General features: G+C 44.9%; 1 protein-coding gene across 2 annotated transcripts; it reads left to right on the top strand.

Moving 5' to 3' along the window:
• The first annotated feature begins 63,811 nt into the window (after window positions 1–63,811).
• On the top strand, window positions 63,812–130,468 carry tent4b (terminal nucleotidyltransferase 4B). Of its 2 annotated transcripts, XM_085991469.1 has the most exons (12): window positions 63,836–64,595; window positions 91,084–91,207; window positions 91,735–91,781; window positions 105,235–105,355; window positions 107,820–107,927; window positions 111,430–111,558; window positions 114,579–114,792; window positions 118,773–118,899; window positions 118,991–119,094; window positions 120,943–121,133; window positions 123,301–123,468; window positions 126,377–130,468. In XM_085991469.1, exons 1-12 carry the CDS (start codon window positions 64,150–64,152, stop codon window positions 126,557–126,559), a joined length of 1,962 nt encoding a protein of 653 aa, XP_085847595.1. In that variant the 5' UTR covers window positions 63,836–64,149; the 3' UTR covers window positions 126,560–130,468. The 2 variants fall into 2 exon arrangements, with proteins under 2 accessions (XP_085847596.1, XP_085847595.1); XM_085991470.1 differs by lacking the exon at window positions 123,301–123,468 and having other exon boundaries at window positions 63,812–64,595.
• Window positions 130,469–144,179: the final 13,711 nt, after the last annotated feature.

Here is a 144,179-nt window from a genome sequence, read left to right as displayed (position 1 = left end):
AAATACAGAACCAATGGACCAAAGGAGACACTCCATGAGCAGGAGGAAACACAAGGGACTGAGGACAGTATAGTAGACCCTGACACACATACCACTGTGACACAGGCAATACCCACTGACACTAACATGTCAGACATACCCTTTACAGCCAGACCTCAAAGGGTTAAAAGAAAACCCCAAAGACTGTCTGATTATGTCACAACATAAACTGTGCAAGAACTGCATGGGTGATGTTAAATGTTTAAACCTGGGAATTGTTTAGTTGTGTGGTAAGACACAAGTTTGTAAAAAGTTTATAAACCAAATAAGTTATGCAATGTTATTGTAAGCAACTGTTTGTAAACTGCAAGTTTGTTTCCAAGGAAAAGGGGGATGTCGTGTATTGATTACGAGTTTGACACCAGTCAATACGGTAATGTAATGTGCCAGTTTAACACCAGTTAATATGGTAATGTAACGTGCATTGCATTATGGGAATTACCTGGGAAAGCTGCAGTCAGCCATTTTACCAATAAAGTAAAGATCACAGTTAGAATCCTGTCTGCCTGACTCTGATTTAATTCGACGTATCTACATGCTTGATTGAACACATTAAAGCATAGATACAACACCTACCTCTTTTGGTCATCTGCCCTAATTTCTCCTTATGCGGCTCAATGTCAAATTTTTTGCCTTATAATACTCCTGTGAAATGCCTTAGGACGTTTTACTATGTTAAAGGCGCTATATAAATACAAATTGCTGTTGTTGTTGTTCTTTAACAGACAAATAAAAGTGTCATTGTTTTCTCATTGGCTCAAATAGACAATTTCACCAGACTGATTTACTGAAATATAGATCAGCAAAGATCTCACAGAAAAGCAGAAAGGCTGCAATTTCACCCAATCGCGTCATTACATTTATGTTTTCAAAGTTGTTCCAGTGAAATATAAGCCATATAAACATTTATAACACAACAGTGAAGTAACAGTGAAATAAAAACAGCAAATTCTGTAAATACTCAGCAGGCCAGGCAGCATCTGTGGAGAGAGAAAAGAGTTAACATTTCAGGTCGATGAGCTTTCGTCACAACTGACTTGGTTCACTCAATTGACTCTCAAATAACTGCACTGCATGTCCCATCAATACTTTTATCATACTTTTCAAGAATAATGTCTGCAGTATGAGCATCTAAGAAGAAGGCCATGGAGCTCATGAGGAGGCACTCTGCTCTTGCTGTGGGAGATGACGAGGTTGGCAGCATATTACTGATACCAGACTGAACACCTACACTGTTGCCCTGGTGTTTTTGTGAAGCACCACACAAACACAATCTCCCACCCCCTTCTCCGTCTCCTTAATCCCAAGTGGAATAATGTTCACCCAGTCTTAGCTTCTATTTTGGTTTCCTGTAGATCCACCACAGCAAAGGAAGGCAGAGGATGATGAAGGGGAGTAAGATGATAATGAGGAGGAGGAGCAGTAGGGAATAAATTTCTTCTGCGTTACTCATAACGATGACAGTGAGGTCGAGGATGTTGAAAAACAGACCATACAGGAGTCCTTGGAGCATGATCCTGCCCCATGTTTCTCCGCCATTCAATAAGATCATGGCTAATCTTCGACCTCAACTCCACTTTCCCGCCTGATCTCCTTATCCCTTGATTCCCCATGAGTCCAAAAATCTATCTATCTCAGCCTTGAATATACTCAATGATTCAGCATCCACAAACCTCTGGGGGTCGAGAATTCCAAAAGTTCACAACCCTCTGAGTGAAGAAATTCCTCAGTCTTAAGTGGCGACCCCTTATCCTGAGACTACTGAGGTTGCCACTTAAGAAGTGGCCAGGGGCCAGTCGGTGCTTCCACCTCCATGGAAGAATAGACTGCAGCTCTGGTGGCAATAGGGGAGAGAATAGAAAGCAGCTTGCATAGCGCCTTCCAGATCATGGTGACCTCCATGCCTCGGCTGTCTCTCAAGACCTTCAGGATCTGATAGCAGCCATTAGACCAGCCATCCCACTAATCAGAGGGGTCACAGATCCAGGGCCCAGGACAGCAGCACATGCTGAACCTCTAGCCTTCCCCCTCAGAGCACCACACCAGTGGAACATGGGAAGCGATTCCAGGTTGCCCAGGAGCAAGCGACAGAGATGCAGCAGGCAGCAGCTCATGCCAGGAGCCAGCTGCCATGATAGAAGGCCATTTTGGTTACATGAGCCTCTTATAGAGTATGAGCAGCAGAAGATTTCCTGCAATCTTAGCCCTTAGGTTGCACCTAGAAGAAGCACTAAAATAGGTGAAAGAAAGGCATGTGTGGGCACTAAAGGGTAGCACAGTGTTAAGAAAGTTAGGCTGCTCTTTTTGGTGCAATCAAGAAACAACAAAACAGTAACTAAACAAAAATACATCAAATGAAACTTAACAAATTAAATTAAAATTTGGTTTCTGGGGATGATGAAGCACTCCAGTCCCTGCGGAGAAAGTTAGGCTGGCTTGTGTCACTTTGCAATTATTGTATTAAAATAGAATGTTGACTGACATGGTGCTTTGTTATACATGGAGGTTAGTGTCATAAGGAAAGGGTGAAGTTATTTGTTGCTGATGTTCACTTGGGTGATGATTATTGGCATGCTCATATAGGGGCAAAGAGAGCTGATCTGTTGTCCTGTTGTAGAATGGGAGTGGATTGAGGGCATATCCCTTTATTGGAAGCTGGGGGAGAAAGAGTTAATGCTGTGGTGTCAATGGTAGACGACTGCCCAGAAGAGAAGACTTTAGTGATGTGATGTGCTCCGATGCTTCTTGCAGCTGTCACTAAGGAATACTTTTAGTGCAGGTCATTGTGATGCATTCCTCCATGTAATTATGGCTCCAATGGAGCCACAGCCTCCTCGACAGCAATGCTCTTTGTGAATGGCAAAGTTAAGAACTACAGTGACACATGACCTGATGGTATACTGCCGATCCCCTCCCAACCGGTTCAGGCAGCAGAAGTGTGCCTTTAAGATCCCAATGGTCTTCTTGATGACCAATCTTGTAGAGCTCATTTGCTAATGTTAAAGTTACTCTTAGTGAGGCCATTATCCATAGAAGCAGTGGGTAGGGTTTGTCACCTAGAAGCTATCTGTTGATGTAATTTTCTTCCCTGAATTGGTAAAGGAGGGCCGAATTTTGAAGGACAAAGGCTTCTTGACAACTTCCAGCATTTCAGAGGTTGGCACGTAGGATACTCTACATGTTGTCATATATATATTCTGTATATTTGAGGGAGTGAAAGCTCTTCCAGTTGAGGTAGTTAAGGGGGTTTTCTGTGGGAATCTGCAAAGTAAAGTGGGTGCCATCGATTGCATTCTGGACCTTGGGGAGTCAACTGTCTCGCTGCTACCTTACTATGATGCCAAAGGTGATGAATTCATCAGCTCTCAGGCATTAGTGACTTGATGAATTTATGTCTGTACTGCAAACTAGATGATATTGCAGAGATTGCCCATGGCTGCCTGAAATGAGCCATGCCATAAACATTGTGCACAATGGTCACCTTTTTCGCCAGAGAGAGAGAGCAGTGCAGGCAGATAAGTGTGGCTGTAGGTAACAGAGCTGCCCTATTGCACCTTTGGTGAAGTGCACTCTTCTTATGTACAACTTCTCAGCAATGTCCTCATATGGTCTGTGCCGCCTGGTGGGGAGAGTAATATCTGGTGGGGTGCATCATCCATAATTGCTGCCTGAGCCTCCTTTGTTCCATCCTGCACTGCTCCTCCTCCGTGATAATAGCATACAAGGGTATGCCTATAAAGAATGCAATACGTGCACTCAGGAGAAGCCCTCGGGTGAAAATCTGACGGTGTTCTGTTTCTGTCAGACTTGACAGTTCAGATATCTGTAGGCAGAATGGTAAAAAACAAACCTTTGCAAAAAGCGTTTCCCAGCTATAGAAATTGCTTTTCAAACTCTCCTGACTTTTAAGGTTCAAAAAATCCTCACCTGACTCAGGCAGCTGATGTGCCTTATAAATCTTAGTCTAAGTTACCCAGAGTGAAAATCGAGTGTAATGCAGGAAACTCAGAGCTGCAGTGCCACCGGCCGTCATTGTAATATGTATTAATGAGGTCAATCAGGGCTCGGTGGGGCAAGTGTGAGGGAACTCGGGTAAAATGTTTTACTGATGGAAATCGGCTTCTACCCGATATTCCTACCAGAAGAAATTACTTGCGCCATTTATACGTTGCTAATGGGCCGAAAACATTGAGGAAATTCACATCCGTTGTGTATCACATGCAAATTCAGAAACACTCATATAGAGACAAGTCCAGACTACCTGTGAGCAACATCAAGGGAGCTCTACTGGTGTATTACATGCTAGAACAGTCTTGTTAGAAAACAGGACTGCCCTTGAGTAATGTCATGGGGGATCAACTAGCCTGAATATAAAGTTGCCATAATGCTTCTAATGTAAATCAGGTTACCCCTCCCTCCCTCTCTCTCTCTCTGTTTTTAGCTCCTACAGCTGCAATAATTCCACAGATATAAGTAGATGTTATTTGTTAAGTCTGTGAGTTGTTCAAGTAATTAATACTCAGACTTAATCAGTAACAATAAAACAGGTCTTTACTGGTTGGAGGTAGGGACTATACATAGGTCTTTACTTCATGCCCACAGGCGGGAACTGAGGGGGATCAGTACCCACAGTACTATTTATACCCCTATGGCCAGGAGTGGTACTGCGTATCACTACGCCCAACAAGTAGTGCAGTCCTGTCCATAGGTTCAAAGTAGCACACATATTACATACACAACATTCCTCCCTTCCTAGCTTTAGTCATCTCCCCATTTAACATAACGTAATAACATATATACATATATAACTTCAGGTTTACATAACAGAATAACATAGATACATAGATAACTTCATGTCAAAACAGATCACAGATTCAGTCTCTGCGGTGGAGTCGGTTCACGTTGCTGGAGTGACTCATTCAATAGTCCTTCCATGGATTTAACAGTTTGAACTTCCGAACTGAATTGGCTCCGTTCGGAGGGACCACGTGTGTGATCTGGTAGAGGTAATAATGGTTCAGATGGGTCATCTTCTGTTTCGACTTTTCCTTTTCTGCTTCTTGGAGACTCTCTGGGCTCCACTGTCAGCTGCCAGCTGCATGCGCAGTTCCTCCTTCTCTCCCTCCTTTTTCCGTAGTAGAGCCACCTTCTCCCGATGTTCCGTAGACTTTCGGTGCTCCTCCATGATTTCTGTATGGTGGGAGTCGAAGTTACAAGTTGGGCAGGACAGGACATAGTAATATTCGGTGTCGTCCTGATCTAGGCCAGCGAGAGGGTCTTCTATTTCCTCCATACCCAGCTGGGCGTTAGCCAGCTTTTGTTCCAAGTCCAGACATCTTTCCTGAAGAGACTTCTTCATGCGTACCTCTTCATCCAGCTTTTTCTGGGCTTTCAGCAAGTCGTTTACTAATGACCTCATTTGAGATTTTACTACTTCAACTTCTTTTGGAGATTGATTGATCGGACTATTCAATCCCTCTACCGGAGTAGCTGTTTCAGCGGTCTGTTGTTCTACGTTGACGTGAGTCAGCGTACTTTTGGCATCCAAGGGCTGCTCTGTTGCAGTCATCTCAGTCTGTGTTGCCACCTCAGCTTTTCCAATAACCTTTGAGAGCTCCGAACCCCTTTCGTTTGAATATTGAAGTTCGTGTTCAAGTTTTTCCCATTTCAGAGTCCTGTCCTTCAGCATATGCAGGAGTTGGCTGACCGTTAACTCCTCTGACATCAGACGTTTTGTGTGCTCCTGCTCCATTTTCTCCATCAGCTGCTTCTGTTGTCTTTCCAGATTCTCCAACTCTATATCAAAGAACTCTTTCGTTGCATTCAACTCTTGCTCACAACGGCGAAGCATTTGTTCTAATTGCTGTTGTAGTTTGAAATGGAGTTGAGTTCGAGCCTGGTGTCCCTCAGAAATGGGCACATCAGTAGACTTGCCAGACTCAGAATCCACAGTTAAACTATGTTGTTGTTGCTCAGTGGAATTCTGTGCTGAAACTTTGTCTTTTGAGTTGGGCTTACCATCATCCGTTCCAGAGTCTGGGCCGACTATCTTCACCGAGTTCTCACTCGTTATTGTTTGTAGGAAATGCCAGTCCATATTCATTTTCCTAATCCACTCCCGTCCTAGTAGTGGAGAACCTCCTTCAGATATCACATATAAGTCCATTATTTGACTGTCTTCGCCCTTGTGGACCACTGCAACCTCTATTTTCCCGATGGGGTACACTCTTTGCCCCGTGTATGTTTTCAATATAATCCCCGTATCCTGTAGGGGAATATGTTGGAATAACTTTCCGTAATCTTTCTTATTTATGACCGTCAATGCCGATCCAGTGTCCAATTCCAGTTTTACTTGGACTCCTTCTATCTGAAGAGTGACCCAAATTGTCTGGAGGTCTGCAACCTTACCAGCGTTGAGTACTCTTAAGCTAGCCAGTTCATTACTGCTAGCGTCTGAATCGGACTCCTGTTCGGTCACCTTGTGTACCTTTGCGTATTTTCCTTGCGGTGACTTCTTGTTGCTGGTCTTCTTCCCTGACCTGCATACTCTAGCTATATGTCCAAGCCTACCACAAGTTCTACATTCTTGGTTTTTAAACCAACACTGGTTCTGATCATGCGTTGTCTTTCCACAATGATAACATTTGCCAGAACTCACACCCAATTTGTGTGCACTGAGCTCCGGTGACCGTAGCTGCATTACTGCCGTGCCTCTCGCTGCGGCTTCGTGTGCTGCTGCCATAGTGGCCGCCTTCTCAAGCGTCAGCTCATTCTCCTCGAGCAGTCGCTTTTGTGTATCCTGTTTAAATAAACCACACACAAATTTGTCTCGAAGTGCCTCTGTCAGTCCCGTTCCAAACTGGCAATATTTCGCTAATTTACGCAATTCCAGCAAATATTCAGCATTGCTTTCATGCTGTAGCTGCCTTCTGTCATAAAATTTAAATCGTTCCGCTAGCATCAGCGGCGTGGGGTTTAGATGATCTTTCAGGACAGTAACAATCTCATCGAACGTCTTATCCGCCGGTTCATCTGGTGATAACAGGTGTTTCAATTGCCCGTATGTCTTCACACCCATTAAATTTAATAATGTTAGAGCTTTATCTTGGTCACGAATTTTATTGGCCTTACAATAATTTTTTACTCTTTCAACATATATGGCCCAATCTTCGAGGTCACTATCAAAGGTGCTAATATTCCCGTGTTTAGGCATTGTAGATTTGCAATTTCTCAGATTTTATTTTCTTTACTTGTTATCAAAGATGGCGGCTTCCCGCTCTTGCCGTCATCCTCCGCCCACAAAATGGCGGTTTTCCCGCGCTTGGCGGTCTTCACCCATCCCCCGACGCCGTCTCCCTTCAGCCCTCGAGTGCGGCCCTTATCTTCGCCGCGATCGCCCGAGTGCTGCCCTTATCAGCGGATGCGATCGCTGGATCGCGAAGTGGCTCCCGACCGAAGCGGCTCTTGCTCGCTCCCTCCCGGGCTCTGGCTTACCCGCTCGCATGTTTCACCGCGGCTCTTATCAGGGATTGCGATCGCCCTTATCTTCTCCAATTTCCCCAGCCCTGTCTTTGCAGCCAACACTGCACGGCTTACCCCACCACCTAGGTTGAACAAGGAAACTGCAGAAAGACTTCTGTCAGTCGCTGGAAGCTGTCAGTCGCTGATGGAGGCTTCAGAGTCCTAAAGCCTGTCGCTTCTAGTGGGGTGGTGATGTTTGAAACCTCTCTTCAACTGCCGCAGGGTAAGAACCTGACTCGTCGCCAGTGTTAAGTCTGTGAGTTGTTCAAGTAATTAATACTCAGACTTAATCAGTAACAATAAAACAGGTCTTTACTGGTTGGAGGTAGGGACTATACATAGGTCTTTACTTCATGCCCACAGGCGGGAACTGAGGGGGATCAGTACCCACAGTACTATTTATACCCCTATGGCCAGGAGTGGTACTGCGTATCACTACGCCCAACAAGTAGTGCAGTCCTGTCCATAGGTTCAAAGTAGCACACATATTACATACACAACATTATTCTCTTTCTCTTTCTATTTGCACTGCACAAACAACTGGAAGATAAACACGAATCGTAATTCCATAATCATTCATTTAATGATTACTACAACAACAGCATTCCCCATGCCTAATGTCATCAGAATGTAACAATGTCCAGATGTTGAAAGAAATTACAGTCTCTTAGTTAAATATAGTTTCAGTCAGATAGCTGGCAAGGAATGCAAACTAAAAATAACTTGGGCGTGGATCACATATAGATATACGTACATTAATCTTAAATATTATTACAATACTCACATGATTTGACTGACTTACATGTTTGTTAGACTATGACTGCACCTTGATGGAAGATTCCTTATAACAGTGCTGGAAACAGGACACTCTGTTGAGTTGGGTTGGGCTTTCTGGTGTGCCAGCTACCTGTTTTGTCCATGGAGAACCATCTTTTATTAACTGATTAAGCTACAGACTATGGGGGTGATTTTGCCAATGGGGGCGCATTGGAGGCGGGACTGCTGCTTGTCGGGTTTTTGTCCCGCCTCCATCGACTTGTGGCCAACCCACGCTATTTTCCCTTGATTGACATTGTTAAGCCTGCCCAGTGGGCTTAGCAGGCCGATTAAGGGGAAGCTGGTGACAGAGAACGTCAGCGTATGACGTTTCATTTTCGATGTGTCAGTCTCAGGATATGGGGTAGGACATTTAGGACTGAGATGAGGAGAAATTTCTTCACTCAGAGGGTGGTGAACCTATGGAATTCTCTACCACAGGAGGCTGTGGAGGCCAAGTCACTGAATATATTTAAGAAGGAGATAGATTTCTAGACACAAAAGGCATCAAGGGGTATGGGGAGAGAGTGGGAATATGGTATTGAGATAGAGGATCAGCTATAATCATATTGAATGGTGGAGCAGGTTCAAAGGGCCGAATGGCCTACTCCTGCTCCTACTTTTTTATGTTTCTATGTTTCATCTGTCAATGAATTGTCATAGAAACATAGAAGATAGGAGCAGGAGTAGGCCATTCGGCCCCTCGAGCCTGCTCCGCCATTCAATGCGGTCATGGCTGATCATCCAAACTCAGTACCCGGTCCCTGCTTTCTCCCCATACCCCTTGATCCCTTTAGCCTTAAGAAATATATCCAACTCCTTCTTGAATATATTTAATGTATTGGCCTCTACTGCCTTCTGTGGTAGAGAATTCCACAGGTTCACCACTCTCTGGGTGAAGAAATTCCTCCTCATTTCTGTCCTAAATGGCCTACCACTTATCCTTAGACTGTGACCCCTGGTTCTGGACTCCCCGACCATTGGGAACATCCTTCCTGCATCTAGTCTGTCCAGTCCTGTCAGAATTTTATAAGTTTCAATGAGATCCCCTCTCATTCTTCTAAACTTCAGCGAGTACAAGCCCAATCGACCCAATCTCTCCTCATACATCATTCCTGCCATCCCAGGTAACAGCCTGGTGAATCTTCGCTTTTGAAAAGCTGTCAAACACTGACATTCTCTGTTGTTTAGTGAGTTCTTGTACTCAAGACTCACCAAACCTATTTTCTGAGCAGAAAGCAGATGGCTGTTGCATCGGAGAATGCAGCAGCCATTCTGTCATCTCTGCCATTGAGATGTCGGAGCCTCCGGATCCCCAACGATTGAAGCCTGCAGGAAGAAACAAATGTAAGTAAACTTTTTCTAACACTTTTCACTCACCTCACATACTTACCTCTCCAAGCTTGCACCCATCACTCACCTCCACAGCGCACTTTTGGACTCCTCCGACCCCCGCAGACCCACTGCTCGCCTCGCTGACCCTGGCGGGGATTCCCGACGTTGGGAAGCCCGCACCTCTGATGGAAAAATGGGGATAATCCTCCCCAGGGCTGGCAAAATCGCCCCCTATGGTTCCAATTTTGCTCCTCCTCTTGCTTGGGAAAGAGAATCCATCAGAAGTGTGCGTCACCTGTCCAAGCCACCATGCACCTCAATGTGGTAGACTGTGCCAGCAGCAGAGCCTGTTCACACATCCCGTGCAGGCCCACTGGAAGGGCCTTTGTTAAGTCTGTGTGTTCCAGCTTTATTTAAGGTCAATTACTGACACAGACTACAAGAATAACTTTTCAATAGGTCTTTACTATTCGGAGGTTAGGGCTGTACTACCCAGCAAATTACTACCCAGCACTTATATACCAGTGTGGTCACCACCGGTATTACCGTATACAGCAGCCAGAGAAAGTAGTACATCTCTTAAGGTGGAACAGGTTTAAGTTCTCTTAAGGTGGAACAAGTTACATACACCACAATCCTCCCTTTTTAGCTTAACAGTTATATTCCCATTTAACATAACATAATAACATATATACATATACAACTTCATGTAGAAACAGTTCAAAGGTTCAGTCTCTCAGGAGGCCTCCTGATTCGAGTTGGATAACGCCTTTCAGGGGTCTCTGATTCTTGTTGCAGAGGTGACTCCTCTAGTTGGTCTCTTATGTCTTGGACATCATCATCAGGTACATTCACTGCCAAGGTAGATGCTTCAGGTTCACTAACTTCTTCCACGGTTGTCTCTGTCGTAACCATGGGTTCGCCCCTTGTTCTCGATTCTACCAGTTGGTCAGCATGACGCCGTATTACATTTTTACCAACATCTACCGTGTACATCAGGGGTCCTTGTCTGGCCCGAATTGTTCCGGATTGCCATTTTTCGTTTCCATAGTCCCTGGCCAACACTGGTTGTCCTACCTCGAAACTCCGAGTGGTCTTGTTATTTATATGCTGGAACTGTTTGTTTTCAACTTCCCTCCGCACATTTGGTTTTAACAAGTCCAACCTGGACCGCAACCTCCTGTTATAAAACATCATGGCAGGACTTTGGTTTGTCACTGCATGAGCGGCGTTTCGATATGCCAGTAGAAACTTGTCCACCTTATGTTGTAGTGGAATCTGATCTTCGCTCATGGCCTTTATTGCCTTTTTGAATGTTTGTACAAATCTCTCGGCCAACCCATTTGTAGCCGGATGATATGGGGCAGAGGTATAATGTTTCACCCCATTCTTCTTTAAGAATTTTTGGAATTCTTCTGACACGAACTGTGGTCCGTTGTCGGAACATATTTGTTCTGGCAATCCGTTCCTTGCGAATATCATTCTTAACACCGCAATTGTCTCTTCTGAAGTAGTGGTAGTCATCTTGATCACTTCTGGCCATTTAGAATGTGCGTCCACCGCAATTAGAAACATGGAGTCCATGAATGGACCAGCAAAGTCAATATGTACGCGTTGCCATGGGGCTGAAGGCCATTCCCATGGATGCAGCGGTGCAATCGGAGGTGCATTTTGCACTTTTTGGCACCCTGAGCAGCTTTTCGTCAGCTCCTCTATCTGTTGGTCGATACCCGGCCACCACACATAAGCCCTAGCAAGGCTTTTCATCTTGACTCCCCCCAGATGACCTTCATGCAGTTCCTTTAGAACTCTTTCCCTTAACTTAGGAGGAATAATCACTCTCGTTCCATACATCAATGTTCCTTGACAGACGGACAGCTGGTCTCGTCTTGCCGAGAATGCCGGTAACAGAGAATCACCATGTGCTGGCCATCCCTTCACAGTCACCTCGTAGACTCGGGACAGTGTCGGGTCGTTCCTGGTTTCTCTTTCAATACTTGCATTGGTGACTGGTAAACACTCGATGATGGTCGAGTGAAATAACTCAACAGGGTCAACCTTCGTTGTCTCCTCTTCTTCAGGTAGTGGCAGGCGCGACAGCCCATCAGCATTACCATGCTGCTTTGTACCTTTGAATTCTATCTGATATTGATGTGCCCCTAGGAAAAGGGACCATCTCTGGAGTCTCTGTGCTGTCATCACCGACACACCTGTCTTCGGGTTAAAAATGGATACCAACGGCTGATGGTCTGTCAGAAGCGTAAACTTTTGGCCCTGCAGGTAATGATTAAACTTCTTTACTCCCCACACAAGGCTGAGAGCCTCCCTATCTATCTGAGCATAGTTGCGCTCAGCGGAGGTCAATGATCTGGATGCGAACGCGACTGGCCTCTCCATGCCATTTGGCAACTTGTGTGAGAGCACTGCCCCAATACCATATGGAGAAGCATCACAAGCCAAACGAATAGGCAGTGTTGGGTTGAAGTGAGCCAACACTTCCTCTGAGGTTATCAATTCCTTGCTTTTGCGAAAGGCCTTCTTACAGTCCTCGCTCCACTCCCATGGTACTCCCTTCTGCAAAAGAGCGTTCAGCGGGTGCAGTACCGTGGATAAATTTGGCAGAAACTTATGGTAGTAGTTAATCAATCCTAGGAACGACTTCAACTGAGATACATTAACCGGAGCGGGAGCCTTCACAACCGCTTCACTCTTGTCAGTAGACTTATGAAGTCCCTCCTGGTCGATGACATGGCCACAGTACGCGATCCGCTTCTGAAAGAACTCACATTTCTGCCGATTAACTCGAAGTCCATATTCTTTCAATCTGATGAGCACCAGTTCCAAATTTGCGAGGTGTTCCTCGTCACCATCTCCTGTAATCAGAATATCGTCCAGGGAACATTGTGTGCCTGGAATTCCCTGTAATACCTGCTCCACGGCCCTCTGCCAAATTGCTGGAGCCGATGCCACTCCAAAAACCAGTCTATTATACCGGTACAAGCCTCTATGCGTGTTGATCGTGAGGTACTGGCGTGACTCTTCCTCAACTTCCATCTGTAAGTACGCCTGCGCCAGGTCTATCTTGGTGAAGTGTTTCCCGCCCGACAATGAAGCGAAGATATCCTCAATCCGCGGAAGCGGATACTGCACCGTGTGAAGCACCGGATTAACAGTGATCTTGAAATCTCCACAGATGCGAACCTTCCCTGGTTCTCCCGGCTTGTTGCTCGAAGGACGTTTCATCACGGGAACAATGGGCGTAGCCCACTCACTCCAGTCTACCTTAGACAGTACTCCTGAACGTTCTAGCGCTTCCAGCTCCGCTTCCACAGCAGGTCGTATCGCATAAGGTACCGGTCTGGCTTTGAAAAATTTTGGTTGTGCATGTTCTTCAATCTTGATGTTTGCCGTAATTCCTCTCAGTGTTCCCAGTCCCTGCTGGAACACCTCTTTAGCATCGTCCAATATTCTGGACAATCGTTTAGGTTTGACATCTGTTTCCCTGGCATCTACCGTTAGTGCTTTTAAGGAATGCCAGTCCATATTCATTTTTCTAATCCACTCCCGTCCCAGTAGTGGTGGACCTCCTTCAGGTAGCACATATAAGTCCATTCCTCGGCTTTCTTTGCCCTTGTGGACCACCTTTACCTCTATCTTTCCGATGGGGTATACTCTTTGCCCCGTGTATGTTTTCAATACAATCTCCGTATCCCGTAGGGGAATATGTTGGAATAACCTTTTGTAATCTTTCTTATTCATGACCGTCAATGCCGATCCAGTGTCCAATTCCATCTTCACTTGGACTCCTGCTATCTGAAGTGTGACCCAAATTGTCTGGAGGTCTGCTTCCTTACCAACGTTGTGTACTCTTAAGCTACCCAGTTCATTACTGCTGGCGTCTGAATCTGACTTCTGTTCTTTCGAACTGTTCTCTGTCACCTTGTGTACCTTTCTGTACTTTCCCTGCGGTGACTTTTTGTTGCTGGTCTTCTCTCCTGACCGGCATACTTTAGCTATGTGACCAAGCCTGCCACATTTTCTGCATTCCTTATTTTTGAACCAGCACTGGTTCTGATCGTGCGTTGTCTTTCCACAACGATAACATTTTACTGTACCCAAGACCATTTGATTTGTGCTGAGTTCCGGTGACCGTAGCTGCATTACCGCCGTGCCTTTCGCTGCAGCTTCGTGCGATGCTGCCATAGCGACAGCTTTATCAAGCGTCAGCTTATTCTCCTCAAGCAGTCACTTTTGTGTCTCTTCTTTTAACAATCCACACACAAATTTATCTCTTAGCGCATCTGTTAGTCCTGTTCTAAACTGACAGTACTTTGCTAGCTTACGCAATTCAATTAAAAATTCAGCATTGCTTTCATCTTTCAGCTGCTTTCTGCTGTAAAATTTAAATCGTTCCGCTAGCATCAGTGGCGTGGGGCTTAAATGATTTTTCAGGACGGTAATAATATCCGCGAAAGTCTTATCCGCCGGTTTCTCTGGTGATAGAAGGTGTTTCAATTGCCCGTATGTCTTCGCACCCATTAAGTTTAATAAGGTTAGTGCTTTCTCCCCATCTGGTATCTTATTTGCTCTACAAAATGGCGGCTTCCCGCGCTTGGCGGTCTTTTCCGCGCTCGTCTTCTTCACCCGCTGGCTGCAATGGCAATTGCTGTGTTGCTGCCGGTCTCGCCTCCCCAGTGGTTAACAACTCCCCCGACGCTGTTTCTACTCCACCGCGGTTCCCGTGGGCATTCGCGCTTCCCTGCCGTCGCGCCTCGCAGCCCTTCTTGCAGCCCAGTTATGTGCACCCGCTGCGTTCGAATTCACCGTGGCTCTCGCGCCTTCAGCTGCCCCAGTCGCTGCGCCTTTCGGCCCGAATGCGGCCCGGCCCTTTTCACCGGCCGCGGTCGATTTCCCCGCCCTCTTTCCTCCGTCTTCCCTCCCCTTCGCTACAGCCAACGCGGCCGACTTTCGCTGATTGGCTTACCCACCACCGTGGTAGAAGGAAGATAGCTGTCTGCCGCTGATGGGGGCTTCGAGTTCAGAATTTCTCTTCTTCACTCCGGGTCCTCGATGCCTCCCGCGCGATGTGCTGTTCAGCAGGATGATGAGGGTGGATGCCTCTTCTCAAAGCCCGTTCTGAGGACGAAGCTGCCGTGGATGTAAACTGCCGCAGGGTAAGATCGGACTCGTCGCCACTGTTAAGTCTGTGTGTTCCAGTTATATTTAAGGTCAATTACTGACACAGACTACAAGAATAACTTTTCAATAGGTCTTTACTATTCAGAGGTTAGGGCTGTATTACCCAGCAAATTACTACACAGCACTTATATACCGGTGTGGTCACCACCGGTATTACCGTATACAGCAGCCAGAGAAAGTAGTACATCTCTTAAGGTGGAACAGGTTTAAGTTCTCTTAAGGTGGAACAAGTTACATACACCACAGCCTTGAACTGGGAACTGCGGATGAGGAGGGGTGGAATCAGGTAAGCAGCAAAATCCTGTACTGGTCTGTCAGCTCAGGACCTTCTAGATGCTGTTGTAGAAAAGCAGTCAGGAGGCCTGAAGATTTGGTGAGTCCTTCAAGAGAAAAGTTAAAAACTATTCACTTTGCACCTTGGCCCCAACGGACTCTCTAATCTGAGGAAGTCACAGGCACAAGACCCAATGTCAGCTTCATGTGATACCAGTGGAAGTAGGCATCCCTTATTCATACTGAGAAAAAATTGAGATGGGAGGACCAGGAATACCACCTTATTTACAACTGAATGCTGGGCCTGTAGCTTTTGCAGATGTAAATCATGCTGTTCCCTGTTGTGTCTGGGTATAATAAGATACAGACTGCAGCAGAAACGGTACAACAGGTGTTTACGCAACGTGGCTCACAGTTGAACTGACTGTATAGATTACTACTCAGTACTATATACAGGTGTGGTCACTGCCGGTATTACAGTATACATGAGCTGTAAAAAGTAGTTCCCCCCCTTAAAGATATATACATTACAATTCCTCCCCTTTTAGATTATCAGTACCATAACACTCATTTAACAAGTAAATATCAAACTAATTACAATGAACACTTTTAACATGCAACATTAGCTGAAAATAGTCTATTTATATATTCAGTCTTTGGGGAGGCCTCCTGATCCTTTCTGGATAGCGCCTTTCCCAAGTGTCTTGCTCTTGGTGCGGAGGTGATTCTGGCCCCCTGTCGTCGGTTGGTTCATCAGCTTCCGATGCTACTGTTTCTGGGGTAGATGCGACCTGTACGTCGGGTTCATCACCAGGTACGTATGGGCGAGGCATGGGGTTGACTTGTACCTGTGACTCTAGGATCTGGTCAGCATGGCGTCTCACGATGCTCTCCCCAATGTCCACTGTGTACATTAGTGGGCCCTGCCGTGTGCATATCGTTCCTGGCTGCCATTTTTCTGTTCGGTAGTCGCGGGCCAAGACTGGTTGCCCTACATTGAAGCTCCTTGTTGGCTTCTCATGGATGTGCTGGAATTGCTTACTCTCAATATCTCTTCGTACGTTTGGTCTGAGCAAATCCAGGCGAGATCTTAACCTTCGGTTAAAGAACATCATGGCTGGGGCCTGGTTGGTGACTGCATGTGTCGCATTCCGGTAGGCGAACAGGAAATTGTCCACCTTGTGCTGCAGCGGAATGTTGTCATTGTACATAGCCTTTATTGCCTTCTTAAAGGTTTGTACGAACCTCTCAGCCAATCCATTTGTGGCTGGATGATACGGGGCGGATGTGTAATGCCTTACCCCATTCTTTTTCAAGAATCTCCGGAACTCTTCGGACACAAACTGTGGTCCGTTGTCGGAGCAAATCTGCCCTGGCAAGCCATTCCTGGCAAAAATGGTCCGTAGGACTGCAATAGTTTTCTCCATGGTGGTGGAGGACATTTTGATGACCTCAGGCCATTTCGAGTGCACCTCCATGGCTATTAAAAACATTGAGTCCATGAATGGACGAGCAAAATCAATATGCACCCGTTGCCATGGAGATGAGGTCCACTCCCATGGGTGTAGAGGGGCCTGTGGTGGTGCATTTTGGACTTTCTGGCATCCTGAGCAGCTCTTGGTCAGGTCCTCGATTTGTTTATCGATTCCCAGCCACCACACATAAGCCCTGGCTAGGCTTTTCATTTTTACCCCTCCCAGATGACCCTCATGAAGCTCATTGAGCACTCTATCCCTTAACTTGGGTGGAATTACCACTCGGGATCCACACATCAAGGTCCCCCGGCACACTGACAGCTGTTCTCTCCTTGTCGAGAATGCTGGCAACAGTGAGTCGCCATGTGCTGACCATCCCTTCACCGTCAAATCATATACCCGAGACAGTGTCGGGTCTTTTCGGGTTTCCTTTTCGATACAAGCGTTAGTTACCGGTAGGTATTCAACTCTAGTCGAATGGAATATTTCGACAGGATCCACTGCTGGTGCTTCCTCCGCAGTAGGCAGTGGCAGGCGTCATAGCCCATCAGCATTTCCATGCTGTTTCGTGCCCTTATATTCAATCTCATAGTGGTGCGCCCCTAGAAAAAATGACCATCTTTGTAGTCGTTGCACAGTCATCACCGGAACGCCCTTCTTCGGATTAAAAATGGAGACAAGAGGCTGGTGATCAGTCAGCAAGGTGAATTTCTGCCCGTGCAGATAGTGATTGAACTTTTTCACTCCCCACACTAGGCTGAGGGCCTCCCTGTCAATCTGGGCGTAGTTACGCTCGACTGAGGTTAGTGATCGTGACGCAAAGGCTATTGGCCTCTCTGAGCCGTCCGAGAATTTGTGCGACAGCACCGCTCCAATGCCGTAGGGTGGCGCATCACATGCCAACCGAATTGGTAATGCTGGGTTGTAATGGGCCAATACCTCTTTCGATGTGATTAGTGTTTTGCTCTTCTGGAAAGCTCATCTACATTCGTCACTCCACTTCCATGGCACCCCAGTTTGCAGTAGGGTGTTCAGTGGGTGTAGTATTGTAGACAAATTTGGCAAGAACTTATGGTAGTAGTTTACCAGCCCGAGGAACGACCTCAGTTGTGAGACATTTCCCGGTGCTGGAGCCTTGACTACTGCCTCAATCTTCTCTGGGGACTTATGTAACCCCTCTTTATCGATAACGTGGCCACAATACGAGATCTGTTTTCTAAAAAACTCGCATTTGGGGTGGTTAGCTCGGAGCCCATATTCCTGCAATCTAGTGAGCACCCGCTCCAGGTTGGCAAGGTGATCACTGTCATTTTTGTCCGTGACCAGGATGTCGTCCAAATAACACTGGGTCCCTGGGATCCCTTGCAGGACTTGTTCCATTGCCCTCTGCCAAATAGCCGGAGCTGATGCTACCCCGAATACCAGCCGGTTGTATTGGTAGAGACCTTTATGGGTGTTGATTGTGAGGTATTTTTTTGATGCTTCTTCTACCTCCATTTGCAGATACGCCTGGGCCAGATCAATCTTAGTGAAGCGTTTCCCTCCAGATAGCGAGGTGAAAATATCTTCAATCCGCGGAAGTGGATATTGTACGGTGTGAAGGACCGGGTTCACTGTTCCCTTAAAGTCCCCACAGATGCGAACCTTCTTTGGTTCCCCAGGCATGCTGCTCAACGACTTTTTCATCACAGGGACGATGGGTGTAGCCCACTCGCTCCAGTCTACCTTGGACAGTACACCTGAACGTTCCAGACTCTCCAGCTCTGCTTCGACGGCTGGGCGGATCGCATAAGGTACCGGTCTGGCCTTAAAACATTTTGGCCTTGCGTTTTCTTCAATTTTAATCGTCGCTGTCATGCCTTTTAGTGTTCCGAGTCCTTGCTGGAACACCTCTTTCGCGTCAGTTAGGATCTTTGACAGTCGCCCAGGTGTGACGTCGTCATCCTTTTTGTCAGCCACAGTCAGTGCCTGTATGGAATGCCAATCCAGTTGTATTTTCCGGATCCATTCACATCCCAGTAATGGTGGTCCTCCATCTTGCAATACATACAGGTCTACTTTTGGTGTTTCCTTACTGTTATATATAACGGTCACCCTTATTTTTCCTTTGGGGTAGACTTTTTGTCCCGTGTACGTCTTCAAAATAATTTTTGTGTCTCTCAAGGGTATGTGTGAGAATAGCCGCTCGTAGTCCCGTCGGTTTATGACTGTTAGGGCTGATCCTGTGTCCAATTCCATCTTTACCTGGACTCCTGCTATCTTGAGAGTGACCCAAATGGTTCGGTGATCCTCCGTTGTGATCACATTATGTAGTTTCAGACAACTCAGTTCCCTGCTTTCGGAGTCGTTATCACTCTTTTGTTCGTCTCCTGCAGACTCGTGCTATGTGTCCTACTTTTCCACACTGTCTGCACACTTTGTCTTTGAACCAGCAATCATTCTGGTCGTGTGTTGTTCTGCCGCAGCAATAGCACTTCTCTGTTCCATATGACATTTCGTTTGTGCCATATTCTTGCGGTCTCTGTTGTATCTCTGCAGCGCCCCGTGCTGCTGCTTCATATGATACCGCAATGCTGAAAGCCTTTTCCAGCGTAAGGTCCTTTTCAGATAAAAGCCGTTTCTGGGTTCCTTCACTTTGAAGCCCACACACAAACTTGTCCCTTAAGGTATCTGCCAGACCCGCTCCAAACCGGCAGTGTTTCGATAGTTTGCGCAGTTCTGTTAAATAATCAGCATTGCTTTCATCCTTATGCTGGTTCCGTTTGTGAAACTTGAATCTTTCTGCTATCAGCAGTGGTGTGGGGTTTAAATGTTCCTGTAGTATCGTTACTATGTCTTCAAAACTCTTTTCCATTGGCTTCGTTGGGGTTACTAGATTTCGTAATAACTCATACGTCTTTGCACCCATTAAATTTAACAAGCCCCGCAATTCTCGAGTCTCTGCTGGATGACTGGGCGGTTGCCCGTGGTCGACGCCCGAGTCTCTGGCCTTGACCTCCAATCCACTGATCTCCAGGAACGAATCCCCGGGAGGTGATGCAGAGTTGCAGGTAGGTTCGAACTTGCCTCGTCGTCAATGTTGTGTCTGGGTATAATAAGATACAGACTGCAGCAGAAACGGTACAACAGATGTTTACTCAACGTGGCTCACAGTTGAACTGACTGTACAGATTACTACTCAGTGCTATATACAGGTGTGGTCACTGCCGGTACTACAGTATACATGAGCTGTAAAAAGTAGTTCCCCCTGTAGTGTCCGCGTATCAATAATACACGGACTGCAGGAGAACAATAATAACAGGTATTTACTGAACAGAGGGTAAGCTTAAACTGAATGTACAGAAGCCTGCTATGGCTTTATATACAGGTGTGGTCACTGCCGGTACTACAGTATAAAATCAGTTCTCTCTTAAAGGTACATACATAACAATTCCTCCCCTTTTAGATAAACAGTACATAACATTCATTTAACAATTAAATAATAACTAATTACAATTACAATTTTCTCTGTACTATATACATCAACTGAAATAATCATTTATAAGTTCAGTCTTTGAGGAGGCTTCCTGATCCTGACTGGATAGCGCCTTTCTCGAGTATCCTGTTCTTGTGGCGGAGTCGATTCTGGCTCATTGTCATTGGTTGGTTTGTCAGCTTCCAATACCACTGATTCTGAGGTAGACGCAATCTGTACTTCGGGTTCATTACCAGGTGCACATGCTCGTGGTATGGGTTTGGCTTGTTTCTGTGACTCTAGAATATGGTCAGCATGGCGTCTCACGATGCTCTCTCCAACGTCCACTGTGTACATTAGTGGTCCCTGTTGTGTGCATATCATTCCTTGCTGCCATTTTTCTGTTCAGTAGTCGCGGGCCAAGACTGGTTGCCCTATCTTGAAGCTCCTGGTTGGCTTCTCATTGATGTGCTGGAATTGCTTATCCTCAACATCTCGTCTTATGTTTGGTTTGAGCAAATCCAGGCGACATCTTAGCCTTCGGTTGAAGAACATTATGGCTGGAGCTTGGTTGGTGACTGCATGTGTCGCATTCCGGTAAGCAAGCAAGAAATTATCCACCTTGTGTTGTAGTGGTATGTCATTGTTATACATCACCTTTATTGCCTTTTTAAAGGTCTGAACAAACCTCTCAGCCAATCCATTTGTGGCTGGATGATATGGGGCAGAAGAGTAATGTTTCACCCCATTATTCCTCAGAAACCTCCGGAAATCCTCGGACACAAACTGTGGTCCATTACCGGAGCAAATCTGTTCTGGCAAGCCATTCCTGGCGAAGATAGTCCGTAGGACTGCAATAGTTTTCTCCGTGGTGGTGGAGGACATTTTGATGACCTCTGGCCATTTCGAATGGGCATCCATGGCGATTAAAAACATTGAGTCCATAAATGGACCAGCAAAATCAATGTGTACCCGTTGCCATGGAGATGAGGGCCACTCCCATGGGTGTAGCGGGGCCTGTGGTGGAGCGTTTTGGACCTTCTGGCATCCTGTGCATCTCTTGGTCATATCCTCGATTTCTTTATCGATTCCCGGCCACCACACAAACGCCCTGGCTAGGCTCTTCATTTTTACCCCTCCCAGATGACCCTCATGAAGCTCATTGAGTACTCTATCTCTCAACTTGGGTGGAATTACCACTCGGGATCCACACATCAAGGTCCCCCGGCACACTGACAGCTGTTCTCTCCTTGGCGAGAATGCTGGCAACAGTGAGTCGCCATGTGCTGGCCATCCCTTCACCGTCAAATCATAGACCCGAGAGAGTGTCGGGTCATTTCGGGTTTCCTTCTCTATACTTGAGTTTGTAACAGGTAGACAGTCGACTATGGTCGCATGGAATATCTCAACAGGGTCCACTGCAGGTTCTTCCTCCACCGTAGGCAGCGGCAGGCGCGACAGCCCATCAGCGTTTCCATGCTGTTTCGTACCCTTGTACTCGATGTTGTACTGATGTGCCCCTAGAAAAAGTGACCATCTTTGCAGCCGTTGCGCCGTCATCACCGGAACGCCCTTCTTTGGGTTAAAAATGGAGACCAGAGGCTGATGATCAGTCAGTAGGGTGAATTTCTGCCCGTGCAGATAGTGATTGAACTTCTTCACCCCCCACACCAGGCTGAGGGCCTCCCTGTCAATCTGGGCGTAGTTACGCTTGGCTGAGGTTAGTGAGTGCGACGCAAAGGCTATTGGCCTCTCTGAACCATCAAGGAATTTGTGTGACAGCATCGCTCCAATGCCGTAGGGAGACGCATCACATGCCAACCGAATCGGTAGTGTTGGATTGTAGTGGGCCAATACTTCTTTTGAAGTGGTTAGGCACTTACATTTCTGAAAGGCACGCTTACACTTATCACTCCATTTCCATGTTACTCCAGTTTGCAGCAGGGCGTTCAGTGGGTGCAGAATTGTAGATAAATTCGGCAAGAACTTATGGTAGTAGTTCACCAACCCGAGGAACGACCTCAGTTGCGACACATTTTCTGGTGCTGGAGCCTTGACTACTGCCTCAATCTTGTCTGGGGACTTATGCAACCCTTCCTCATCAATCATGTGGCCACAACACGAGATTTGTCTCCTGAAGAACTCGCATTTGGGGCAGTTGGCTCGTAGCCCATATTCTTGTAATCTAGTGAGCACCTGCTCCAGGTTGGCAAGGTGTTCACTGTCATTTTTGCCCGTAACCAGGATGTCGTCCAAATAACACTGGGTCCCCGGGATCCCTTGCAGGACTTGTTCCATCGCCCTCTGCCAAATAGCCGGGGCTGATGCTACCCCGAATACCAGTTGGTTGTACTGGTAAAGACCTTTGTGAGTGTTTATCGTGAGGTATTTCCTAGATGCTTCTTCCACCTCCATTTGTAGATACGCTTGGGCCAGATCAATCTTCGTAAAGCGTTTCCCTCCAGATAGTGAGGCGAAAATATCTTCTATCTGTGGAAGTGGATATTGTACTGTGTGCAGGACTGGGTTCACAGTTACCTTGAAGTCCCCACAGATGCGAACCTTCTTCGGCTCCCCAGGCGTGCTGCTCAATGATTTCTTCATTACAGGAACGATGGGTGTGGCCCACTCGCTACAGTCCACCTTGGACAGCACACCCGAATGCTCCAGACTCTCCAGCTCTGCTTCAATGGCTGGGCAGATCGCGTATGGTACCGGTCTGGCCTTAAAAAAATTTGGGTTTGCGTTATCTTCGATTTTTATCGTTGCCGTTACTCCTTTTAGAGTCCCAAGTCCTTGTTGGAACACCTCTTTCGCGTCAGTTAGAATTTTTGACAGTCGTCCAGGTGTGACGTCGTCATCCTTTTTGTCAGTCCCAGTTAGCGCCTGAATGGAATGCCAATCCAATTGTATTTTTCGGATCCATTCACGTCCCAATAATGGTGGTCCTCCATCTTGTAGTATATATAGATACAGTTTCTGTGTTTCCTTGCCGTTGTATTTAACTGGCACCCTTATTTTACCTCTGGGGTAACTTTTTGCCCTGTGTATGTCTTCAATACAATGGACGTGTCCTTCAAGGGTATGTGTGAGAATAGCCGCTCATAGTCTCGTCGATTCATGACAGTTAGGGCTGATCCTGTGTCCAATTCCATCTTTACTTGGGACCCTGCTATCATGAGGGTGACCCAAATGGTTCGGTGATCCTCCTTTGCGATCACGTTGTGTACCTTTAGACAACTTAGCCTCCTGCTCCCGGAGTCATTATCACTCTCCTGATCTTCTGAACTACTGTCTGTCATTTTTTTTACTTTCTTGTACTTTTCCTTAGTCGTTCTTTTAGTGTTGGTTTTCTTTCCCGACCTGCAGACTCTTGCTATGTGTCCCATTTTCCCACATTGCCTGCATACTTTGTCCTTAAACCAGCAGTCCTTCTGATCATGGGTTGTTCTGCCGCAGCGATAGCACTTTTCTGCTCCATATGCCATTTCGTTAGCACTGTATTCTTGTGGTTTCTGTTGTATTTCCGCAGCTCCCCGTGCTGCTGCTTCATAGGATACTGCCACGCTGAAAGCCTGTTCTAGCGTCAGGTCCTTTTCCGAAAGTAGTCGTTTCTGGGTTCCTTCACTCTGGAGCCCGCAGACAAACTTATCCCTTAAGGTGTCTGCCAGTCCTGCTCCGAACTGGCAGTGCTTCGATAACTTGCGTAGTTCCGTAAGATAGTCAGCACTGCTCTCATCTTTGTGCTGGTTTCTTTTATGGAACTTGAATCTTTCTGCTATCAGCAGCGGTGTAGGGTTTAGGTGTTCCTGTAAGATATTAACAATCTCTTCAAAACTTTTCTCCATTGGTTTAGCTGGGGTAATTAAATTCCGCAATAGGCCGTACGTTCTCGCGCCCATCAAATTTAATAATACCGACGCCTTCTTTCCATCGGCCACCTCATTTGCCTTGCAGTATACTTCAATTCTTTCCACATATGTGGTCCAGTCTTCTACCTCGTTGTCGAAAGCAGTGATACTGCTACTCTTCGGCATCTTGGGTGGTTTAAAATGGCGCCTCCCGCGCGTTTTCTTCTTCCCCAATGGATTAAAATGGCACCTCCCGCGCTTTTCCTTCTTCCCCAATGGAATAAAATGGCGCCTCCTGCGCTTTTCCTTCTTCCCCTTGCTGCCAACGCTGCTCCTAGCGTTCTACAGGGTAATAGCGGTGACCCGCGGCTTCGGCGCGTCTCACTTTTCCTTCCCCTCGTTTTATTTTCTCTACGCTGCCCGGTTCTTGAGCACCGACCGTGCCCTGTGCGCTCCGTCCTCTCTCTCTCTCTTTTCCTCCCGACGATGCTGCACGGCCCCTTTGCAGAGCCGCTCGATCGAGCTCGAGTCCGCCGCAGTCCGGAAGGGTCAGCGCACTACCTGCTACCAGCACGATTTGCTGGAACACTTTGACTGGGGAGCCAAGCCCAGTTCTCCACAGCCTCCCCTGCAATTCTCCGAACTCCGATGGATCACTGGGCGGTTGCCCTCGGTCGACGCCCGTTGCTCTGACTTCGACCTCCAAGAAGCTTCTTTTCAGGGAAAGATCCCCGTGAGGTGATGCAGTACTGCAGGTGAGTTCGAACCTGCTCGTCGCCAGTGTAGTGTCCGCGTATCAATAATACACGGACTGCAGGAGAACAATAATAACAGGTATTTACTGAACAGAGGGTAAGCTTAAACTGAAAGTACAGAAGCCTGCTATGGCTTTATATACAGGTGTGGTCACTGCCGGTACTACAGTATAAAATCAGTTCTCTCTTAAAGGTACATGCACAACACCCCCCCTTAAAGGTATATACATTACATTCCCATTTGGGAAGGCCCCAGAAATCCCAGGGCAACGTAAAGTGGGCAGAGACCTGACATAATGGGTCTCTGTCCCCTATCCTCTCCCTAGCACTGGGGAAATGAGTATTCGCAAACTGACTGACATTACTGCAAGCTCAATTTAAAGGGCCACTCAGGATCTGTGTGCCATTGTGAGTACTGCACTTCCAAGACAGTTCTGAGCTTCCAGTTTGCTTCTTTCTGATTTTTTCCCTTTACATGTCCTCACTAAGCCCTCAAACAAAAGCAAAATATTTCAGATGCTGGAAATAAAAACAGTAAATACTGGAAAACACTCAGCAGGTCAGGCAGCACCTGTGGCAAGAGAAAAAGGTTAACATTTCAGGTTGATGCAGCAGCCACCTGATGAACTAGGGCAGGAAGCCTGGTAGAAGAAAGCAGGTAATGAGGCTGCTTGCAGACGCGCTTATCCTTCTTCTTCTTAGGCAGTCCCTCGGATGACTTGCTTCCACATTAAAAATGAGTTCTCAGGTGACTGATGACTCCAATGCGAGAACTACAGTCTCTGTCACAGGTGGGGCAGACAGTGGTTGAAGGGGTGGGTGGGTTCTTGGGTTGACGTGCGCTCCTTGTGCTTGGCTTCCGCTTGCTCCCAGCGAAGAGACTCGAGGTGTTCGCTGACTTCTCGGATGCTTCTTCTCCACTTTGTGTGGTCTTGGGCCAGGGATTCCCAGCTGTCAGTGGGGATGTTTTTCAAGGAGGCTTTGAGGGGGTCCTTGAAGCGTTTCCTCTGCCCACCTGGGGCTCTCTTGCCGTGCCGGAGCTCCGAGTAGAGCACTTGTTTTGGGAGTCTCGTATCGGGTATGCAGACGATGTGACCTGTCCATCGGAGCTGATCGAGCACGGTCAAAGCTTCGATGCTGAGGATGTTGGCCTGAGCGAGAACACTGACATTGGTGCGCCTATCCTGCAAATGAATTTGCAGGATCTTGCGGAGGCAGCGTTGGTGGTACCTCTCCAGTGCTTTGAGGTGCCTGCTGTACATGCAGCCCACAGCCAAGAGTTATTTTCTTAAATATTGTAGAATTCGCAAAATTGAACATTGTCCTATAAGGGTCTATTGGCGAAGAAGGCCTTGTTTTAAAAGACTGTTTTAAAAGAAGCCCAGGAAAAGGGGCACACAAAATGGCCAGCAGACCCCGTGACCAGCTTTTGGGACACTTTAAAATGGTTCCTGCAGTCCCCAGACAGCTTTTGTGGATTCAGCCCACAGTAGGTTCTGGTAGGCAGTTTCAGGGAAAATGAAACCAGACAGAGCCCCATACATATAGATTGGATGCAGATCCGATCAGATCGGCCTGTAGATAAAGGCCATCTAAATGTTTACCCAGACAAAGGGGAACAGATTCAAGTTTGAAGAGGGACATTAAAGACAATACAAGGTCATTCCAGACCAGAGATGGCAGTTACCGGCTGATGTGCCTCAATAATTCCGAGACTCGAAGTTAGCAGAACAAAAACAAGGCTTTTATTAACGTGTTGTAAACGCACTTGTCCTCGTTGTAGGTGAGGTTGAGTTTTTGTGCGGTTTCCAGGAACCTCTCGAGGTTCGAGTCGTGATCCTGCTGATTGTGGCCGCAGATGGTGACGTTGTCGAGGTAGGGGAAGGTTGCCTGCAAGTGGTGGTCATCGACCATGCGGTCCATCTCCCTCTGGAAGACCGAGACCCCATTCGTCACCCCAAAGGGGACTCTGAGGAATTGGTAGAGGCGTCCGTTCGCCTCGAAGGCGGTGTACGGGCGGTCCTCTGGTCTGATAGGGAGCTGGTGGTACACTGACTTGAGGTCGATGGTGGAGAACACCCGGTATTGGGCGATTTGGTTCACCATTTCTGATATGCGGGGTAGCGGGTAGGCGTCTAGTAGGGTGTACCTGTTGATTGTTTGACTATAGTCGATCACCATCCGTTTCTTCTCGCTACCCCTTACCACTACCACTTGGGCGCGCCACGGGCTGTTGCTGCGTTCAATAATGCGCTCTTTCAGGAGCCTGTCTACCTCGGTCGCGATAAACCGCCTGTCCTCCCAGCTGTACCTCCTGCTTTTGGTCGCTATTGGCCGGCAGTTAGGGGTAAGGTTCGCGAATAGCGAAGGCGGCTTTACCTTCAGGGTAGCCAGACCGCACACTGTGAGGGGCGGCTGGGACCCACCGTACTTGAGCGTGATGCTTTGGTGGTTGCACTGGAAATCCAGGCCCAAGATCACGCTCGCACATAGGTTCTACATGATTAATACTTTAAAATTATCATATACAGTTCCGTTAACGCACAATTGTACCGTGCAGTAACCCAGAATGGTTGATGTCTGGGTTTTGTCAGCCATAGAGATGGTACCCTGAGTAGGGACCACCTTTAGGGAGAGTTGTTGTGCCAGTTCTGGGTGGATAAAGCTCTCCGTGCTTCCACTGTCAATTAAGCATTTAACCCGGCACCCGTTTACCTCGATGTCCACCATTGATCTGGATAGCGGGTGCGGCCTGGTCTGGTCCACTGTGACCGATGCCACTGTAGGGCCCTGGTCGATACAAGATGGCGTCCACGCTGTCTGCTCACAAGATGGCGGACCCCACGAGGTCGGGCAAGATGGTGTCCAAGATGGCCGCTCCCACGGCGCACACGCGGCGGTGGCGGGTTTTCCGGCGGTTGGTTTTCCGGCGGGGTTCCCTCTGCACACCTTCCCGAAGTGCCCCTTCTTACCGCACTTAAAGCAGGTGGTGCCTTTCGCCGGGTACAGGTTTCTGGTGTGCTTTGGCTGCCCGCAGAAGTAGCAGTTGGGTCCCTGACGCGTCGCGGCTGTCGTAGGGCTTCTGGGGGGAGAGCGGGGCCCAGCCGGTGTCGGGCTGTCGGGCGGGGAAGATGCCTTCCAAGATGGCAGTGCCCTCGGTGCACACGTGGCGGCGTGGACGGCGCGGGCTGAAGAGTAGGCGTCCGAGTTTCTCTGGGCCACATCCAGGGATCGCGCGGTGTCCGCAGCCTGTTTCAGGTCCAACCCTGTTTTTTCCAGCAGTCTTTGCCGGATGTAAGTGGGGCTGAGGCCTGTGATGAAGGCATCGCGAACAAGCTCATCAGTGTACACTGCGGCTTTTACATCTCGGCACTTGCAGTCTTTGCCAAGCATTTTCAGGGTGCTTAGGAACTCCTCCACCGATTCCCCAGGTCGCTGTGCGCGGGTAGCGAGCAGGTGCCTAGCATACACCTCATTCGTAGGCTGCTGGTAATGCGCCTTTAAGATGTCGCAGGCGGCCAGGTATGTCTCGGCGTCTTGGACGAGGGGGTAAACCCGGTGGCTTACCCAATTCCGCAGAATTCCGAGTCTCATCCTCGCAGCGTCCGTAGCGTCTTTGACGGCTGCGGAATTGTCCAGGAAGAATTCCATACACTCAAACCAGTGTCCAAAGCGTGCTGATGCGTCCGGAGCATGTTGATCCAAATCCAAACGTTCGGGTTTCAGGAGTTGATCCATAGTGTTGAAAAGTAAGTTAATAAAATTGATGTGCCTCAATAATTCCGAGACTCGAAGTTAGCAGAACAAAAACAAGGCTTTTATTAACTTGGAACGTAACACGGAAAAGAGAGTGATGTCTTCCTTCTGGAGGCTGAGGCCAGACTGAGCCAGCCTACAAACGAGGCCAGGTATGGGTGGAGCCCTACACACAGCACATTCTAGCACATTCCAGTATACAATACAGCACATTCCAGTACACAATACAATGAGGTCTGGGGGAAGGGAAATGACACTGAAACCGATCTCAGTCACAGGCAGTGATGATGATGAATATTTCATCACACCGGCCATCCCAAAGATACTTTAAAAACAAAGACTACCCTGCTGTGCTACAAGCCCGCCAAAAGTTAAACAAAGACTAACCTTGATTTGGCGGGAGAGAAGGGCCTCCATGGAAAAGTATAACTGGAGTCCCGGGGTAGCCATCAGGAGCTTTTTGCAGCTTTTAGCTTGGTAGATTTTGAAGAGCCAGTCATTTCGAGAGATTGCTCGGGGGTCCGAAGAAGGCTTTTTCGGACTCAGAAGAAGAAGACAAGACCTGGGGTAGTTATCGGGAGATCATCGACAAAAACCCCAGGCCGTTGACGAGACGAGAAGAAGAGGAGACAAAACGCCCTACAGAACGGGTGGCCAGCATTGAATGCAGGAGCACTAAGAAAAACGAACTGCGGGTGAAATGATGGTCAGCGCGTCTTGCTGAAGAGAAGGAGCCATCAGCTTGAGCAGCCCGCTGCTCCTACAGCCCAACGACCACGTGGAGACAGGACGCCTGAGAGGACCAAAAAGCAGACTTCAAAACCTCTATGTTTCTAACTGGGATTGGTGAGCATGTTTCTGGCCCCTCATAATCTAATCTAGCTAGGTTTAGGAGGTGGGCATTTAGGGGATAATTAACAATGAGTTGTTGTCCCTCGATGTTCCGTGTGTTTCCCTATTTCATGATGAACCTTGTAAAGTGTAATATGCCTGTAGATATGTTGGTTAGTACTGTATTATGATTTGTTTTTCCCTCCCATGTACCTTATTGGCTTACATTCAATTTTTCCTCTATGCAATAAAATTTCATTTTGTTTCATTAAACTTGGTCTATAGAGTATTCTCTGTATTGTAGTTCCTGCCTCAAAGTCCAGTGTATAGAACCTAAGGGGTGAGTGGGTCGAACCACTCGGTGAATTATTGTGCAAGAGAGAGAGGCCTCTAGAGCGAGAGAGAGAGAGACCTCGTCGATCAAAAACCCCTTACAGAAAATGGCGACCGCGGCAGGAAACTGGCAGCAGGATTGCAATGTATTAGACCCAGGTTTAAATGGACGAAATGTTATGGATGAGAGGATAGCGGATTATGTTTTTGGTAAAGTAAATCTCACTAAGCAGTGGATTTCCAATCTCTTACTGGATGGGCGTCCGGTAGACGCAGCCGTCAGGTGGACAGAGAGTAAAGAACATAAAAAGTCAGTAGAGAAGGCAGTGTGGCTGATGTGCTACAAAAGACAAGTCCAGATTTTGGAAAAAGTCGTTGCAGCGCAGGCAGCCAAGATCAAAACCCTGGCTTCAGAGATAGAGGAAAAGGCCATGGGTGGGGAAAAGCTGATCGCCGCACTTCACGCGCTGAATCAGGAACGCCAAACTGTAGCCAGCCAACATCAGGCTAAAGTAGAGTACCTGGAATGCCAGGTTACTGAGGCAAAGCTTCACGAAGCGAGAGTACGGGAGAAAAGCGCCCGCCTCGCACAACAGCTAAGAGCGCAGGAGGAGGGAGTAGTAGAGGTCAAGGCAGCTTACAAGCTGGCCATTGAGAATGGGTTCGAGGGCGCAGACCACGGCCCCTGCCAGAAGGCGTTAGAAGACCTAAGAATGGTCCTGGCGAAGGCAAAAGGCATGTTATGCCTCGTAAGCCCAAAAGCGAGTCAAATAGACTTCCTGAAGGAATCCAAAAGACCGATTCCACATGAAGTAGTTGTGGCACCAGCCACTGAACCCTCAGCACCGCCGAGCTATAGTGAGGTTTGGCCCGAAGGGGGGGTGGTAGAAGGGGAGGAAGCCGAGGTAGAACCGGAGGAAGAACAACCCCCGGTAGTGAAGCCGGAGCCGGCACCAATGTGTCCTACTCGGCACCAGAGGTACGGTCCCGTCGACGCAAATGGCGTTGACGGACCCCTCCTGAATCAGATCGTGTTGCCCCACGGTGCCCAACAACTTAGGGCAATGGTGAGCCACCTTCCAAAACTCTCCAAGAAGGGAGATCCCTCAGTCCATTTCAGGGAGATAGAGCAGACAGCCGCCATCAATGACTGTGATGGTCTGGAACAGGCTAAGATGTTGCTATTCTCCCTGGATAGTACAATCCTCCAGTGCCTCTCAGACGGGAGTAAGAGGGGGCAGAGAGGGTATGAGGAACTCCGGGACGAGGTCTTGGAGGTTATGGGAGTGGACGACGGCAACCCGTTCCTCCGTGTGGAAGGGACTACGCAGCTAACTGGAGAGCCCCCACGGGTTTTTACAGAAAGGTTGTGGCCAGTGTATCGGCGCAGCTGTCTGGGCATGCCTGAATGGGCCGCAATGAACAATGTCCAGCAGGTTCATTGGCTCCGCTGCCTGGTTGCCAACAGCTCACCGCAGATACGGGCCCAAGCAAAAGCTTGGTTTGACCCCTAAGGTCCCGGGATCACGGAGGAGACAGTGCTCCGACAGCTCACCATTGCATATAAGAATTGCAGGAGTCAGGAGACACCTACCTCTAAGGGAAAAGTGCATGAGGCAAAACCCGCAGCCCCAAGTAAGAAGGAGTGGCATCAGGAGGGGAATCGCCCTCCCCAAGCCAAGCTCAATTGCTACGGGTGTGGGAAGGATGGACATTGGCACAGGGACTGTAAAAATCCGTGGAAGGATAATAAGGGAAGATCTCCCGCAGCCCAAGCCCAAGCCCAGACTGTCGCCTCAGCATGAGTCCAAGTCCAAGCCGCAGCCCCGTCCCAGAAAAGGGAACCGGTGCAGCCATGGATCCCGCTGCGATAGAGTCAATTTTAGAGACAATGCGGTCTCTTATGATCTCGCAGGGGAGGGTAGCAGCCACCACCGGTCCTGTCGTTCTCGCAACCCCGACCGTTTCACCCCAATGACTAGAGCCAGTGCAGCCCGTTTACCTGTGTTCGCTGCGATATGATTTATGGAGATGACCCCTCGTAGAGATGGAAGTAGAGAAGGAAAAGGGGACCTACCTGTTGGATACGGGGGCATCGTGCACCGTGATTCATACAGCTAACCCTACCACCTCACCTCTGTCCACCGGGGTTCCATATATTCTGTCGGGCTTCACAGGCAAAGAACAGGCTGGCGCATTCTCCATCTCTCTCTCCATTCATCTAGGACCACTCCGCACCACGTGGAAGTGTATACTGATGAAGTGGGAGGTGGAGGGTGGAAAAGGGATCCTTGGGTCCAATTTCTTAGTGGAACACGGGATTCTCGTGGATCTTAGAAATCACTGTCTCTGGGGAGCGAGTACGGGTAAGAGAGGCGAGGTAGTCATCATTCCAGGGAAGGAAGGGAGAGGGACCCTATGTACCGTGAAGCCAAAAGAGGGCTACGACCTCGAGCTCATGGTAGCAAGTGTCCCACAGGATCTGCAGGCATTCGTGTCAGACCACCTGACTAAGTTTGCCACTCACAAACACGATTGTGGGAGGGTCACCGGGTTTGAGGTCAGAGTAGATGGGGACCCCATGGCCCGACCCCAAAAACAGTACAACTTCCCCAGGGAAGCGGAGCCCGACATGGAGACAGCAATGTCTTCTCTGGTGCAGCAGGGCATGTTGAGGCCGATAGCCACCCACGTGAACTCTCCTTTGTGGCCGGTGAAGAAGCCGGACAATTCCTGGAGAGCCACGGTGGACTACAGAGTCCTCAATAGTAACATCCCAGCCTGCGCGCCGACGGTAGCAGCAGTTGCCGACCTGATAGGGAGTATTCCAGCATCCGCGACCACGTTCACGGTGCTGGATATTTCCAATGGGTTTTGGTCCATCCCTTTAAGGAGGGAGGATCAGTACAAGTTTGCCTTTACTTTTAAAGGGCAACAGAACACCTGGAACTGCTTGCCACAGGGTTTCCATAACAGCCCCAGCATTTTCCATCAATGTACGGCAGGGAGCTTAAAAGAGTTCAGCCAGCCCAATCAGCTAGTGCAGTATGTGGACGACCTGCTCCTGTTCACAGATTCCAGAGAGGAGCACGGCCCACTATTGGCCGAGCTATTGGAGCTGTTAGGCAGAAAGGGTTTCAAGGTGAACCCAAAGAAGGCACAGATCGGCCAGCAGGAAGTAAAATTCCTGGGCCTGACCATCCGCGCTGGAGAGAGAGCCATAGACAAGGCTAGACAGGAATCGGTGCAAGATCTACCGATCCCCACCACCGTAACGGGTGTGAGGTCCTTTCTGGGACTGACCGGGTACTGCAGAGACTTCATTGAGGACTATGCAGCCACAGCAGCCCCACTGCTCCGACTCCTACACAAAGGAGTGGCATGGTCCTGGGATGAGGGTTGCCAGGCAGCATTTGAAAAACTCAAGGGGGACTTGCAGACCGCGCCAGCTCTGGGGGCGATAGATGGGGGAAAGGAGTTTTTCCTGGAGGTAGCGGCTAGCGGGGATAGCCTGAGCGCTGTACTGCTCCAAGAGCGACACAGCAGGCTAAGGCCGGTGGTTTACTCTTCCAGGGTGCTCACAGATGTGGAAAGCAGTTTTTCCAATTGCGAGCGGCATCTTTTGGCCACGCATTGGGTTGTGAAAAGGTCTTTGATCTTCACAGGCACCTCTCCCATCACTCTCCTCACCCATCACACACCCACTCGGATGCTTCTGGATGGAAGGATCAAGGATGGGACAGTAAGCAGTGCCCGCATTGTGCGCTGGACCCTCCTCCTTTCCCAGATGGATCTGAAGGTGAAGGGTCTCTGCGAGCCCTAGCTCATGGCCAACATGGTATATCCTGGAACAGCCCATCGGTGTTCCGTAGAAGGGGTATGGGAAGTGAACGTAGGTTTATGGGCCGGGATACATCCCACGGACCGCGAGATCTACGTAGACAGTTCCAGCACGGTATCCGCTGGCGAACGACTCACAGGGTGTGGAGTTTATGACCCCGCGGCAGACATTGCCCTGGCGATTAAGCTCCCCAGCACTATGAGCGCCCAGCAGGCTGAACTGTCCGTGGTAGTGTACATCGTTACACACCCCGAAATCTTCCCCACCCCATACACAATTTGCTCGGACAGCATGTTCACATGCAATTCGTGTACGGAATACCTGGCCATCTGGTCTCACCGCGGATATACCTCTGCAGACGGGCGACCCTTGACCGTGAAGCCCCTACTAGAAAAGATCCTGGCCACAGTGGGGGAGGAAGGGGAAGTCTTTATCCACAAGGTGAAGGCCCATTCCTCCACGGAACCCCGCAACCAGGGTAACCAGCAAGCGGATACGTTAGCCAGGGAGGGTGCCCGCACCGGCACTTTCTGGGATCCCTATGGGTCCAAACCCATGGCAGTAATCCGAGGCAGGGATGGGAATCAGGGGACCACAGGGGTAACACTGCCCCCAGACCTCAAGACCGTCCAAACCCTAGATCCCGCCCTAAAAACAGTCCTCAATGCCATCACTGAGGGCAAGGAAGTAGAAGGTCCGTACGGTACAGCAGCCCTTTCCATCAAGGAAGGCATGCTGTTCCGAGAGGAACAGTGGGTTGTGCTGCAGCAGCGCCGGAGGGAATTCCTTCAACTGGCCCATGAGGGTCCAGGAGCGGGACACCCCGGGCCTGAGGTCACCTGGCAACGGGTAGAACAGGCGGGATGGTGGCTGGGACTTCGGGACGATGTCCGCGAGTTCTGTGCTAATTGTCTTGTATGCGCTGCAAACAACCCAGACCCCCAGAAACGGAAGGTGCCCATGGGACACATCAGGAGAGTAGAGGGACCATGGCAGTCGATACAGGTCAACTACATCGGGCCCCTGCCCACCGCCCAAGGAGGCTATAAGTATTGCCTTGTTCTGGTGGATGTGTTCACCAAATGGGTAGAAGCCTTCCCATGCAAAACAGCCACGGCACTTAGTACTGCCAGGATCTTGGTCCGGGAAGTGTTCTCGCGGTGGGGACTACCACGATTTGTGGAGTCTGACCAAGGGAGTCATTTCACCGGCCAAGAGATGCAGAACACCCTCATGCTCTTAGGCATCGAAGGGAAGTGGCACGTGGCCCACAATCCTCAGTCATCCGGGATTGTGGAGCAAATGAACCGCACCCTCAAAGAAAAACTGAGGAAAGAGACGATGGACTCGCCCCAGAAATGGGCGGAGGTCCTGCCTCTAGTCCTCATGGGGATCCGGGCTAGCCAGTCTAAAAGTACGGGGTACTCCCCGCACGAATTAATGACTGGGAGAGTCATGCGGACCCCCACCCATGTACTAGCCCCGGTGCTCACTGAAGGTCAGCTCCGAGAGGTAAATCGGGACAAGTTTGCCCAGACCCTTTTTGAGCACCTGAAACAGATTTATGGGCAAGCGGCTGGGAACATGGGAAAGCAGCATCAGGGCAACCGGTTGCTGCTCGAACCCCGTAAGACACAGGAGTGGGAAGTAGGAGATCAGGTCATGGTGAGAAACTATGCCCGAGTGGGGAGTTTAGAACCACTGTACATGGGGCCCTACAGTATTGAGACAAAGCCAGCCCCATGGTTTACACAGTGAAGTTGCCCCGGTGCACTAAATGGTTTCACGTAAATCAGTGCAAACTATTTAAGCCGGGTGCAAAAGAGACAACAACCGAAGCCAGGTCTGAGGGTAAAAATCCTCAGCCTGAGGCGTGCAAAGAGTCAAAGACCACACAGGCTGGAACTGCAGCCTGCTTGAGGGGAGGAGCTATCCCACCCACCTGGGAGGTCTCCCCATTGGCCTGGGACTCGGACGGGGAAGAGCCCGAACAGCTAGGCCCCGCCCTTGACACGATTCTGGAGGAGGTGGAGTCGGAGAACGGAGGTCCCGCCCTCGACTCAAGCTTAGGGGAGGTAGAACTCGGGGGCGGAGATTCTCCACCTGTAGGGACAGGTAGGGAGGAGTCGTCTGCCACAGACCCAAATCCCCAAGGGGCGGAGCCTGAGGGAAGGGAGCCGAAGCCGGCAGTCGTGGTGGAGCCACGGGCTGTCAGGGCTAAAGTCCCAACCAAAGGTCCACTCACTAAGGGAGCCTCGCCCAAGGCACCCCCTCGCAGGTCGTCTCGAACGCCTCAGCCAGTAAAGCCCTGGCCCGATTCCCCCTACTTCAGCAGGCACCGACTTGGGAAATCCCTAGAAAGATGCAGTCCCCAATTGGCAGCAAAAGGCTGCAGGGGACTCAAGCTACAGGTCAGTGCGGCCCCGCCACAGGGAGCGGTGAGCTGCAGTCCGAACAGGGATTAGGTAGGCCGCCCGGCGACGGGCGGCGCTGTACATAAGTTTAGTTAAGTTTAAGTTTGGTTAAGTATAAGGTGTGTAATATTTTTAAGGTAATGGGTGTTATAAGGAATAGTTTTAGAATCTGCCCAGCATGTGTGTTTGTTTTGGATCGAGGTCGAAAGACCCGATCATGCCTTCACCTCGGCCAGAATCTTTCAGGAGCCTGGCTGTATCGTTTAATCTGTTGCAGGAACCAAAGGTACTATGGAAAGGATTCCCATCGCGTTCGCGGTGATCGGGTGTAGCTTGGCTTATCGGGGCTACAACAAGGACTCCATCGTATATGGATGCTCCGGGGACACAGTGTTGAAGTGCCTTACTTCTTAGCTCTGGGTAATGACTCAATACACTCTTGGATTCGTCAGACGGACAGGCCTTTTATTTCGCTTGCAAGGGGAATCAGTACCTCCATTCAAGGGGTGAGGCTACTATTCCAATGATACAGCGTAAGCGTTCCATATTTATACAGTGTAACAAACAAGTTTGATTGACATTCCTTTGTTCCTCTATCAGGATACATTTTAGATTAATCATCAGGTCTTATGACATATTGACAGAAGGATCCTGGACACATAAGTCAACCGTTAATCTATAACAGGGCATGAATCGTGTAACCGGAGGTCCTCTTTAATCTTAATCATGTATTGGGAGGGTAGGTTTGCTTACGGTCACAAGTTGTCAGGTCACTGGGTACTTCAAAGGAACCCATTGTTTCTCTTCTACATTCTCATTAGGTGGGCAGACATCTGTTCTTGGCTGTAATCCAAGTACGTGCAATAGCTCTAGTTACACATCGACTCTTGACCGGTGTCAAGTCTGAAAACTTTTACCCAGCAAGCACCTGAAATTAACCCCTTATAATATGTAGATTTCCTCATTCCCCCCTTTTGTCCTTTCCAAGGACAATCTATTTCGCTAAGTTTAAGAAATTCTACATCAAAGGTCTCACCCTTAATATCCTCATATTCAGACATCATTGGTACTGGAGGAGTTGATGTCAATAAGGAAAGAACTTTTGTACACAATAATTTTAAACAACCAATCAATAAACTAATTAGAATTATTATCATCACAATTGCAATTAAGACTTCCAAAATTTGCTTTCCTAGTGCTCCTCCCCACCCTGAAATCCAATCCCAGATGGACCACTGTTCAGGTTGACGTAGTTTCTTTACGGCCTCCTTTATGTGGTTTACCAGGTTGGTGATATTTTCTGAGCTATCTGGAATATAGGTGCAACATTCGGTTTTTATGATTGCACATGTGCCCCCTTCTTTTGCCAACAAATAGTCCAGAGCCATGCGGTTTTGTAAGGCAACAGTGCGCAAAGCCACCATTTCTGCGTTTACATCACTAAGAGCATCAGCAGTATCATTGGCTATTTGTTCCAACACTGCTGCCATGTTTATAGATTCTCTTGCTAACTTCCCTGTTCCATACCAGGGAAATGCTATAGCAAAGAACCTTTCAGTTTCTGTAATGGCTCGTTTTACTCGTGTCCCAGGGTAGCTATCCAAAGATGAAATATGATGTATATAGGGCACTACATATCCCAAATAACATGACCCAGTCCAATTTTGTGGTAACCAAGGGTATGCTCTATGCCCACAGATGAAATAGGTGTTATTATAGGCTTCAAATTTGTTCCATATCTGGTGCATCATTTCTATTCCTTGTTCTCCTTTCCAGATTTTTTTACTAGTCAAATTTTGTACTGTGGACAGGTTCCACCATCCCCAATAGGGCCATTCGACTGCACCCGGTGGTTTAGTAGTAGTTTTAGTCAAAGTGTAGTTACATTTGCACTCACTCCATCCAACCATCAATCCTTCTCCATTGTCGTTTACCAGACAGACTTCTCCTTTTGTTTTATTTACGGTTCCCATTGACGTCACTAATAGACTCTCTGGATTCCTTTGATTATCATATTGGGGATGAAACCACCCTTCAAATTTTATAAGGTTGTATCCTGCATCTTTCCATTCATTTTCCAATTGATCTGGGTTTAAACCATTTTGGGACACTGTACCAGGGGCATCCTCATTGTTCCAGGTCGTATTAGATTGTAATAACCACCCTACCATCTCCTCCATTCCAAAGGGAATGGGCCGTAGGGGTATTCCACCCTCTGCATGTATAGGGGTGTGACTGCATATCCAGCATTTAGTAAGGTTCTGTCTTTTGGCATACAAATAACTCATGTATAGCCATGCTTGTTTAACAGCCTTCTTCCTCTTCTTCCCTGTTTCTTATCTGTCCTATTAAGTTTTCTTTTCTGAGTGGCTAATGTTGAAATAAAGGGCTGTGTAACTGGATTGTTACAAAACATTGGCCTGGCCGTCAGGGCCAGTCCTCCCTTTGGATTACCACTACAGATAACTCCTTCATTCGCAATTCTTTCACTTGGTGACACAGTATCGGGGCATGTAACCCATAGCTTATCAAGCTTCTGTCCACTATCTTCTTCTACTATCTTATTCTGCCTAATCCTAAGACTCAGGGGTTGATACGGGGGTACCTGCATAGTGTGATCCTGAAGCTGAACCTTTATAGTCTCGTTATAGCATATAATATAAAAGAAATCACTGTTTAAAAGTACACATTCTTCTATGCATGGTTTGCCCTTCAGGGGGTCTGGGTAAATCAATATGGCAGTTTCAATTATTGTTAACAAAGGGAACAGTCTTATTAGAGTCCAAATCCAGTTCATCTTGGCAGTGTATCGTCTTCAACTGATGCCTTCTTACAATGGGACGCGTGTATCCATGTTGGTCGCTCTTTTACTTTTACAGCGGTGTTTGTGGTCAGGAGTACCTGGAAGGGTCCCTCAAATCTGGGTTGAAGGCTATTCTTTCGCTTAAAGATTTTTATGTAGACGTTATCTCCTGGTTCAAAAGTATGGCACTTTCCTTCAGCGGGGTCGACCTGGGCTTCTTTTACCTGTTGATGGAAACTAGAAATGCATTTGGTTAGTGCAATACAATAACTCAACATATCTTCCTCCATTTTATGAATGTCCATTTGTTTAGCTGTTAAAGGTGCCGAAAAGGGCAATCTTTGTGGTCTTCCCATGACGATCTCGTGAGGCGACAATCCTGTAGTTCTGTTGGTAGCAGACCGCATTGTCATTAAAGCTATGGGCAACAATTCAACCCATTTAAGTCCAGTTTCTTTACACAGTTTTGCAAGCTTATTTTTCAGCATCCCATTGTATCTTTCCACTAGTCCAGCCGACTGTGGATGATAACTGCAACGGAGGTGTTGATTAATCTGTAAGGCTTTGCATAGTTCCTTAATCACTGTTCCCGTAAAGTGGGACCCATTGTCACTTGACAGTTTTGCTGGTATCCCAAAGCGAGGTACAATGTCCTTCAATAAACATTTAGCAACAGTGGTGGCGTCACTCTTTCTACAAGGAAACGCTTCAATCCATCTTGAAAACATATCAACAATAACTAATACATATTTAAAGCTCATGCACACAGGTAGTTCAATAAAATCCATTTGCAAGTGTACAAAAGGGCCCATGGGGTTTGGGTGGGATGCGGGCTGTACCTTCTTTATTTTCCCTGCATTCATGGTCTGGCAAATAGTACAATTTTCGCATATTTGTTTTGCCAACTTTGAGATTCCTGGTGCATACCAGGTCTTGAGGATATAGTCCGCCATCCCCCCTTTGCTCGCATGGGTGAATTTATGAACACATCGGGCAATTGGTGATAATAATGATTTGGGTGCCACCATGCGGCCGTCATGATGAACCCATAAGCCGTCAGTGTTTTTAAAACAATGATTAACAACCCATTCCTTTACTTCATCAGAACTGGCCCTATCTTGATGGGTCAGCACATCATCTAAGGACGGGGGCTGCGGTATCTCTGGCTTTTCCCTAACAGGGAAGGCTGAAACTTGTCGTTCAGTACTTGATATAGCTACTGACTTAGCAGCGCTATCTGCAGCAGCGTTTCCAAGCGCAACCTCGTCCAAATGCCCCGTGTGCGCTTGGCACTTAATAATTGCAATCTGTTTACGTCTCTGAATAGCTAGTAAAAGATTTTGCACTTCTTGTGCATTTTTAATCTGGGTTCCCGAGGAAGTCAGGTAACCGCGAATTTTCCAAATTTGTCATGCTCATGTCCAATAGTGGTCTGGTTATTTCTGAATAGTTCAATATCCATTGTCTACAATAGCCAGTCATTCCTAGAAAATGCTTCATTTCTCTTTTAGTTTTTGGCAACGATGTGTTGCAAACGACCTTTATTCTATCCGGCGTTAACTCCCTGTTTTAACAATGATTCCATCACTGGCTCAATTCCTTTTTCTGCTTTCTCTGACAATGGATACTGTGACCTTTTGGGTAATGGTGCAGCTGGATTAATTGTAACTTTATAGGGCTGTGCAGTATTAGTATTCCAGCCAATCCAGCTATCGGGGTCTTTTTCCCATTAATAGGCATTCCTTCAGAATATCCTTTCCCTAACACCGAAAAGGTTGCTCCTGTATCTACTAAAATGACATAGGTCTCCCAGCTATTTGCATTTTAATTTCAGGTTCGCTGCGTGAATTTAAAGAAACAACGGACATTTGGTGGTCTGTGGCGCCTGGGGCTGCTGGTGTCAGTCAGTAATTCTGATCTCTATTTCTCCTAAATCCCTGTCTGTTTGTAGGGTAACCTCCTGACTGGTCCGAAAAAGGGTTATGGACAGTGAAATTAGGACCTTTATTCTCTAACGGAGGTCCATTATTGGAGGTTTGGTTCTGATGATTTTTCGCAGGGCATTGATTTGCCCAATGTCCGGGTTGTCCGCAATTGTAACAATTACCAGATCGTCCATACCCTCTTACTCTACCACGTCTTCCTCTATATTCCCCTCTATTCATCCTTCTATAGTTACCTTGTTATCCTACCATAATAGAGGAGAAAGGTGTTTCTTCGGGGTAATTAATTTTTTTCTTCTGACTCAACAAACATAGAGGCAGTCTTTTTATCTGGCTGTTCTCTATTTCTCTCTTGTCCGTTAAACATTCCTCGAGGCAAGTAATTCTTTCTATGTTAAATGAACCATCTGAGGGAAAGGGTCTAGTCTTATTTACAGTCCATTTGGACCAATTTGGTAGGTGATCAATGGATGATTGACCACAGTTCTTTAACATAAAGGCTGCTGGCGTGCCTTTCTCGGGTGGCTTACTGGTGCTAGCACCCATTTTAGCAGCTTAAATGGTTCACTTAAAACAATCTAAACTCCTGTGACAATCCGTGATCTGCGTTGTACGCCCCTACAGATCAAATTAATAAACTATACATATGTATCAAAATTACAGTCACATCCAATCTTCTTGGTCTTTACTTCAAATCAGTGTCACAAAGTCCTTGACCATTTGTCACTCCGAGTGCCTTTAGAGTTTCGGCGCCTACTTTATGGTCCCGGCCTTCACGTGGGGCATTTGCCCTCTTAATAACCGGCCTGAGGCTAGGCGACTGAAACTCAGCACTTCCTGACTGAATTTAGTCAACTGACTGCAACAAGGTTTTTAAAAAAACTATTTACAACACATTAAGACATATCCTTATGCTTTAAAACTCGAGGGTTCTCAACCCTCGTGGAAGGTATTTCTAACTGGGGAAAATACTGAATCCACAATAGCTTAGTGGATCATGTAAAAGACATCACTATTTTCTCAACAATACATTCCGCTGCGGGACTCACTTCCCCGGCTTGGGTCTTTTCCAACCCCTTCTGCAGTTTTTTTTTCAGCTTAAATATTTTAGTTAAAACATACAACAATTCCGTAACACTCTATGATCTGCGTGGGGCGCCTCTACAGATCAGACATGATTAAACATTAATACATATGACAATAAACAATAAACAATACACTTGTTAAACAACAACCAAAGTGTTACTAAATCCCCAACCTATGCAGCCTCACTGGACGAAGTTGATTGATAATAACAAGTAGTTAAATACTCACTCTCATAAACATTAAACATTGACACTGTGTTTCAGACAATCGCCCACTCTTCTTCCCTCTACCCTACTCCCTTTAGCCAAATCTTTAGCAAAAAGGGCCTTCAATTTGTCCCAACTAACTTCACCCACTCTCTCTCCTTCTACCCTACTCCCTGTGATGAAATATTCCATTCATCACTCATTGGTATTCTCTGCCTGTGACTGTGGTTGGTTTCAGTTTCATTTCCCTTACCTCAGTTCCGTTTCCTCACCATTGTATTGTACTGTGTGTAGGGCTCCGCCCATACCTGGCCCCTATGTAAGCTGGCCCAGCCTGCATCACATCCAGTACGGCAGACCTCTGGATGGAAGATACCTCTCCTCTGTGTGTTACCTTCTAAGTCAATAAAAGCCTTGTTTTGTTTCGCTAACATCGAGTCTCGGATTTATTGAGGCACATCACTCCCTTTAGCCAAATCTTTAGCAAAAAGGGCCTTCAATTTGTCCCAACTAACTTTAAGCTGGAACCTTGCTAGTTCAATTTCCAATAAATCGCTAGCTCCTTAGTTAAATCAAATTCCTGACTTAACCTTCTCTCTCAGCAAGCTGGAACCCTGCTAGTTCAATTTCCAGTAAATCGCTAGCTCCTTAGTTAATCAAATTCCTGACTTAACCTTCTCTCTCTGGTACCTTTATTTCAGCGCTTCCTACCGTCCTTTTCTGCACGATCCTGTTCGCGGGGCGTCAGCGCCTCATGGCTGATCCTCTGTTCCGTTTCTGAAAGGGAAGCAGTCACAACGGCAGTTTAACCTCCGAACCTTGTGAGTCAATTACCCGATGGCAGTACTGTCCAATGGAATAAACAGACTATGCGCAGCTATGCTTCTGGCAGGGAAAGTCCCAAAAATGTGGCAAAACACCACCTTCGGCCGATGGGATTTTTCCTAACCGAGCAACGTACTCGGCGTCTGTTAACTCACCAATTGGTACAGCAAGCCAGCTCGGTGGAACCTCCAAATTGTTGAAGTGCCTTACTTCTTAGCTCTGGGTAATGACTCAATACACTCTTGGATTCATCAGACGGACAGGCCTTTTATTTAACTTGCAAGGGGAATCAGTACCTCCACTCAAGGGGTGAGGCTACTATTCCAATGATACAGCGTAAGCGTTCCATATTTATACAGTGTAACAAACAAGTTTGATTGACATTCCTTTGTTCCTCTATCAGGATACATTTTAGATTAATCATCAGGTCTTATGACATATTGACAGAAGGATCCTGGACACATAAGTCAACTGTTAATCTATAACAGGGCATGAATCGTGTAACTGGAGGTCCTCTTTAATCTTAATCATGTATTGGGAGGGTAGGTTTGCTTACGGTCGCAAGTTGTCAGGTCACTGGGTACTTCAAAGGAACCCATTGTTTCTCTTCTACATTCTCATTAGGTGGGCAGACATCTGTTCTTGGCTGTAATCCAAGTACGTGCAATAGCTCTAGTTACACATCGACTCTTGACCGGTGTCAAGTCTGAAAACTTTTACCCAGCAAGCACCTGAAATTAACCCCTTATAATATGTAGAGTTCCTCAACAGCCCCCATCGTGACTGATGGGACAGGAGAACGGGACGTTGAGGAAACAGCTACCTACTTCCACGAAGGGAGGTGGCCAGGATGGCTGGGGTCAAACTCTACAGAATACTCCAGCCAGTCCGGGTTTGCATACAGAGAGACTTCTCTAATGTGTCCCAGGGTGAGGATCATCGCGCCCAGAGTCAGCGTCACCGTCGGAAAGAACATTCGTTTGCTATGTAATGGACATGTTCCTTTGGACAGATGGTGGTGGCTTCGGAAGCTGAGTAAGACCATGAAGTACTCCACGGTCGAGTGGGAGCGACTGGGTAACAATACCTGTTGAGTCTGTGTCTACAAGTGCAGCTATACTGAATAACAGGACACAGACTACGGCCTAGAAATTCAGTATAGCCACTTTTGGGGCAGTAAAGTCGGGCGGGCGCTAAAGTTTGCGCCCGCCGGAAAGTGGAGGCCACTTCGCCGATATTCAGTAGCTTTGGCCAAGGAGTTTGCTCGAGCGCTAAAACTGGCGTTGCACCCCTATCTTTAGGCGCTAAGCCGGCGGTGCAGACTGATACCGCCGAGGCCGGGCGCAGCGCAGGTGCGGTCATGTTTTGATTGACAGCAGACACCCTGGCGCCGGCCAGCTCTTAAAGGGGGAAGGGTCGACTTGGTCTGCTGCCACGCCCTGGATACTGCAGCCCTCCAGCTAGGCCTAAACACTGCTGCTGGAGAGAAATAGCGCCAGCAACGATGCAGAGGGCCCGTGAGCGAGCGCAGCGCTTCTCTGCCCATGATTTGAAGGTGCTGCTTAGGGGTTTGGAGAAGAGAAGAGATATCTTGTGCCCGGACAGTGGCAAGAAGGCTCCCAAGAGGCTGTACAGGAGAGCCTGGAGGGAAATCGCCCAGAGGGTCACAGCCAACAGCGATGTCCCCAGGACTGGTGACCAATGCCGGAAAAAGTTTAACGACCTCACTCGGTTGGTCAGGGTGAGTACCCTTTCCATTGTCCTCCTCATCCTTGCATGTGCACCTCACATTATGGGCAAAGGGACCTCAAAGGCCTAATGGCCAGCCCTCCTCCAGCAGCTATGGCACTGGCATGAACATCAATAGCACTTTCTGCACTTTACACACTGGCCAAGCTATTCGACCATGGGAGGCAGTGCACACAACAACAGGGCACCACACTGTACTTAGAGGCCGTCCTTTCTCTTGCAGGCCAAGCTGGCCCAGAATCTGAAGAGCCGGACTGTCACCGGGGGAGGCCGTGCCCAGTTCCAGGAGCTCAGTGACCTGGAGGAGCGTGTGGGTCGACTCATGGGTGCCCGGGTGATTGGCCCCGTTGCAATTGGAGATGCCGACCCTGTGCTGGGCCCCAATGGTAAGGACATGAGCGTTTGGACCTCTCTCGTTCCCCTTGCGCTTCAGATCTACATCCTTTGCCACTGTCCGACCAATGCGCATAATGCCACCACTCATGCCTCCCTCGCTGACGCCCTGTCCTCACTCTAAAGCTACTCTTGTGCCTTCCTGCTTTCAGCTGGTGAGGAGGAGGTCCCTGAGGCTGCGAGTGTCAGTCCCTCGGAAGAGGAGGACGACGAGGAGCAAGAGGAAGGCGGCACATCGAGGGAACCCTCATCCGCGCCAGGGGATGACAATGGAGGGGACACGTCTTGCCTGGAGGAGAGCCAGGGGGAAGTGTTGCAGGGGGGTGTAGCTCCTGTGCCCAGTGGCGGCCAGCCATGCGGGAAGGGTCGGGCAGCACGGCTGCCTTCTCCCCAGAGGGGGGAAGTGTTGCAGGGGAGTGCAGTTGCTGGGCCCAGTGGCGTCCAGCCACGCGGGAAGGGTCGGGCAGCTCGGCGGCCTTCTCCCCAGAGGGAGAGTCCGGCCTCCAGTCCAGAGACGGTCCTCGCCCAGGAGGTGCGCCTCCTTGATCAAATGTCCGCGGACTCGGATCGTCAGCACACCGAGTTCATGGGGGTTGTGGGACGGTTGCCTGAGGCCATTGAGTCCCTGGCTCATAGTGTGGCCGATTTCGGGGCCTCACAGGCCAGGGGTTTAGAAGAACTCGCGGCAGCACAGGCCAGGGGTCACGAACAATTCGGGGCAGCACAGGACGCGAGTCGAGCCGATTTCAGGGCAGCACAGACAGCGAGTGCAGAGTTGATGAGTGGTGCCGTGCAGTCACTGGCTGGTCTGATGCGGGCACAGACCAGGGCAGTACGGGCACTCACTGCTGCCACACTCGCTGTGTCACGCACGCATCGCCAGGGCACCCGCCGCGCTGCTGCAGCACAGCGGTCTGGGCTTCACCAGATTGCTGCGCTTGCTGCAGTGCCAGCCCGGCCGACTGCCAGTGTCTCTGGCGACCAGCGAGCGCCTGGCATCAGCCAGCTTGCCCCCATTGCTGCAGCCGCCACTGCCACTCCCCCAGCAAAGCTGCGGCGAGCTGCTGGAGAGACTGATGCTGCCCAGCCACAGCTGCAGCAGTCAGCAGCCGGCCCCTCCAGGGCCGGAGCTCGTCTAGGCCGACCCCCAAGGGCATCTGCCGTCACGCATTGTGCCCCTCAGGAGCCTTCCCCCAGCCTTGCAACACCCACAGGGCCCAGGTTGAGGCGGAGCAGCAGGTCGGCCAGGGGCCGGAAAAGCCTGGACAAGGACTCGCCCTCTCGGCACACAAAGTAGAGTGTGTTGCCAAATGTTTTTTTATATGGGGGTGTTTGTGTTCTATATGGGGGGGGTTTATTTTGGTAAGGCCGAAGATGAAGGCAAATGTTTTTTTATATGGGGGTGTTTGTGTTCTCTATGGGGGGGTTTGTCTTGGTAAGGCTGAGGATGAAGGCCATTTGGATGGACAAGTTTTGTTATTCCTCCCCAGGTTGTGGGAGTGAGATATGTTTTTCACTGTTTTTTGGGGGTCTTGTCTGTTTTTGGCTTTCATGTGGGAAGGGCCCTGAGTTTGTTCAGTAAAGCTTTTTATTTATTCAGCTTGTCCATGTGTGATGTTTCAAGTGGTTGTTGCGTTAACCGGCTGAGGGCTTGCGGAGCGGCTGCATTCAGGTGCGTTCATTGACAGAAGCCATTCCCTGACGGGGCCTAGAAGTGTCGTTCAATAAGCCACCGACGGACGGCCCTTGGACCTTGTGGCTCCCTCCTGGGCTGGTACTCCTCCTCCTCCTCCTCCTCCTCATGGTCCTCCTGCTCGTCCTCCTGAGGTGGTGGTCCAATGTGAGGTGGCAGTGCCTGAGTCCTGCGGATAGCCAGGTTGTGCAGCATGCAGCAAACGACGACGAACTGGGAGACTCTATCCGGCGAATACTGTAGAGATCCGCCGGAACGATCCAGGCAGCGGAACCGTTGCTTGAGGACGCCAATCGTTTGCTCTATGATGTTCCTTGTGGCTTGATGGCTTTCGTTGTATGCCTCCTCAGCAGGGGTCCTGGGCGCGCGGAGCAGGGTCATGAGCCATGTACACAAAGGATAGCCTTTGTCCCCGATAAGCCATCCTCTTGGGGGAGGCTGTGCCTGGAACATGTCAGCCACAGTAGTCTGGCGCAGGATAAATGCATCGTGGCTGCTTCCTGGAAAGCGGGCATTGACAGCTAGGATGCGCTGCCTGTGGTCACACACCAGCTGTACATTGAGGGAATGGTAGCCCTTCCCGTTGCGGTAATCCTCGGCATTGTCGATAGGTGCCCGCATAGCCACATGCGTGCAGTCAATGGCGCCCTGCACCATGGGGAAGTCGGCGATCCTCGCAAATCCGACTGCACGCTGCTCCTGCCTCTCTAGGGTCATGGGGAAGGAGAGGAATTGGTGTCTCCTTGCGAAAAGGGCATCGGTGACCTGCCGGATGCAGCGATGCACGGCGAACTGGGAGATGTTCGCTATGTCCCCAGCAGCGGCTTGGAAGGAGCCGCTTGCATAAAAGTTCAGAGCCACCGTGACCTTCGCTTCCACCGACAGAGACGTCCTGCACATCAGCTGTGGACGCAGATCTCTGTGAAGCAGCTGGCAGATCTCTGCAACCACCTCCCTTCTGAAGCGCAGCCTCTTAACACACTGCGCGGCAGTCATGGTGAGATAGGACACCTGCTGGCGGTATTCCCTGAGTGGGTAAGGCCTACTTTGCCGACGCCTGATGGCCCCTCTGCTTCTAGGCATGGCTGCCCCTCTCACACAGCGTCTGCGAGCCCTTCGCACATAATGCTGGAACTGAGGGTTGGAAACCCATGCAGCCCCCATAATATACTTGCAAACAGTGAAATCACAATGAGACAAATTTGCAAGCTCTGGCCAGAAGCCAAAAATACCTCTCCTATGTTGGCCCAATTCAGTAAGGTCTCTTCCTTGGTCTCTGTCCAGAAATCCGTAGCACTAAAGTCATTGCAGCAAAATGGCTGGCCTTTATAGTTCAGTCTAAGTGCCCTTTAATTAGCGCTCCCTGAGGCCCGCAGGGCCTCTGCTGCGTTCCACTTCACAGTTCTTAACAGCGCCACGCCCACATTGGGCGGGCGCCACTGAAGTTCCGGTTTGGGGCGCACAAACGGCGTTGCACGACGAAATGATGTCATAAGCTGCGCGCGCAGCTGAGCGCGCGCAAACACTTTGCGCCGGCGCTAAATGTCAACTGAAGATGGGCGTAGGTGCAGATCGGTCTGCGCCCGGGCGCTAAGTGCCTAGCGCTCGAAATCTACCCCTCTTATGGCGCTAACGGCTGGCGAACGCAACTGAATTTCTAGGCCCACAGAAGTAAGTAAACAGGTCTTTAGTGATTGAGGGTCAGGGCGGAACTGAGGTACACTTTGCTCCGCGGGGTTTATATACCGGTGTGGTCACCACCGGTACTACAATGTACAGGAGCCATTGAAAAGTAGTCCATCCCTTAAGGTATCCTCTTAAGGTAGTACAGGTTACATACACTACAATTCCTCCCCTTTTAGCTTAACAGTGAACACCCCCAATTAATACACTACATGGATAACATATATACAATTTACACACAATAACTGTTCAAAGATTCAGTCTCTGAGGAGACCTCCTGATCCGGCCCGGATAACGCCTTTCAGGGATCTCTGGTTCCCGTTGCTGGGGTGACTCATCCACTGGATCTCCTATGGATTCAACATCATCCAATACGTTCGAGTCTGAGGTAGATGCTACAGGCTCAATAAGTTCTTCAACTGGTGTCTCTGCCGTAGACACGGGTCGACCCTTGTTCTCGATTCCACAAGTTGGTCAACATGACGTCGTATTACATTCTCTCCAACGTCTACTGTGTACATCAAGGGTCCCTGTCATGCACGAATTGTCCCAGGTTGCCATTTGTCATCCCTATAGTCCCTGGCCAACACTGGTTGTCCTATTTCAAAACTACGAGTGGCCTTTTTATTTACATGCTGTAATTGCTTGTTTTCGACTTCCCGTCGCACATTGGGTTTTAACAAATCCAACCGGGACTGCAACCTTCTGTTATAGAACATTATGGCAGGGCTTTGATTTGTCACTGCATGCGTGGCGTTTCAATACGCCATTAGGAAATTGTCCACCTTGTGTTGTAGTGGAATATGATCTTCACTCATGGCCTTTATTGCCTTTTTGAACGTTTGTACAAATCTCTCGGCCAACCCATTTGTAGCCGGATGATATGGGGCAGATGTATAGTGTTTCACCCCATTCTTCATGAATTTCTGGAATTCTTCTGACACGAACTGTGGTCCGTTGTCTGAACATATTTGCTCCGGCAATCCATTCCTTGCAAATATGGTTCTTAGAACTGCAATCGTCTTCTCAGAGGTAGTGGTCGACATCTTAATCACTTCTGGCCATTTAGAATGTGTGTCTACTGCTATCAAAAACATGGAATCCATGAATGGACCTGCAAAGTCGATATGCACACGTTGCCATGGGGCTGAAGGCCATTCCCACGGATGCAGCGGTGCAATTGGAGGTACGTTCTGAACTTTTTGGCACCCTGAGCAGCTTTTAGTCAGATCCTCTATTTGTTTGTCGATACCTGGCCACCACACATAAGCCCTAGCAAGGCTTTTCATCTTGACTCCCCCCAGATGACCTTCGTGCAATTCTTTAAGAACTCTCTCCCTTAATTTAGGAGGAATAATCACCCTTGTTCCATACATCAATGTTCCTTGACATACGGACAGCTGTTCTCGTCTGGCTGAGAATGCTGGTAACAGTGGGTCGCCATGTGCTGGCCATCCCTTCACTGTCAAGTCGTAGACCCGAGACAGTGTCGGGTCATTTCGGGTCTCTCTCTCAATACCCGCATTGGTGACTGGTAAGCATTCGATGATGGTCAAGTGAAATATCTCGACAGGGTCAACTGCCGGTGCCTCTTCCGCTGTAGGTAGTGGTAGGCGCGACAGCCCATCAGCATTTCCATGTTGCTTTGTACCTTTGAATTCAATATCATATTGATGTGCCCCTAGGAAAAGGGACCATCTCTGAAGCCTCTGCGCCATCATTACCGGAACACCCTTCTTAGGGTTGAAAATGGAAACCAACGGCTGGTGATTTGTCAGCAGCGTAAACTTTTGGCCTTGCAGGTAATGGTTAAATTTCTTAACTCCCCACACTAGGCTGAGAGCCTCCCCATCTATCTGAGCATAGTTGCGCTCAGCGGAGGTCAATGATCTGGATGTGAAAGCGACTGGCCGTTCGAGCCATCTGGAAACTTATGTGAGAGCACTGCCCCGATACCATGTGGAGAAGCATCACAAGCTAAGCGAATAGGCAGCGTTGGGTTAAAGTGAGCCAACACTTCCTTAGAGGTGATCAGTGCCTTGCTCTTTCGAAAAGCCCGCTTACAATCATCGCTCCACTTCCATGGTATTCCCGTTTGCAAAAGAGTGTTTAGCGGGTGTAACACCGTGGACAAATTTGGAAGAAACTTGTGGTAATAGTTAACCAACCCGAGGAACGACCTCAACTGGGATACATTTTCCGGTGCTGGAGCTTTGACAACAGCTTCGATCTTGTCAGGTGACTTATGGAGCCCCTCCTGGTCAATGATGTGGCCGCAGTACGAGATTCGCTTTTGAAAGAACTCGCATTTCTGGCGATTAGCTCTTAGCCCATATCCTTTCAATCTGATGAGCACCTGCTCCAAATTCGCGAGGTGATCATTATCGTTATCTCCTGTAATCAGGATGTCATCCAGGTAGCATTGTGTGCCTGGGATTCCCTGCAATACCTGCTCCATGGCCCTTTGCCAAATCGCTGGAGCCGATGCCACTCCAAAAACCAGCCTATTATACCGATACAAGCCCTTATGTGTGTTGATCGTGAGATACTGTCATGACGCTTCATCAACTTCCATCTATAGGTACGCCTGCGCCTGGTCTATCTTGGTGAAGTGCTTCCCGCCCGACAGCGAAGCGAAGATATCTTCAATCCGCGGAAGCGGATATTGCACCGTGTGAAGAATTGGATTAACAGTGATCTTGAAATCGCCACAGATGCGAACCTTCCCAGGTTCCCCCGGCTTGTTGCTCAACGAACGCTTCATGACAGGAACAATGGGTGTAGCCCATTCGCTCCAGTCCACCTTGGACAGTACCCCTGAACGTTATAGCCCTTCCAGCTCTGCTTCCACAGCAGGTCGTATCGCATAGGGCACCGGTCTGGCTTTGAAAAATTTTGGGTTTGCATGTTCTTCAACCTTGATGGTTGCCGTAATTCCTTTCAGTGTTCCAAGTCCCTGTTGGAACACCTCCTTAGCATCATCTAAGATTTTGGACAGTCGTTTAGGTTTGACGTCGTCCTCCTTACAGGCATCCACAGTCAGTGCTTGTATGGAATGCCAGTCCAAATTTATTCTCCGGATCCATTCCCGTCCCAGTAGTGGCGGACCTCCATCAGGTAACACATACAAGTCCATTTTCTGACTTTCTTTACCATTGTAGACCACATTTACTTTTATCTTTCCTTTGGGGTATACTATTTGCCCCGTGTATGTTTTCAATACAATCTCCGTATCCCTCAGGGGAATGTGCGAGAATAACCTTTTGTAATCTTGCTTATTCATGACCGTTAATGCCGACCCTGTGTCCAATTCCATCTTCACTTGAACTCCTGCTATCCGGAGCATGACCCAAATAGTTTGGTGGTCTGCTGTGTTACCAACATTATGTATTTTCAGACAACCCAGTTCCTTACTGCTGGAGTCTGAATCCGTCTTCTGTTCATCCGAACTGTTCTCTGTCACCTTGTGTACTTTTTTGTACTTCTCCTGCGGTGACTTTTTGCTGCTGGTCTTCTTTCCTGACCGGCATACTCTCGCTATGTGACCAAGTTTGTCACATTGCCTGCATTCTTTGTCTTTGAACCAGCACTGGTTCTGGTCATGCGTTGTCCTTCCGCAACGATAGCACTTTACTGCGTCCAATGCCATTTCATTGGTGCTGAATTCCAGTGGCCTTTGCTGTATCTCTGCAGCACCCCGTGCTGCTGCCTTGTGGGATGCTGCGATGCTGAAAGCTTTGTCCAGCGTAAGATCCTTTTCCTCTAGCAGTCGCTTCTGGGTTCCTTCCCTTAGGAGCCCACACACAAACTTATCTCTCAGTGCGTCTGCTAGTCCTGTTCCGAACTGGCAGTACTTTGATAACTTGCACAGTTCTGTTCGGAATTCAGCGTTGCTTTCTTCTTTAAGTTGAATTCTTTTGTAGAATTTAAATCGTTCTGCTATCAGCAGCGGTGTGGGGTTTAAATGCTCTTGCAAGATAGTAACAATATCCGCGAAACTCTTCCCTACTGGTTTGTCTGGGGTTACCAGGTTCCTTAATAACCCGTATGTCTTTGCACCCATCGAGTTTAATAGGGTTAGTGCTTTCTTATCATCCGGTACATCATTCGTTGTACAGTAAACTTCGATGCGTTCCACATAAGTGGCCCAATCTTCCACATCATTATCAAAAGCAGTGATGTTACCCGCTTTTGGCATCCTTGCTGAGTTTCTCCTTTCCGTTCGGATATTATTTAATACGACGACTTAAAAAAAAAAAATTTAATTTTAAGATGGCGACTTTTCCCGCGCTTGGCGGCTTTTCCCGCGCTTGTCTTCTTCCCCCGCCGACTCAAGATGGCGATTCCCACGCTGTTGCCGTCCACGCCTCCCAGCGGTCGTTCCTGCCTTTATTTTCCTTGCGCTGCTGCGCGTCTCTGCCCCGATTGTAGTCCGGCCCCTGACACCGGCTGCGGTCGTGTTCTCCGCCCTTTTCTTCATTTTCCCTCCCCTTCTCCCACTGACACTCGGCAGACTTCCCCCCCGTGCCGCTCAATCAGGCTTACCCGCCGCTGTCGTAGAAGGGATGATCACTGCCTGTTGCCGATGTTGGACTTCGTGGCCAGAAAACCAACCCGGGTTCCCGGTGGCCTCCCGTGCGATGCAGTGCTCAGCAAGATGTTGAGGGTGGATGCCCTTTTTCGATGTCCGTTCCTGAGGACGAAGCTTCCTTGGATGCAAAACTGCCGTTAGGTACGATCAGACTCGTCGCCACTGTTGAGTCTGTGTCTACAAGTGCAGTTATACTGAATAACAGGACACAGACTACAGAAGTAAGTAAACAGGTCTTTAGTGATTGAGGGTCAGGGCGGAACTGAGGTACACTTTGCTCCACAGGGTTTATATACCGGTGTGGTCACCACCGGTACTACAATGTACAGGAGCCATTGAAAAGTAGTCCATCCCTTAAGGTATCCTCTTAAGGTAGTACAGGTTACATACACTACAATACCCATCGGACTATTACGGGGATTCATGGGGGATTGAGTATCTGTTGGGACAAATGGTGGGAACCAGATGAGGGGATTTACATCTGTATGTGGGGTTCAGAACGCGTCTGCCCCACAGGCGTCTCCATCTTTTTCCAAAGACAGTGGCAGGATGCTGGGAAAGGGATGAGGTGGGACGTCAGCACACGGGCGTGCGGAGTCCCATACTCTCAGATCCCGGTGAATGCCACTGAGCTCATCACCCGCCCCCGCAAGCCCCTTCCCACGATTCCGGTAGCCAAAGCCCGCAAGGAAGGGTGCCCCACCACTACCAAGGGACCCGGGAACGGACTGGTATTGGTACCCACAGGTCAGGTGCTGTACCAAGCGGTGCACTACGCGGTGGCCTCAGTGATTTTAAACCTCACCGAGGTGTGATTGCCAGAGTGGTGCCCCAAGGAAATGGAGCAATTGTACCAGGTCCTGTTAACAACTATGTTCAGACAATTTTATGAGTTCGGCTTTGCCGATGTCGACAGAGCCGGATTATACACCACACCACATGAGGTCTTGGACAGGGTAGGGAGACAAAGAAGGGGTACAGTCAATGATATTTTTACCGCCTTTAACACAGGGACTTCCGTCATCAACACTCTGGATGACGTGGAGCTGCAGACTCAGATCAATGGTTTAAAAGCACGGTTAAGAAAGATACTGACGGACGAGAATAAGGTAGTGGGTTCTGAGTTACATGAGGACCAGGCTATGACACTACACTTAAAAGAAATCATAGCCGAGCTGGAGAAACACGCTAAAACGGTAAATGCTCTCATCAGAGAGGATCGGAATGCGTCAGATCAGGCTGCGCAGAACGAAGCGTGCGTGCTGTATGGGGCGTGGTTACTGGGCGAGGGCTGCAGTAATCTGGAGGATTTAAAACAAGGTTTGGTCCCTTCCTGGATCGGCAATAAGCACCTCGCAGCCCTCCACCCTTTTGAGAATGCATTAAGTCCATGCCAGCTCAGACTAGCTTCAGAGGCCTACCCAGTCCCAGTGGACTGTGGGAGGTCTAATCACACCATTATGGGTATAGTGGTAAGAATGCCGGTTATGGGAAAGACAGCTAAACCCGCCCTGGTATACAGGGTGGAGAACATTGGAGTCATTCAAGGGGGTGCACACATTTGCTATACAGCGGTCCCACCGTACATCATTCGATGGGAGCATGCAATGACGGGTACCGACCTCTCGGGGTGCTGGAGCCGGGGAGCACACATCATCCTGTGTCCCCAGCACTTGAATGCCTATTCGAAACCAGTGTCGGTTCAGAACTGCTGGCGCGAAGCATATAAATTGCACCATGGAGGCAATGGCACAAGGTCATGTGCCCCCACAGGTGGCATATATAGGAGGTGGGACATACTGTGTCACCACTGCAGTGCGCCACTACCAACATGTGGTGTCCGATCAGTGACAGCAGTTTCTGCTTCAAACCCAAGGCAGAAGTTCAAGTGGCCCAAGAGCGAATTGTCCCTATTCCTGAACCTTCCACTGTTCACCTCACTGTCAAGGAAAATTTCACCGATCTGTAATGATTCATTGCACATTTTAGCTATATCATTCCCCCTCTCCCTGAACACCTCACCAAGATACTAAAAGCCGTTGCCGTTTCACAGAAACATTTTTACACGCTGGAGCAGAAGACATTAGAAATAGGGGCAGACATATTGGATATAGTGACCCCACAGTGGTGGGACATGTTCACTAATATAGAAGTCCCTTCTTGGATTAGGATAGCCTCCCACATCCTCGTAGTATGTCAGATTTTTATTGTGATTTATTTACTTTTTGTACATTGCAAGAGGGACAAACGATTCCAGAAGTATGAGAACAGAGGAGAGTGGAGGGAGCATTATGTGCAGGTAGACGAGGAGACACCCGTTTGAGTTTTTGCTGCTATGTATAGAGTTAAAATTTCCCTCCCTCCTCTATTTTTGATAGTATTCATGTGTGATTTTGTGTGTATTTTCTTTCTTTAATAACAACACACATGTGTGATTTTGTGTGTATTTTCTTTCTTTATTATTTTATTGAAGTTTATTTATTATGTGTGTTGTTATTAATAAAAATAATATGTATGAACCAGGTGGTGTAGGGGTATTAGGCCCCCCTCCATGCCTGGAAATGTGTGTATCAGATTTTAATTCGAATGTATTGCCATCTATAGATGCTTTATGTACACTGTGGGTTTTTTCTGAAATGGGAAATGCCTGTGTCGTGGGGTCATAGTAGGTAAATACAGGGGATGGTTTGATTATGGAGAGTCAGAAAATTTTGCTCACCTAGAATTATGATACTTCAAGCAAGTTATAGTATCATCAGGGGGACTGTAGAATTCGCAAACTTGAACATTGTCCTATAAGGGTCTATTGGCGAAGAAGGCCTTGTTTTAAAAGACTGTTTTAAAAGAAGCCCAGGAAAAGGGGCACACAAAATGGCCACCAGACCCTGTGATCAGCTTTTGGGACACTTTAAAATGGTTCCTGCAGTCCCCAGACAGCTTTTGTGGATTCAGCCCACAGTAGGTTCTGGAAGGCAGTTTCAGGGAAAACAAAACCAGACAGAGCCCCATACATATAGATTGGATGCAGATCCGATCAGATCGGCCTGTAGATAAAGGCCATCTAAATGTTTACCCAGACAAAGGGGAACAGATTCAAGTTCAAAGAGGGAAATTAAAGACAATACAAGGTCATTCCAGACCAGAGATGGCAGTTACCGGCCATCCCGAAGATACTTTAAAAACAAAGACTACCCCACTGTGCTACAAGCCCGCCAAAAGTTAAAGAAAGATTAACCTTGATTTGGCGGGAGATAAGGGCCTCCATAGAAAAGTATAACTGGAGTCCCGGGGTAGCCATCAGGAGCTTTTTGCAGCTTTTAGCTTGGTAGCTTTTGAAGAGCCAGTCGTTTCGAGAGATTGCTCGGGGGTCCGAAGAAGGCCTTTTCGGACTCAGAAGAAGTTGTTATCGGGAGATCATCGACAAAAACCCCGGGCCGTTGACGAGACGAGAAGAAGAGGAGACGAAACTCCCTACAGAACGGGTGGCCAGCATTGAATGCAGGAGCACTAAGAAAAACGAACTGCGGGCGAAATGATGGTCAGCGCGTCTTGCTGAAGAGAAGGAGCCATCAGCTTGAGCAGCCCGCTGCTCCTACAGCCCAACGACCACGTGGAGACAGGACGCCTGAGAGGACCAAAACGCAGACTTCAAAACCTCTATGTTTCTAACTGGGATTGGTGAGCATGTTTCTGGCCCCTCATAATCTAATCTAGCTAGGTTTAGGGGGTGGGCATTTAGGGGATAATTAACAATGAGTTGTTGTCCCTCGATGTTCCGTGTGTTTCCCTATTTCATGATGAACCTTGTAAAGCGTAATATGCCTGTAGATATGTTGGTTAGTACTGTATTATGATTTGTTTTTCCCTCCCATGTACCTTATTGGCTTACATTCAATTTTTCCTCTATGCAATAAAATTTCATTTTGTTTCATTAAATTTGGTCTATAGAGTATTCTCTGCATTGTAGTTCCTGCCTCAAAGTCCAGTGTATAGAACCTAAGGGGTGAGTGGGTCGAACCACTCGGTGAATTACTGTGCAAGAGAGAGAGGCCTCTAGAGCGAGAGAGACCTCGTCGATCGAAAACCCCTTACAATATTTCTGAGGAGCAGTGCACGAGGTGGCTGGGCTTTCCAGGCAGACTGTTGCTGACATATGCAGTCTGTTCTGGGATTTGCAGCAGTGACCAGCTTTCTTATGTCCAGGTCATAATAAACTGTACTCATGTAGCTATCAGGGTACCAGAAAAAAAGCCAACAATTATGCGAACTTTTGACTAATGTTAAAATGATGATAGGAGCTCTAACACATTCAAAAGGTGAAATACAGTATTAAAAAGTTGGAAAATTGTCAAAAGTTCACTTTACAAATCTCAGCTTCCCTATGTCCAGGTCATACTAAACTGTACCCATGTAGCTATCAGGGTACCAGAAAAAAAGCCATCAATTTTGAACTGGTGTGTGATCACCTCAGAAAGATAATGCAAGTCTGTGGCAGTTTCGCTGGCAGCTGCCATAACGCCTTAAATCTGTGACACTTTCTACTCCTCTAGGAATGCGAGAGGATGGCTGCTCAGGAACAAAGGATACCCCCTCCACACGTGGCTGATGACACCCTTCCACAATCCCACCACACCTGAGCAACACAGGTACCATGAGAGCCAAGGGATGACCAGGGACATAATGTGTTGCGTCCGTGTATAATAAGACACAGACTGCGGAGAACGGCACAACAGGTGTTTACTCAACGTGGCTCACACGGCAACTGATCTGTACAGATTACTACTCAGTGCTATATACAAGTGTGGTCACTGCCGGTACTGCAGTATACATGAGCTGTAAAACATAGTTCCCCACTTAAAGGTATATACACATTACAATTCCTCCCCTTTTAGATTAACAGTACCATAACACTCATTTAACAATTAACACTTTTAACATGCAACATTAGCTGAAAATAGTCTATTTATATATTCAGTCTTTGGGGAGGCTTCCTGATCCTTTCTGGATAGCGCCTTTCCCGAGTGTCTTGCTCTTGGTGCGGAGGCGATTCTGGCCCCCTGTCGTCAGTTAGTTCATCAGCTTCCGATGCTGCTGTTTCTGGGGTAGATGCGACCTGTACGTCGGGTTCATCACCAGGTACGTATGGGCGAGGCATGGGGTTGACTTGTTCCTGTGACTCTTGGATCTGGTCAGCATGGCGTCTCACGGTGCTCTCCCCAACGTCCACTGTGTACATTAGTGGGCCCTGCCGTGTGCATATCGTTCCTGGCTGCCATTTTTCTGTTCGGTAGTCGCGGGCCAAGACTGGTTGCCCTACATTGAAGCTCCTTGTTGGCTTCTCATGGATGTGCTGGAATTGCTTACTCTCAATATCTCTTCGTACGTTTGGTCTGAGCAAATCCAGGTGAGATCTTAAACCTTTAGTTAAAGAACATCATGGCTGGGGCCTGGTTGGTGACTGCATGTGTCGCATTCTGTTAGGCGAACAGGAAATTGTCCACCTTGTGCTGCAGCGGAATGTTGTCATTGTACATAGCCTTTATTGCCTTCTTAAAGGTTTGTACGAACCTCTCAGCCAATCCATTTGTGGCTGGATGATACGGGGCGGATGTGTAATGCCTTACCCCATTCTTTTTCAAGAACCTCCGGAACTCTTCTGACACAAACTGTGGTCCGTTGTCGGAGCAAATCTGTTCTGGCAAGCCATTCCTGGCAAAAATGGTCCGTAGGACTGCAATAGCTTTCTCCGTGGTGGTGGAGGACATTTTGATGACCTCAGGCCATTTTGAGTGCGCATCCATGGCTATTAAAAACATTGAATCCATGAATGGACCAGCAAAATCAATATGCATCCGTTGCCATGGAGATGAGGGCCACTCCCATGGGTGTAGAGGGGCCTGTGGTGGTGCATTTTGGACTTTCTGGCATCCTGAGCAGCTCTTGGTCAGGTCCTCGATTTGTTTATCGATTCCCGGCCACCACACATAAGCCCCGGCTAGGCTTTTCATTTTTACCCCCCAGATGACCCTCATGAAGCTCATTGAGCACTCTATCCCTTAACTTGGGTGGAATTACCACTCGGGATCCACACATCAAGGTCCCCCGGCACACTGACAGCTGTTCTCTCCTTGTCGAGAATGCTGGCAACAGTGAGTCGCCATGTGCTGGCCATCCCTTCACCGTCAAATCATATACTCGAGACATTGTCGGGTCATTTCGGGTTTCCTTTTCGATACAAGCGTTAGTTACCGGTAGGTATTCAACTATAGTCGAATGGAATATTTCGACAGGATCCACTGCTGGTGCTTCCTCCACAGTAGGCAGTGGCAGGCGTGATAGCCCATCAGCATTTCCATGCTGTTTCGTGCCCTTATATTCAATCTCATAGTGGTGCGCCCCTAGAAAAAGTGACCATCTTTGTAGTCGTTGCGCAGTCATCACCGGAACGCTTCTTCGGATTAAAAATGGAGACAAGAGGCTGGTGATCAGTCAGCAAGGTGAATTTCTGCCCGTGCAGATAGTGATTGAACTTTTTCACTCCCCACACTAGGCTGAGGGCCTCCCTGTCAATCTGGGCGTAGTTACGCTCGACTGAGGTTAGTGATCGTGACGCAAAGGCTATTGGCCTCTCCGAGCCATCCGAGAATTTGTGCAGCGCTCCAATGCCATAGGGTGACGCATCACATGCCAACCGAATTGGTAATGCCGGGTTGTAATGGGCCAATACCTCTTTCGATGTGATTAGCGTTTTGCTCTTCTGGAAAGCTCATCTACATTGGTCACTCCACTTCCATGGCACCCCAGTTTGCAGTAGGGTGTTCAGTCGGTGTAGTATTGTAGACAAATTTGGCAAGAACTTATGGTAGTAGTTTACCAGCCCGAGGAACGACCTCAGTTGTGAGACATTTCCCGGTGCTGGAGCCTTGACTACTGCCTCAATCTTCTCTGGGGACTTATGTAACCCCTCTTTATCGATAACGTGGCCACAATACGAGATCTGTTTCCTAAAAAACTCACATTTGGGGCGGTTAGCTCGGAGCCCATATTCCTGCAATCTAGTGAGCACCTGCTCCAGGTTGGCAAGGTGATCACTGTCATTTTCGTCCGTGACCAGGATGTCGTCCAAATAACACTGGGTCCCTGGGATCCCTTGCAGGACTTGTTCCATTGCCCTCTGCCAAATAGCCGGAGCTGATGCTACCCCGAATACCAGCCGGTTGTATTGGTAGAGACCTTTATGGGTGTTGATTGTGAGGTATTTTTTTGATGCTTCTTCTACCTCCATTTGCAGATATGCCTGGGCCAGATCAATCTTAGTGAAGCGTTTCCCTCCACATAGCGAGGCGAAAATATCTTCAATCCGCGGAAGTGGATATTGTACGGTGTGAAGGACGAGGTTCACTGTTACCTTAAAGTCCCCACAGATGCGAACCTTCTTTGGTTCCCCAGGCATGCTGCTCAACTACTTTTTCATCACAGGGATGATGGGTGTAGCCCACTCGCTCCAATCTACCTTGGACAGTACACCTGAACGTTCCAGACTCTCCAGCTCTGCTTCGGCGGCTGGGCGGATCGCATAAGGTACCGGTCTGGCCTTAAAAAATTTTGGGCTTGCGTTTTCTTCAATTTTAATCGTCGCTGTCATGCCTTTTAGTGTTCCGAGTCCTTGCTGGAACACTTCTTTCGCGTCAGTTAGGATCTTTGACAGTCGCCCAGGTGTGATGTCGTCATCCTTTTTGTCAGCCACAGTCAGTGCCTGTATGGAATGCCAATCCAGTTGTATTTTCCGGATCCATTCACATCCCAGTAATGGTGGTCCTCCATCTTGCAATACATGCAGGTCTACTTTTGGTGTTTCCTTACCGTTATATATAACGGTCACCCTTATTTTTCCTTTGGGGTAGACTTTTTGCCCCGTGTACGTCTTCAAAATAATTTTTGTGTCTCTCAAGGGTATGTGTGAGAATAGCCGCTCGTAGTCCCGTCGGTTTATGACTGTTAGGGCTGATCCTGTGTCCAATTCCATCTTTACCTGGACTCCTGCTAACTTGAGATTGACCCAAATGGTTCGGTGATCCTCCATTGTGATCACATTATGTAGTTTCAGACAACTCAGTTCCCTGCTTTCGGAGTCATTATCACTCTTTTGTTCGTCTGAACTATTCTCCGTCATCTTATGTACCTTCTTGTATTTTCCTTTGGTAGGTTTCTTATTGCTGGTTTTCTTTCCCGACCTGCAGACTCGTGCTATGTGTCCTACTTTTCCACACTGTCTGCACACTTTGTCTTTGAACCAGCAATCATTCTGGTTGTGTGTTGTTCTGCCACAGCGATAGCACTTCTCTGTTCCATATGACATTTCGTTTGTGCCATATTCTTGCGGTCTCACAGATCACAGAAATCACAGAAACCCCACAGTGCAGATAGAGGCCATTTCGGCCCATCGAGCCTGCACCGACACACATCCCACCCGAACCCCGTAACCCCTACATCAACACATATCCCACCCTATCCCCGTAACCCCACGTATTTAATCCCCCTAACACTCTGTTGTATCTCTGCAGTGCCCCGTGCTGCTGCTTCATATGATACCGCAATGCTGAAAGCCTTTTCCAGCGCAAGGTCCTTTTCAGATAAAAGCCGTTTCTGGGTTCCTTCACTTTGAAGCCCACACACAAACTTGTCCCTCAAGGTATCTGCCAGCCCTGCTCCAAACTGGCAGTGTTTCGATAGTTTGTGCAGTTCTGTTAAATAATCAGCATTGCTTTCATCCTTATGCTGGTTCCGTTTGTGAAACTTGAATCTTTCTGCTATCAGCAGCGGTGTGGGGTTTAAATGTTCCTTTAGTATCGTTACATCTTCAAAACTCTTTTCCATTGGCTTCGTTGTGGTTACTAGATTTTGTATAATCTGACACCTCATTTGCCTTGCAGTACACCTGTATTCGTTTGACATATGTAGTCCAATCTTCGACTTCATTGTCAAATGCGGTGATACTGCCACTCTTTGGCATTTTGGGTGTGGTTTAAAATGGCGTCTCCCGCGCTTTCCTTCCTCCCCCGCTGCTGCCAATGCCAGTCCCGGCTGTTCTCACAGCGCCCTGTAGGTTTCGCACGCTTCTCCTGCGCTGCTGCCAACGCCGCTCTCGGCGGCGCCTCGCGGGTTTCTGCGCGTCTCTCTCTCCCTCCGACGCTGCTCGGGCCCTGAACACCGGCTGCGCCCTGTGCGCTCTGCCCTCTCTCTCTCTCCCCCGTTGACGCTGCTCGGCCCTTTGCTGTGCCGCTCGGTCGGGCTCTTGCCCGCCGCTGTCCGGGAAGGGTCTGCGCACTACCTGTTGCCAGCCCGTTTCGCTGGACCACCTCAACTGGAAAGCCAAGCCTGGCTCTCGACAGCCTCCCCCACAATTCTCGAGTCTCTGCTGGATGACTGGGCGGTTGCCCGTGGTCGACGCCCGAGTCTCTGGCCTTGACCTCCAATCCACTGATCTCCAGGAACGAATCTCCGGGAGGTGATGCAGAGTTGCAGGTAGGTTCAAACCTGCCTCGTCGCCAATGTTGCGTCCGTGTATAATAAGACAGAGACTGCGGAGAACGTTACAACAGGTGTTTACTCAACGTGGCTCACACGGCAACTGATCTGTACAGATTACTACTCAGTGCTATATACAGGTGTGGTCACTGCCGGTACTGCAGTATACATGAGCTGTAAAACATAGTTTCCCCCCTTAAAGGTATATACATTACATAATGGAGCCGAGCATTGAAGCATACCTGTCGATCTCCTCAATCTCTTTACCTGAAAAGTCAGAAAAAGCCCCTCAGCAATTGGGTTTGTTACCCTTCAATACAGAATCTCTTGACTCTATATTGAAGAACACTGAAACCATTCAGCCAACCTCTGTCAATTACTTTCTGAAAATGTAGAAGAAGCAGCTATAATCACAGAAATCACAGAAACCCCACAGTGCAGAGAGAGGCCATTTCGGCCCATCAAGCCTGCACCGACACATATCCCACCCGATCCCCGTAACCCCATGTATTTAATCCCCCTAACACTAAGGGTCAATTTATCACAGCCAATCAACCTAACCCGCACATATTTGGACTAATGAGGTGTTAAATGTAGTAAAGGTGTTGATTTTAATTCCAAACACAATATTGTAGCAAATTCTTTTGTCACCCTAGTGATCAACCCATAGTGCTTTACTTAAAAAAAAGTTTACTAACTCTACTACTCCCACAAGGTGCTTATGCAATGTCTTCAGTAGAGCTAATGGAAGGATGCTGTTGCTGATGCGGGGAACCATGAGATGCTTGTGGCCGGCGATTTCTTGGAGCTCAAGCCTCTGACTGCAGCACGTTGGCGGGTCAGCCAGAGCCCTATTTAAAGCCGCAGTGCACTTCGAAAAACAAGGTTGCAAGTGGGCGGTGTTTTCTGACGGGTTGGGTGGGAAAAGATTCTAATGAAGCCCCAGGCCTGTTTTCTGGGGCAGCGAGTAAGATTCAAACTCACCCACCCGCCCAGTTTAAAAGACTGTTGCCTCCACCTCCTTCTCTGGTTAGCAAAACGATACAAATCCCGACCGTGCTTGCTTGTGCCAAGCTGCCAGCTAATATTAAAAGCGAGGACAGGAGCTCGCTCTAACACATTCAAAAGGGTGAAATAAAGTTTTAAAAAGTTGGAAAACTGTCAAACGTTCGCTTTACAAATCTCAGTTCCAGATACAGCACAACTTCTCACTTTGCTAAATTCGATTTGGCCAACCGCATACCAAGGATATAGCACACGGTGCGTTGATACGAGTGCCGTTCGCATCAGCTCAGTGTGTATGTGAGGCACTGGATTGAGCAACTCAAAGCGCCTCCTCCTGCCACTCTCAGGGTCACAGTTTCATTGCGCCAGGAAAACGTTACTGAGATCATTCGAATATAAACCGAAAAAGAAAGGCAGCCGCGAGCCCAGCGTCTTTATTGCGTAATATTCGCGCCGTGACGACGTGACAAGCGGCCAATTGTTGCGCGTGAAGTTTGCGGCTTCCACTCCGCCGGGCTCGCGGCACCCGGAGCACGCAGCGCGCTTGCGCAGTCGAGCGGCTGTCGCCATTGCTGTTGGGTCTCTTCTCGTTACGGCCCAGCGACAGGCCGACGGCTCCAGCAGGAGGTGGAAAGAAACCAGACGGTATATTAAAGAGAACGGCCGGCAGGAGAGAGATTTTAAAAAAAGAGGGAGGGAGAAAGAAAACGAACAGACGCTCGTTTTCAGTGTGGAAACCCGTCTCCATTTGATGGATCCGAGGTTAGCCTGGTTTCAGCCAGAACAGCTCGGACCTGCCAACATTTTGTGGATGCAAATTTGGGAAACTACGCAAGAGCTGAGGAATCTGTTCTTTAATAATAACTGTGCGGCGGCAACGGCAACGGCAGCAAGTGTGGGCAGCGATAGCATGTTGAGGGAGAGGGGCAGCCAAGGAGGAGGGGATTTAGGCGTACAGAGGGACTTCCTCCCGCTGGAGCCCAGCGCGAATAACAGCAACAACAGCAACTTCCAACCCGGCCCAGGGGAAGGTGGCTGGAGGAAGAGCTACCCCGACAACAGCAACAGCTCGGGAAATAAGAGGAAACGGGACAACAAGGCCAGCACTTTTGGGTTAAACTACAGCCTCCTGTCTGGAAGTGGCCATTACAACGGAACTCCCTGGAAAAGCCGGAACTACAGAGAGGGAGTCGTGGGGTAAGGCTGCAAATCTTTCACACTTTTTGCAGAGGCAGCCTCTCGCTTCAGAGCGTCTCTTTTGGATGCCCTGTTAAAGCTAATTTGGGTGTTCGTGCTGTTGCACAGGACTTCACAAATTCTGTTTAAGGGCAGCTCTGTCGATGCCCTTATTTATAATGCAGCCAATTTATGTGGATGTCAAGATTGCCCACGTGTTAAAGTGGCACTGTCTTAATGAAAATGCGACTGCCAAACTTTATTTTTATGGTGGGGAAGGGAGATGAGTCGGGCATCGTTTTTGTCACGTCGTGCCTGACACAAAATTATGTATTTGATGCAATTTGTTAGCATAGAAAAAAAAATTGGCCGATTTTCAAGACTATGCCCGTTTAATAATAAATAAAATATAACTATAACTATATTGATTAGGACATTTGTTAGTTGAGTAGCTACTTATCAAATTGAACTTTTGGACAGTTCCTTAAATTCAGCCTTGGTCTGCCTGAGTTGCTTGAGGATGAGGTAAAGATTGAATATTGATAAAGAAAATGTGGATAGTCAACTTGAAATATGATAACTGTTGTCTTTAAGCAATTTGCAAATTTAAATCAATTTTTAAAAATCTTTATCATGATAGAAAATTAGAGCAGCATTGTATAGGTTTTGTTAATGTAAAAGGACATGGTTTTGTGTGCGAGAGTTCTGAGGTAGACCTGCATGGATTAACTATTTAAATGTGATTGTAATAAAAATTTTGAGGTGGGGGAGAGATTATTAACTGCTATGCCCAGCAACTGCTATCATGTAATGTACAAGGAGTCCATTTTGTTTAACTACTAAAGTAACAGTTTGGTATGTGAAATATCTATATCAATCCCTTACCTATTTTAGCTGACAGTTGGAATGGGTGATACTTTAAAATGTATAAATTGCTTTCTAATTGTAGTAAATTGATTTTTACACTGGTGTGACCCAAGTTTCTTTTAGTCCTAATGACAGTCATAAAATTGTATAACATTTAAATCAAATTTTACAGTATTTCATTTAATATCTCCAAAAATAAGAGTGTATTTGTTTTACATTCAGTTGGCACCATTTTAGTCCAAATGACCCTCGTTATAGTTTTAAATTGTTGAGAAACTCTTGCCACTTTTGCTCCTGCTGTCTTTCAGGATGTTTACTTTCATGATTTTGAAGCAATGGGTACTGTAAGTGATGGTCTTAATTGGTGTTTTTTGAAATGAGGGAGGTGGGTGATAATTACTACACAGACTAAGAGAGTAAATTCAACAGGTCTTTTTACTGGTTGGAGGTAGGGACTATACTGAATACAATATTACTACACAGTGCTTATATACCGGTGTGGTCACCACCGGTATTACGTATACAGCAGCCAGAGAAAGTAGTACATCTCTTAAGGTGGAACAGGCTTAAGTTCTCTTAAGGTGGAACAGGTTACATACACCACAGGTAAGGCCTGGCGCTTATTTAAAAAAAAAAAAAGAATTTCCCCCTCCAGAGATTGAAAGTAGACATGCATTGTGAATTTCAGTCCACCCACGCCATGTGGTTACAGCAACTATCATTTTTTGAAGGTCAAAATGAGTAAACCTGGCATCTCCAAAAGTACACATATTTGAACATGCAGATTTTTGGAGTGAGTGGGGAAACGAGGGGCTTTGCAAGAACCTTCCACAGGTGGAGTGAGTTAGTATTTCAAAACTGCTGTAGCAGAACACTTATCTTCTGTCAGTTTGGCTATATGGCTGCCATGGTTAAATATGCTTATTTCTTTGTCATTGTCTGCCTTGTGATGAATTTACTCCGAGTTAATTTGCGTTAAATGTGAATCTGAAGAGTGCAGTTTTAAGAAATGAAAGACTTGTAATCACTGTGCCTTTACTGAAGCTGATTTATAAGTAAAACCATCGGTAAATCACTGGCTTTGAAAATAATGAGGAGGATATGACGCAAACTTTTTCTTGGCAGTTCAGTGGCTAAATATGCCACTTAATGTGTCATATAGATCAAAAAGGTCCCAAGCTTGATGTGCTGAGTGAGCTGATCTGAACCAGAGCAGCAGTAAGGATGTTGTAGTTGGGCTTACAATGTCAACTTGGCTTAGCTGGTCCTCTTTTTTTATTGAACCAAATTAACTGAAAATTAACAGAACTTCAAATAAAACTTATCAAATTAAATTATAATTACATTACCCGGGGTGACGATGCACTCCAGCCCCCACGGCGCTCACTGGTCTCGGAAGTTGGCTTAGTTGGTAACACTATAATCTTTGGTTTAAGGTTGTGAGCTCAAGCCTCATACCAAGAGTTGAATGTTGCTGTAATCTCGCGACTATACTCTTGGAGATGTCCATACTCTTGGAGATGTCCAATCATGCTGGTGTTTCACCCATAGCATTGAGGTCAGCATAACAAACTGCTGTGGCTGTGACTTGCTGTCCCTCCTTGATCTCTCCACCGCCATCATCACAGTTGACAAATCCATTCTACTTAAAACATTTCTGCTTTATGGTCCACATATATGGTACTGCCCTCTCATGGTTCCATTCTTATCTGCTGCAACATGGATACTACATCACATCCAATGGCTTCTTTGCTCCTGTGGGCTCCCTCACTGTTGCATTTTCCTGCTTTATTTGTATGTTTCCTCTTAGTAATGTCATTTAGATACATGTTTTCAGCTTCCACATTTACACTGACAACCTCTCTGCTTGCATAGTTGTTGGCACTCTCCGATTGCGTGTTCAACTTTAAGACCTGGATGAGCCATTTTCCTGCACCTAAATATTGGTAAAGTGGTAGGAATTCTCTTTGGCTGCTGCAAATATCAATGTGCCTCTGGTCTTGACTCCATCACCTTCCCTGATTTATACTGCCAGCTGAGCCCAGATGTGTGGAACTTTGGCATACTGTTCAGCCATGTGCTCAAATTCCTTTCTCTGGGCTTAAACCAGGCTGGGACCAGTGTCCTGGCAAACCGAATAACTAGGGCAGTAGACAGGGCTTTAAACTAATGAAGGGGGGGTGGGAGGATTCAGGAAAGAGTAAATTTAAAAATAGTGAGGGTCTAGAGCAGAGTAGAGTTTTGGGTAAAAATAAGCAGAGTGGGTCAAGAAGGGACAGAGTAACAAAGGTAATAAGGCATCAGGGAAAATAAAAATTAGTCAAAACTAAAGGCACTATATCCGAATGCACAAAGCATTCGCAACAAAATAGATGAATTAATAGCGCAGGTAGAAATTAACAGGTTTGATCTAATAGCCATAACGGAGACGTGGTTGCAAAGTGGCCAAGGTTGGGAACTAAATATTCCAGGATACTTTTTTTTTTAAGAAGAGATAGACAAAATGGAAAAGGAAGAGGGGTCGTCCTGATAAAGGATGGGATAAAGACAGCAGAGAGAAAGGATCTTGGCTCTGAAAATCAAGAAGTAGAATCCGTTTGGGTGGAGCTAAGAAACAACAAGGGACAGAAAACATTGATGGGAGTTGCTTATAGGCCCCCAACAGTAGCTGTAATGTAGGGCAGAGTATAAATTAGGAAATTAGAGGCGCATGTAACAAGGGTGATACAGTAATCATGGGGGACTTCAATCTACATACAGACTGGGCAAACCACATTTGCAGTAATAGTGTGGAGGATGAATTCATGGAATGTATGCAAAATAGTTTTCTAGATCAATATGCTGAGGAACCAACTGGGGAACAGGCTATTTTCGATCTAGTATTGTGCAATGAGAAAGGGTTAATTAATAACCTTGTAGTAAAGGGGCCTTTCGGGAAGAGTGACCATACTATGATAGAATTTTATATTGAGTTTGAAAGTGATTTAGTTAAATCCGAAACTAGAGTTTTAAATCTAAACAAAGCAAACTACGCAGGTATGAGGGGCGAGATTGGGAAACTACATTAAAAGGTATGACGGTAGAGAAGCAATGGCTAGCATTTGAAGAATTAATACATAATCTACGACAAATATACATTCCTTTAAGGCACAAAACCTCACGGGAAAAGTGGTCCAACCGTGGCTAATAAGAAAAGTTAAAGATAGTGGCCCAGAAATTAGGTTCGGGGGCTTGCCATGCGTGCAAGCCCCCGATGTGCACTTACCCGGCGCGCCGACAGCTGAAGCCTGGGCCTGCTTGGAATTCCTGTCACTGGCCCGGTTCAGCTGTCGGCGCGCTGTGCTTGCCTGATCCAGCGGCGTAGTTAGTTTGATGTGCTGGCTGGGATCAGGTGAGCACTGGGCAGCCAATCGGGGGAGGGAAAACTTCATTCATGAGTTTGATAGAACTGTCAAACTCATGAAAACTACGGGTGCCCAAAACACTACTTAAACTTTAAATAAAATTTTAAAAAACATCCCAATAATTAAATGAACTATAAATAACTTTAAAAAAAACTATTTTAAACAATTAATCAAATTTTTGAATTTTTTTTTTAAGAAATCGGGTCTAAAAATAAACTTACCTTACTGTAAAGTCCTTAAAAACAATAAAGCTGTGGAAAAAATGTTATAATTTTAAATAATAGACCACTTACCTTAAAGAATCAAGTCCTTACGTCTCCTTTTTACATTTCTAAAAAGTTGAGGCCCTTACACACGGGCAAACCTGTCAAAAAGAAGGAAGTTCAACGCGTGCGCGCAGAGTCCTGCACGCATGCGTTGGACCTCTGAACCCCTAGGAGGAAATGCCGGTTTCCCGCGCATGCGCTGTGCATGCTGAAATTCGGCACTTCCAACGGGCCCACGCGTGAGTACCCCGTCCGTACTCACGCGTTGGGACCGGAATTACTGGCCCAGTATTAGATCAAAGGAAGAGGCTTATAATGTTGCCAAAAAGAGTAGTAAGCCTGAGGATTTTAGAATTCAGCAAAGGAAGACCAAGAAATTGATAAAGAAAGGGAAAATTGAATATGAGAGTAAACTAGCGAGAGACATAAAAACAGACTGTAAATGTTTCTATAAGTATGTAAAAAGGAAAAGATTAGCAAAAGTAAATGTGGGTCCCTTACAGGCTGTGACAGGAGAAATTATAATGGGGAATAAGGAAATGGCAGAGAAATTAAACAAATACTTAAAAACTTCCTGGAAATAGTGAACCAAGGGTCTAGTGAGAATGAGGAACTGAAAGAAATTAGTATTTAAAAAAAAAAAAAAAAATAGTACTAGAGAAATTAATGGGACTGAAAGCCGATAAATCCCCTGGACCTGATGGCCTACATCCTAGGGTTTTGAAAGTGGTGGCTAAAGAGATAGTGGATGCATTGGTTGTTATTTTCCAAAATTCCATAGATTCTGGAACGGTTCTTGCGGATTGGAAGGTAGCAAATGTAACCCCACTATTTAAGAAAGGAGGGAGAGAGAAAACAGGAAACTACAGACCAGTTAGCCTGACATCAGTAGTAGGGAAAATGCTAGAATCTGTTATTAAGGATGTGGTAACAGGGCACTTAGAAAATAATAATAAGATTGGGCAGAGTCAACACAGATTTATGAAAGGGAAATTGTGTTTGACGAACCTGTTAGAATTTTTTGAGGTTGTAACCAGCAGAATAGATAAGGGGGAACCAGTGGATGTGGTGTATTTGGATTTTCAGAAGGCATTCAATAAGGTGCCACACAAGAGGTTATTAAACAAAATTAGGGATCATGGGATTGGGGGTCATATGCTAGCATGGATTGAAGATTGTTTTCTGCCCGTGAATCAGAGAGTAGGAATAAACGGGCCATTTTCGGGTTGGCAGGCTGTAACTAGTGGGGTAACCGCAAGGATCAGTGCTTGGACCTCCGCTTTTCACAATCTACATCAATGATTTAGATGAGGGGACCAAATGTTATATATCCAAGTTTGCTGCTGACAAAGCTGGGTGGGAATCTTAGTTGTGAGGAGGATGCAAGCAGGCTTCAAGGGGATATAGACAAGCTAAGTGAGTGGGCAAGAACATGGCAATGGAATATAATGTGGAGAAATGTGAAGTTATCCACTTTGGTAGGAAATATAGAAAAGGAGAGTATTTTTTAAATGATGAGAGATTGGGAAATGTTGGTGTTCAGAGGGACCTGGGTGTCCTTGTACACAAATCACTGAAAGTTAACATGCAGGTACAGCAAGCAATTAGGAAAGCAAATGGTATGTTGGCCTTTATTACAAGAGGATTTGAGTATAAGAGTAAAGACGTCTTACTGCAATTATATAGGTCCCTGGTGAGACCACACCTGGAGTATTGTGTACAGTTTTGGTCTCCTTACCTAAGGAAAGATATACTTGCCATAGAGGGAGTGCAACAAAGGTTCACCAGACTGGTTCCTGGGATGGGGGGATTGTCCTATGAGGAGAAATTGAGTAGACTAGGCCTATATTCTCTCGAGTTGAGAAAAATGAGAGGTGATCTCATTGAAACATACAAAATTCTTAGAGCTTGACAGGGTAGATGCAGGGAGGATGTTTCCCCTGGCTGTGGAGTCTAGAACCGGGGGTCACAGCCTCAGAATAAGGGGTCGGCCATTTAGGACTGAGATGAGGAGAAATTTCTTCACTGAGGGTGGTGAATCTTTGGAATTCTCTATCTCGGAGGGCTGTGGAGGCTCAGTTGTTCAGTATATTCACGACAGAGATCGATAGATTTTTGAATATTCAGGGAATCAAGGGATATGGGGATAGTGCAGGAAAGTGGAGATGAGGTAGAAGATCAGCCATGATCTTATTGAATGGCGGAGCAGGCTCGAAGTGCCAAATGGCCTGCTCCTGCTCCTATTTCTTATGTTCAATCCTTTACCAAGACTGCTGCCTTCCACTCCTAAACATCACCAGCTTTGAAAGAACCTTCCACATGATGATTTATTTTCCCTCCACCCCAAGCTACATTGGCTCCTTGTACCCCAGTGAATTGGAACAGATTCTTGGCCTTTCTTTTAAATTACTCCATTATCTTGCTTCATCTTACTTCAGTGATCTCCAGCTATTACTCCTTGACCCACCATACTGTTGCACTGCCTTTTCAGTCCAGAAGAGTTACAGCACCAGAATAACCCTCACCCCTCTTCAAACAGTGCCATGGGATTGTTTTCCCTCAACTGCACCACTGGAAAAGGCAGGCTGGAGCTCAGTTTAACAACTCATCTGAAAGGTGGCTTCTCAAGTAGTGCAGCACTACTTCAGTACTGCGCTGAAGTGCCAGCTGAAGTCGTGGTGTGGGATTTGAACCCACAATCTTCTGACTAAGGTGTGAGCATGCTACCAACTGAGCAGTGCCCATATTCCACTTGTTGGGCATGGCTCAACTAGTGGGGAATCATGGTTGTGGGGTGTGAGGTCATGCCCCTCTATTGTGTGTTGTGCTAGCACCTGAATTATTTTGTTTTTATTTTCTGTCCTTTTTTCGCATACCTGGACTGGCTAAAAACATGAAATTAGAGAGAGTTTTACAGGCTTCGCTGATGCTGTCTGCTTATGACTTAAAACCTCCCATCAGATAGAAGGTTTAGAAAGTCACAGTAGTCTGAGATGCCCACTGACAGAGCAGTATCAGCTAGCATTGTGAAGAAGCCTGCTTTCCTGTTCAGGGTATAACAAAAAAATAAAGTGCAAAAAGTCATTTAGTAACCCCTAAATCCAGTGGTATGTGGAAGATTGGAAGCATTTGAAATGTGTATGCATCACACATACTCCGTACATGGTGACCAGGCTGGTGCTCAGCTTGGGACAAAAGAGGTGCAAGGATCATAGTTTAGAAAAATGCTGAGAATCACAGGTCTGGCTAATATTTGAATTATTGGTTGGAAAACTGTAAAGCATGAGAGGAACACACAAGTACACATGGTTCAATAACATTAAGGATTGGTATGAATTTGAGAAGTCCCTCAACTGATTTAAGGTTTGAGACACGTTCTTTATTAAGGCTGTTAACCTACAGATTGGAGACAGCACCTGAAAAGAATCTTATTGCTTCAGTTATGAACTGTGCTCTACCTGACGATCTGTTGTGATTGCTATTTGCCATCTAGGAGTAGTTTGAGGATCATAAATATTTTAACTGAATTTGAGTGGTTGGATGGCTAATGATTATGGCACTCACTCTGACTGACTGTGATCAGTTTTTGCTGGTATCTTGAATGTAGCTGTTTACTAAATAAAAATTGCTTATCTTGGTGCAGGTCAATTTTTAACTTTTGAGCATTTGCTGTGGCCCAGTAACTGAGGATATATGTGCCTGACTGCTGGTGTATGTTCACAGGTTCCACCAAAGTGTCGGAGTTCATTCTAACTCAAACCCACTGTCACATTTTGAAAACTTTAAAACACTCTTTGATTTTTCCTCTGTGGTTCTTAGCTGTGTTGTTGGATGGAGTTCATATTGTGATGCAGTGCTCCATTTCAAGGGTAGGTAAAACTCTCATTCCTTTTACTCCTGTGGCCAAGTGTTCACCTTTTTGTATAATCTGAGTTAGCATTAACAGTAGTTATGGAAATGCCCATGTTCCAGACCATCTCGTCTTTCTGACTGGAATATATCTGAATGAGGGTGAAAACTCCTGCAGGGAAACAGTGTGAGATTAAAGATAAGCTTTTTGTTTATAAAGTAATACACTGTAGTTAAAGAAAACTTTGCCCTTTTCAGTAATCAGTGTACTGAAATAAGTTTACATAACAGTAACTGTACTCTGGTTTGTTCTCATGCAAGTTGTACCCTCCCTTCCCCAACAAATGTTAAAGCACTTAATGGAATTTAATTAATTAAAACAGTTTTTGATCAGAAAATTTGAAAATAATTTTAATGAATTAGTGCAGCAGAACACCATGGGAACAATTGAAATACATGTGATAGAAATTTGAGCTCTTTACAGGCAGTGCAAAACAAAGTTCAGTCCCTCTACAAAATACTCAATGATTGTGATTTGCTTCCTGGTGACAGCATGTTCATCCACAAAATAGTGCAGAGATAACTTCTATTAAGAGATCTGTCTTGGTTTTCAGATACTTCCTCAGTCATCACACAGAATTGGACACCATGGCCATGGTGGGGACTGGTTGCTCGACCTCTGTCTGTTTGCTGGACCCACTCGATTTGGGCCTCTTCCTTAACTTAATGCCAAATGCTTTCGCTCCATGATGAGTAGATCGCCAATATAAATGGCGCAGCAGTCACTTTTTGCAAACACTTCTTGTACTGTTCCATAGCATAAATGGCTAATCACAAAACCATGTTTGGCAGGAGTATTCGCTCTCCTGCAATAACACGCAGGCACTGCTTGTGAGTCTCATAGTTGTCAACTACCAATGTGACTTTTCTACCATGCAAAGCCAAGCTTTGATCAAAGTAATGCAGCCACTCCTCAATAAGGACACCAGTAATACGTGTCTATTTGCTATTTCTGTAGGTTACAGGCAGAGTAATAACACCATGAGAGCACTGGGGGTTATTGGAATTCTCAGTCACCAGCTTTCTATTTTCTTCAATCACACTAGTAAAATCCATGATGGGAATTTGCAGCTTAGATTTTTACCCAACTGAGCAATTTACATTGAAAGCTCTTGTTTTGCTTGAGTGAACAAAAAGGTCAGTTCTATCAGTATTAAAGATGTCTTTGGATTTGTAACAAGATAAACTTTCAGGAGTTTTATCATATACCCAGTTGTTGATGCTTTCTCTGGGAATCTTGCTTGCCTCCCCATGTGTGGACCTGGACTCGATTACAGGGTGGTTTTTGAAGCCATTGATCCATGATACAGAAACTTTCCTGAATTCATTCACTTTTCTAGCTAGATGAGGACAAATAGCCCAGGAAACTTAACTGCTCTTAGAGCTGATTTCAACATTGGAACAAGTTGGGCTGCACATCCTTTTCCTTTGGCTGGAAAATTTCTGTTCGTAAGCGGCAGTGATTCTCTCCTTGTGTTTTTTAGGGAGGTGGAGAGGCTGGTGGGAAGGGTATCAAATTTCTCTGCCACAAATGTCTTCACACCTTTGATCTTATGTTTTGTCTCAATGGTAAGGGTCTTGTCTTGTAATTGACGTGCGGTGAAGATCATGTCCATTGCGCCCCTTATTTGGCGGAATCCGCATTGTGACTCTGGGAGGAGCTCTTTGGCCACTGGGAGAAGGCGATTGAGGAGGATTCTTGCGATGGCTTTCCCTGTGACAGACAGCAGGGAAACTCCTCTGTAATTACCGCAATCGGACTTGTCACCTTTCATAGAGTCATAGAGTTTTACAGCACAGAAAGAGGCCCTTCGGCCCATCGTGTCTGCGCCGCCCATCCATCCCTGTCCAGTCTAATCCCATTTTCCAGCATTTGGTCCATAGCCTTGTATGCAATGGCATTTCAAGTGCTCATCCAAATGCTTCTTGAATGTTGTGAGGGTTCCTGCCTCTACCACCCTTTCAGGCATTGAGTTCCACATTCCAACCACCCTCTGGGTGAAAAAGTTCCTCCTCAAATCCCCTCTAAATCTCCTGCCCCTTACCCTGAATCTATGCCCCCTTGTTATTGACCCCCCTACTAAGGGGAAAAGTTCCTCTTTGTCTACCCTATCTATGCCCCTCATCATTTTGTACACCTCAATCAGGTCCCCCCTCAGCCTTCTTTGCTCCAAGGAAAACAACCCCAGCCTGTCCAGCCTCTCTTCATAGCTGAGGCGCTCCATCCCAGGTAACATCCTGGTGAATCTTCTCTGCACCCTCTCCAAAGCAATCACATCCTTCCTATAGTGAGGCGACCAGAACTGCACACAGTACTCCAGCTGTGGCCTCACCAGCGTTTTGTACAGTTCCATCATAACCTCCCTGCTCTTATATTCTATGCCTCGGCTAATGAAGGCAAGTATCCCATATGCCTTTTTAACCACCTTATCTACCTGTTCCGCTGCCTTCAGGGATCTATGCACATGTACACCAAGGTCCCTCTGTACTTCCTAGGGTCCTACCACTCATTGTGTATTCCCTTGCCTTATTTGTCCGTCCAAAATGCATCACCTCGCACTTTTCAGGGTTAAATTCCATTTGCCACTTTTCCGCCCATCTGACCAACCCGTTTATATCGTCCTGTAGCCTGAGGCTTTCCTCCTCACAATTTACCACCCCACCAATTTTCGTGTCATCTGCGAACTTACTGATCATACCTTTTACATTCTCATCCAAATCATTTATGTAGATCACAAACAACAAGGGACCCAGCACCGATCCCTGAGGTACCCCACTGGACACAGGCTTCCAGTCACAAAAGCAACCTTCGACCATCACCCTCTGCCTCCTGCCACTCAGCCAGTTTAGGATCCAACGCGCCAAGGCACCCTGGATCCCATGGGCTCTTACCTTCTTGACCAGTCTCCTATGCGGGACTTTGTCAAAAGCTTTACTGAAGTCCATGTAAACCACATCCATAGCATTTCCCTCATCCACCCCCCTAGTCACCCCCTCGAAAAATTCAATCAGATTTGTCAGACATGATTTACCCTTGACAAAGCCATGCTGACTATCCCCGATTAATCCTTGCCTCTCCAAGTGGAGACTAATTTTGTCCCTCAGAATTTTTTCCAATAATTTCCCTACCACAGATGTTAGGCTCACTGGCCTGTAATCCCTGCTACCCTTCTTGAATAATGGTACTACGTTAGCTGTTCTCCAGTCCTCTGGTACATCAACCTTTCTTGAAGATTGTCACAATTATGGCATCTCCGAGATCCCCTGGCATGCTCTCTTCCTTCTAGATAAGAGAAATTAGTTCATGAATTCGCGCCAGTAGTGCTTCTCCGCCATGCTTTAGTGCCTCGGCGGGGATTCCATTTGCTCCTGAGGCCTTGTTGTTCTTCAGTTGTCGGATGGCCTTCTCAACCTCATGCCGGGCTGGGGTTGTGCTGAGATGGTGGCGGGTAGCATGCTGTGGGATGGAGTTGAGGACACTTGCGTCGAAGACAGAGTCGCGGCTAAGGAGATCTTCGAAGTGCTCCTTCCAGCGGGCACTGACTGCCTCTCTGTCCTTGATGAGTACCTCTCCGTTCTTGGCCTGCAGTGGGGTAGGGCCTTGGGTGCTTGGGCCGTAGATGGTCTTGACTGCGCTAAAGAATCCACGCACGTCGTGGTCGTCGGCTAGCTGCTGGATCTCCTTCGCTTTCTCCACCCACCATCTGTTCTTTAGGTCACAAGTTTTTTGTTGGACCTCGGCCTTCAGGCTTCTGTAGAGCTGCTTTCTTGCTCTCGAGTTCTGTTGCTGTTTCCAGATCAGGAATCGTTTGTGGCTTGTTAGCTTCTGGATCACCTGGTCGTTCTCATCGAACCAGTCTTGGTGTTTCCTGGTCGAGTGACCGAGCGTCTCTTCACAGGTGCTGATTATGGCAGCCTTGAGTGCAGACCAGGCGCTGTGGGCACTCCGTGCCTCTGCATCACTTGGAGTCGTCCGGTTGTTTGTGAGGCGCAGGCTGAATAGGGCTTTCTTAGCAGGGTCTTTGAGTGCCCCAGCGTTAATTTTCCTGCAGTATTGTTTCTGTTGCCGCCGCTGTTTTGGGGCTACATTGATGGAGATGACCGAGCAGATTAGGCGCATGATCTTCACCACACGTCAATTACAAGAGAAATGCAGGGAACAGCACCAACCGCTGTACATGGCCGCCTTTGATCTCACAAAGGCCTTCGACACTCAACCATGAGGGATTATGGAGTGTCCTCCTCAAATTCGGCTGCCCTCAAAAGTTTGTCAACATCCTCCGCCTGCTTCACGACGACATGCAAGCCGTGATCCTGATCAACGGCTTCACCACAGACCCAATTCACGTACGAACCAGGTTCAAGCACCAACGCTCTTCTCGATCTTCCTTGCTGCAATGCTCCATCTCACCCTCAGTAAGCTCCCCACTGGAGTGGAGCTAATTTACAGAACAGACGGGAAACTGTTCAACTTCTGTCGCCTCCAGTCCAGATCCAAGGTCGTCCCATCCTCTGTTGTCGAATTACAGTATGCAGACGACGCTTGCGTCTGCGCTCACTTGGAGGTCGAACTCCAAACCATCGGCAACACCTTCACCGAAGCGTACGAGAGCATAGGCCTTACACTAAACATCCGTAAGACAAAGGTCCTCTACCAACCTGCCCCCGCCACACAGTACTGCCCCCCCGATTATCAAAATCCACGACAAGGCCTTGGACAACGTGGACCACTTTCCATACCTCGGGAGCTTACTGTCAACAAGGGCAGACGTCGATGACAAAGTCCAACACCGCCTTTAGTGTGCCAGTGCAGCCTTCGGTCACCTGAGGAAGAGAGTGTTTGAAGACCGGGACCTCAAACCCGGCTCTAAGCTCATGGTCTACAGAGCAGCAGTGATACCCGCCCTGCTGTATGCCTGAGAGACATGGACCATGTACAGCAGGCACCTCCAAAGCACTGGAGAGGTACCACCAACGCTGCCTCCGCAAGATCCTGCAAATCCATTGGCAGGATAGGCGCACCAACGTCCGTGTTCTTCCTCAGGCCAACATCCCCAACATCGAAGCTTTGACCACACTCGATCAGCTCCGATGGACGGGTCACATTGTCCGCATGCCCGATACGAGACTCCCAAAACAAGTGCTCTACTCGGAGCTCCGGCACGGCAAGAGAGCCCCAGGTGGGCAGAGGAAACGCTTCAAGGACATCCTCAAAGCCTCCTTGAAAAAGTGTAACAGCCCCACCGACACCTGGGAATCACTGGCACAAGACCGCACATAGTGGAGGAGAAGCATCCGGGAAGGCGCCTAACACCTCGAGTCACTTTGCCGGGAGCAAGCGGAAGCCAACGCAGGCAGCGCAAGGAGCGCACCCACCTGCCCCTTCAACCACCGTCTGCCCCACCTGTGACAGAGACTGTAGGTCCCGTATTGGACTCATCAGTCACATGCAAACTCATTTTTAATGTGGAAGCAAGTCATCCTCGGTTCCGAGGGACTGCCTAAGAGAAAGGTCTTGTGCTTCGGGCTAGCCATGCTCTCAATTCTTTCCGATACTGCTCTCTCTCTTCACTCAACGATGCAATACAATGCACTCTGAGAAGGATTGGCTCCCGATGGTGATCGCAGGGTTCAATTCCAATTAAGCAGTGCATTCCATTTATCAGTACTCATTTGCATTGGGAATTCAAATTTGAATTAACATAATTTTAATCGAGAGGTTTGAATTAAGCAATGCATTTGTAATGGAGTCATGTTTGTGATTTACTCTGAATTAAAAGCAGTAAACTATATAATGTGCCACAATACCACAGTTCACTATACTTCAAAGTTTGAAATTTACAGCATTTTAATTGGCTTGAAGAGTGTTACATAGAAACATAGAAGATAGGAGCAGGAGTAGGCCATTCGGCCCTTCGAGCCTGCTCCGCCATTCAATGAGATCATGGCTGATCATCCAAATTCAGTACCCTGTCCCTGCCTTCTCCCCATATCCCTTGATCCCTTTAGCCTTAAGAAATACATCCAACTCTTGTTTGAATATATTTAATGAACTGGCCTCCACCGCCCTCTGTGGCAGAGAATTCCACATGTTCACCACTCTCTGGGTGAAGAAATTCCTCCTCATTTCAGTCCTAAATGGCTTACCCCTTATCCTTAGACTATGACCCCTGGTTCTGGACTCCCTGGTCATCATAAACATCCTTCCTGCATCTAGTCTGTCCAGGCCTGACAGAATTTTATAAGTTTCGATGAGATCCCCTCTCAATCTTCTGAACTCCAGTGAGTATAAGCCCAATCGACACAATCTCTCTCTCCTCATACGTCATTCCTGCCATCCCAGGTATCAGCCTGGTGAATCTTCGCTGCACTCCTTCCATGGCAAGAACGTCCTTCCTCAGGTAAGGTGACCAAAACTGCACACAATACTCAAGGTGCAGTCTCACCAAGGCCCTGTACAACTGTAGCAAGACATCCTTGTTCCTGTACTCGAACCCTCTTGCTACGAAGGCCAACATACCATTTGCCTTCTTAACCGCCTGCTGCACCTGCATGCTTACCTTCAGCGACTGGTGCACAAGAACACCCAGGTCTCTTTGCACTTCCCCTTCTCCCAATCTATTGCCATTCAAATAATAATCTGCCTTCCTGTTTTTGCCACCAAAGTGGATAACCTCACATTTATCCACATTATAGTGCATTTGCCATGTTTCTGCCCAATCACCCAATCTGTCCAAATCGTACTGGAGTTTCACGACATCCTCCTCACAGCTTACCCTCCCACCCAGCTTTGTGTCGTCTGCAAATTTGGAGATATTACATCCAATTCCCTCGTCCAGATCATTAATATATATTGTGAGCAGCTGGGGTCCTAGGACCGATCCTTGCGGTACCCCACTAGTCACTGCCTGCCACTCGGAAAACGACCCGTTTATTCCAACTCTTTGCTTTCTGTCCGCCAACCAGTTCTCTATCCAAGTCAATACCTTGCCCCCAATCCCATGTGCCTTAATTTTGCACGCTAATCTCTTATGTGGGACCTTATCGAAAGCCTTCTGAAAGTCCAAATAGGCCATTCGGCCCAACAGGTCCACGCTGGTGTTTATGCTCTACATGAGCCTCCTCCCACACTTCTTCATGTAACCTCATCAACATATCCTTCCATTTCTTTCTCCCTTGTGTTTATCTACTTAAATGCATCTATGCTAGTCATAGCTTGAAGAGGTTGAATTTATGCGAAAATAAGTACATTTGATATCAAAGGAGGTTCAAATGATGCCAAAAGAACAACATTTTCAAAGATTCAGGGTTCACAGAATCATTTGAAGGCAGAGACTGTATTTTGACCTTGTGAACACAGTGCTGGTACAGCTATAGTTTATAATCTCTAATAAAGCTTGTTTTTTTTTAAAATTTTTTCCTCCACTTATAACTCTTCCTCTCCTACTGATTCTTTCTGGAGTAGAGTTCCACATCCAATGACGATCCTCTGATACCTCATTCAAGTGGCTAATTTTGATGCCAGCCCAAACACTGGACACTGGTTCCGATATTTATGGGGAGGCAGCCTGGGGGGGCGGTGGGAAATCCCGGGGCCATTAAGGTCCTGCTGAATTTATCGGCAGGACCTCATTATCATTTTCTTTTTCCATTTCCCGCCTGGCAGCCGGCCAGATTGACAGCCTGACCAGTTAACAGGCGGGAAAGCCACTGGCAGCAGGCTGCAGTTGGGGATGGTCCCCGGCAATCTGGAAAGTTCGGGGCTTGTTGGGAGGTTGGAGCCTTGCAATTGGGAGGGAAAGATCGAGGCCTGATTTTTGGCGGGGGGGGGGGGGGGTGCGGTCCTGCTAACGGTGAGGGAGGGAGGGAATGATCGGGGGTTGGGGGGGGGCCATCGCGGCAGCGAGGAGAGACCACGGTCGGCAGAAGGGAAAGGCCGCACTTTTGCTTGAGGGGCTGGGGGGAGCACTGTAAACAGCACTTATCTGCTGCCCCATTTAGCTGACTGGTTCCCTGAGCCCTGGAAAACCTGGCCTACAGCTGTTAAATTTAAATCCGGCTCCCAACTGCAATGTGGGAGCTTGATTTAAATATTATAATGAGTCCAACCTCTTCAAGACGTGACACACGCCACGCTACCTGCAGCAGTAAAAATGGTGACATGCACATATGCGTTCCCCAATTTTTAATTTTTGACCCCCGACCCTCTAGTGCCCATCATGGATTGCGTTAATATCGACCCCTGTGTGTCAACAGACTATTTGACCCAAACCTGTCCATACAAGCACATTTACAGCAATTATCTCCAGATAGCAATCAGGAGTGTCCTCCCCTCCCTACCCATATTTCTTAAGGGCAATTATAGGCTGCTGCTGTTTTGCTGGCTGAGAGCTTAACACACCGTGAATTGAATTCTAGAGTTTTCTTGTCTACATAGTTATTCCTAAATTAGGCAAGCTTAATTTAAGTTTTCATTTAAAATGTCCAATAAAAATTGCTGTCAAAGCGACACCTTTTTAGCCACATGTATTCATTTTAGCAGAAAACGCCTTAACATACACTTTACACAGTACAGGTAAATGTACATCACGTGTGTATATTTACTTAATAAACATCTATCGCCATTCAGTAATCAAGTAGGCAAAGCACTCGCTATGATCAAACAACAATCGCATACTGCTTTTCGTCTTGCCTTTTTACCAATAACGCACAAATAAGGTTAAAGTACACTTTGCATACACTGAGTATTGAGATCACATGCCCAATGACCGTGTCTCTTACTTTTTAATTTGCTAATCAGAAATGTAATTAACCACATCTGGATTCCTAATTAGCCACATGTGACTTATGGCCAACATATTGGACAACACTGATTTAAAAGTGGAACAGGAGGAGTTGGGTAAGTGACAGTGTCTGTAATTATAATAGCTTTTTATAACAGAAGTACCTATAGTGGGACAGCTGAGTGTGCTAGTGAGAAAAGAGTTTTTGTTTGCATTACATGCAGTGTTACAGAGCTGTTTAAAACAGTCAAGGATTTCTGATGTCCAGCATTATGGAGTGAGTTGGCTTGAGACTATTTGAAACCAAAGATTTTATATTTTAATACAGTATATGTGCACTCTTGTCCCAATCTCCACACAAATTCAAAACGTGTGAATGATTGTGTAATGAAAATTGAGACATGGAATGCCTTCTACTTGTGCTCACTATTGCAGGTTTTGACTTCCGAAGTCTGAAATTATTGTAACTCTGAAGTGAGAGAAGAAAGACAGAATTTTGTGCTGACTATGGTTTAATCAACTGTATCTGTAAAACATTTTGCATATATGCTAGAATTCTCTACTGTTTTACACATATAGACTACAGTGAATGACCTGAATTGTGATTGTATGTCTCAGCAGGCATCAGACACTGACTATATAGGGACCTGCAGAGAGCTATAGTGAGTATAAACTAGTAACAAATAACTGGGGAGGTTGTGATTTGTATTTGTATAGCGAGAGCAGGAAAGAAACGCTAGATCCCACTTAATTTAGTCAGACATTTTTTTAGTTTGCGGGATGTGAGCAATGGTGGAAGATGTTTGTGGGCCTTCTCTTTGAACCACTGCAAAGCTTATGATGATGGTCCTCCCACAATGGCAATGGGTAAGGAATTCCAGGATCTTCACTCAATGATTTATTTCTGTTGAAGCATTACCTATTTTATACAAGTGGAATATTTTTCTTCCCGCCACCCCCATGAAAACTACGCAATAGTGGATTTCTTTTAAATCAAATTTTTGATGGTGAGAAATTTTAATTTCTTAATCGATTTGCTCCAATGGTACAAAAAATCTGTCATTTCAAGTCTTCCCTTGTACCGGGATACAGTCTGCTAGTGTTGGCTGTGGGCCTGTTTAGTGGTGCTTCCAGAAGGAATCAGCGAAATTGAGATTCACATAGCTCCCATAATGTCTCAGCTGATTGAGACAGTGAGTAGCTAAGCCATACAATTTAAAAAAGTTCAAAGGTTTGATCCTTGTGTATATACACAGAGAGCTGATTTCAACTGGGGTGGTAGTAGACCACTAAAGTTGGCCTTGGTATCCTCAGGCTGGGGTAATGGGGAAAATCATTAAGGGTTCTTGCTCCTTATTGCTATCAAATGACCCTTGCTGGGAGTGCACATGTATGGATGTTCGATATGATGATCCCTGCAGTTGAATAGTCCACCAACACGCCCTGTCTAGGCTCACAGATGAATAGTAGCTACTTGGATGAAGTACCATGTAAGTCAATACCTTCAGGTGAGGAGGGAAGAAAATTTGTATAAAAAAAAAATGAAATCCATGGTAGATCTCCAAATCCAAAAAGTCAGTAAAAATACAGACAGCACCCGATTCCTCTGGAATTCTGTGTTATAGAGTCATAACAGCACAGAAGGAGGCCATTCGGCCCATCTAGTCTGTGCCAGCTCTCTGTTGAGCAATCCAGTCAGTCCCATTCCCCCGCTCTATCCCCGTAACCCTGCAAGTTTATTTCCCTCAAGTGCCTAGCCAGTCTCCCCTTGAAAACATTTGAGTGTCTCCGGTTCCACCACTTCCGTCGGCAGCGAGTTCCAGGTCCTCACCACTCGCTGCGTAAAAAAAGTTTTCCTCACATCCCCCCTGTATCTCTTGTTCAGAACCTTAAATCTGTGTCCCCTAGTCCGTGTACCATCAACTAGTGGGAACAGCCTTTCCCCGTCTGGACTATCCAAACCCGTCATAATCTTGTACACCTCAAACAAATCGCCCCTCAACCTACTTTGCTCTGATGAAAACAAATCCAGCTTCTCCAACCTGTCCTTGTAGCTAAGATCCCCCATCCCCAGGACCATTCTGGTAAATCTCCTCTGCACCCTCTTGGGCCTTCACACCTTCCTAAAGTGTGGCGACCAGAACTGGACGCAATACTCCAGTTGTGGCCTAACGAGCGCTTTATAAAGGTTCAGCATAACTTCTCTACTTTTGTACTCAATACCTCTATTTATGAAGCCCAAGATCCCATATGCTTTGCTAACCACTCTCTCAATATGTCCTCCCACCTTCAGGGACCTATGCACATTAACTCCCAGGTCCCTCTGTCCCTGCACTCTCTTTAAAACTGTGCCATTGAGTGCATATTGCCTCTCCCTGTTCCTTCTGCCAAAATACATCACCTCACACTTCTCTTTATTAAATTCCACCTGCCACTTATCTGCCCATTCTGCTAGCCTTTCTATGTCCTGTTGCAGTCGATTGGTATCATCCTCACTGTTTGCCACACCCCAAGTTTGGTGTCATCAGCAAATTTAGAAATGCTACTCTGTATTCCAATATCCAGGTCATTTATATATCTATAAATATATCAATAAAAGAAGTGGCCCCAGCACTGACACTTGGGGAACACCACTGTCCACCATCCTCCAGTCTGAAAAACAGCCATTTACCACAACTTGCAGTTTTCTGTCCTTTAAGCCAATTCCTTATCCAAGCTGCCACTGACCCACCTATTCCATGAGCCTCAATTTTGTTAACCAGCCTTCTATGAGGTACTTTGTCAAACGCCTTCCTAAAATCCATGTAGACAACATCCTTTGCATTCCCTTCATCAATCCTCCCTGTTACTTCAACAAAAAATTCAATTAGATTAGTCAAACACGGCCTGCTTTTTACAAATCCATGTTGGCTCTCCTTAACTAGCTTAAACCTCTCCAAGTGCCTGTTAATTTTTTCCTTGATTATTGTTTCTAAAACTTTATCCACCACTGATGTTAAACTGACCGGCCTGTAGTTACTAGGATTGCCCTTGCACCCTTTCTTGAACAATGGTGTCACATTTGCCACTTTCCGATCCTCGGGCACTTCCGCCTCCTTTTTTTGTTTCATCATCTTCTCAATCTCCCTCGTCAGCCAAGGAGCCCTTACTTTGGTTTCCTTGCCCTTCCCTCTTGTTGGAATGTACTTAGCCTGTACTTGGAACATCTCCTCCTTAAAGATCACCCATTGTTCCGTTACAGTTTTTCCTGTCAGTCTTTGGTTCCATTTTACCCTGGCTAGATCCTTTCGCATCCCATTTGAAGTTGGCCCTATTCCAGTTTAGAAGTTCCACTCTAGATTGTTCCTTGCCCCTCTCCATTTCTAATCTAAATCTTAAGATACAATGATCACTCATACCCAAGCGTTCTCCCACAGACACTTGGTCGACCTGGCCCACCTCATTCCCCAGCACCAGATCCAGCAATGCCTCCTTCCTAGTTGGGCCAAGAACATACTGGTCAAGGAAATTCTCCTGAACACACTTCAGAAATTCCTCCCCCTCCTTTCCCTTTACCCTAACATTATCCCAATTGGTATTTGGGTAATTAAAGTCCCCCAATATCACCACTCTATAGCTCTTGCATATCTCTGCGATTTCCCTGCAGATTTGCTCCTCTACCTTCCTCTCACTATTTGGAGGCCTATAGAATACCCCCAATAGCGTGATCATACCCTTTTTGCTCCTCAACTCTAACCAAATGGATTCTGTCCTTGTCCCCTCAAGAACATCCTCCCTTTCCAACACTACAATGTCTTCCTTAATCAGCACTGCCACCCCACCTCCCTTTTTTCCTTCCCTATCTTTTCTGAACACCTTGTACCCTTGAATATTAAGTGCCCAGTCCTCACCATTTTTAAGCCACGTTTCCGTTATTGCCACAACATCATATTGCCACACGGCTAATTGTGCTTGTAGCTCACCAACCTTATTCACCACACTTTGTGCGTTAACGTACATGCATTCTAAACCCATTTTTGAATTTTTCGTAGTCTGTCTTCGTCTACGATCTAATATGGTACTACTTCTGCCTCCAGCACTACCTTCCCCTCCAGTACCATCCAACACACTCACTCTTCCATGCACTCCATTCCTCCCCATTACTCCTACATGCTGGTGCCCATCCCCCTGCCAAGCTAGTTTAAACCCTCCCCAACAGCACTAGCAAACCTTCCTGTGAGAATATTGGTCCCTGCTCTGTTGAGGTGTAACTCATCTGTCTTGTACAGGTCCCACCTTCCCCAGAAATGGTCCCAATGCCTCAGGAATCTAAAGCCCTCCCTCCTGCACCATCTCTCCAGCCATGCATTCATCTGTTCTATCCTCCTATTCCTGTACTCATTAGCACGTGGCACCGGGATTACTACCTTTTTGAGGTCCTGCTTTTTAATCTCTTTCCTAGCTACCTATAGTCTGCCTGCAGGACCTCATCCCTCTTTCTGCCTATGTCGTTGGTAACGATATGGACAACGACCTCTGGCTGTTCACCCTATCCCCTTAGAGTGCCCTGCATCCACTCAGTGACATTCTTGACCCTGGCACCAGGGAGGCAACATACCATCCTGGAGTCACGTCTGTTGCTGCTTCTTAACAGTCCAGTAGCTGACATTGGCAAAGCTATTCATAGAGACATCAGCAGCCACCTTTGGTAAAGCCATTCCATGGTATGGCAGATGTCCCTGGGAGAGGCGAAGATGGAATCATTAATGTTTCCGATTTATGTCTGATAACGTTTTGCTCTTTAATTTGGGGAGGGAAGGATTACTTTTTTTTCCCTCTGTCTCTCTCCCACACCCCCCCCACCTGCCCAAACACTAGCCTTTGGCTGAATAGGTTTTTGTACATAAACTGATCATACGCATATTGACAGCTTTGATCAAAATTCTTATTGACCTGACAGGCATGCAGTATTTTGCAAGATGAAATTGCCAAAATTTGATTAAAAACTTGTGCTTTATCAACTCCGTATTTGCTGTTCTTGCTTTCTTCGAGCAATCCAAATAAAGAAACATTTATTTAAAGTGAGTGTATATTTATTTTATTTCAGTGCAGGGTAGATTAAATAGATGTCTGACTCCAGGCATGCAATTAAGAGAGAGATACTGAACATAGTACAATATAAGAAATAAATGATATTTTATAAAAGTAAAGAAAGAAAAGAACTGAGAAAAATAAACAAAGTAATTTAGAACACTTGGAAACATTGTGAGTTTGCCTTCTCCCTTCATCGCTAAATAAAAGTAAAAAAGTAGTGGTGTTTATGCAAGCTTCTTAGCATAGGTGAAAACATCCTAGAATGGAGCAGTTCACAAGAAAACATCAGTAAGCACAGTTCCTAAGTTTTGACCACTATTCTCACAGGAGCTGGGAAATTGGATATAAGCATTGAAACACTGCATTCAATTCTAAAGTATGAAAATTCTACTGAACTGCATAATTGAGGATGAATAGTTTGATCTGTCTTGCATCTGAATTGAGAAGGATATTGAATTAAATGCCTTACAAGTACAGATACTAATATGGCTCTCCAACATAATACATTGTGAAATAGTTGGTTGTGGTTTTGCATGCTGAGTTCCCAGTTTTGGTTTGGCCATTGATGGAGCCTGTAACACCTTTGCCAGCTTTGCCTGTCCTGCAGATACTCATTTCTTTTAAGATTTTGTCTTTCATAGTGATCATCACCATTTTCCATTCCTTTGCTGAAAAGAGGAGCAGGCAACCTGCTGTCAGATGCCAACTTGTTGGGTTAGTTATTTGGAGGTGTGCAAAAGCTGACTGCATGGTTGAAATTGTGAACCATCTTGTGTAGGGAATTGTGGTTTGGAACTTGTACACCACCAATGAGGCACAGCTCCTTGAACACTGATGTGCTGTGTAAGACAGATGCTTCCCATTTAGGTAATAGGACATGTACCAAAACAAGTAGTTTTAATAAAAATAGGGTGCTCTGGTGCTTTACCAACCTGATTTATGTTGGTAGTATTTTGCAGATATTCAAAGTTTATCATTCTGCATGCACACGTTTGTTGCTGTCCATGTGAAAGGAAGAGTTTTGGTTTAAAAGCAGTTATGGCATAAGTACCATCAATATATGACAGGAATAAAATGTTTTACTGGGGAAAAATGTTTTACTGGGATTTTCTGTGTTAACTAAGTTAGGGACATAAGATCACCATAGAAAATTGAAATGCCATGTTAGAGTAGGGCTGGCTAATAATATTTTAGCATTAATATAGTATCAGGGTAGTATAGGAGGTAACTCTACAAACTCTGAACCCTTGCCATAGACCAGCTGCCTTCTGGCCACTGTCCCAGCTTCAACCAGACTGTTCCCACCCTTGTCTTCTTCGACCCTGGGTTAAGCTTCCGACCCCATTCCTTTTCCATCACAAATATTTCCTACTTCCACCTTTGTAATGTTGCCCATCTTTGCCCCTACTTTAGTCCAACTAATCTAATAGCTTAACATGGAAACTGCGGAACAATGTATTTTCCTTTTAAGTAACTGGAACAAACTTTAGAAAACTTGTTACAATGGGGACTGTAATGATCCATTCATTTTTAGAGCCCTTAATTAAAGAGTTGTGTGCTTTACTTGAAACATTTCTGGTCAGTTATTCAATTGTGAATAAACTTTATGAATCCATGGTTATTGTCAGTCATATAAATGGTATAATTTCTTTCTCTAAATGGAATACACCAGAATTGACTTGGTGCGATCCAACTTGCAAAAATGGACATCTTGTGGGGAAATTATCAAATGTGTAGGAGCATCATAATTAAATAATTGTGCATTCTGTGCTGTTACTGTGTAAGTACAGTTTTCCTGTGCATTTCTTACCCCCTCCTTATCTGGCTCGGTGTCAAATTTTGTTTGGTAATGCTCGTGTGGAAGAGCCTTGGGACGTTTTATGACGTTAATGGTCTATATAAATGCAAGTTGTTTGTAGCCTGGTTGTCTATTCACACACTTAATGAAGGAGACTCTAAGGGGAGTAAAAGATGTAACATCACTGGAAAAAAAATCCAAGGAAATATGTAACATTAAAAAAAATGAACTTTTATAGTTGCAGTGTCAATGTCATGGTATGTTTAAAATGCATGTAGAGGGACTGATCCAGCATTTCAAACTTGGGTCATTTTACAAGCATGTAAGTCCTTTTCACCCATCACCCTTGTGCTCGCCGACCTACATTGGTTCCCAGTCCAGAAATGCCTCCGATTTAAAATTCTCATCCTTGTGTTTAAATCCCTCCATAGCCTCCCCTCTCCCTATCTCTGTAACCTCCTCCAGCCTTACAACCCTCAGACAACTCTGTGTTCCTCCAATTCTGGCCTCTTGTGCATTCCCGATTTCTTTTGCCCCACCATTGGTGGCCGCGCCTTCAGCGTCTCAGCACTAAACTCTGGAATTCCCTCCCTAAACCCCTCCTCTTTTAAGATGCTTCTTAAAACCTAACTCTTTGACCAAGCATTTGGACACCTGTCCTAATATCTTGAAGTCTAATTTTGTCTGATAATGCTCTTGTGAAGCACCATGGGACTTTTTACTATGTTAAAAGTGCTATATATAAATGCAATTTGTTATTTAGTTTTGCAGTACTGGGTTTTTACCATTAGAGGGACCCAGCAACGAACAAGTGGAGGTAATTTTCATAGAAAAGTGGTAATTCATTGACTAGCCTTTGTTAATATATTGCAGGTCCTTAATCTTCTCCTGCAGGAACTCTGCCCCCCCCCCCCCCCCCCACCTCCCAGTATATCACCATAGGTCTGTATTAAAGAACAGTTATATGTGCTCAGTCTTAGAAGATTCAAGTGAGGGTGAAAACTCAGTTACTAAGAATGGTTGAAATAATAGATATCTGGAATTCTGCACTTTTTAAAAAGTATTTTCCACTGAAATCCAACCTGAATTTTCAAGTAAATACAGATGCTTCATATGGATATAGTATAGAGTTATATGGTTACATTTGTTTTCATGTGGCCACATAATTATTGTCCAATGGTATGATGTGTTGACATAAAATGGCCGTTTCTGATACCAAAGCCAGTCAAAATGAGAAATACACTTGTAATTTTTCTGGCTGTGTTAGTGAATAACGTCAACCCACAAAATATTATACTGTACTTTCTTCCAACTTGTTTTCCATTAACTTGGGGGGAGGGGTTCCCCAGAGCTATTTCCTTCCTGCCACTGTTCCTTTTTAACATCTGTACCTCTGGCCATCAACAAACCCTGTCTATTCTTTTGCTTACAATTCCACTCTACATTCATCAACTTCCTGCAGATTACATGTCCTCAGTACACAACCACCATCTCTTCTGTGCTTTTCAGTATGCAACAAGAACAGCTCTTTTAAAAGAGGCAAAGAAACTGTCTTTAAAGTCTTATCAACAATTACCCCCACCCCTCCATTATCTTTGGCTTTAGCCTTAGTCTTTATTATCTTTGAACATTCTTGGCTTTGCTATCTTCTCTAAAGATTGGTTGATGTGGAAGAGAAGAGAAATTTGGTGGTTCAGTCCCACAAGATATTAAAAGCAAAACCAAGTGGATAAGGCCATGAAAAAAGTTAATGGAATAGTGGGATTTATAGCAAAAGGTAAACAATGTTCAAGTTGAGATGTAATGGTCAATCTATATAAAACCTTAGTAAGGCTAGCATTGGAGCGCTGTTTGGGCTCCACGCTATATGAAGAATGCTGAGACAATAAAGAGGGTACAGTGCAGATTCACCGGATGCTGTCTGGTATGAGGAAATACAAATATGAAGACTTGGAAAAATTGGGGCTCTTTATATTAGAATAGAGGAGATTGAGATGATTTAATAGTTGTGTTTAAAGTTATGACTGGATGGTACACGGACTGTTTTGAGGGGTTTAGAATGATACAAGATTAAATGCAAGATTTAGAACAGAGGGCAAGAGAATTTTATAAAGGGTTGTAAGGCTGTGGAATGCTCTAGAGTTTGTGATTGAAGCAGAGACCATGTCAACATTTAAGAATAAGTTACAGAGATGGTTGAAGGAAGTGGGGTGAGTGGTGGAGAAGGGATACAGGAACAAGACAAGTACATGGGATTAGGACTAAATCTGCCTTCAAGAAATTTGGCTTTCTCTTTTGTGCCAACCACTTTTTTTCCCCCTCTTAACTTTCTAAAAGCATTTACAAAAGTCATTAGATTGTATTGTAGAAGCAACAGTATACTAAAAATTTTTTTTTTGAACATTTCAGACTTCATGAAGAAATGATTGATTTCTACAACTACATGTCGCCTCGACCTGAGGAGGCAAAAATGCGGATGGAGGTTGTTGAAAGAATAGAAAGTGTCATCAAAGAACTCTGGCCCAGTGCAGATGTAAGTACTAAAGGGGGACATTAATATTATCAAGGATAGCAGAAGTACAGTTCATATATAGAGTTGCATGAGCTGTTAGTTGATTTCAAAGAAAATCTGTTGAACCTTTAATTTCATGTACAATTGAAAATTCTTCAGCAACTTACTGCTGAGTATTTTCAATCTCCTGGCTCACTTATTTTTGTTGGACAAAAAGCAATGTTACTTCTAATGGAAAGTCTCAAACAGACACACATTTTGTTCACTATTTTGTGCTAGTGAGTCTGTGGTGTTTTTTGTACTTTAGCATGTGGTGCTTCCTGCATCTGCTAGAAAATGTCAATTTGATCTTGAGCCACTTTTTCTCTTAGTAGATTTGGTTTGTAGTGCTATATATAATAGTTCAAAACTCCACTGTAGCCACTAGTGGGCAGTAAATGCCAACAAATGATGTAGTTAGTCACAAATGATTTTATTGTGATTCTACCTTATTCAAATGTGCTCCTAATTTATACTATTTAACTGATACTAAATAAATTATATTTCAGGTGCAGATATTTGGAAGTTTTAGCACTGGCCTATACTTGCCAACAAGGTAACATTTGGAAAGTACAAGTAACAATGTAATAATCTATTTGGTTGAATTTGTGATGAGTTATTCATAACAGTGATTTACTCAGCGTTTTCTGTTGTTATTTCGGATTTCCAGCATCCGCAGTATTTTGCTATCGTATTAGTGATTTACTCTTGATAGTTTATGCCTCTACCAGGTTATTGTCTGAACTTTTTATAAAACATAGAGACAGTATTGGTTCAGAGTTTAGAAACTACCAGCTTCCACCACTTCTAAAATTATTTTGACCCATCAACATTTTATTGACTTGCAATAGGTTCCGTATCATTTGTCATTCTCTTTCAAATACCTCCGTGGTAAATCCACATTAAAAATTGTTACAATATTACATATAACATTTCAAAAATGACACAATAAACTTGTACAAACACAATGCTGGTATATTTTGCATACTGAACCACTCTTCTGGTTGCAATAACTTACTTGCCTCTGTGGTACTTGTTACGTCAATAGTATTAAGTAAATTTATTTTGTGTATATCTTCAATCCCAATGTGTATCCTCTTTTTAAAATTATTTTTTCATCTTTTCCTACCCCTTTCCCTTCCAACTGCTTGCCCAGGATATAGTTCCACAGGTTTTGGCCACCCTCCAGTATCCAGCCCAAGTGACCACTATTCTTGGTGTGTCACCAGACTCTTCAAATGTGGAGGGGTGGTGGCACATCACAGCCGAGCCTGACCTTGTCACCGTTTACTGTCAGTAGGGTACCCTGGGTAGGAATCGGGAGCAGGATCCCTGCCCCATTAATTTTTATTTTTTAACCTCCCTCTTAAATCCTAACCCTGGGTAATCCTGCAGTTGGCCCAGCTGAGATCGGCTAACTCAGCACAGATTCTGGTTCAAACTGGAGATGCTTGTGTGGTCTATATAATAACTGGATAACCTCGCAGATCATCAGGGGACCTTATTGCTTATGTATGAGTTTACTTTTTAGCAATAACAACTTGCACTGTTAACTTGCATAGAACAATGTTTCAAGGTGCATCATAGGATCATCAGAAAATACATGCCAAAGAAGGACAGATTCGTAGAGGTGACTAAAAACTTGGTTATAGAGGTGGATTTTATCTAGAGTCCTGAAGGAGAAAAGGGAGTGGAATTCCAGAGTAGGACCTAAGCAGCTGAAGGCATGGCTGCCAGTGGTGGGGTGCAGGGAAGGGTCTGCACAAGTGGGCAGGATCAGAGGAACGGAGTGTTTGGGTTGTGGGTGACAGAGAAAGGAAGGGGTGAGGTCATGGAGGGATTTAAATATAAGGATATAAGAATTTTAAATTTGAAGCATTGCGGGCCAAGGAGTCAATGTAAACATAGAAACATAGAGATAGGAACAGGAGTAGGCCATTCGGCCCTTCGAGCCTGCTCCGCCATTCAATGAGATCATGGCTGATGTGTGAGGTGTAGGTGTGTGAGGACGGAAATGATAGGCAAGCGACACTTGGTCCAATACAGGATATGGGAATTAGCATTTTGGATGAGCTAAAGTTTATGGAGGGTGGAGGATGGGAGGTCGGCCATTGAAGTAATCGAGTGTGGAGGTGAGAAAAGCATGTGTGAGGGTTTCAGCAGCAGATGAGCTGAGGTTGGGGACAAAGGTAGGTGACATTACAGAGGTGGAAGTCGACAGTCTTTGAGATGGAGTATATATGGGGTTGGAAGCTTAGCTTAGGGTAGAACAAAACACTGAGGTTGTGAAGAGTCAGGTTAAGCCTGAGACAGTGACCAAAGAGGGAGATAAAATATACTAGCAGGTTTTCCTGTGCGGTTACTCACAATTAATCAATGATGCACTGTTTTATAACTATCTGGTGCAATGTGATGTAGTGTACAAAATATTATCAAGGCCACTAATTTATTGCGATTAAGTCAAATTCTGTTCTGCCAGATCAACAAAGTGACAGGAAAACTGTTAAGTGTGATACAGGAAGTGCATGCTATCCGCAAGACTTTTAATATATTTGCAAATCTCCTACTAATTGAGCTGGACAGTTTTTTTGTTATAACAATAGGAGTGTCATATAATGCTCAATGTATTATCTGGCCACAGATTTACAATGGCTAAATAAATTATATTTTGTTATGTCACATGAAGTAAATATGACACTTGCAAGAAATATACACTATACGTAAGACCTATAAATTTTGGCAGTAGGTATTACAGGATCAGGAAAAGACTGAAGATTTAAAAAATACATTTTTGCAGCAATTGTGCGGGAAAAGATTTCAAAAGTAAACTTTTGGAAAGCATGCAGTTTCAGTGGCTGGTTTGTTTGCCAGACAAACTGAAAATGAGGCATGTGAAAGACCTGTGGGAAACAAAGTAAACAACGCCATAGATATTTTACACTGCCACACATCAAATGAAATAAAATACATTTATAAAAAATATTGTTTTTAAATGCACTTTTTGCAGGCCTGCATCGCTCAGATGCAAATTTAAAAAGGTAGTATCACCACTTATGTTTTGGTGGATTAAAGGTAAGTATGTATAGTTTAGCTTCTAGTTGTATGTAGGTGTTACTCGGGCAAGACAAATAGCAACACAAGAATCACATGCAGTTGTAAGACTTTTAATGTTACTCAAACTCCCATGGCATTGCTCACAGTGAGTCAGATTTGAGGTTTTATAACAACGGGAGTGTTTATGCTGAGACAAATTCCATTTTTATTATTTTACTGGTGCTTTGGAGATTTAATTCCACAACCCTGTCCATTATTATGAAAACTGTAAAAGTAGTCTTTAGCTATTTTATACATATTCCATTACTTGTATGTAGTTTATATCCCATACCATTTTAAACAATGGGAATACTCAGCAGGATGCATCAATTAGAGATGGATGTTTCCTACTGCGCAGTACTAGTGAGGGAATGGAGTTTAGGCATATTGACAGTAAAAAGGTTGTCAGAGGACTGGTGGGGCTGATTCAGGACCAAAATGGAGATCTGTTGGTGGAGGCAGAAGGCACAGCTAAGGTACTAAATGAGTACTTTGCATCTGTGTTTACCAAAGAAGAGGACTTTGCCAAAGTAAACGAGGAGGTTGCCTGGATAACTGGATGTGATTTTAAAAAAATAGATAAAAAGGAGGTACTAGAAAGGCTGGCAGTACTTAAAGTGGATAAGTCATCTGGTCCTGATGGGATGCATCCAAGGTTGCTGAGGGAAGTACGGGTAGACATTGCGGAGGTACTGGCCACAATTTTCCAATCCTCCTTAGATACAGTGGTGGTGCCAGAGGACTGGAGGATTGCAAATGTTACACCCTTGTTCAAAAAAGGAGAGAAGGATAAACCTGGCATTTACAGGCCAATAAGTTTAACGTCGGTGGTGGGAAACTTTTTAGAAACATAATCTGCGAGAAAATTAACTGCTGCTTAACAAGTATGGACTAATAAAGGAGAGCCAGCACAGATTTATTAAGGGCAAATCGTGTTTGACTAACGATTGAGTTTTTTGGTAACAGAGGATGGATGAGGGCAGTGCAGTTGATGTGTGTATATGGACTTTCAAAAGGTATTTCATAAAGTGCTACATAATAGGCTTGTTAGCAAAATTGAAGCCCACGGGATAAAAGGGGCAGTAGCAGCATGGATACAAAATTTGCTAAGGGATAGAAAACAGAGAGTTGTTGTGAATGGCTGTTTTTTAGACTGGAGGGAGGTATACAGTGAGCACTAGGACCACTGCTGTTTTTGATATACATTAATGACTTGGACTTGGGGGTACAGGGCACAATTTCAAAATTTTCAGATGACACGAAACTTGGAAGTGTAGTAAACAGTGATAAAGATAGTAATAGACTTCAAGGGGATGGAATGGGTGGACACATGGCAGATGAAATTTAATGCAGAAAAGTGTGAGGTGATGCATTTTGAATGAGGAGAGACCATGCAAGCTAAATGGTACAATTTTAAAGGGGGCAAGAACAGAGACCTGGGGGTGTTTGTGCACAAATCTTTGAAGGTGGCAGGACAGGTTAATAAAACAGTTAATAAAGCAGATGGGATCTTGGGCTTTATAAATAGAGGCGTAGAGTACAAAAGCCAGGAAGTTGTGCTAAACCAATATAAAACACTAGTTTGGCCCCAGCTGGAGTATTGTGTCCACTTCTGGGCACCATATTTTAGGATGGACGTGAAGGCTTTGGAGAGGGTACAGAAGAGATTTACTAGAATGGTTCCAGGGATGAGGGATTACAGTTACGTGGATAGACTGGAGAAACTGGGAGATGGCTAAGAGGAGATTTGATGGAGGTGTTTAAAATCATGAAGGTGTTAAAGTAAATTTTTAAAAAAACCTCTTTCCAGTGGCTGCAGGGGTGATAACCAGAGGGCACAGATTTATGTTGATTGGCAAAAGAACCAGAGGCAATATGAGGGAAAACTTTTTTACGCAGTGAGTGTTTATGATCTGGAGTGCACTGCCTGAAAGGGTGGTGGAAATAGATTCAGTTGTAACTTTCAAAAGGGAATTGGATAAATACTTGGAGAAAAAATTGCAGGGATATAGGGGGGGGGAGTGGGACTAACTGGATTGCTCTTCGAAAGAGCCGGCACAGACTTGATGGGCCGAATGGCCTCCTGTGCTGTACTATTCCATGATTCCACACATGGGGACAGTCTTGTGTTTTGGTAAAACTTGGAGATGGTCCCAGGGTTTGGTACAATTAGGTTGGGGGGTCCTGACGATTACCAGTATGGAAGTGGAGCTGCTGGAATTTGGCAATCTAGGAGGGTCCCACAATCTGGCATCACAGTGGCGGGGGAACCTGGGATCTGGGTGAACTTGAGCATTGAGTCTTGAATGTAAGGTTTGGCTAAGGCCTTCAAGTAAACACTTTAGTGTAGGCATTAAGACACAAAAGACAGTTCAGTGAATAAATGTAATCATGTTATTGTGAAATATGTAATTTTTCGAACTTCATTTTGTTTTAAACCTTTATTTTGGACATTAAAAATCGCAGTTACTAAGAAAAAAAAATGATGGCTGAAAAAAATGTTCAGAAAGCATTTTGAACAATTTATAGGAACTTGGTGGCTAGATTGTGCAATCATGGGAATATAATCACTAACATTAAAAATACATATCACAGTGCCACCTGCAGGAGTAACAGATACTGTAGATACTTACAATGTGGCTCATGCCCTATGTACCAAATTTAACATATAACTACCTGATCGCCATGGTGTTGCACACAGGAAATGAAGGCCAAGTATACTAAAACAGAAAATATGGAAACACTCAACAGGTCAGGCATCTGGAAAAGGGAAGGTGGGATTAATGTATCGGGTCTATGACCCTTCGTCCGATTCCAAGTGTAGTATTTGGATCAAACAGGATTAGAGGAGAGTGGGTGAAAGGGAACATGGAGAGAGGGGAAATGGAGGAATATGGGAGAGAGAGAGTGTAGGAGAGAAGGAGGGGATGGGAAGAGGGGAGGAGCAGAATGGGGTAGAAGGAGAGGAAGGGATTGATTGAGAAGGAGGATAAGTGAGGGGGAAATGGGAGGGTTTCAGCATTGGTGAGGGTGAAAGAGGGAAAGGGTGGTGGTTGGGGGGGGGGGGGGGGGGAGGCTGGCAAACCCACAGTAGGTTGGGTTCCAAAATATCATCAGTGGGATGGTAGGCTGCTCTTCCCTCCACCAGTCCTGGCTTTCCTTCCCGGGTGGTGGGGGGCCGGGTGGGGGTAGGGTGGAGGGGATGGGGGAGGAAAGGGGAAAGGTCCCCTTGCTTCCAATAGACCTCACTGCCTCTCATCAGAGGGTTCTGGGGAAGCACCCTTTCCCTGCACCTGGCCGCCAACTTGTTCTCAATGGAGGGAGAAACAAGTGAAGACACGTGTCCCTCCCTTCACCAGGCCCTGAAGGAGGTTACGGCAAGTTACTTGTTCTGAGCACAACCCAATTTCCAATTCAACACGGAGAAACAATCTTTCTGTCGTCGCAGGATTTCTGGTTGTGGAGGGGAGGGGGAAGGGTGAGGGGAGCAAGCTACAGGTAATGCAGGTTGCCAGCTGTCTGTTGTCAACAGTAGTTCATGAGGTTGCTGCTGGTTTCTTCATCGGGGAGGGGTAGATTCTTGCTCATCGGGGAGGGGTAGATTCTTGCTCATCGGGGAGGGGTAGATTCTTGCTCAGCGGGGGGGGGGTAGATTCTTGCTCAGCGGGGAGGGGTAGATTCTTGCTCATCGGGGAGGGGTAGATTCTTGCTCAGCGGGGAGGGGTAGATTCTTGCTCAGCGGGGGGGGGTAGATTCTTGCTCAGCGGGGAGGGGTAGATTCTTGCTCAGCGGGGAGGGGTAGATTCTTGCTCAGCGGGGGGGGGGGTAGATTCTTGCTCAGCGGGGAGGGGTAGATTCTTGCTCATCGGGGAGGGGTAGATTCTTGCTCAGCGGGGAGGGTTAGATTCTTGCTCAGCGGGGAGGGGTACAATGGGTGGAAGGGAGATGGGGAATTGTGATCTTAGTTGCTTCTTTGCTGCAGGTCCCTTCCTCTGGACTTTAAGGGCCAATACGCTGTATCTGTTACCCTGGCAGATGTTGCAACTCACTGTCTTCAGTTCTGCTTCCATGCAGTTTTGCATTTCAGGATTTGTACGTGGGTTTCCCATTCACTGTCATTGGTTTCACTTCACTATTTTGCATGTGGACACTTTTTTCAAAGTTTTTTTGCAATTGCTTTTTTGTGAAATGCCTTTTAAACTGCTTGATAGTTGTTTTACATAAACCTTTACCTTATTCCATATGGAAATATCTATTGCACTGCTCTCTTATCTTTTTAACAGCTCCTAGAAAGTGATGCACGATGATCTTTTTTAGAGCTGGGCACATTAACATTATTTAGGGTTTTTGTCCTGTAATGTTATATAATCACAGCGCCACCTCCTGGTACATTACCTTTGGAACTTTGAGACTACTGATAGTTTTTAATATATAACATGATATATTAACGGTAGATCTCTCGTGCTGTTGCTCACAGTAAATCGAAGGAAAAATTCTTTCTTACCTATCTGTTACCTTTATGTTGCTGGTTTTCTGTCTGCTTCTCTCTCCTTATCTTTTCTCCTCTGTTCTTTATTCCCCCTCTTTCTTTCCTTCTATTGTGTGTCTCTTCTTTTACCTCTCACTTTTTTGTTCTCTTTAGGCTGGTGGAGAAGGCACCATATTTTCAGTGGTGGCTTTGGGTTGCTGGGTAGAGAGGGGATCTAGCCAGTGCTGCAGGCTGGTAGGTGATGGGTATCTTTTTAGTTGCAGGTGGGGATCGGAAACCAGGTTACAGGTTGCATTTTCCGATGGCAAATGTGGGATGGTTAGAGAGTTCTTGTTAGGACCAGAGGTGTGCTATAAAGGAATGGGCCTATAGGCACTGTGGAGAGGGAACGGGGCTCAGTCAGCTGGGCTGAAGAGAATTGGGATAAAGGCCAGAGGGGAAAAAGACGGGGCTGGAGGGTACACGGCTCAGCCAGTGGGCACTAAAGGAACAGTAGGGTGGGAGTGTGTGGTGATTTCATTGCGGCTGGCTGGAGCAGCAAAGAAGAACATTTTTAGCCTTTTTTTAATCTTCAGTGATGCATCCTGTGAAGCAGTGGGGCTTAGATGGGTTGCAGCTCAAGGTCAGCAGCGGGACAAATTAAAACAGCGGGCCTAAAGCACCACTGGGGTAGAAGGAAGCGAGTATTTCAGTGGGTCTGGCTATGACCTGAAACAGCTGCAGGCCAAATATAAAAATAATTCTTTTTAATAGGGCAGAGGTGGTGGGGCTCGCAGGTGGCAGGGTGGGTTTATTGGGAAGAGAAAGCTTTAGTGATCAATTGTACTCTGATGCCCCTTTGCAGCAGTAACTGAGGAGTACTCAATGATGGTCATGGTGATGCATTCTTCCATGTACTGAACTTATGCCACCAAAGCAGTGAGTGCAATGGGAAACTTAGAAAGTTAGAGAAAGGACAAGGCAATAGTGCAGGGTAGCGCTAGGGGTAATGATAACCAGAGTGTGACAGGAAGGGACAGAGCATACAAGCATAAGAGTGCACCAGCAAATAGGGTCATGGTAAAATGACAAAATTAAAGGCTCTTTATCTGAATGCACGCAGCATTCGTAACAAGATAGATGAATTGACGGCTCAAATAGAAATAAATGGGTATGATCTGATGGCCATTACAGAGACATGGTTGCAAAGTGACCAAGGCTGGGAACTGAATATTATGGGGTATTTGACATTTCGGAAGGATAGGCAGAAGGAAAAGGAGGTGGGGTAGCTCTGTTAATAAAGGATGAGATCAGTACAATAGTGAGAAATGATCTTGGCTCGGAAGATCAAGATGTAGAATCAGTTTGGGTGGAGATAAGAAATAATAAGGGAAAGAAGTCACTGGTGGGAATAGTCTATAGGCCCCCTAATAGTAGCTACACTGTAGGACAGAGTATAAATCAAGAAATAATGTGGGCTTGTGAGAAAGATACTGCAATAATCGTGGACGATTTTAATTTTCATATAGATTGGACAAATCAAATTGGTAAAGGTAGCCTTGAGGACAAGTTCATTGAGTGTATTCAGGACAGTTTCTTGGAACAATACATTGTGGAACCAACCAGGGAATAGGCTATTTTAGATCTGGTAATATGTAATGAGATAGGATTTACTAATGATCTCATAGTAAAGGATCCTCAAGGGAAGAGTGATCATAACATGATAGAATTTCACATTTAGTTTGAGGGTGAGAAACTTGGGTCTGAAACTAGTGTCTTAAACTTAAATAAAGGCAATTGCAAGGGTATGAAGACAGAGTTGGCTAAAGTGGACTGGGAAAATAGATTAAGAGGTAAGAAGGTAGATAAGCAGTGGCAGACTTTTAAGGAGATATTTCATAACTCAACAAAGATATATTCCAGTGAGAAAGAGACCCTGTGAGAAGGATGAACCATCCGTGGCTAACTAAGGAAGTTAAGGAGGGTATCAAATTGAAAGAAAAGGCATAATTGTTGTGAAGATTAGTGGTAGGCTAGAAGATTGGGACATTTTTAGAAACTTGCAAAGGATGACAAAAAAAGGGAGAAATAGATTGAGAGTAAACTAGCAAGAAATATAAAAACAGACAGGAAGAGCTTCTACAAGTATATAAAAAGGAAGAGTAGCTAAAGTAAATGTTGGTCCCTTAGAGGATGAGACTGGGCAATTAATAATGGGAAACAAGGAAATGGCAGAGACTTTGAACAAATATTTTGTATGTCTTCACGGTTGAAGACACTAAAAGCATCCCAATAATAATGGAAAATCAAGGGGCAAAAGGGAGGGAGGAACTTAAAACAATCACTATGACGAGAGAAAAAGTACTAGGCAAACCAATGGGACTAAAGGCTGACAAGACCCCTGGACCTGATGGCCTGCATCCTAGGGTCTTAAAATAAGTGGCTGTAGAGATAGTGGATGCATTGGTTGTAATCTCCCTAGATTCTGGAAAGGTCCCAGCGGATTGGAAAACCGCAAATGTAACGCCCATTTTCAAGAAAGGAGGGAGATAGAAAGCAGGAAACTATAGGCCAGTTAGCCTAACATCTGTCATTGGGAAAATGCTGGAATCCATTATTAAGGAACTAGTAGCAGGACATTTAGAAAATCATAATACAATCAAGCAGAATCAACATGGTTTTATGGAAGGGCAATCGTGTTTGACAAATTTATTAGAGTTCTTTGAGGATGTAACGAGCAGGGTGGATAAAGGGGAACTAGTGGATGTAGTGCATTTGGATTTCCAAAAGGCATTTGATAATGTGTCACATAAAAGGTTACTGCACAAGAGATGAGCTCATGGTGTTGGGGGAAATATATTAGATTGGATAAAGGATTGGCTAACTAACAGAAAACAGAGAGTCGGGATAAATGGGTAATTTTCAGGTTGGCAAACTGTAACTAGTGGGGTGCCACAAGGGGATCCGTGCTAGGGCCTCAACTATTTACAATCTATATTAATGACTTGGATGAAGGGAATGAGTGTACTGTAGTCAAATTTGCTGATGGTACAAAGATAGGTGGGAAAGCAATTTGTGAGGAGGACACAGAGTCTGCAAAGGAATATAGATAGGTTAAGTGCGTGGGCAAAAATTTGGCAGATGGAGTATAATGTGGGAAAATATGAGGTTATCCACTTCGGTAGGAAGAATAGAAAAGCAAAATATTATTCAAATGGAGAGAGACTACAGAATACTGCAGTACAGAGGGATCTGGGTGTCCTCGTACATGAAACACAAAAAGTTAGCATGCAGGTACAACAAGTAATTAGGAAGGCAAATGGAATGTTGGCCTTTATTGCAAGGGGTGGATGGAGTATAAAAGTAGGGAAGTCTTGCTACAACTGTACAGGGCGTTGGTGAGACCACACCTAGAGTACTGCGTACAGTTTTGGTCTCCTTATTTAGGAGGGATATACTTGCATTGGACAAGGTTCACTAGGTTGATTCCTGGGATGAAGGGGTTGTCTTATGAGGAAAGGTTGAGCAGGTTGGGCCTATATTCATTGGAGTTTAGAAGAATGAGAGGTGATCTTATTGAAACATTAGGATTCAGAGGGGGCTTGACAGGGTAGATGCTGAGAGGATGTTTCCCCTCGTGGGGGAATCTGGAACTAATGGTCATAGTTTCAGAATAAGGGGTCGCCCATTTAAGACTGAGAGGAGGAGGAATTTTTTCTCTGAGGGTCGTGAATCTTTGTAATTCTCTACCCCAGAGAGCTGTGGAGGCTGAGTCATTGAATATATTCAGGACAGAGATAGACCGATTTTTGAACTACAGGGGAGTCGAGAGTTATGGGGAACAGGCAGAAAGTGAAGTTGAGGCCAAGATCAGATCAGGCTCGAGGGGCTGAATGGCCTACTCCTGCTCCTATTTCTTATGTCGCACATTCCCACAGGCAGTCAAAAGCAAGTCCAAGGTTATCTCTGCCAAATTCAAAAAATAAATGGCTCCAAAAAGTTGTTCCCAACTGCTGTAATTGCTTCTCAAACTTTCAGCAATCTTTCACTTAAAAAGCCCAGGCAACAGTTGTGTATTGTATTTCTCATTTAACTTGCCCCTAGTGCAGTATGAGCATAAAACAAGAGCCCTCATTTTAATATGTCACCAGGACCGGATGGGCTGCAGCCTTGGATACTGAGGGAAGTAAGGGTGGAAATTGCAGAGGTACTGGCCATATTCTTCCAAACTTCCTTCGATACAGGGCTGGTGCCAGAGGATTGGAGAATTGCAAATGTTACACCATTGTTCAAAAAAGAGTGCAAGGATAAACCCAACAACTACAGGCCAGTTAGTTTAACCTCGGTGGTGGGGAAGCTTTTAGAAACAATAATCCGGGACAAAATTAACAATCACTTGGACAAGTATGGATTAATTAAGCATGGATTTGTTAAAGGCAAATTGTGTTTAACTAACTTAATTGAGTTTTTTGACGAGGTAACAGAGGGTTAATGAGGGCAGTGCAGTTGATGTGATGTACATGGACTTCCAAAAGGCATTTGATAAAGTGCCACATAATAGGCTTGCCAGAAAAAGTGAAGCCTATGGAATAAAAGTGACAGTGGCAGCATGGATACGAAATTGGCGAAGTGACAGGAAACAGAGAGTAGTGGTGAACGGTTGTTTTTTGGACTGGAGGAAGGTATACAGTGGTGTTCCCCAGGGGTCGGTACTAGGACCACTGCTTTTCTTGATATATGTTAATGACTTAGACTTGGGTGTACAGGGCACAATTTCAAAATTTGCAGATGAGACAAAACTTGGAAGTACTGTATAGTGAACAGCGAGGAGGATAGTGATAGACTTCAAGAAGACCTAGACAGGCTGGTGGAATGGGCGGACACGTGGCAGATGAAATTTAACGCAGAAAAGTGTGAAGTGATACATTTTGGTCGGAAGAATGAGCCGAGGCAATATAAACTAAAGGGTACAATTCTAAAGAGGGTGCATGACAGAGAGACCTGGGGTTATATGTGCACAAATTGTTGAAGGTGGCAGAGCAGGTTGAGAAAGCGGTTAAAAAAGCATACAGGATCCTGGGCTTCATAAATAGAGGCATAGAGCACAAAAACAAGGAGGTTATGATGAACCTTTATTAAACACTGATTCGGCCTCAACTGTGGTATTGTGTCCAATTCTGGGCACCGCACTTTAGGAAGGATGTGAAGGCCTTAGAGAGGGTGCAGAAAAGATTTACAAGAATGGTTCCAGGGATGAGGGACTTCAGCTACATGGATAGACTGGGGTTGTTCTCCTTAGAGCAGAGAAGGTTGAGAGGAGATTTGATAGAGGTGTTCAAAATCATGAGGGGTCCAGACAGAGTAGATAGAGAGAAACTGTTCCCATTGGTGGAAGGGTCAAGAACCAGAGGACACAGATTTAAGGTGATTGGCAGAAGAACCAAAGGTGACATGAGGAAAAACATTTTTACGCAGCGAGTGGTTAGGATCTGGAATTCACCGCCTGAAAGGATGGTGGAGGCAGATTCAATTGTGACCTTCAAAAGGGAATTGGATAAGTACCTGAAAGAAAAACAAATTGCAGGGCTACGGGGAAAGTGTGGGGGAGTGGGACTAGCTGAAGTGCTCTTGCAGAGAGCCGGCATGGGCTCGGCGGGCTGAATGGCTTCCTTCTGTGCTGTAACCATTCTATGATTCTAGGTGGTAGGGACTTGGCGGGTTTTGCACAAATGAAATTGCAGGGTGTTGGTCAAAGGATCTCTTTCTAGGTACTTTCTCTGTTGACTGACTCTCCCTTTCGGAAACCTTACCAATTTGATGCCTGGTAAAGCACTGAGCCATAGAGATCAAGACGTTACTAGGTTCGATCCTTGGATTTTGCTTCTCCGTTAGATGCATGTCAAAATCAGGTTTTCAGTCTCTAGGTTTAAACCTGTAAATAAAAGAACTCCCAAGCTAATAAATATCGCTATGAAATAAAGCCAGTAAAATTATTTGGAGACTGAGGATAAGTTCATGTAAAAATGTCTTTATTATATTAACTTGGTTATATTTTTATGTCAGTGAAACAAAGAGCCTGTATATTCAAATAAATGGATTGGTTTGGCTTGGCTTTTGTTGCACCATGTAATTGAAAAAACTGACTGCGTAGAGAGTGCTGTTTGCCAGTTCTCAGTCATTTAGTAGAGGACTAATGCTAACATGTACCTTTTTAATTTTGAGAAGCGTTCAGTACTGGACTAGCATGACCAGCTTGTGTGTTTGTTTGCTTCTCCTTTTTGTTTAATTTTTTTTATCAATTACATGAACTGCCTTCACTTTGCAGTCTCTTGGTCTTCAAATGTCTAAGTAATGTTGAAATTTGTGGAGTGCAAATTTCCATTAGTGTTAAATTTTTAACTAGACTCAAAAAATGATACACTAATTCTCTTCATTCTCTGCTATTCAGTGATATAGACTTAGTGGTGTTTGGGAAATGGGAGACTCTACCACTGTGGACTTTAGAGGAAGCACTTAGGAAACACAGTGTGGCTGATGAGAGCTCTGTGAAAGTATTGGATAAAGCAACTGTAAGTACCTGGAAGTTTAATTCTTGTATAATTATTCCTTTTGTGTCTGTTTAAAAAGGGTGGCAAGAGCAAAGAAATAGGATTTCAGTATTTGTTGTGAATAAAGAACCTGTCTAATGTCAAAGAAATATGGGTGGCGTTTTTAATGGAGAGCGGATTGGTGCGTGGTGGATGTCGAGGCAGGCAGAGCATCCGAATGATATCATTGGAGCGAGGCCTGGCAGATTGCGTCAGCAGCAGGCCACCTGCCCACCTTTTTAATGCAATCGCCACGTGGCAGTCCTGCGGCATCATATTTAAAGGGAGAATGCATCTCTTAAAGGGAGGTTGCATTCACTGAATTTAAACACTTTTTTAAATTTCTGATTCTGTTACTTCAAGACGTTGGAGATGGCTGGAATGAGGGGGAAGGTTGCCCCCAGTTTTCAGATGCCTCCTTGGAGGTGTTGTTGGCAGAGGTCAGGACTAGGAGGCATGTGCTTTTCCCACAAAGTGGGAAGATGATGCCAAACAGTCTCACTAAGTAAGCCTGGAAAGAGGTATCAAATGAAGTGTTGCAGGAGCATCTCCAAGAACCTACAGTGCAGGAAGAGATTCAGTGACCTCATAAGATCAGCAAAGGTAAGGCCAGTTCCTCCTTTCTCCTTCTCTTGCATTGCATGTGGTCACAGCTCCTCTCCTTTCTCCTCCACCATTCAGAGCAATTACCACCCCTGCATCACATCCCTCCCCACCAATCACAAGTGCATACTATATCACCTTTCATTCTCACTCACAATACCACCTCATTCTTGCTTCTAACACACACCCATCTGCTGCTTGCTGCCTTCACTGCTTCCACTAACGGCATGCCTTTCTCACCTGGTGTCAGTAGCAGAACCTGCACCTCTCCTCATCACTCCGACCTTAATTTACACTCAAGCCACTTGCTTCAGAATCAATACCTGAGCAGGAGGCACTGCAGATCAATGGGACAGCAAGAGAAAACAGCATTGGAAATGGCAAGGCTGGCAGCCTCTCTGAGTAGGGTGACTGCCTATCACTTGTACCCCATCATGTACCACAAGCAATCTCTCCTTCAGTTGACTTCAAAATCTCAATCATTATGGTCAAGCTTTTCATGTCCATTCTCTCATTGCCATCCTAACTCTTGTCCCTTTTTTTCCCAGCAGCATAAACCTACTCAAGAAGCTCACGAAGAAGACTCCCCAGAGAATGGCAACCCTCCGGAGGAAGCATAGACAATTGTGTTCAGCCCTACCAAGCACCAGCACTGGGATTGGCACCATGGGTGGGGTAGATAGTGAGTTAGAAGGGCCTGCACCTGGTGAGAAACACACTACACAACACAAGGGAGCAAGAACAGATGCTGGTGGCAGGGACAGCCCAGGAGACAACTTGCCCCCTCCTAGCTCTGCTGAGCAGGACAGAGATGCGAACCCCCGGGGTCCAACCACAAAATGAAAAATGCTTGAGAGACACCAGTGATTGTATGAGTTATTGGAAGGCCTACCAAAGAGTTTGAACGCCGTGCTTCAGTTTATGGAGGCGCCTACATTCAGCATATGTGGAGTTCTGTTGCATCGCATTTCAACTCTGCAATGTGGCCACTTCCAGGGATACTGCAACTGGACCCTCACAGCAAGAGTCTGTGTTACCAGACTTGCAGCTTTGATGGATGCTCCAAAGGCTCCCATCCAGACTCTGGGCTCCAACATCTGTTTCACCTTGGAGAGACGGGTGTACCAGATGCATAGATGGGTGGACCACATGGACAAGGGCTTTCCAGGCACCACTCATCTCCTGCAATCTGCTCTCCCAGATCAGTTGGAGTGATGAGCTGCAGCCCTATGCTACAGGACAGGCAAGTGTTGCCCTCTCTCAGGGTGGCAGCACATCTGCACTCACCAACCCCTCAACCAATACTTTCCATGATGCTTGAAAGACAGCTGGGCCAGACTGCACTGAAGAGCTACAGTCTGCAACCCATGCCCTCATGGGCTCGAGCTCGCAGAGGCCCCTGGCCACAATCAACTCAAGGGGACTACCACCATCCACAGCAGCTCTATTGCTACTCCACTGGAGTACTACTGGTACTCCGTAGAAGTAGCAGTGAGTCAACCTTCTTTCAAAAAGGCATTATGGGTTGACGCTTGGGTGATTAATGATTTGACGCAACTGATTGTGTTTGGGTGCACATTAAAACCTTCATCACTTTTGGCACATTGGTCTGCAGTGTGTTTGTAGAGCAGCTTATGAACCTGCCTTGCCAGTAAATAATTGATGTAAAAGTTGGCTAAATGATTTCAGTATTATACAATGCAGGTTACTAAGAATGTTAATACTGATGGTTTTAGTTTCAGTTTTTAGGGCAGGAAACTGAGCAGCTCACCTGAAGCATTGAGCAATTAATTCATCCCTTGCACCTCTGGTATAACCTTTTTGTTTTTTTTTGATGCATCAGGTGCCTATTATCAAACTAACAGACTCTTATACTGAAGTAAAAGTTGACATCAGCTTCAATGTACAAAATGGAGTAAAGGCTGCTCAGCTTATCCGTGAATTTATCAAGGTCAGAAGATTCTGTATTTTCATCTGTTATATGTGGTATAGATTTATTAATTGTGTTGGTTGAGGGATAGATGCATTTAAGGGGAGGCTAAACAAGCATATGAGGGAAAAGGGAATAGAGGGTTATGCTGATAGATTTAGATGAGGAAAGACTGGAGGAGGCTCATGTGGAGCATAAACGCCGGCATGGACTGGTTGGGCAGAATGGCCTGTTTCTGTGCTGTATATCCTATGTAAAATGTTGGCCAGGACACCGGGGAGAATTCCCCTGTTCTTCTTTGAAATAGTGCTGTGGGATCTTTTACTTACACATGAGAGGGAAGATGGGGCCTCGGTTTAAATGTGGTTACCTACTCGCATAAATTGGCAATGCAGCCAAAGTATCTGTAGCCTCAGTCAAGCGTTTACCTATAGGTGGTTTCAGTTCTGAATTTCATGGATGTTGTACTGCTAAGACAGTAAGGTGATTCTAAAGATGAATCACACTTATTTCCCATGTGATGACTGAAAAGGATCTAAGAAAAATTAATGACCAGAAAGGCCATTTGTCTGGTGCCCTGACTTTCCCTTTATAGCATCCAACTTTATTTTGGATGTTCTAATCTATTTGTATCTATTCCCTACCTGGTTGATTGTTTTAAACATTTATTGCTCTTTTGACCAAAAAGAAAACTCTTGCTGATAAACTATTTTTAAACTGTTTCTCACTAATTTAAATTTATGTCTTCTGTTCTTGTATTTCTTGCATAAATGAAAGTAATATTTAATGTTTACCTGATCTATATCATTTGACACTTTGTACACCTCAATGTTGTATGTTCTTTCTAGACTGTAGACATTTCCTCACAGCACAGCCCTTTACATCTGGGATCAGCCTTGTTGCTCCTCTCTGACTGACTACACTAAAATGCTTGCATCTATTTTTTATGGTGTGGTGACCAGAATTCAACACACTATTCCGAATGCACCCAAGGATTCTATTTGCTTTTTTGATTGATTCACCATATTGTCCTGATATTAAAAGTAATGAGTCAGCCATCACTCCTAGGCCTCTTTCCAAGTTTACCAATTCAATCCTATTCATTTTATGCTTTTTTTTTATTGTTAAATTTCAACTGTCATTTATCTGCCGAGTTACTTAGCCAATCTAAATCATTCCACACATTGTTTTTTCAACAGCCTCTTTTTCTACTGCTATCCCTACTTTAGTGTTGTCACATATTTTACAAGCTTATGTTTAGTTTTGATACATATTTGTATCCCTGCTTCCTGTTTTGTGATTGACTTCTGATCTAGTCCCATGTTCTACCCGAGATTTTTTTTTAGTTTTAATTAACATTTTTTCACTTGGGACTTTGTTAAAAGCTTTCTGATAAACTTATGGCCTCACAGCTTACTCACTACTGATGTTAGGCTGATGGGTCTATAGTTGTTTGGTTTATCCCTTCCTACTTGAATAGAAATGTTGTACAAAAAAAGGCAAATTTACATTGTTAAAATTAAATTTTAGTTACCAACCTTAATTAATTTGTTTTTGTTCCAGCTAAATAAAATATATTGAAGTAGAAAAAATCTAGAAACTGAAAATATAATAGAGTAGTCATCACGTATTTCAAAAGGGAAGGTCATGTTTGAGCAACCTTATTGAATTCTTTGAAGAAGTAACAGAAAGAGTAGCCAAGGGTAATGCAGTAGATGTAATATATTTGGATTTTCAAAAGGCCTTCGATAAGGTACCACATAGTAGACTCATGACTAAGGGTGTCTCATGGAATCGGGGGACAAGTAGCAGAATGGATAGCAAGCTGACTACAAAACAGAAAATGGAGAGTAGGGGTTAAGGGTAGTTACTCAGACTGGCAAAAGGTGGGAATTGGTTTTCCACAAGGATTGGTGCTGGGACCACTGTTGTTCACCATTTACATAAATGATTTGGACGTGGGGAATCAGAAGTATTATATCAAAATTTGTGAATGACACCAGATTGAGGGTTATAGTTAATGCTGAGGACTACTGCGACAAAATATAAGACATAAACTTGCAGAATAGGCATGTAATTGGCAAAATAATTTCAATAAAGGTAAGTGTGAGGTGATGCCTTTGGTAGGAAAAATAAAGAGACTCCCCATACTCAGAAAATGGAGTAGAGGAGCAAAGGGATCTAAGGGTACAGATACATAAATCACTAAAAGTAGCGACACAGGTTAATAAGGCCATTTAAAAAAAAAAAAAAGCAAACGAAGCACTAGGGTTTATTTAGAAACATAGCAACATAGAAGATAGGAGCAGGAGTAGGCCATTCGGCCCCTCGAGCCTGTTCCACCATTTAATGAGATCATGGCTGATCATCCAGATTCAGTACCCTGTCCCTGCTTTCTCCCCATATCCCTTGATCCCTTTAGACTTAAGAAATATATCTAACTCCTTCTTAAATATATTTAATGAATTGGCCTCAACTGCCTTTTGTGGTAGAGAACTCCACAGGTTCACCACTCTCTGGGTGAAGAAATTCCTCCTCATCTCTGTCCTAAATGGCTTACCCCTTATCCTTAGACTGTGACCCCTGGTTCTGGACTCCCCTGCCATCGGGAACATCCTTCCTGCATCTAGTCTGTCTAGTTCTGTTAGAATTTTATAAGTTTCAATGAGATCCCCTCTCATTCTTCTAAACTCCAGCGAATATAAGCCTAATCGACCCAATCTCTCCTCATATGCCATTCCTGCCATCCCATTTCTAGAGGGATAGAATTGAAAAGCAGAGAAATAATGTTAAACTTGTATTGAACCTTGGTTAGACCACATTTGGAGTACTGTGCATAGTTCTGGTCTCCATATGATATGAAGACTATCAGGAAATATTGAACAGGCTGTGTAGCTCTTTTCTCTAGAAAAGGAGCTGGTCTCACCTGTGAACACTTCACTTAGGTCTCTCTCTGAGGAGTGACCTGATAGAGGTCTTTAAGATTATGAAAGGGTTATGATAGAGTAGACGTAGAGAAGATGTTTCCACTTGGGGGAGACCAAAGCTAGGGGCCATAAATATAAGATAGTCACTAAAATCGAATGGGGCATTCAGGAGAAACTTCTTTACCCAAAGAACGGTGAGAATGTGGAATGCGTTACCACAGGGAGTAGTTGAGACGAATAGCATAGATGCCTTTAAGGGGAAGCTAAATAAAGACATGAGGGAGAAAGGAAAAGAGGTTTTGCTGATAGGGTTAGATGAATTCGGGTGGGAGGAGGTTCATGTGGAGCATAAAATCTGGCACAGATCAGTTGGACCGAATAGCCTGTTTCTATGCTGTATGTAATTCTATACAACTGTGTAGTAGTATGTTGCAGAGTTATTATTGTTATCTGCACTCTTGAACTTTTGCTTCTCCTCTTCCCATGTCCTTGTTTGTGTTTCCTTTCAGATTTCCTAAAGTACTGAATAAAGGATGAATGTTATTTTGATATGACAGTTTCCACTTTACAGCTAACAAACGTTTACTTTTTTGTAGAAGTTTCCAGTGCTCCCGTACCTGGTTCTAGTGCTGAAGCAGTTCTTGCTGCAGAGAGACCTAAATGAAGTGTTCACAGGCGGGATTGGCTCCTACAGTCTATTCCTAATGGCTGTTAGCTTTCTACAGGTGAAAATCTTTCTCCTTTTTCTTACTGTTTCATGCTCTCTTTTCTCTGTTCTGGCTTGATTTTTACCCCTCACTTTTCTTTTTCCTCTCGCTCTTTCTTTCATTCCTTCTTCCCCTTATCACTCTTTCATCTTCCCCTCCCTCTTCCTTCTCCACTCCTTGAAGATGAATTGACCTGACATCATAGAATTCTGTTGGTACTTTCAACAGCAACCATTGATATTTTGCAACCATGAAAGTGAATATTTCTTCCTCTCCTGATCATGTTGTGCATTCAATTAATATGAATAATTGTCATCAGAAAAATTGTCACTGCTGATTTTGCCTATTGTCTGTGTGTCCACTTAGTTTCATAGGAATATAGAAACAAGAGTGAAATCCCTCAAGCCTGTTCTGCCATTCAATTAGAGCATGCCTAATCTGTACTTCTACTCCATTTACTTGCCTTTGATCCACATCCCTTGATACCTTACCTAATAAAAAAAATCTGACTATTTCCACCTTGAATATTTCAGTGGACGCTGGATTTGCACGCTTTTGGGAGAGAGAATTCCACATTTCCGCTACCCATTGTGTGGAAAAAGTGCTCCTGATTTCACTCCAGAATGCCTTAACTCTAACTTTAAGATTGTGCCCCCTTGTTATAAATTCCCCCACCAGAGGAAATAGCTTCTCTGTATCTGTATTGAAACCTTTTATCATTTTAAACACCTCAATTAGATCGCCCCTTTTAAACTTAAGGGAATACAACCCACGTTTATGCAACCCCCTCGAAGGCCAATATATTCTTCCTGAGGTGCAGTGCCCAAAACTGAACGAGGTACTCCAGATGGGGTCTGACCAATGCTCTGTTCAACTGAAGCATCACCCCCTCCCCTTTGTATTACAGCCTTCTTATGATAAAAGCCAAAATTCCATTAACCTTTTTGATTTTTTTTGTACCTGTATACAGGAAACTTGATATCCGGCACTGACGGGACTGAGCTGTTGCCGTCCCATCAAAACTGCCGGACAAACCAGCGCTAATGTTGAAACATACGTATCTGGCAACAAACCCTGTTGCTTAGCAACAGCTTCTAAACAGTCGGCCGTACCTTGCAAGTGTCTCTCTAGCTTAGCAACAGCTTCAGCGCGACCTTGCAGAGCCTGACTGGTGGGGAAAAAAAAGCAACGAAAAGAAAAAAAAACCCTAAGGAAACGCTCCTGATTTTTGCTGGTGGATCAAGCATTCCGGACAGTTAACCTCTGGATAAACCAAAGTTTCCTGTACTAGCTTTTAGTGATTTGTGTACCTGGACACCCAAATCCCTTTGCTTTTCCATAGTTCTTAGTGTCTCATCATTAAGAAAATACTCCAATTTTTCTTTCATGGATCCATAGTGGATGACCTCGCGCTTCCCCACATTGAACTCCATCTGCCACAGTATTGCCTACTCATTTAGTCTTTCAATGTTCTGTTGTAACTTCTTGCTTCCATCTACACCTTACTGTGCTTCTTAACTTAATGTCATATGCAAAACTGGATATACAACTCTCTAATCCTTCATCTAAGTCATTGATATATATGGTGAATAGCTGAGTGCCCAGTACAGATCCCGGAGGAACACCAGTCGTCACATCCTGCCAATCAGAGAATGAACACTTTATCCCTACTCTCTGTCTCCTACCACACAACCAATGTCACAAGTTACTCTAATGCTCTCTTGTTTTTGCTAATAGTTTCTTGTGCAGAACCTTAACAAATTCCTTGTGGAAGTCCATGTAGACAACACCCATAGAAAATCCCCTGTCTACAATGTTCAGATGCTCAGTCATTTTGTTCTTGATGATCGAATCCAGTAACTTCCCCACAACTGAGAAAAACTGACTAGTCTGTAATTTTGTGGTTTCTCCCTCCCTCCTGCCTTAAATAATGGAGTGACGTTTGCAATTTTTCAATCTAAAGACACAATTCCCAAATCTAGAGGGTTTTAGAAAATTATGACTAATGCACCTGCAAATTCCCCACCTTTTTTCTTTTAATACCCTAAAGTGGAAGCATTCAAACCCTGGAGATTTGTCTGTCTCAAGTCCAGTTATTTTCTCCCATTACTATTTCTTTTACTTTTTTTAATCCAGTAAGTTCCTCCCCTTGACTTATTTTTAGGTTCACTTGTATAACTGGTATTTTATCCTCTTCCGCTCCTGTGAAAACAGATACAAAGTATTCATTTACCAAGTCTTCCATTTCCATTTTCTCCATTATAGTATCGCTTGCATCAATCTTTAAAGGGCCCACATCCCCTCTTAGCACTCTTTCACAAAATATTCCTAGAGTCAGATTGTTAACTAATTCTGGTTTGTTACTCATCTCTATGATGGCCTTATTCTTTGTTGATTCTAAAACAATGTACCAGAAAACTGTCCTGAAAACATTCTAGAAAATAAACAGTATAATCTTGTTTTTTTTCCCTCCCCTTCCCACCATAAAACACCTCATCGAAGTAAACTATTGCCTCAGTAGCAATGCATCACTGAGCAGTTATCCATTATTTCTTACACCCATAAAATAAACTAGATAATAAACTGTTGGATGTGCAGTATCCTGGGTCTTATTAAAAGGCAGAGGTATTTTTTAATGCCACCATATCTGAAGTGGTTTGCTGCTTCACTGCTAGCCAGAGGTTGCATTTCAGTCCCAGCCTAGCTGCTAGTTATTGTTAGGAATGTGTCTCCTTCTTTCTCACTAGAGATGCTAGATATGAGATGCCTTTCCATAACATACATTCTGAGGAATTGAATAAATCCTAACCCACTACAAGTCTCTGTTCAGTTTTTGCACCCACTCACTTAAGAGTTATAGATTAGTCCATAGCCCAGACTGTTGTATCCTCCTGACTTGAAGGCGTCTTTATGGTTTTAGTTAGCTACTTAAAGAAGATAGAAGCCCTTTTTAAAAAGAATAAATAAAGGTTCAGTATCTTTTGTTTTACATAAAATCAAAACATCTAACTTAATCGATAATGTTCCTTTGCTTATAGTTACATCCTCGAGAAGATGTCTGCAACTCTGATGCTAATCTTGGAGTGCTTCTAATTGAATTTTTTGAATTGTACGGAAGACATTTTAATTATCTTAAGACTGGTATTCGGATAAATGATGGGGGCTCATACGTTGCTAAGGATGAAGTGCAAAAAATTATGGCTGATGGATACAGGCCATCAATGCTGTATATCGAGGATCCACTGCAGCAAGGTAATACTTTAACGGTGTTTTGATAGTTTAAAAATTAAAACTACTGAAGTGAACCTTAAGATTATAGATTATGTGGAAGATATAGATTCAGGTAATCAGTTAGAAATAAGGCACATTTATTTTGCAATAACACACTTAAATGTTTTCTTACATTTCCTGTAGAGTGTTACTGATGCATGGGAGTTATTATCAGGTAGTGCTCTCACTGGGGCATTGTAACTCTTCTGAATGTTGATGAAGTAAAAGCCATGAAATTATTCTTATGTTTTCTAAATAAACTTAGGCACTGTAGTTTCATTTATTTGTATTATCTCTGACATTACTAAGTAAATGTAATTGCTATGCATAGAAAAGCATTTTTGTATGTTGTGTGTTTTCATTATATACTTGTAAAGACAGTTTGTGAATTTTGACAATTATTTAGCTGCAAAAATTGTGACTTTTTTTGACATTATGCATGATGTACAGTAATGAGTTAGCAACAAACAATAGAATAACAATGAATTGATGGCATTTGTTCATAAAGTGTATTTATTAGTTTAATTATGTGAATTTACATGAATTATGGCTTAACAACAATAACTTGCATTTATATAGCACCTTTAATGTAGTAAAACATCACAAGGCGCTTCACAGGAGTATTAAAAGACAAAAAATTTAACACCGAGCCACATAAGGAGAAATTTGGGCAGGTGACCAAAAGCTTGGTTAAAGAGGTAGGTTTTAAGGAGTGTCTTAAAGGAAGAAAGAGAGGTAGCGAGGCAGAGAAGTTTAGGCAGTGAATTCCAGAGCTTAGGGCCTAGGCAACAGAAGGCACGGCCACCAATGGTTGAGCGATTTATAATCGGGGATGCTCAAGGGCAGAATTAGAGGAGCGCACATATCTCGGTGGGGGTGGGAGGGTTGTGGGGCTGAAGGAGATTAGAGATAGGGAGGGGCGAGGCCATGGAGGGATTTGAAAACGAGAATGAGAATTTTGAAATCTGGAGCCAATGTAGGTCAGCGAGCACAAGGGTGATGGGTGAACGGGACTTGGTGTGAGTTAGGACACTGGCAGCCAAGTTTTGGATCACCAAGTTTACGTAGGGCAGAATGTGGGAGGCCAGCCAGGAGTGCGTTGGAATAGTCAAGTCTAGAGGTAACAGGCATGGATGAAGGTTTTGGCAGCAGATGAGCTGAGGAGCAAGGGCAGAGACGGGCGATATTACCAAGGTGGAAATAGGCGGTCTTAGATATGCCACGGATATGTGGTCGGAAGCTCATTTCAGGGTCAAATATGACACCAAGGTTGCAAACAGTGTGGTTCAGCCTCAGACAGATGTTAGGGAGAGGTATGGAGTCAGTGGTTAGGGAACGGCGTTTGTGGTGGGGACTGAAAACTTCGGTCTTCCTAAGATTTAATTGGAGAAAATTTCTGCTTATCCAGAACTGGATGTCGGACAAGCAGTCTGACAATTTAGAGATCGTGGAGGGACCGAGAGAAGTGGTAGTGAGGTAGAGCTGGGTGTCGTCAGCGTACATGTGGAAACTGACGCTGTGTTTTCGGATGATGTCGCCAAGGGGCAACATGTAGATGAGAAATAGGAGGAGGCCAAGAATAGATCCTTGGGGGGACACCAGAGGTAATGATGCGGGAGCCGGAAGAGAAGCCGTTGCAGGTGATTCTCTTCTATTAACATTTAATGCTAATTAACCCATTTGGAGCAATACAAAAATTTACTCCGCTGGCCAGTCAGGCTGCAGGAGCACTAACAAGTATACTTGTCATCAGAGTTTCTTCCTGTTTTGACTCCCTAAAATGCATCAAAGGTTGACCTGATCACATGTCCATCTTCCAAGTTTGGTCCTTCAATTAATTGGAATCTTTAAAGTTGATTTAAATCAATAAAAATCAATTAAAAAAAAATTGTTAACCCCACCTCCAAACTAGAGAGCAGAAACAAAATAGAATAAGAAAGTAGGTAAAAGATTTCAAAGTTAGGATTAAAAAGATTTGAATAAATTAGGTACAAGGAAGTAAAGTCAAGGTTATATATATTTCCAAATATGCTGGTACAAGGCTGTCTGCATGAAAGATTCCCTTAAATTCAGTCTGCTATTGGACAGCTAGTTTAGCATGTGTTCGATGAAGTAAAAATAATGTTTTATTTAGGTTATACAGTCTTGATTTCTTCATACTGTCAATTAAAATAAACCAATTAAATTAGAAAGTGTTAAAATAATATGGCCAGTGCAGGAGACTAAAGTTTTTTAATATTGAATTATCATAGAATCCTACAACCATGCAGCACAGAAGGAAGCCAATCGGCCCATCACGCCTGTGCCAGCTCTTTGAAAGAGCGATCCAATTAGTTCCATTCCCCTGCACTGTCCACATAGCCCTTCAAGATTTATCTAATTTCCTTTTGAGAGTTACTATTGAATCTGTTTCCACCACCTTTCAGGCCGTGCATTCCAGATCACAACAACTCGCTGTATGAAGAAAAAAAAATCCCTCGTGTTGCCTCTAATTCTTCTGCCTGTCGCCATAAATCTGTGTCCTCTGGTTACTGACCCATCTGTCACTGGAAACAGTTTCTCCTTATTTACTCTATCAAAACCATTCATGACTTTGAACACCTCTATCACATTTCCTCTTAACATTCTCTGCTTTAAGGAGAACAACCCCAGCTTCTCCAGTCTCTCCACATAACTGAAGTCTTTCATCCCTGGTACTATTCCAGTAAATCTCTTGCGCGCTTCTGTAAGGCCTTGACATCTTAAAGTGTGGTGTCCAGAATTGAACTCCAGCTGAGGCCTAACCAGTATTTCATAAAGGCTTAGCACAACTTCCTTGCTTTTGTACTCTGCCTCTATTAATAAAGCCAAGGCTCCAATAAGCTTTTTTTAACGGCCTTCTCAACTTGTCCTGCCACCTTCAAAGATTTGTGTACATACACCCCCAGATCTCTGTTTCTGCACCCCCTTTAAAATTGTACCATTTAGTTTATATTGCCTCACCTCATTCTTCCTATCAAAATGTATCACTTCACACTTCTCTGCATTAAATTTCATCTGCCATGTGCCTGCCCATTTCACCAGTCCGTCTGTGTCCTCCTGCAGTCTGTTGCTAACCTCCTCACTGTTTACTACATTTCCGATTTCATGTCATCTGCAAGCTTTGAAATTATGCCCTATATACCCAAGTCCAGGCCATTAATATATATCAAAAAGAGCAGTGGTCATAATAGTGCCCTCTGGGGAACACCACTGTATACTTCCCTCCAGTCTGAAAAACAATCAGGAAACATTTCTCACCAGAAAATGTTGCATTCATTTCTTTCCCAACCAATGGTCACATCAGGATTTTAAAAAAAAATTAAGAACTGCAATTCCTGTAAAATTTGAAGGAAACACTAAAAATGAAGAGAGTACTGTTGGGCAAACAAACCATTGATTGAAAACATTGGCAGAGACATATAAGAAAAACTGTAAAACTCAAATTATTTTAATTTTTATATTTAAAAAATCCAACATTAATTTTCTTCTGAGGAAATGAGACTCTATGCTAGTAAAATTAAATTTTTAGGGCCAGAGAGGTTGTTCAGTAATTATCACTTATTAAGCCATTAAAAACTCACTTACTCCTGATTGCATTAGCCCTAACTTCTTTCATCTCTCTAATGCAAGACTAGTGGTAAATTACCCCAAGTTCATGCCACTACAGTGATTTCTGTGCAGATTCCATCAGCGAAGACTTTAACAACGCAGCCTGTGAAGGAACAGGGTATCACCGACAGCAACGTCTAGATTTCAACATTTAACTGCGCATGTGCAGACGCCAGAAGTTGCTGTCAGTTTTACCCTGTAATTAGTGCAGCTAAATCTGGGCCAATGCATTTTGACTTGGTGAAATATAGTCTGTTTTATTGTCTGGAGTTATTTTTACACACAGCATGCATAAAGTGTGTTAAGTGATTTATTTTTCTCTCTTTTTAAAGGAAATGATGTTGGTAGGAGTTCATATGGTGCCATGCAGGTAAAGCAAGCCTTTGATTATGCCTATGTTGTTCTAAGTCACGCTGTGTCTCCAATTACAAAGTATTACCCAAACAGAGAATGTGAAAGGTAAGAAGCTATTTTTAAACAATTTAGTGTTAGTTGTATGACACATTATAATTCATTTTGCTAGAGTTAGCTATTCAATATATTTTAACAGTATATTGGGTCGAATAATCCGAGTAACTCAGGAAGTTGCTGACTACAGGACCTGGATACAAGAGCATTGGGGACCACAGAGCAGTAATGATTCTCCATTTAATGGTAGGTGTGTTGTAAGTAAATTACTCTGATAATTAACAAAATCCCAAGTAAATAATAAAGTAGAAGAAATTTGAGATTAATTTTTTCCATAATTTTTTTTTTCCTTTTATCCCTCTCCCCACTTTCTTTAGTTTCATTAATGATTTCTGACCACTTCTTGCTGAATTTTAGTTTGCTATTGACTTAACTTGTTTTTTTTCTCCTAAGTAACTGCATATAGAAATTTAGGGCGAGTAGAGGTTTGAATAGATGCACTGCGTTATGTTGTTGGATCCCTGCTATGCACATTATCTGCACTTGGAACTTGAGCATTGTTGATGAGCTGTTCACTGTATTAATTTAGTCCCCCACACATAAAATGCATTTTTTTTTTAGTGCTTTGCTGTTGAGTCTTCTATTGATGCTATAGTTATTCAATGTATGATCATTACATTGAGGCAGCTTTTATTTCTTTTTGGCCACTATCTTGAAAATCCTTTCAGGGTGAAAATTTGTACAGCACTTTGGGAGATTCTGAAGACGTGAAAGACACTTTCATTCTTTCTTTGACTCAGTAACCTGTAACAGTTCCCAACAACTAGCTTCTCTTGTCTCAATCCATAATTTTTCTGCATCGTCCATAGTAAATTGAAGATTAATTACTTTTGGTTTTGCATAAAAAAACAATACCCCCCTTCTGTGTGAATTTATATCTTTCAAGATGTGCCCCTCGCTCTGCGTCCTTATTTAACTATGACTCTAATACTTATATTATAATCTTTGTCCCCAGCGCATAGAGCTCCAGATCACCTAATTTATTCTTAATGCTCCTTCAGTTGTGCACACTTTTAAATCCCTTACCTCTAGTCCTTTAATACAGCCTTCCCAGATACTTCAATTTTTCTGGACTTCTCCCATTCTCCTCTCATTCTTAACCAGTTCTAAATTATCTTCTTTCAACACGATTGTTATGTGGTTCAGTTCTAACCTGTCTGCTTCTTGATTTTTAAATGTCCCTTTTTATCTTACTGGTTTAAATCTACACCCATATATCAATATCTGAGGATTTATCAAAGTGATCAGTTCTGCAGTAGCAATCCACTGAAGAAGCACGTGCTTTTGAGTAATAGCAAAAATCCTTCAGTTAAACCTAGGCCAGTGATTACTATTTCTATTAGACTCTGTTATTTATGGTCAACCTTACTCCCACTTGATGCCGTTTTGCATACCTTAATAATTTGGAACCAAGTCAGAACATTCAAATATACAGTACTCCCGTGTTCGGTTACATTGAGAAATTGGTCCTCTCAATATAAGTTTTATCTTTAGAATTTGGTCTGGTTTTGAATAGGCTACATATCATTTGTTCCTAAAATACTATATTAATGCAAGGGAATTTGGTTTCTTAACCACTATGGAAGATAACCCCTCTCAATTTAATATTGGGTATAATACTTTTTATAGAGATCCGATGTATTTAAAGGATTACTTTTCCAACTGTTATTCCAAGTCACAATCTACTGCTAAGCAACAGTTCTGTGAAGAACCTGTGGTCTATTGTCCTGCTCTCACAATTTAATTAATTTAATTATTCCAGAATTATCTTTTGCATTCCCTTAACTAGCTTGTACACCTCTAAGTCCCAGATGTCTCCTTTCCAGGCTGAAAAGCTCAAATTATTCCTCATAACTAGCTTTAAAGTATGATCTTGTTATTGCCAACATTCTTTCTGTAATCTGCCCAATGGCTATATTGTTCACTGAATATTGCTCAGTGAATAACTCTAAATGGATCTTCATATAAAGGAAATGGTCATTAAGAAAAAGACATTTACTGCAGTGAGCAAACTTTTTCCTCCTTTCTCCTCAGGGAATGATGTAACTTTGCTAGTTGGCCCACAACAGCTGGATAAATGCAACAACAATGTTTCAGAAGAGTGCGCAGTTATAGGCCAGCCCAGAAGTAGGACCTCTGAAACATGTCTTAGTAAACACTCTTCTAATTCATCGTCTGGTCCATTGTCCTCTGCATCTTCTACCTTATCCAGTTCAAGTGATGTTGTAAGTAACCAAACTGTTGGCTGTATGTTTAGGTATCCTTTGTAGAGAAAAGTATTCTACTTCCCCATAAAATTGTAAATGTTTCCTTTTAAATGTAGCTTGCAGTACAAGTATGATTAAAGGGATTAAGAAGGAAGTTTATTGTTAATATGTAAAAACAGTAGAAAGTGTACTTGCACAAATAATGGGCCCCACCTGGCTATCTGTCAGCACATAATGGTCGTTAATGTATTTTGGAGGTTATTTCTCCACTGATCTAGTTCTGAGGTTATTCGTCCATGTTTGGTTTGGAATGTTGTGCATCTGCAGTGCACTCCAAGTGAGTGGCAGAGCTGAGAACTGATTAACTTATCTCAGCCATTTTTCCTGCAACTGTGAGAAATTGACCTTCCAGAACTCAAACACTTGGCCAAACAGTTTCAAATCCAGCACAGTTGCTACAATTGGAAGCCATTTACCAAAGCACCATTTATTGGAATTAACTGGTTGACCAAATTGGCTGGCTCTCTCGGTATTTGTTGTGTGCATAACTATTGTACTGTATTGAATATTAATTTATGTGCTGAATTAGTATCATCTAATGCAGTGCAACATGGGAGTTAATTGTTCAAATTATTTGTTCATCTGAAAGAGGGGGTTTTCTGTACTGTTTGGATAAATGGTGTATTGGGGCGTCGCAACACTTTTGGAAGTGCCTTCCAATGACTAGTGAAATTTAAATACAGCTGTATAACATTTTGAGTTGTCATTGTATTACTTTTTTTAACTGATTAATTATCAGATTAAATTCAAACACATTTTCAGTGTATTTTAATGATGGGATGCTTTTAAATTGACTGTTACAAAACCTATTTTTTTCTGTATAAATGTGCTAATACAAATAAGTTTTTAAAATTAAAGCTAAAGAACTGTGAATAACTTTAATTTTCATGGAATTCCAGTGATTTAAGGACGTGAACTATGCTCCCAGAATCTTCCAATGGGTTACTCTGGTCAATGTTTATTTTCATTGAATATTCCAATTGAGCAAAGCAGTCAGTATTGATTTTTCAATGCAGGAGGAGAAATTGCCATTACAATTGGCTATTCAGAAAAATGCCTTTAGTTTGGCTTGGATAAATTGTGCTTGTCATTTATTTAAAATACAGTTCTGTGATCCTGACCTTTATTCAACTTCCATTTACAATGGTTTAATTAAACGATTAATGTGGAATCATAGAAAACAATGGGTGGGTTGATTTCTGTTTTAGTAATCTTGATTAAGACACCCAGTGTCGGCTTCAAGCGCCTACTCCAGGTTAGATATAACCTGGGCAGATGCAGAGCAGTGTTCCTGTTAATTCTTTTTGGGTGCGCGGCCACATTAAGGGGCTGCGCGGCCCATTCAAAATACCATGCATGTTCAGTTTTCCCCATTGAAACGCCGGCTGCGCGGCTACACAGCTTAGAGGGAACATTGAAGCACAGTATTCTTCTTCACTGCAACACTGTTAATTTCTCTACCTTCAACACCTGCCATATTTTTCATTTTTCTAAATGATTTCTGGTTTGTGTTGAATTGTGGGTATAGGACTCTTGATGTTGGCAAAGTGGAGGATTGAAACCTGGTTCACAAAAACAAAAAGGCCACTAGACTATAGATAATCTCTTTCTGTAAACAATAAGTGCTCTTGTTTCCTACGTTTCTTGTTTTACATTGCTTCATCAGTCAAACTAGGTATAAAATAAAAACAGAATATGCTGGAAATACTCAGCAGGCCAGGCAGCATCTGTGGAGAGAGAAACCAAGTTAATGTTTCAGGTCAATGACCTTTGGTCAGAACTGAAATGTTAACTCTGTTTCTCTCTCCGCAGATGCTGCCTGACCTGCTGAGTAGTTCCAGCATATTCTGTTTTCATTTGATTTCCAGCATCTGCAGTATTTTGTTTTTGAAACTAGGTATAAATATGCTTTCACAGTAAGTTTCAGATTATGGTTTGGAGAAAGTTATTTTTATTTTGGCTTGCATGACCTACAAGAAATAGCATCCTTCATAATAGGTGCCAACATTTCCATCTAATGCAAGTCCCAGTACTGAATAAAGTGGTGTTGACATCAGTTGGAGTGTTTTTGTTTGATGGTGTTTGTGCATAATTCTAAATGTAATTCATATGTTTTTACATCTAGGATTCTGATGGAACACCTTGCAAAACCTCCAAACAATCTGGCAGTCACCAGTCCAATACTAACAGATCAGTGCCACAAGAGTCAGTAGCAGAATCATCTTCACTGCCAAGTTTGAAAATGCAACACAGTACATCAAGCAATTCAACAAGCAACAATACTAAAGCCCAGGTTTGCAATTATTCATTTTGTGGCCTCTTACTGGCGTGCGATTTCGCTCCAAGTAGATTCCACTTTCAGGACTTGATTCTGTACCAATTTATGCTGTAGCCAGTGTTGGATGAAACTTGCTTCATAACCTAACCTAACTGGTCTCTCCCCTCTTTCTCCCCTTTCTCTTCCCCCCCCCCCCCCCCCCCCCCCCCCCCAAACAAGAACCGTGATCTTTAAAATTTTAAAGGAATGGTTCTCTTTACTAACAATCGTATTGCACGAACTAGTGATAGAACTATATGTTCTTTTCGGTATCCTTCATATACAGCACAATTGAGGCAAAGGAAATGAATGTGGATTTTTGTTATTTTTGACATTGCCCATGTGGTCTTCCCTTTATGAATTGACATGTTAGTTATTTTCTTCTCCGCTGCTTACACTCATTGCTGTGTACTTGCCACTTGCATGTTTTCTTGGGGTCGGGCATCTCCAGGTCACCTCTTGGGCCATTTTGAAGTCAAGGCACTCATTATAATGAGTGGCATTCTGAAGTGCCAGTGGTTTCTCACATCATTGACATTAGTTGTGATGAATGGAGAGACCTGAAGTGGCAGATTTCCGTTGGGATATGAAGTTTCATGCATTTTTAAAGAATATTTTTTCTACATAGATATTAGAGATGTACTTGAATAAAAAGAACTCTGCTACACTTTATTTTTAACTCTGAGTCAATGGATGTTTCCAAAGTAGAGAGATATAGAAGTTACAACATGGAAACAGGCCATTTGGACCAACTAGACCGTCTTGGCGTTTACCCTCCATACAAACAAATTGTTCAAATCACAGTTCCTGTTCCCATATCATCACCCTGTTACTATATCCATTCAATCACTTTCAACTCCAGGAGTTGGGTCGTTAAAAGTTGATATCACTGTCTGTTTTGTGGAGGAAAGCTTTAGTGATATTTGGCTGTGAACTTCGCTCTTCTTGCCCTGGTGTCCTTCTCCTTCAAATCATTCTTTATTGTGGAGTCAGAAAGCCAAAGAGTTATTCCACGTGAAATGGATGGATAAATGTATTTTGCATTGTTGCCTAGCAGGTATTAAAACATTTATATGAAGTTGACAGGCAGGAGAAGACCAGCTGGTCCACCAGGCCTCCCCCACACACCATGATGACTAGAGAATCATGACTAGACACTTCCCTTCTCCCCCCCAACTTCAGCCATGGAATCTGCTGAGAGAGGCAAAAAAAACTAAGGGCCAATAAGGGAAAAAATAATTTGGAAGAATCTGCAGCTTTCCTGTACTTCCCGGCACCACAAATATTCTCCTCAAAAAAGTTTATGGGCCTTCTGTGGAGCTTTTAAGGACTGCTAGTTAGCACCCCCCCCCCCCCCCACCCCCCCTCAGGATTTTCAACTACCGTGCACCCATTTTTCAGGCGAGAAATGGGCGGCCGGCAGTTCAAAATTGTCCCCAAAGAGAGTGCCTCTCTTATCCTAGTTAAAGTGGAATCAATTCCTTACAATATATAATGGGTGCTGGAATGAAGACAAACATAATTTGTTTACCTGTTTTTTGAATGCAAGCATTCTTTACATATCAAGATTGCATAATTTCCTCTTTATTTTGTACCATTCAAGGCTCCCTACAAATGTAGATGTGCCATTATAATGGTGCAGGTCTCCAAGAAATTCTGGGTCTGTATCTTGAACGGAGTAGAATGTCCCTAGGCCCTTCTCAATTTGGAAGAAAACTTGGGTAGGATTAGGAAGAGGACTAGGGGAAGTGACTGAAGGGACTGTTGAAAGGTAGATTTTGAAAAAGAACTTTAAAGGAGGTGATAGATATTAGCAAGAGGGAATCCCAGAGCGTGGAAGCAAAGTGGCTGAAGGCTCTGCCACTAATGATGGAGTGAAGGATAGGGGCAACTTACAGTAGACCAGCATTGCAAAAGTGGAGGGTGTGGGTAGCGATGTAGATTTGCATGAGATTGTAAAGCTGGTGAGCGGCAAGGCTATGACTGAGCTTGAGGCGATTATTTTCAAGTTGATATGCTGGGGGTGAGGAGCCAGTGGAGGTTGGCAATAGGAACACTAGGATTGGGGTGTTAGGTGATTGGGATTTTGAAAGTTAGGAGTGGTCTTGGAAGACAGGGAGTGGAAGAGGCTGAGGCAGCAGATGGCCACAATTTTAGAGACCAATTCAAGAGCTTCTCGTAACTGGTGTCAGATGTGAGGATGGTGAGGCAGGGGAGGAAGTTTGTAGGATGCAGTTTATAATGGAGAAGAGGAGTTTGGGAACTTTCCTATTTCAAGTGCAAAACATTATATACAAACTATATATGGAGATGGAAGCACATGTTAGTTTTTCTGATGGCTTTTGCACCAGTACTGATAGACTGTGGTTTTTAAAAAGTACTGCACTTAATAGAAATAGTGGTACAATTGTGTCTGCCAAAATCAAATATGTAATACAAGTTTGTAGTGTATAAAAGTTTTTTTTTTTTTTTTTGAAAAAGCATTTATTAAACACTTTCTCACACTGGTTATGAAATAACTGGAAAATAATTCGGTCCGAAAAGGATTGGGGGCAAGACGAGGGGCTGATAAGTGTAGAAATTTGTATCTGTATACAGAATTAACAGACTAATAAGAAAGAACTTGCATTTATATCGCCCCTTTCACAAACTCAGGATGTCCAAATTGCTTCATGGTACTTTTGAATTGCATAATGTAGTAGTGACAAAATATACTTAATTGTATTACATAGCATGTAGAATTATATTCAAGATGCAGTAAGCAGTGTTATTTAAATTTCAATATTCACACTTTTTCTGTTTCAGCGTTTTTGTTTTATTGATGCAAGATATTTTCTGCTAATGGGATAATGTTTTGTTGACTTAAGATATTGTTTTGTTCCAGCATGGTGCAGCAAGACTATTCCGTTCGTCTATCAGAGGCTTCCAAGGACAACAGAACTCCAGCCATGTTGGAAGTGTATCAAACAAACAGAATCCAGGCAACAAACCACATCAACAACAGTATTTACCTAGCAAAAAGAGGAAGCACAAGAGAGACACTGCCTCAGCAGACTTGTGTCGATAGTCTGTTTTTGACTTGGTTAAAGAAAATTCCTGCAGTGATCCCATAAGCTACAGAAGACTGCTAGCGCTAGATGGGATCTGCTCAGACTTTCCCAGGAGTATGGATTTTGATTTTTTCCAGATTGCCATAAAATGATCATGGGTTACAGTGGTTGTCACAAACATTGCTTCCCTTTTTAGATGGGCCATAAGCTGCAGTGGAGCAGACTTTGAAGAAGATGGAATCGATGCACAAAAACACCCCTCCCCGAGTTTAAGAAGTTGATCAGAAAAGTGTGTTGGAGGATCTTAAAATTATTGAAAAACAAAATTTCCATTGCTTCCTTTGCAAAGGAAATTTAAATGTTACAACGAAATGTATACTTTGTGCACGATTTTAATTATTTTTGCATATACTGACATTTTTATTGTGTATATACAGAAAAGATTGTATCAGTACAGTATTTGCATTAGTAACCTTTGTGTGTTTTTTTGGGTAACAGTTTTTACATGTCATTGCAATTTAAATTTAAAATTGAAATTTTCAGTATTACTTGGTAATTTAATGGATCCCAAGGATGTTATCTGACACTACTTATATAATGGAAAGAAGGCTATATGGTAAGCTTAAAGTGCTTTACTAATACTTATCCATGTAGCAACTTCCAGATTCACTTATTGGTTTTTGAAGTAGAAGATATTGCTCCAGCAGCTGTTGAAATACACTAAGTTAAAGGCTTTAAGTAGCACATGGCATCTGGAAAAGTGAAACACAACGTTTTTAATACTGTTTAATTCTGTGTGCAGCATGTAGACATTTGTACAACTGTTAAAGATGCTGTATGAACAGAATTGTTCCTATCAAATATTTTGAAGGAAGTTTTAATATTTCCTTGTCTCAGGTGTAATAGTAAATATTCATATTGTATTTTACCAAATGGAGTGATCACAAATTTCCTTCTGAATACATCCTCATCGATCTGGCAGCATAAATCCTGTGTTTGTCCCATTTTCTGGCTTTTCTATGTTGTAATAGTATAAGTTTTAAGTTGAAGTCTAAGAACAAGTGATATCACACTTAATTTCTGTAGACAGTAACCTCCCAGCATTCTGCTCTAATAGATACTGCTTTTGTTCCTTGAACTTTTATGCATGTGTATCTGTTTGTTGAGCCCTTCAATCCTGGTATACTTCTGACTTTAATTCTTCCTCATATATAAAATCATGACCAAATATCATTCAACAAACTAAGACCCAGTAAGTGTTATCTAGTGACATCTGCGTTTACACACTATGTAAACTGAAACATTACTGGAAAAGGTTCACAGTACAATTTTCCTTTTTAACTGTGGATAAATTTGACTTTTTAAAATCAATACCAGAAACATCAAGCTTCCCGTAGTGATGATGGGGCTGCACCTGGAAAGGCATGGACTTGGTTATTAATGCTCTAGGGAAGAATAATCAATAAAAGCAAACTGAATAAAACTAATTGGAGTGGAGAGGAAAAATCAAATGTTCTCTTTTTTTGGTTTATTTCTTTAAAAACTTTGCAATTGGTTTCCACAAGATGCAAAAAAAATATAGAAAATGGACAATTGATGGGTAAACCAGCAGTGAAAACGATACCTGTACTGCTCGTCATTCAGGCATTTTATTCCATGTGTAGAATAATACAAAATCTACTTGCTCATTACAGTAGGTATTGTTTAGAATGGAGGTCCTTGATAATTGCTCCCCCCTCCCTTCTGACATTTAGTTCACTATGCCACTGAAGAACAACTTTCCCGGTCAGGATGCTTCGAAGCATTTGTCCAGCTCGGCAATATGAGGTTTTTTTACAGCAAACTTTACAATCAGTCTGATTCACAAGCAGGTGACTCAACCGGCTTCATAATCGGCATATTACCAGCATCGAAATGGTCAAACTGATGAGCTATCCCATTAAATCAATAGTGTCCCACTTAAGCTTTTGGCAAAATATACAGCTGGAAGTGAAGATGCCAATAATACAACATTAATTCTTTCACAAACTCATTATTCACACTTTTTAAAAATTACATGATTGCTTCAGATTTCCTGTGAAGGCATAAGAGTTGATGCAGAACTTTTACTGTAAATATCCACATGTTAAATCATTACAGTGATCAAAAAATCTTTTAACCAAGACTGTACTAGTAAGTATTGATCTCCAAGCTGTAACAAATATATTTAGATTTAAAATGCTAGGAACTTTTGTGTTAGCAAATATACATCAGCAGTACAAGAAAACTACTATCCACTAACTTTTGGATTACAGTAGATCTTATTAGTCAGGTAGAGGTTTCATGCCAAGTTGATATTCCAAGTTAATCTTTATTTTACTGATCAGATATATTTACATTGAAGTATGCATTTTTTAGACTTATTTACTACATGTAGTAAATTGAGTTATATTGCTTCAGTATATGCTGCTAATTTATTTTAACCAAATTGGTACTGTATAACAGATGGAGGTAAACCAAAAAAACTATTTAGGAGTGGATGGAAATTTTGATTAAATTGCAGATAGTTATGTAATTTTTGTCATAGGCAGTAGTATTTCACAATTTTCAGATAAAATTTGATTATTTAATGCTTAACATTTATGGTGTTCTGCAGCAGTTTGTACATTCACAGCTTGTAACCTGACAGTGATATAAAAGGGATCTTAAAATAGATGCATACCAAATAACAGTAACAACTATGGTGAAATGCCATAATAGATGGGGCAGTAGTTGAACAATTATATTGATTCCATTGGGAATCTTTGCCAGCATTTTAGGAATTTTGCTAGTTATAGTAAATTTGTTTTGTTAAGTGATAAATGAACCTCTATTTCTGAGACAGCACAACAGCCTTGAAGCAATGTACACATACTTTTGAAAATGAAAAATTAAACATAGAGGTTTATATGGTTTGCCTTAAACTTTTTTATAGTCATTCATACAAAGTTTAAAACATCAATAACTCTTAAGAACAGTTGACCTGTTCTCTCTGCTTGGCAATTTGTGGTTTCTTAACTGTATCTTGTATTAGGTTTGCTTGGTCACTTCAACTTACAAGTATACAATATTTTAGTTTGTTTTACCAGGTTTGAGTCTCTGATTAAAATTATTGTGAATACGGCAAAAGGAACCTTTAATTTATGTGCTGTAACTTACGATATATAACTTCTTTGTAATATGAACTGTACTGCCTCTACAGAAAATGCGGGGAATACATAGCAGATCTGTCAGCATCTATAAGGAGAAAAGATGAGTTGATGTTTCTAATGTAAACCCTTCATTAGAACTGGAGTTCTAATTAAGGTTCTACACCAAAGTGTTGAACCATCTTTTCTCTTTATAGATGTTAACCAATTAGCTGTGTATTTCCAGAATTTGCAGTTTATTTTTTGGAATTGCCTCTAAAACTGTTAACTCTTAATGCACATCATATGAGACTTTTATTGAAACAATTGCATTTTAATGGTTTATTTTTCTCTTATGACTTGCTAACACTGTTCACCTGGTTGGCAACAGTTAACTTTTCTTTTCCCTCACTGATTTTTTCTTTGATCTACTAATTTCTTTGCTCTGCTGGTTCCACTTTCATTTGTGCTTTTACTTCTGTCCAACTGCCAGTTAAAACTGTTAACGTAAAATAAACAGACCTAGTATATTGAATATGCTCTGCCTCAACTGTTGGACCTCAACTCCCAGTAAATTTTAAATTGCTGATTTCATTTTTGTTCTTTCCATTGTTGCATTTTTAGGTTTGCGTTGATAAATGTCTGTCCAAGCAAGCATTGTTCTGATTTTTTAAAAATTATTTGCAGTCTTGTAATTGGTTCTCCCAGGAAATCTCCTGTTCACTCAGGAGTTTACATGTAATTGCTAATAAAATAAATTGTCTTCCCATGTCCATGAAATGCTGTCTTAAGTATTTTTTTAAACTAACTGCATGAAGACTTTGTCAGGCAATTCAAACTGCATCTCCCTTTCTGAGCTAAAAAGTACATTTGCTATAATCTGTTGTGAATAGCTGACAATTGATGTACTTTATAACTTCACTGTTAGATATATAAAACCTAGAACTTCACTGTTAGATATATAAAACCTAACATAATTGCCATAAACACTTATGCATTTGTGTAAAAAAAACACATTGATGACCTGTCTAATGTTTCCTTTTGGGGGGGGGGAGAGGAAAAGAATACTAACTACAAAACATTTTGCCTTTAGTATTTGCTACTTGCCAATTGTTTCACCATCCATTTTAGAGGGCAGGGGGAGGTATTTGAACATCTAGTTTTATCTTTAAATAACATTGTAATTAACGAAGGGTCACCGACCTGAAACGTTAACTCTATTTCTCTCTCCACGGATGCTGCCTGGCCTGCTGAGTGTTTCCAGCATTTTCTGTTATTTCAGATTTCCAGCATCCACAGTGTTTTGCTATTGTAATTAATGAACTTGTTGGAAGAGCTAAGAAAGGTGCCCCGTGATCCAAACAGAGCAAAATATATGATTATTGAGGCTCAGGTCATCTTCACAAAAACTGGAAAAGTGCAGACAAGACTGATGCTGAACACATGGGTAGCCGTTTTGAGTATTGTTAAGAATGGGACCAAAACTTATGTTGTGTTTGATCATTTAGGGTAATTTGTGGGAGATATTATGGATAGAATTATGCATAAAATGGGAGATATCTTGGAGGATCTACTGCATTTTCCCAGCTCTGAAGGGTTTTAATTAGTTCTACTTATTTCTGGTACTAGTTGCATGACAGTGGTGAATTAAGTGTTGAAATAATCCGGATCTGACTTCAGTTAATCAGGAGGTATAGGAGAAAGATTTGATACACAAATGAATCAAGTCCTAAGGGATGTGCAGGAGGAGGGGAAACACCCAGTTACATATTTACCATTTAAAAAAAAATATTGCTGCATTTATGTTTGAAATCAAGGGGACACTAGTATTGGCTACGTAAGCATAGAACTAGATTAGATGTAAGGAGGGACTTCTGTTCTCAGAGTCGTCAATCGACGGAGCAAGTGCACTGAGTGTGGCTTTGCTGCAAACATTCAAAAGGGAGCTGGTTGAGTTCCTGAGTATATAAGGCGGGCGGGGGTGCGTCTCCCAGACACTGGTCTTTTGGAACTTATTTTATCACCCTTGGGGTTCAGAGGAATTTTCCAGGATTATTTTCTAAATTGACATTGTTTTTTTTCTCGTTTTTTGTCTCTTCCAGAAGCTTAGGTGGCTGGTTGGTGGGAAAGGGGCAGTGCAGTGCAGATGGGGATCATGGTGTGCATAAGATGCACCATGACCGTATAAGCCAGGCTTGACGGATCAGCTGTTTTTGTCCATTTTTACTTTTCTAAGTTCATATAACGTTGGCTGATACTTTAAAACTCCAGTCCCCTCTGTTTTTCAAAATCTCTGAATTGTTAGTACCAACAAGGACTTGAAATTCCTGAACAAAAAAAATGGAGCCATTTTCTACAGAATTGATTAACTGACAACATTGTGGGCTTCGCTATGGAGAATAGGCATCCTCATCTCTTTGGTTAAGAGGAATCTCCTCTTCGAAGAATCTTTTCCTTTGAATGTTTTCAACCATTTTTTGACAACATTCAATGCTGCTTCTCAGTGCACCTGAAGAATTTTGGTATGTATATTATGCAGGAAACATTTCAACAAATTCAGTGATACCAAAGCTTGTTCTGATACAGCTGCAATGCTCAAAAGTAAAATTTAGTTAATTCAGTATCATTTCCTCGGTATTCCTTTAGCTTTGATGTCAAAACTGCATCCACAAGCCACACTACTCCTGGGGCCTTCTCTTATATACAGATACTAATCTTACTACATTTTTTTCATGGATATACTCTACATCAGTGTTATCCAATACTTTAGCAAAAATGAAAATCCAGATGTGCTAATTGCATTTTTGATTAGCTAAAAAAAAATGACTAACAGTCATTGAGTGTGTCTATACTCATTAGCATGGTTTATGCATGTGTACTTTAACCTTTTGTGCATTGTTGGGAAGATGAAAAGCATAGTGTGTAAGTGTTTTTTATATCAGTGTGTGTGCTTTATGTCCTTGGTTACTGCTTATTGGTTATCTACTAAAATGGTATGCAACATGGGTGAAATCGCCAGACCAATGCCATGGAAACAGCAGCAGAAGGGAGCTGTCACTGTGGTCCGCTTGACCAATCGAACTAACTGCTCTAGGCCAGCCCAAGAAAGGAAGCCCAACCAATAACGAACAGCACCAAAAAGGCGAGCAGCATCCAATTATGTTCTGGATGGAGAGCAGTGGTGGATCTGGCTTCTCATTGTGCAAGTCAACACATGTTGATTATTTGCACTGTCTTCTGTGCACGCGCCCGTATGGGTGGGGGCCTAAACACCGTCCGCCCCCACCAGAACTGCACATGTGCTTGTCAGTCCATTGCTAGTGATTTGTGGGAAGGCTAGCAGGTGCAGGCCTAAGCAGTAGGCCATGGCCTCTGGGTGGGAGTCTTGGTATGGGGACTAGACTGCGGGGCTGGGGCTTCAAGATGCCGGGCCGAAGTTTCAGGAGATGGAGGTTGGTGGGAGGAAACTGGAAGGTGGCCAAACCTAGCGGGAATCAGCCACAGGTGGAAACCCAGCTTGGGCCCAGAACCCGATGTTTAAATCCCTGCTCACCCAGTTGAGCTACCCCGGGGTTTGATGGTGTAGTTTTGGGAGATGAAGGAGGGTCAGTTGGTTGGGGGAAACTGGAGGGTGGCCATATCCAGCTAGATTCAAGCGGGGGCGGAAACCCAGTCTGGGCCCAGGTCCAGGCCCCGATGTTTAAAGCCCCGTTCACCCAGGTGAGCTTGCCCAACTTGCGGCCTCTGCAAGTGTGAGAGGATCCCGGGGTTTGGTGGTTTTGGGGCCTAGGGCCCTGCTCGCTCTGCTGCCTCTCGTGCTCTCCGGCCCAATTGTTCAAGGAGAGCAGGCACAGGGGTTTGCTACTGATAGTGAGGTAGAAATCAAATCGAAAGCCCAAAGTTTGCGAATTGGGAAATCTTAGTTTCTTCCACTCGGGAGGTGGTGCAGAGACATGAGAGACAAACATGATGTCATCGGTTATGTCAACAAACAGATGTCATCGGTTATGTTGTACGTCTTATGCCATTTTGTTCTGGGCAAGTTGAACTCACAGCGCACTCATACAGGCCGGCAATGCTGTTTTTGCATTACCCACCTGTATAGACCTGTCCCCTAAGATAAACAGAAAGTCACACTCACGAATTCTGAGTGAATAAGGCTTTCATTCTCGAGATGTAAGGATTTATTTGATACTGAAACACTTATTTACTTCCATATGTTTCAAACTGGCAAAAACACTTTCATATGTTATTACTGGAAAGGAAAGCTCAGCACTGCAGCCGCACCGCACTCTGCTCCCACACAAGGTTCCAGCCTGAACCTGCAGTCCAATGCAATAATCCAGAGCTACAAACTCTGGGGAAACCTTAGGAACAGCACTTCGTTCAGAATTAAAGAATTTGTATCACTTCCCGAAGGAAAAAAAACACAAAACTCCAAAGAATTAACTAACCTGCTAATTAGAGTATAAAGTCCTTTATTTTACCAGCCAAGGACAATGATAATTACAATTGCAGAATACCATTAACAGAGGCTCTTCACAAAGCTAATTAGACTTCCACATTCTGTAGTTTGGCAAGACTGGATCAAATTACACATTGCAGGGTTGCCTACAGCAGGCAGGATCAAATCACACATTCCAGACAAACTGTTGGGTGTGTTTTGTCCTCCAAGGGGCCCAATCAGAAATCTGGTGTTGCAAATAGACACGACCAAGTCAACATTGTCCGCAATTACTCTGAGGAAGCCAAAGTATTGTGGCAATTGCTGGACAAAAACCTAAAAAGTGCACTAAGATGCACTGCATCTGATAAATTCATGCTAGAATTCTAAACTTTGGTGAAAGATTGCAAAGTGTTAGATATTTTTGAAGTAAATATACAGGTTAAGTACATTTACCTGTATTGTGTGTAAGGCATTTTCTACTGAAATTAGGGCATATGGCAAAAATGTTGTCGGCAGCCATGCCTATGATTAGTCAACATTGTCTATTGGACAACAATTCTACATGTGGCTTGGTAAAAGTCTCAGCTGTCAATAGGGAAAGACATTTATGATAATCTTGATATTCTCTTAGGCATATTCCATTCTATTTCCCCCTGCTTTGGAGCTTGACTGTGGCTACTTTACTAAGGCAACAATAATGCTAAAATTGCATGTGTATTTTTTTTGCAAGAAATTCAATTGAGATGTTCTTGGGGTTTAAACCTTGTGCTAAATCTTTTTGGTGCTTTTCCAGCCCAGAACGGTGATTTCTGATATTTAGCCCGTGCCTTCAAGTACGATGTCGGTTCCTGTTGCACTGTTTGGATCTTTTTCCAAGAGCTTCAAATGAACATCTGGAATGGTTATTCCTCTTTTGTGATCATTGCGTTTGTCAAAAGAAGCCCAGTCCATCCCAGCCTTAGTCAGAGCGCCATCACATGAAAACATTGATTCTTCCTCAATCCAAAAAGAACAAGATGGTTTCAATCTATCCTTGATCTCAGCAAATCACCCAAAATGGGCATTTTTAGAACAGTGACACTTACAAAAAAAATCAGTTGATCTTGTCAGGTGAACAGTTAATCACCATGAATAAACTAAATATAGAAGAATAAGCTGGTGCAAGGTTGTCAAGATGTTTCATTTAGTGGAAGAACGTGCTGGTTATATAGTTAAGGCAAAGATCCAGTACCAAACTCAAGGCTGATATCCGCACCAAATGTGTTCACTAAGTGCCTGACTCTGGCTCCAGCTCGATTGTTGCTTCAACAGCAACCCATCTACCGCTAGAGGAATGATCGACTCAGCATGCTTGCTTTTGCAAAACTGGTGCAATTTCTTACCTCAATTTCTCAAAGTAGGGAACTGGGCAAAATTGCACCTCAAAACCTAACCATGGTTAGTATTTGTATACAGCATTGCTGTCTTGTTAAATGTTCTTCAAACAATCTCAAGTAATAACTAGCATTGAAGAAAATCCAGGCCTGCTGGAGGAAAGGGTAGCTCAACTATAATTGCACTATTAAAGACATCTTTAAGCACTGATCGTTTTTTGCCAGTTCGCAACCTTGTCCTTTATAACTTCCTTTGCTATGCATTAACTTGTGTGTATCATGGAAGAGGAGGGCCAATTAGCTGCAAGTACTTTACGGGGCTGTTGGCTTTGAGCTTCTTTATTATGGTTGAAAAGCTATTGGGCATCGATCCTGATGATTCTGGGTTCATTTTCTGGTTAATAGCTATAATATAGCAAGAATTAACTCTCAAAACACAGGTTTCTGCCTATTTTCCCAGCCTCTCCCTTTTCTTGGTTTACCAGTGCCGTACATTAATTATCGACAAAGAATCATAGAATGGTTACAGCACAGAAGAAGGCCATTCGGCCTGTCGAGCCCGCACCAGCTCTCTGCAAGAGCACTTCAGCTAGTTCCACTCCCCCGCCCTTTCCCCGTAGCCCTGCAAATTTCTTTCCTTCAGATACTTATTCAACTCCCTTTTGAAAGCCGTGATTGAATCTGCCTCCCCCATCCTTTCAGGCAGTGCATTCCAGATCTTAACCACTCGCTGCATAAAAAAGTTTTTTCTTACATCGCCTTTGGATCTTTTGCCAATCACCTTAAATCTGTGTCCTCTGGTTCTCGACCCTTCTGCCAATGGGAACAGTTTCCCTCTGTCCAGACCCCTCATGATTTTGAACACCTCTATCAAATCTCCTCTCAATCTTCTCTGCTCCAAGGAGAACAACCCCAACTTCTCCAGTCTATCAACGTAACTGAAGTCCCTCATTCCTGGAATAATTCTCGTAAATTTTTTCTGCACCCTCTCTAAGGTTTTCACATCCTTCCGAAAGTGTGGTGCCCAGAATTGGACACAGTACTCCAGTTGGGGCTAGACCAGTGTTTTATACAGGTTCATCATAATTTCCACACTTTTGTACTCTATACCTCTATTTATGAAGCTCAGGATCCTGTAAGCCTTTTAAACTGTTTTCTCAACCTGCCCTGCCACTTTCAACGATTTGTGCACACATACCCCCAGGTCTCTCTGTTCGTGCGCCCCTTTCAGGATTGTGCCATTTAGTTTATATGTCCTCTCATTCTTTCTACCAAAATGTATCACTTCACATTTTTCTGCGTTAAATTTCAGCTGCCACGTGTCCACCCATTTCACCAGCCTGTCTATATCTTCCTGAAGTTTATCACTCTCGTCCTCACTGTTCACTATACTTCCAAGTTTTGTGTCATCTGCAAATTTTGAAATTGTGCCCTGTACACCCATGTCCAATTCATTAGTATATATCAAGAAAAGCAGTGGCCCTAGAACCGACCCCTGGGGAACACCACTGTATACCTTCCTCCAGTCTGAAAAACAACCGTTCACCACTACTCTCTGTTTCCTGTCATTTAGCCAATTCCATATCCATGCTGTCACTATCCCTTTTATTACATGGGCTTCAACTTTTCTGGCATTTTGTTGAACACTTATTGGAAATCCATGTACACTACATCAACTGCATTACCCTCATCAACCTTCTATGTTGTAACATTTGCATATTGAATTATCATTGGCCCACAGGCATCTGTAAGGAATACCTATTATATTCACATGTGATCACATGTTGAGTTGTCATTGGCCTGCAGGCATCTGTAAGGACTGCTATTGTTTTGAAGACCCAGGCTAGGGGTCCTAACGCCATATTTTCCTCACTGCTGTATGAGTAAGATCACAGACCTATTGCTTAAATAAAGAGTTAAACTGTAATATTCCATTGTCCTGCAATTTATTAGTTTTGTACAAAGTGTGTAAAACAAGACATGGTGTCAGAACAGGGATTTGAAATGTACATCATTGGAGCTTCCTTACCTCGAATGGATTGGGAATCTTTGAACTTACATAGAGAATGGCGCAAGTTCAAGCAACACATGGAGTTAATGTTCTCGGGTCCGTCGAAAAGCAAAGGGGAGGAAGAACGATGCAGCTACCTACTCCTGTGGATCGGAGAAAAAGGGAGAGACATTTTTAACACATGGTCTCTCACCGCGGATGAAGCAAAGGTACTGAAAAGTTATTTTGACCATTTTGAATCATATGTGATGCCCAAGACAAATATGATATTCGCTAGGTACAAGTTTCAGGAGAAAGTACAAGGAGCTAGTGAGTCGTTTGAACAGTTCGTGACTGAGTTAAAACTGCTGGTAAAAGACTGTGAATATGCAGATAAAGATGAGATGGTCAGAGACCGCATCGTGTTTGGAACACATTCAGCTAAAGTGAGAGAGAAACTTTTGAATGTTGGGTCCAGGCTAACGCTGGACAAAGTTATGGACATAGCTAGATCGCACAAGATAGCCCAAGCACAGTTGAAAACTATAACTGGCACCACGAGCAGCTCGCGTGAACAGACAGTGCACACAGTTAATAGACACACACCAAAGAACACCGCCCAGAGAGTGTGTTTCAGAACAGAAAGAACAGCGTTCTAAAAATGGGCGACACAGACGTAAAATGCTTCAAAAACTGTGGATATTGTGGAAACAAGATGCATGGAGAAAAGGAGCAATGCCCTGCCAAAGGAAGGCAATGTGCTAGATGTGCTAAACGGAACCACCTTGCTAAAGTTTGCAGGACTGTTTTTGGATTAGCAGTACACACAGTGAGTGACAGCCAAATGCCAGGTAGAGAGCCAAATGCAGAGGAACTGTTTATTGATTCTGTGTCACAGAAAAACAGATTTCAGAGACTGAGCAAGCCTTTGGCAATATTGAGATAGGAAAACAGGGCACAGAGCTTCGGTTTAAACTAGACACTGGCACTCAGGTTAATGTAATTCCTCTGAGTGAGTATCACAGCTTGAAGGATGAGTGTGAGCTACAGCCCACCTCACGCAGACTGACCAGCTATGGGGGTGAGCAGCTCATTGTAAAAGGCAAAATAACAACAGAAAATGCTGGAAAAACTCAGCAGGTCAGGCAACATCCGTGGAGAGAAATTTGAGTTGACGTTTCGGGTCGAACCCTTCTTCAAAACTGGAAAGAAAAGAAAACAGATCGAAGGCAGGGCTGCGATCGGACAAAAGAAGTGAAAGAAACAAAAGAGCTAGACGAGATGGTAATAAGCTGAGATTAGGTGTAAAGTAAAGTGTACTGGCAGGGCAAGAGATAGCTGCCAGGTGTGAGAGAGAAACAAAAGGAAATGGGGAGGGAAAGGAGTGGAAAAATTACAAGAAAAAATGTGTAATAGGGGCTGAGGTTATCATCTGAAATTGTTGAACTTGATGCTATCATTGTAAAAGGCACATGCCTAATGAAATGCAAGTACAAAGAAAGCAACATAATGTTGGACTTTTACATTGTTGACACTCAAGCACCTCCAGTGCTAGGTCTAAAAGCATGTTTAGACATGGACCTCGTCAAGCTACTGCTATCATTGACAGCACCAGTTGAGAAGCAGACAGTCATGGAGGAGTTTGCTGACGTTTTCAAAGGAACCGGACTATTCCCAGGTGAATGCACTATTCACCTTGACCCAGCAGCAACCCCTGTGGTTTGCCCACCGAGAAGGCTACCCCTTGCTCTGCATAGTTGCCTGAAGGAGGAGCTGCAGAGCATGGAGAATACAGAAATCATCGTCCAGGAAACAGAACCGACAGAGTGGGTCAACACATTAGTAGTGGTTGAGAAACCACGTACAGGCAAGCTCAGAGTCTGTCTCGACCCCAGAGATTTGAACAAGGCTATCAAACGCCCTCACTACCCTCTACCAACGCTAGATGACATCACACCCAAGCTAGTGGGAGCACGTTACTTCAGTGTAATGGACGCATGATCAGGATACTGGACTATCAAGCTCACGGAAGAGTCATCTAAGCTAACAACGTTCAACACACCATTTGGACGCTACCGATTTCTGCGTTTACCATTTGGTCTTATCTCAGCTCAGGATGAATTCCAGTGGAAGACCGACGAAACCTATGGAGTAGTCGCAATCGTAGACAACATCCTCATCTATCGCAGGAATAGAGAGGAACATGACAGGAACCTCCGTGCGATGCTACAAAGGTCACGGGAGAAAGGTATCCAGCTCAACCCCGAGAAAAGCATAAACGGATCCACCGAGATCAGTTATTTCGGGCATCGCCTCTCAACTGATGGCATTAAGCCGGATCCAGAGAAAATCTCCGCCATCAAGAAGATGGAGCCGCCGAAGAACCGCGCAGAGTTAGAGACAGTACTAGGCATGGTTAATTACTTAGTCAAGTTTGCCCCGAGCCTCTCCCAAATCAACGCACCCATGCGTCAGTTGCTCAAACAATCAAATGAGTTCCTGTGGGACAAATAACATGACACAGCATTTCAGAAAATGAAAGACCTAATCACCAGAGAACCAGGACCAGTTCTTGCCTACTTCGACCCCAACAAAGAGCTCAGACTACAAGTGGACGCATCAAAGTATGGACTAGGCGCAGTATTACTGCAAGAAGGAAAGCCCATCGGCTACGCTTCCAGATCTCTCTCAGACAGTGAAATCAACTATGCTCAAATCGAGAAAGAGCTATATGCAATTCTGTTTGGATGTAAGCATTTCCACCAGTACGTCTATGGCCGACAATCATTGTGGAATCCGACCACAAGCCCCTCGAGTCAATCATGAGGAAACCACTAGCCGCAGCCCCACCAAGGCTACAGCGAATGATCCTTCAGCTACAGAAGTACGACTTCACAATCATTCACTGTCCAGGCAAAGATATTCCTGTCGCAGACACGCTCTCCAGAAAGTCTCTTAGCTACCAGGACAGCAGCCTCAGTGAAGGCATGGATGTGCAGGTGCACATGGTGTACAACAGCTTACCTGTGAGTGACTCAAAACTGAAGGAGATCTGAGCAGGAACAGAGAAAGATGCACAACTCACACTGTTGAGCAAAGTCATACATGAAGGATGGCCTGAGGAAAGGAGGAAATGCCCTCAGAGCATATCTGCATTCTGGAACCACAGAGACGAGCTGTCACAAATCAACAGAATCATCTTCAAAGGGGAGAAAATCATCATTCCTACCAGTCTCAGAGAAGAGATGTTGACAAAAATTCATGCTGGATATATGGGCATGGAAAAATGCAAACAAAGAGCACGTGACATTATGTTTTGGCCCGGAATGTGCAAACACATTGAGGACATTGTCGGAAAATGTTCCATTTGTCTAGAACGCCGCCCATCAAATGTCAAAGAGCCCATGATACCTCACCGTATCCCAGACAGGCCCTGGCAGGTCGCGGCAACGGATCTGTTCACATGGAACAATGAGGACTTGTGGTAAACCACTTTTATCGTTACACTATAGTTATCACTGTTGTATTGTTATCACCGTTATCACTGTTGTATCACGATACGAGGTCGCCTCTTGTCGCGCTGTTATACCTGGGCTGACCACCTCCGACTCCGCCCATGGCTCCACCTACCTGCCCAGGTATAAAGGTAGTCGACTGGCTGGTATTCCTCCTTGTTGGACCCGATCACCCACGAGGGTGGGCTCTGTTATTTAGTCAATAAAAACCTTTAGTTACGTTCCTAACTCGTCGCTTTTTATTGGACGAATTGATAGGTATATCAATTTTATTGACTAAATTTTAAAGATGTCTACTACTGGCCAGCCAGAAGCCCTCCCAGAAGCACAGCCACACCAGCCGGCTTGGCTGCAAGCCCTCAAACCACCGTACCTGGATCTAAACCCACAGGCAGCAAACGCAGCCCTCAACTTCAAACACTGGCTGGACTGCTTCGAATCCTACCTGGAAGAATCCGGCGCCCCGCAGAGATCCAAACTAAGACTTCTGAACGCCCAAGCGAGCCCGAGAGTATACGCACTCATACAGGACACGACTACGTACGAGGCCGCTATCAACCTACTGAAACAGCAGTACCGCAGCCCGGTAAATTACATGTACACCAGGCACCTCCTAAGATCCCGCCCGCAACAGCCAGGAGAGTCTGTAGCTGAATTTTTACGGGCGCTAAGAGCACTCGGCAGGAACTGTGACTTTAAAGCGGTGACGGCTGTTGAAAATACGGAAGATAATATCCGCGATGCCTTTGTGAAAGGCCTACGGTCCGACTACTCACGGCAAAGACTGCTTGAAGCTAAAGACCTCGACCTGGACAAAGCTGAAGCCCTCGCTCTCTCCCTGGAGGTGGCCCATCAGGACCAGGAGGCGTTTTCCAGGTACTGCTCGCGACCCTGGGACTCGGGCCCGACCCCTACCGCAATACCCTTCGCAGCGCCGCCCCCGGGACCTACCCCGACCCCTACCGCAATACCCTTCGCAGCGCCGCCCCCGGGACCTACCTCAGCGTCGGCGTCCCGGACCCGACCGGGCCCGCCACCCCCGGTACCGGCTCCGACATCGGGCACCCGCGATCGGGCCGCCGGCTGCTTCTTTTGCGGCCAGGAGAAGCACCCGAGGTCGCGCTGCCCAGCCAGGAACTCTACCTGCACAACCTGCAGGAAGAAAGGCCATTTCTCTAAGGCCTGCAGGAGCGGATCTTCAGAGGCCAGCAGTGCCTCATGCGAACTGTGGGGGCGGCCATCTTCTTTCACGGCAACTGAGGCCAGTATCCCCACACGTGAGTCATGGGGGCGGCCATCTTTGATCAAGGCAACCGACCCCAATAGTGCCTCATGTGAGTTATGGGGGCAGCCATCTTCTCCACCATTTTGTCCTACCTCGTGGGAGACGCCATTTTACCCACCACGCCCGACTGCCACCGGGCCCCCGGACCCGACGACCGCCTCGCCCGCAGACGACAACGACTCGCTTACCTACACGCTAGCCTCCGTCACTCTGGATCAAGCCCGCCCACACCACCTGTCCAAGTCGATGATGGACATCAAAGTAAACGGCCACGCCACGACCTGCCTGTTCGACAGCGGAAGCACGGAGAGCTTCATCCACCCAGACACGGTGAGCCACTACTCCCTCCCTGTCCTGCCAACGCGCAACCGAATCTCGATGGCATCGAGGTCCCACGCCACGGACATTAGCGGCTACTGTGCTGTGACCTTGTCGGTTAAGGGTACAGAGTATAAAAACTTTAAACTCCTCGTCCTCCCCCAGCTCTGCGCTGCCGTCCTACTAGGGCTGGACTTCCAATCCCACCTCCAAAGTGTAACCCTAGCATACGGTGGACCCCTCCCCCCACTCACAGTCGACAACCAGCGAAGGTTAAACCGCCCACCGCGTAACACCTGCAGCCTATCCACCCTCAAGGTGCCGCCACCTTCCCTGTTCGCTAACCTCACCCCCGACTGCAAACCCGTCGCTACCAAGAGCAGGCGGTACAGCGCTGGGGACAGAGCTTTCATTAGCTCTGAGGTGCAGCGTCTCCTGAAGGAGGGCATCATCGAGGGGAGCAACAGCCCCTGGCGTGCCCAGGTCGTGGTCGTTAAGACCGGCGATAAAAATCGCCTGGTCATCGACTACAGCCAGACCATAAACAGATACACCCAGCTGGACGCATACCCCCTTCCCCGCATATCTGACATGGTCAATCAGATTGCACAATACCGCATATTCTCGACCATCGACCTTAAGTCGGCCTACCACCAACTCCCTATCCACCCCGAGGACCGCCAGTACACCGCCTTCGAGGCGAATGGGCGCCTATACCACTTCCTTAGGGTCCCCTTCGGTGTCACCAACGGGGTCTCGGTCTTCCAAAGGGAGATGGACCGGATGGTTGACCAGAACGGACTGCAGGCCACATTCCCCTACCTAGATAACGTCACCATCTGCGGCCACGACCGGCAGGACCACGACGTGAATCTGGAGAAATTCCTCCGTACAGCCCAACGGCTGAACCTCACCTACAATAAGGAGAAATGTGTGTTTAACACCTCGCGCCTTGCCATCCTTGGCTGTGTAGTAGAGAACGGACTCATCGGCCCCGACCCCGAAAGAATGCGCCCCCTCATGGAGCTACCCCTCCCCCACTGCCCTAAGGCACTTAAGAGAACCCTGGGGCTCTTCGCCTACTATGCCCAATGGGTGCCCAATTATGCGGACAAAGCCAGACCCCTCATGAAGTCCACATCCTTCCCCCTTACGGAGGAAGCGTGCGCAGCCTTCTCCCTCATTAAGGGAGACATTGCCAAGGCCACTATGCACGCAGTGGATGAGTCCATCCCCTTCCAAGTCGAGAGCGATGCATCCGACTTCGCCCTAGCCGCCACCCTTAACCAGGAGGGGAGACCGGTGGCCTTCTTCTCAAGGACCCTACAGGGCCCTGAGATCCGACACTCGTCGGTCGAGAAGGAGGCCCAGGCGATTGTGGAGGCGGTACGACGCTGGAGGCACTACCTGGCAGGCAAACGATTTACCCTCCTTACCGACCAACGTTCGGTCGCTTTTATGTTTAATAACAAGCTGAGGGGCAAAATCAAGAATGACAAGATCTTGAGGTGGAGAATCGAGCTCTCCACCTACGATTATGATATCTTGTACCGGCCAGGTAAG

This window comes from Somniosus microcephalus, chromosome 6, assembly GCF_052327205.1.
Source record: "Somniosus microcephalus isolate GS21.2 chromosome 6, FLI_Smic_1.0, whole genome shotgun sequence".
In the NCBI taxonomy this organism is placed as follows: domain Eukaryota; kingdom Metazoa; phylum Chordata; class Chondrichthyes; order Squaliformes; family Somniosidae; genus Somniosus; species Somniosus microcephalus.
Note: the sequence above shows the minus strand (reverse complement) of the source record. Positions and strands in the feature narration are given on the sequence as shown.

What these genes read in the sequence shown, in the direction of transcription:
- tent4b (XM_085991469.1), top strand. Translation starts at nt 64,150, where the DNA reads ATGGATCCGAGGTTAGCCTGGTTTCAGCCAGAACAGCTCGGACCTGCC. An exon ending in TACAGAGAGGGAGTCGTGGG is followed by an intron (nt 64,596 to 91,083) that starts GTAAGGCTGCAA and finishes TGAACATTTCAG; the next exon opens with ACTTCATGAAGAAATGATTG. An exon ending in TTATCCGTGAATTTATCAAG is followed by an intron (nt 107,928 to 111,429) that starts GTCAGAAGATTC and finishes ACTTTTTTGTAG; the next exon opens with AAGTTTCCAGTGCTCCCGTA.